The 144,179-nt window shown below is 42.6% G+C and overlaps 1 protein-coding gene and 1 non-coding gene across 2 annotated transcripts; one reads left to right on the top strand and one right to left on the bottom strand.

Annotated features, from left to right (window-relative positions):
- Positions 1 to 70,610: 70,610 nt before the first annotated feature.
- On the bottom strand, positions 70,611 to 131,978 carry LOC145417891 (uncharacterized). The gene is made up of 5 exons (XM_080286505.1): positions 127,857 to 131,978; positions 121,223 to 121,348; positions 114,633 to 114,746; positions 79,164 to 79,431; positions 70,611 to 72,748 (listed from the first exon to the last, which is right to left on the bottom strand). Exons 1-5 carry the CDS (start codon positions 131,670 to 131,672, stop codon positions 72,069 to 72,071), a joined length of 5,004 nt encoding a protein of 1,667 aa, XP_080142631.1. The 5' UTR covers positions 131,673 to 131,978; the 3' UTR covers positions 70,611 to 72,068.
- Positions 117,366 to 117,484, top strand: LOC145417942 (5S ribosomal RNA). The gene has a single exon (XR_013900603.1). It is a non-coding gene; the product is annotated as a 5S ribosomal RNA (ribosomal RNA).
- Positions 131,979 to 144,179: the final 12,201 nt, after the last annotated feature.

Below are 144,179 nucleotides of genomic sequence, written 5' to 3'. Positions count from 1 at the left end.
CAGTTACTTTCTCTTCTAAGAAAGTTGAGAGATAAACTAGAACATCTAGCCATATGATAATATTATAAAGGACCAATTGTTAACCACAATGGGGTACATTATTTACCACATCATGCTGTAAGCAAAGATTCAGTAACTACTCCCATAAGGATAGTTTTCATCTGTAGTAGCAAGGGATCAGCTAGCTTGAACGATTGCCTATACTCCGGACCTATACTAACAGAGAAGTTAGGGAATGTATTACTAAGATTTAGAGAGAAACCTTATGCTTACACAGCAGACATTAGTAAGGCTTTTCTCAGAATAGGACTGGGAGAGGAGGATAGGAAATTCACAAAATTCTTCTGGCCTCAAGACCCTCAAAATGAGGATAGTCCACTGACAACTAACTGTTTCCGATCGGTGCTCTTTGGCTCTTGTGCTAGTCCTTTCTTTCTTTGCAACACTTTAAAGCATCATTTTGGAAATGCCAAATGCTCAGAAATAGGGCAGTTTTTTACATGGATAATTTGCAAGGTGTTGCGATACTGAGGCAGAAGCATTGAAGGCTTATGAAGTAGCCAATTCCGAATGTGGGAAGGCAAATTTCCCGCTACACAGCTGGAATACAAATTCAACGCTTTTGAGGAATAAAATACACGAGGGCTATTCAAATAATGACATTCCCAAAACTCAAAATGTGTTGGGTCTTAACTGGATACAAAAGCTAATGAAGTAAGTTTGAAACCAATTAAGTTCTCTGATGTCACTCTCACCAAGAGGTCCTTGTTAAGTTAGGTCTCCACGTTATTTGACCCATTAGGGTTGGTCAATCCTATACTTATTAGGGGCAAATGTTTTGTGCAAGAGGCTTGGCGAGAAAAGTTGGACTGGGATACTGAACTGGGTGAGACATACAGCGTATGTGGAACAATGGGAACAGATTAGAAAGGAGTTTGAAACCACATCAAGCCTACGTATTCCCAGGAAAATAAACAGTAATGAGAAGTCACACTTACACATATTTTGTGATGCTTCTCAAAGGGCATATGGAGCAGTAGCTTATTGCGCAACAGGAGAGGATAGCAAGATTATGTCCAAAGCCAGAGTTGCACCAATTAAAGGAAGAACCCTACCTCAAATGGAACTGGCTTCCATAGAAGTAGGAACTAAAATGGCCAGGTATTTGACCCCTACTCTTGATACTCAGTTTGAGGATATCTATATATGGACTGACAGTGAGATTTTTCTTTACTGGATAGGGAAGGAAGACAGTAAAATTCCTATCGTCCGCAATAGCGTGAAGACTCTTAAAGAGCTGTCATCCAAATTTAAATTTATGCATGTATCCTCTAAACAAAACCCAGCTGATCTGCTCTCGAGAGGTTCGACTGTAAAGAGACTGATCAAAGATAACTTGTGGTTTAAAGGTCCTAAATGGTTACCCACTAAAGACTGGCCTGAGCAGAAGCAGTATAATATTGCTGAGGCTGGTGTAGTAAACTTGGATCCTGTAGAACCTGAGCCAGAAGTAATTGACATTAGCAGATTCTCATCAATAAGACAACTTATTAACACTACTAAATTAGTTGTTAAATTTTTTAATAAGAAAGTGGGGGTTCAGGTTTTTGATCCCATGGAATATTGGCTGAAAAAGATACAAAGGAATTATTTCGGAGAGATATATGACCTTTTAGGCAAAGGCACTGGGAACAAGAATAAGCTGATAAAAGATTTAGGCTTGTTCTTAGACAGAAAGGGTCTAATTGGATTCCAGGGCCAAATAATAAAGGCTGATTTGCCTCGCCAAACTAGACATCCCATATTATTACCTAAGAGCGATTATTTTGTACAGTTAATTGTAAAGGAAGCCCATGATTTGACTCTTCACGGAGGCGTGCCGCAGACTTTGGCCCGAATTCGGGAAAGGTATTGGATCCCTAAGGGTAGACAGGTCATAAACATCTCAAAGGTTGCATTACATGTAGGAGATATGAACAATGACCATATGATTATCCAGGACCACCTGCCTTACCAAGGGATAAGGTAAATGTAAGTCGGCACTTCAAGGTAAATGAAGTTGATTACACAGGGGCTATAACTGTTACGTGTGAGGGAAGTCCCCATAAGGTGTACAGTATATATGTCTGTTTACTTGCACCTACACAAGGGCAGTCCATGTACAAATGGCATAAGATTTGAGTTCAGAGACATTCCTGAACATATTTAGAAGATTTGCCGCTAGAAGGTCTTGCCCTATTAAATTAATAAACGACAACGGAACCAATTTCGTTGCAGCAGCACCTCTACTTTTAAATATAATGAATGGTCCAAAGGTTAAGTCGGCACTGGGAATCCGAAATTGTACCTGGCAGTTCATAGCTCCAAGAGCACAGTGGCAAACTGGATTTACCGAACGAATGATTGGTATTGTGAAGAACTGCCTTAGGAAAACCTTACACAGAACTATGATCACAAGAAAAGAGTTAAGAAGAGTGATACCTGAAACTGGAGCAAGGATTAATGACAGACCCCTAACCTATCTAGATGACACTAGCGTTTCAATTGAGGCATTGACACCAGCTCATGTTATATGGCACAAAGCTCCATCCGGTACCTTGTGTGGATATGCAGGAGGAAGTAGATGATCCTACCATAGAAATAATGAATTAGGACAACATCTGCGGGAGGGATATCAACATCTGAAAAAGGTATTGGACACCTGGAATGGACATTGGAGTGAAGAATATCTTTTGAGCCTACGAGAAAGATTTTATGGGGCCCAGGCTGCCAGCAACAAGTCTGTTATAAACATTGGAGATGTGTTCTTAGTAAAAACAGAACAACCAAGATCCCAGTGGCCATTAGCTAAGGTGATCTTCACGCAACCAGATTCAGAGGGAGTGCTGAAACTCGTAAAAATAAAATGTAGGGGACATACCAATATAAAAACTATTGATAAACTGGTACCCCTTGAGTTAACAGCTACCCCGGAGACAGTGAATGGTGGAGACCAAATGGGTCAAGATGCACGACCTAGAAAGGCCGCAGCACAGGGTTCTCGAGACCTATGGAGAGAACTCCTGGCTAAGGGTCACTTTACATGATACAGCGTATCATTTTTCGCCAGCCCTAAAACTGTGGGAAATATTTTCCCCCAGAGCAGTTGTGCTTTTTACTTTTTAAAATAGTCGTCCCTGGTTAGAAGTAGAGGAAAACCTGGAGAGCATTAATAACTATTCTAGCGGTTTTTATAACCCAGAGATTACGTTCTCTTTAATAATTCTTATTATTAATAAATGCTACTACGTTTAACCCTTGTGAACAGCTACAGTATATTGTAAATACATGTAAATGGAAATTTCCATTGACCTCACGGCGCCTGCGCGGTGAGTATGGAAAGCTTCTCGTGAAAAACGATTGAGGATTTAATACATATTTTTTTTTATGCCAGGAAGAAGGAACCAAAGGCCATGAGCCCGCAATAACAGTTCCCTCCAAGAGAAAAACAAAGTACAATAGACAGCCAAATTCAAGATCCGATCATTTCGAGATGCCTGGACTCACTGCGTTTGAAAGACTGGAGATCATAGGCAGAAGGAAATACAGACAGAGGGAGACAGTTCCAAAGTTGACCTGTTGCATAAATGAAAGACTGGGAGTAACGGTTAACTCTTGCATTAGAGAGTTGGACAGAAAAGGGATGAGAGTTTGCTGCTAGACGGGTGCTACGATCCAGTCATAGAGGTGGAGGAATGCATGCAGACAGTTCAGAGGAGCAGTGACCATTAAAGTAGCGATAGAAAAGAGATAAAGATGCAACAGTGCGGCGAAGAGACAGAGGTTGAAGGGAGTCAGTAAGCCTTTGACTCCACCCTATTGAGAAGAGCTGTATGTGGGGAGCCTCCCCACACATGAGAGTTGTACTCCACACAGGGGCGAATAAAACCCCTGTATAGAGTCAACAATTGTGCAGGGGTAAAGAAAGAACGGAGTCAGCTTAGCACACCCAATCTCGTGGAAGCAGATTTTACAAGGGATGTAATATGATCTTTCCAAGATAAGTCCCAAGTAAATGAAACCCCAAGCATGTTCAAGGATGATGCAGGATTATGCTGAATATTATTAAACATTAGTGGGTATACCTGTGGAAGATTTTGTCGGGTTGATAGGTGTAAGAACTGAGTCTTAGATGCATTAAAAACAACCAGATTATTTTTACCCCAGTCAGAGATACGAGCCAAGTCAGACATTAGGTGTGCCATAGCCTCATCCCTTGTTTGTTGAAGGAACTGTTGAGATGGGCATTGCGGGAACCGAATGGAGAGGTGAAGGGTGGAGTCATCAGCGTATGAGTGGATAGGGTTAGATGTATAGCTTAGAAGGTCATTGATGAAAGAGGAAGAGAGTTGGTGATAGGACAGAGCCCTGAGGAACACCACTGTTGATAGATCTAGGAGAAGAACGATGGCCGTCTACAACAGCGGCTATAGAACGACCATAAAGGAAGCTAGCGATGAAGGCACAGATAGAAGGATAGAAACCGTAAGAGGGCAGTTTGGAAATTAAAGATTTATGCCAGACTCGATCGAAAGCCTTTGAGATGTCAAGTGCAATGGCAAAGCTTTCGCCAAAGTCCCGAAAGGAGGATGACCAGGAGTCTGAAAGGTAGGTGAGAAGATCGCCAGTGGAGCGTCCCTGACGGAACCTGTACTGACGATCAGAAAGAAGATTATGACAGGAAAGATGCCTTAAAATTTTTCTATCGAGAATTGACTCGAAAACTTTTGAAATACAGGACGTTAAAGCAATTGGACGATAGTTGGAGGGTTGGGAGTGGTCACCTTTCTTTGGGACTGGCTGAATGAGAGCAAACTTCTAGCAAGAAGGAAAGGTACAAGTTGACAGACAAAGGCGAAAGAGTTTGCCTAGGCAGGGTGTAAGCACAGAAGCACAGTTCTTGAGAACAACAGGAGGGACCCCATCAGGCCCATATGCCTTGATAGTATTGAGGCCAGTGATGGCAGAAAATATATCAGCTGAAGAAATTTTAATGTCAGCCATGAGGAAGTCAGAGGGGGGAAGTGATGGAGGAACAGCACTGGAATCATCTAAGGTGGAATTGGAGGAGAAAGTCTGTGCGAAGAGATCTGTTTTATCAGTAGAAGAAATTGCTACAGAACCATTAGAGTAGAAAAGAGGAGGGAAGGATGATGAGGTAAAGTTGTTAGAAAGGTTTTTGGCAAGGTGCCAGAAGGAGCGGGAAGAATTCGAGTTGGAGAGTTGAGAGTATTTAGTACAGATGAAATTATTATATTTAGCAAAGAACAGACTTAGCACGATTCTGGGCAGAAACGTAAAGATGATGTGATTCAGGGGTGGGTTGGCCCCGGTACCTTTTGTAGGCCCTCTCCTTGTTGCAGACAGCATTAGAACAAGCGTGATTAAACCAAGGCTTTCTTGCTTTAGTCAAAGGATATGAGAATGGAATGTATGCTTCCATGCCCGAGAGAATACCCTCCGTAATGCTCAAGGCACTCTCAGATGGCTCCCGGCCATGGAACAATAATCATTCCAGGGAAAATCAAAGAAGTACTGCCTGAGGGCCTCCCAATCCTCGGCTCCAAAATGCCACAGACGACGTTTCCCTGGAGGGTCCACAGGCCATACCGGAGTGATAGGACAGGTTAAGGTGATAAGGTTGTGATCGGAGGAGCCCAACGGAGAGAAAAGATTAACAGTGTAAGCAGAAGGATTAGTTGTAAGGAAGAGGTCAAGTTTGTTGGAGCTCTCTCCAATGCTGTCTGGGATGCGGGTAGGGTGCTGTACAAGCTGCTCTAGGTCATTATGGATAGAAAAGATGCAGGCTTGTTCACCAGGTGGATCAGTGAAAGGAGAGGAGAGCCAAAGGTGGTGGTGAAAATTGAAATCTCCATGAATGGAGATTTCAGAGAAAGGAGAAATGGATAGAATGTGTTCCATCGTAGAAGTAATATAATCAAAGAATTTTTGATAGTCAGTAGAATTAGGGGATAAGTAAACAGCGCAGATATATTTAGTCAGAGAATGACAGGAAAGCAGAAGCCAGAGAGTAGAGAATTCAGAAGAATCGAGTTCAGGAACATGTGAGCAAGATAAGTCGTTGCATATACAGTATATACACAACAGCCACCTCTGGCTTTGAAATGAGTATAGAGAAAGAAGGAGGATACAGAAAAGAGTTTACTGTCAGTTGCCTCGGACAGCTGAGGCTCAGTTAGAAAAAGAAGGTGAGGTTTAGAGGAGGATAGATGGTGCTCAACAGAGCGAAAGTTAGAGGAAAGGACACGAATATTGCAGAAATGAAGAAGAAGAGAGTCAGACAGTTGTTCCAGGCACCTCGAGTCGTCACCGGGAGAGGGGCGGAAGGTGGGGGCATTTATGATCCCCCCCCCCCGGGGACTCCGAGGATGGGTGTTCAGACGCCATAATTTATTTTTGAGTTTTGGAAAAGGAAGTGTGGTGTGTACTGTGCATGTACTGTAGTTTAGTGTGGATAGTTAGAGAAATTTGAATTGGAGAGCATGCTGGCCTACTCTCTGTGTAACTGAGACACTGAAAAAGTTCAGCAAAGGGGGATGGTCAGGAACTAGTCCTGAGGGCTGATGAAACGGGAGCTCCAGCATTCCCTGTCATCAGCTTTCCATCCACCTCGGGAGTACTGCCCTGCTCAACTGGTGTTACAGTCTACTCCTCATAGATAAAAGGAATATTTGGCTTGGCTTTAGCTTAATTAAAACTAGGATTAATTAGATTCGCCGTGTATATACCGTGATGTAATCTAACAGTATTTAGCATTGTAATTAATAAATAGTTGGCACCTCTTCAAATCTTATGAGGGAGAAGAAGCTCACCGTGTTAGTCACTCTCCTCCTAGATCTAGTTCAAGTGGCACGTAGTAAATACGCACTTCAAGGACACTGGAAGCCCAGGCAACCAACCGAAAACATCAGGCTCGTCGTCATCTGTTGTCCGACTCTTTCTAGGTAAGTAACCTTTACGAATTGGCCAATTCAATGGGGAATTAGCTAGGAGATTGGAGAATAGTAACTAGGTGAGTTGTAGTATCAGTTACACCTAATCTTCCTAAAAGACATGTGAATTTATTTAAGTTCGTGTTAGACTAACACTCGTCAGACAAAGGAGTATATAAAATAATTTTCTGACAATTTTTACCTCCAAACACGACTGCCTTACTTCAGCCCATGGACCAGGGGGTGATAGAACGTGCGAAAAGGCATTATTGGAATATTTGCATGGACCAGTGCTTAGTCGTGACAGAGGATGGGATGGAGGAGGAGGGGTATGTGGACACCAGGGGTAAGAAGACACTTGACAATTTTAAGAAATATAATATCAAGGACGCAATTCTGAACTGGGCAGAGGCTTGGAGGAAAGTACCAGTGACTACTCTTTGCAATGCGTGGTGTAACGTCAAAACCCCCAAGACTCCAGTCCAGAAGCCAGATGTCGAGGGCTTTGAGCCACCAAAGGCAGCCGAAATGTTGGCTGCAGCTGGCCAAGGCTTCATCCCTGCAGAAGAGGTGGAAGAGTGGCTGGACGAGGATGGTGGTCTGCCTGGATACCACCACCAGACAGAGGAGGAAATAGTGCACGAACTGACCACGCCTGAACCACTTGCGGAGGAGGAAGAGGAGAGGCCACGTGGGCCATCCCTCTCTGCTGCATCTATGCATCAGACACACTTTTAGCCGTCGCAGAGGACATTGGTGGCGTTCTGGGGAAGAATTATGAACTCTTCAGACGGATTAGCCTGGACCTTATGAAGAGAAACCAGGCCAGGCAAGTCTAGCAGAAAATTTCAGACTTCGTTAAGCCTGTCTCCTCGCCTCCAGGAAAAAAGAAACGTACTTTGTCAGAGACCTCGAGTGTGTCTGTTGCTTCAACGTCCTCTGTGAGCCTCCCCAATTTGGCTTCTGGCACCAGCACAACTTCCTCGGTGACACAAGTGACATCTGAGCCACCAGAAATAATATTCGCTGATTCTGATGATGAATGAGTGAATAAAGTGTCAGGTAAAATGTATATATGATGTATATAGTACTGTACTGAAGTGTAAATATTGTTCTGGAGTGTTCAGTTTGTATTATTAAGTGTTTGTTCAGTTTGTATTATTAAGTGTTAAATTAAGAATAGTGCCCTAGTGATACAATACAAAAATTTCTGGTTTGTACAGTCTCTTATGCTTTGGTGTACATGTGTACTGTGTGGTGCCAGCACCTATCCTCTTCAGAAATCCCCCCTGCCTCCCTCCTATTCCTATGGTGACTACAGCATCACTTCTTGCCACTTTCTGGCACTCCCTGGCATGGTAAGTGTACTGTAACAGTACCAGTACTACATTACATTTTAGGCATTGTATTTATATGTACAGCTTCATACAGGATGGTATTTACTGTACATGTACTGTATAACTACATAAACCAGTGAATTCTCCACGTGAAACTTCATAGAGTAAGTTATGGTTGTGCACATAGGACCAAACGACTCCATGGATATAGCGACCTTGGGTCGGTAATCCCTCAGTTAATAACGACCATCGGATATAGCAAACTTTCAGATAAAACGACCCACCCTTGCCCCCAGGTTCGTTATATATATTTACTGTGGGGGTATAATGCTTCATGCATGAGTAATAATCCCGATAGGAAATTTTTTTTTTAATGAAGGTACACCAACTCTGAACGGGTAGTGACCCCACACTATTTAGTGATCCGGCGAACATTGGCAACTTTCAGGAGTTTGTTGGGGCTCTAATTACACTTAATGCTTGCCAACAACACATCAATTTTTCGCAAGTACCGGAGATAATCTTCACTAACTGCACTGGCACTGATCTACACTCAAACTGAACTGAAACTGACTGAAACTCATTTAGTCTCTTCCTCATCCTTATGTAAACTTGCAGTGCTCTAGAATGATCTGCATTCTAGAAGGGCAACAGTTGCCAATTCGGAGATATCCAAAGTATGCCAGAGTTTACCTGCACATCACAACATTCTAGATTCTTTAGCATAGAAACTGAGATAAAATTATATAATTTAACAATCACATAGATAAAACATTATTGAGAAAAAGAGCACAAGAATTAATTTACAACTTACAAAATAACTCGTTCAAAAACAGCAGGCTAACTGGCAACTCTGACACGTAACTAAAAAAAAAAAAAAAAAAAAAACAAGAAGTACCGAGAATGCTCCAGACTACCTAACTAGCAATCCAGCTTCTCCACAGCATATATATATATATATATATATATATATATATATATATATATATATATATATATATATATATATATGAGGTCGGATTGAAAAATATGATCTACAGCTGATAATAAAAAGAAAAAATTAGCTTACTGAGTTCAGATTTAAATCCTCTTCAAAGTATGTCCCTTGGGACTCGACACACTTAGCACAGTGGTCCCTCCATTGCCGGAAACATTTTGTAAAGTCAGTTTTTGGAATCGCCACCAAGATCTTTGTCGCATTTGTCTTTATCTCATTTGTGTCCTCAAACCTCGAACCCTTAATTGGCACCTTCAGTTTAGGAAATAGACAAAAGTCGCAGGGAGTCATGCTAGGAGAATAGGGAAAATGGCGGACCAGTGTGATCCTGTGCTTGACAGAAAAATCCTGCATAGGGTGGGATGAGTTTGCTGGAGGATTGTCGTGGCGGAGCTGCCAGTCCTCTGCCTTCGACAACTCTCGTATCTTGCGTTCTCTCTCTCTCTCTCTCTCTCTCTCTCTCTCTCTCTCTCTCTCTCTCTCTCTCTATGTCCACCAAACTCAAGATCACGCAGGTTCTGCAGCCTCCCAGCTCTTCTGACATAGCTCCCTGCGACTTTTAGCTATTTTCTAAACTGAAGATGACACTGAAGGGTTCGAGATATGAGGACACAAATGAAATAGGCAAATGCGAGAAAGGTCTTGGCGGTCCCAAATACTTGATCCCAAATACTTACTTTGAGAAATGTCTCCAGCAATGGAAGGACCGCTGGGCTATGTGCGTTGAGTTCCAAGGTTCGTACTTCGAAGGGGATTAAAGACTGAACAGTAGGTAAGCTTGTTCGTTTTTTTTTTTTTTTTTTTTTTTTTTTACCAGACAAAGGTCGGATATTTTACGATCAGACTTATTATTCTCTCTCTCTCTCTCTCTCTCTCTCTCTCTCTCTCTCTCTCTCTCTCTCTCTCTAATATATATATATATATATATATATATATATATATATATATATATATATATATATATATATATATATATATATAATGTTTATATATATATTAGACCGGGTCAAAAAAATCCATATACAGTATATATATATATCATCATCAGCCGCTTCAGTATCCACTGCAGGACCGGCCTATCCCGACCGAAGTCGGGACGATACAGCCAATGTATCTCTCCCAAGTGGCTTAGGCTGTCTGGTAGAGATTGTATGTAGGGTGAGAAATGCTTGTAAGTGTAATAGTTGGAGTGGCTTTTGGATGTGTGTGTAGTCTGTGAACCAAGTGTAATCGGCCCGCGCAAGTCGACTGGGTGCAAGCATACTTGATAGTAAGCGACATTGGTTCAACCACAGCACCCCTTGTGTCCGCCAATCCAGTACGTGGCCGGATGAACACTCCCAAAGTTTATTACCTTGGCGGGCCGCGAACCCTGGTTCACCCGTGTACGAAACGCACACTCTACCACTGTACCACAGAGGCTCCATATATATATATATATATATATATATATATATATATATATATTAGACCGGGTCGATAAATTCAACATGTGAACTTTAAATCGTAATACCAAAGAAAGGCTGATCCATAACGAAAGTATCACGCATGCAAATATTTAGTGTAATCTACTGTATGTTCATACAGAGGTGGCGCCTGCCTCATCGATATCTCGCCATTAGCTGAATCTGGCACATCAGTGCCGTCGTAGGAGTCTTATAGATCAGACCTTGTATTTCGTGTGTGTGTGTGTGTGTGTGTGTGTGTGTGTGTGTGTGTTTCATCTATTCTTTGCTGTTATATTTTTTTCATTTTCAAGTATTAATGCTTAACAGCTAAATATCTTGGTGAACTATAAATATGGCTCACACTACTCGGTCCGCCTTAACTCATGATATTTTTGGCACTTTTAGAACTATTAGTTACGAGCAACTTCCAGCGAAGTGGGATGTGGAAAGACACTTACTTTTTGCTGAAACAGAAAAATCAGAAGTGTCAATGAAGGAAATAGCGAAGGATCTTGGATCAGAACTTCAGTGTCTTTGGGAGAAAGCTTCAGTTCCTTGTGTTCACCTAACAAGAATTACACAGATGGTTTTGGACAACCATTCTAAGTACAGGACCCTAGTGAAGAACAAGAGGCAAGGCTGCTACAACAAACAGTCTGAGTACTATAAAACTTGTATGCAGAAGGAGCTATTTGATAGCTCCTGTTGCAGATGTAAATCCTTCGAGGGGTGTAAGTGTTCAAAGAAAAGAAAGTGCCCGTAAGTGAAAGAGAGCTCCGTTCAGATCAAAAAGGAAAAAGACAGATTTACATTGGAAAAGTGGATACAAAAGAAACATAAATCCTGCTCCAACGAGCCAAAAGAAAAAGGGATGCAGAGAACTACAAAGTGAAAACTTGCGATTCTATTTGTCAGATAGGTCAAAGTGGGATGGAGGAAATAAGTGATACTGATGACAATTTGGAAAATGATGGTACAGATGAAGCATATTGTCCGAGTGTAGAAAAAAAAAAAAAAAAAGATATCACGAATGCGAATCAACTGTGAACTGGTTGCGAGAGACGCTGATCGCTTTGGTGTGAGTGATAGAGGTGCCGCTTCAATTGCCACTGCAGGTCTGGTGGGTGCTGGACTTGTTTCACCCAAAAACAAGAATTTAGTTATAGACATGGCAAAAGCAGGACGTGCCAGAAAATCAGACAAAGAAAACTTCAGCATATAGAAAAGGAAGACATAACAGCACTGTATTTTGATGGAAAAAAAGACAAAACATTAAGACTGGAAGAGAGAAAAGTTGAAAATGATTGTCTGACCATTCACCAAGTAAGCAAATTTGAGGAACACATTAGTTAAAGAGTCTGACTCTGAATACCTTGACCATGTATCTCATGATGGGGGAATAGCAGTTGCTATTTGTGGGTGCTTGATGAACTGTGGGCTGAAGACTGAGATGTTTGTTGTAATGGTACACCTGTTAACACAGAGACAAAGGGCGGAACAATAAAATTGTTTGACTTTCTTAACAGTCCTGTGCAGTGACTTACATGTTTGTTACACTTCAGTGAGCTTCTATTTCGGCATATATTTAAACTTTTGGATGGTGAAACCTCAGGGCCCACAGCATTCAAAGGAAAGATTGAGAAGAAGATAGGAGAAATAGTTAACAACCTTCCTGTGGTAAAGTTTGAACCAATCCCAGTACATGATGCGAAGAAGTTGCATGAGACCTATTCAGATTTAGATTTAAGTAAGGATAAAAAATATAGATAGATAGATAGATAGAAAAATATATTCTGCCTAGGTGGTATGCAGTGTTATCTGGAAAATTTCTTGCATCATTCTCTTCAGTTGAACCAGGCCCATTAGCACATTCAAGATGGCTGACAGTATGTGCATGAATTTTGAGACTGTCTCAGTACCTCTTCCTTCCAAACCATTGAAAACATTAGCCAAATATTTGATGACTATACATTCCGACCTGGGTTGAGATTAAGAAAAATCCTTCCTGTGTCAACGGCCCAAAGCATCTATTCAGTGTTGTTACCAAGATCAAATATATGAAAGTTGAATGTTTGGGAGCATATAAGGCTGCTACCCAGGCTATTCAAACAAATGCTTTCTATGCCCATCCGGAAAACATGCTTTTGGGCATGGCATTTGATGAAGATATTGACATCAGATTAGATACTGTGAAGAAAATTCTAGCAGCAAGAAACAGCCCGAGACAAGAAAGAAGACTATTCAAAGTACAAGCGATAGGTCTGGGGGCAGGGCATTATACTCAAATGATTAGCTGGGATGTGGTGGATATTATAGAACCACCACTCCTCAAGAATTTGACTGATGTTGAACTACATGATTTGGCTGAAAGTCCTGAAATTGTGGAAAAGCTGTGTCCAAAGTATCCTTGCCATACTGAGTCAGTCGAACGCACAGTAAAGCTGGTGACTGAAGCATCTTCAGAAGATTATGGTTACAGAAACAGAGATGTGTATATAAGAAACATACTCAAATCAAGAAAAATAATGCCAGCATTCGATTCAAAGAAGGATTTCAAAGCAGGGTAAATCTGGCGCAGTTTAATGGAAGGATGGATGGGATGGGTTAGTTTTGGAACTCCATTTGCAGCCACCTCATCGTGGTGAGTTCTGGGTAGTGCACGGTCACAGTGTGGTAGCTAAGTGCTACATAAAAGTGTCCAGGCGACACCTCTTACTGACATGATACAGATATAATATTTTGCAATTCTCTTGCCTTTATATAGGAGCAAGTTTTCCCCTCTGTTAAAAAAGAAAACTGGACTTTTTTTTTTTTTGGGGGGGGGCATCTTACGACCCGGTCTGAATTATAATATATATATATATATATATATATATATTGTTACGGAACAGAGAAAGATAACGTACACTTTCAGTGAGAATGCTAAAAATCACTACTGTCCCGTAAAGTTCCATGTTCAAAACAAAAGAGTTAGGTAAAATTACAAGTTAAAGTTTAATGCTCAAACTAACAACAAAACATTCAGGACTCATAAGGATAATGTAATGGCAAAAACAGGTTAAATATATGGTTAACTGCAACAGCCTCTATCAACACGAAATTAGCAAGAGTAAATTTATCTAAGTCAGCCCTGATAAAATGAGATACCAGATAATACTCAGTGAATGCCAGATAAATAATTACAGATACAAACTATTATCAAAAATAACTGACACAACCCAACATTAATCAAAACCTCACTAGGCCTAAGAATTAACCTTATGCTACACAGTACAAGAAAAATACAACAACAGTTATACTCAAATTACACACAGCTGCTAGATGTTTGGAGATTTCTTGAGCACTCACAATAATAATAATTGTACAGGGGAGGACAGAGATGTGAACAAAATGAGGAGCAGATCTAAGTGGCAATGATGCAGAGACTGAGCTCATTATATAGGGGCCAGCAGAGCCTGATACAACTTGTAATAAGGACGCGCAAATGAAGCGATGGGGACAAACGGTCGACAATCCCGCACTGAATAACAGAAAGGACGACTTACTCTACTATAACGGTAGAAGGGGGGGACTGAGGCAGAACACGCTCGTGATCAAACATGCAGCATACTGTGCGTTAAAATTACACAAAAGATGATGAAATCATTGGCTATGTAACACCTCCCCACAAAGAAAAAAGAAATTTACAAAGGAAATTTCTTATTACTCTAAAACAATCTGTCTAAAGTCTAGATAAGCAATCTGCAATAACATTTTCTTTCCCCTTGACATGTTGTATGTCTAATGAATACTCCTGAAGAAGTAGACTCCATCTTGTCAATCTCTGATTTTTATCTTTAAACTTACTAAGGAATTTCAGTGGGTTATGATCGGTATAAATGACTATGGGGTCAAAACCAGAACACAAATAAAATGAAAAATGCTGTAAACCCAAAATCAAGGCCAAAAGCTCTTTCTCAATAGTTGAGTAGTTCTTTTGAGGTGGAGTGAACTTCTTACTGTAATAAGATACAGGATGTTCAATACCCTGATCATCCTCTTGCAGCAAAACAGCCCCAGCTCCTGTATCACTTGCATCAACAGCCATCTTAAAAGGCTTAGCAAAATTTGGAGTAGCGAGCACTGGCTGACTTAATAGAATAGCTTTAAGTTTGTTGAAAGAGGATTCACAGTTATCGGTCCAGACAAATTCAACTCCCTTTTTCAGTAGGTCTGTAAGTGGTGATACAAGAATAGAAAAGTTAAGAACAAATCTCCTGTAATAACCTACCATTCCCAAAAATCTTTGTAGCTCTTTCCTACTTTTAGGTCTGGGAAGATCACTTATAACCTGAACCTTAGCTCCTGGTGGTGCAACATGTCCATCACCAATTACATACCCAAGGTCCTGAACTTTAGCTTGACCAAACTCACACTTTGATAAATTAGCTACAAGATTAGCATGAACTAAACGGTCAAGAAATTTACTGACATGGCATAGGTGATCTTTCCAGTTGTCACTGAAGATTAATACATCATCAATATAAACAACACACCCTGCCAAACCCTCTGTTACAACATTCATGAGCTTCTGAAATGTGGCTGGTGCATTCTTCATACCATACGGCATTACAGAACATGCAAAAGCCTTTCCTAGTGTTACAAAACATGAGATCTCCCTAGCACGTTCAGTCATAGGTACTTGCCAGTATCCCTTTAACAAATCAAACTTACTTATGTACCTAGCCTTTCCGATCTTGTCTATGCAATCTTCCACACGAGGGAGAGGGTAAGTGTCTGTTTTAGTTATCTGATTAACACGTCTGTAGTCGATGCAAAGCCTCTGTGACCCACCTGGCTTAGGGACTAGAGTGACAGGAGAACTCCACTCGCTCTGACAGGGCTCAATCATCTTGTGGTCCAACAGGTAGCCAAGCTCCTTCTGGATGAGAGGAACTTTCATTGGGTTCACACGGTAAGGAGGCAATTTAATTGGCTTTGCGTCTCCAACATCGACATCATGCATCAACACAGTGGTTCGTCCTGGAGTAGCACGGAACACTTGCGGGTACTCCTGCAGTAATGCCGAAAACTCCTGCCTTTCCTTTGGAGGTAGATGAGAAAGCTTAGTCTGGAGATCATTCATGATATCAGGATTCTTCCCCAAACTATCACTCAGGCTCATACTGCATGGGAGAGCTTCACTTGCAGACTCGGGTGGAACAGCTACAGTGCAGACTGGATTATTTTCGTCCCGCCTGTGATATAACTTTAGCATGTTGATGTGACATAGTTGCTTGCTCTTTCTACGATCTGGTGTGGCGATGACATAGTTGACATCACTGAGTTTCTTCTCCACGAAATAAGGGCCACTAAACTTGGCTTGAAGAGGTTGCCCATGAACTGGTAGCAGAATCAAAACCTGATCTCCTGGCTGAAAGTGGCGTAACCTGGACTTCTTGTCATACCAAGTCTTCATCTTCTCCTGAGCAGCTCCTAAATTCTCTCTCGCCAGCTGTAAAGCAGTGGACAGCCGTTCTTTGAAATTCATCACATACTCCAGCAGGTTGACGTCATCTTCCTCCGACAGCCAGCATTCCTTGAGTAGCTTAAGGAGTCCTCTTACTTCATGGCCAAACAGTAGTTCAAAAGGTGAGAAGCCCAGTGATTCATTTGGAGATTCTCTTGCAGCAAACACAACGAATGGAAGACCTTTATCCCAGTCTTTCTGATGTTCCAAACAGTATTTCTTGAGCATCGATTTGAGTGTTTGATGATATCTCTCCAACGCTCCTTGGGTCTGGGGATGGTAAGCTGAAGACGTGATCTGGGTGATGCCCAACTCTTTCAGAGACTGTTTGAAAACGTTTGACATGAAATTACTTCCCGGTCTGACTGTACCTCCTTAGGCAGACCAAACTTTGTGAAGAACCCCAGCATTTCCTTAACCACGTTCTTTGCTGAGATGTTTCTAAGTGGAATGGCTTCAGGATAACGAGTAGCCATGTCAATCATGGTCAACACATAAGAAAATCCTGAAGAAGTCTTAGGAAGAGGGCCCACAATATCCACCAACACACGGGTGAAAGGCGCCTCAAAAGGAGGAATGGGAACTAGAGGTGCAACCTTTTCGGTCTGATTACACTTCCCCACAACTTGACAGGTGTGACAAGACTTACAATACCAGGAAACATCCCTGAAGATACCTGGCCAGTAGAAGTGTTTCAAAATGCGTGCCACAGTCTTCCTCACTCCAAGGTGTCCTGCCAAACTGGTATCATGAGCCACTCGAATGATATCCTGCCTACAAACACGAGGGATGACAACTTGATGTACAACCTCCCATTCACAGTCGGCTGATGCTGTTGGGGGTCTCCACTTCCTCATAAGTACTCCTGACTTTACATAATAACAAGTAGAAGCACCGGCTGACTCTTCTTCACTGTAAGCAGAGTTAGCTAGACCTTTCAACTCAGGGTCAGCAACCTGCAACTCAACCAACTCTTGACGAGACAAATTATCAACACTACGGGGTACTGCCTCATCTGGTGAATGGTCCAAATTAGCAAGAAAAGTGTCAGCTAGGATAACATCATCATCATCATCATCATCCTCTAAATCACCAGTAACTTTAGACTTAGCCCTAGTGACAGCACATGCAGGGAACACATCAGGGACATCACAATCCTGGGACACAGCCACTGGCTCACTAGACAACTGAGGAGCTGGACACACTTGACTTCCACCAATATCATTTCCAAGTAAGAAAGTTACACCTGACATTGGGAGTGTCTCAACCAACCCAACCATAACAGAACCATTAACAAAACCAGACTCTAAATTCACTTTGCACAGAGGAACAGAGAAGTAATTATTCCCTACACCTTGTAAGATTACAGTTTCATCAGAGGAATTAAAATTAGAGCCTAGAACACTGGTCAGCATAAGGGATTGGCAAGCACCTGTATCACGATATATTTTAACTGATTTCCTGTCATTACTGTCCAGAGGACTGACAAAACCATCAGACAGGAAATTAGCACATGAACTCTTGAGAGTGTCACCCACGTTACTGCTCAAAAGAGGAGCTCCATCATGAGAATTTAAGTTACCCCTCAAAGCAGGTTCAGTTAACTCAGTTAAAGAATTCTGGGAACTCTCAAGAGTGGACACTAGACCAATTGACTGAATATTTAAAGACTCCTTTTTGTTCACATCACGCTGTCTCCTGAAACATCTCTCCGTAGTATGACCAAGCTTACTACAATAAGTACATTTACTTTTCTGAAATCTAGAGGTGAAGCTGGTATTTACTTCCTGAGAAACATCATCTTTATTCTCTTTCCTGTTACCTGTACTCTGAGTAGAGGCAACGTACTTACTCTCAGCTTTCCCTTTTTCTCTAGAATATCTCTTGTGAGTGAGAACATACTCATCAGCTAAAACTGCAGCATCAGACAAATTATCTATTCTTTTCTCATCAAGATATAGGCTTACATCTTTACTAATACACCTTTTGAAATCCTCCAGCAAAATCATCTGCTTAAATTTACCAAAATCAGAATCCACATTCTTAGAATTTAACCACTGCTCTAACAGATCTTCTTTGATTTTTGCATACTCAACATGGGATTGCTTATCTTGCTTATAAGTTGTCCTAAATTTTACTCTATAAGCTTCAGGAACAAGCTCATAGGCCTTAAGAATCAAGCTCTTAACTACATCATAATTATCAGACTGATCCTGAGGCAAAGATGCATAAGTCACTTGAGCTTTACCGGTGAGAACAGTTTGAAGGAGTACTGGCCAATACTCCTTAGGCCAATTAAAACCTGTAGCTACCCTCTCAAACAACTGAAAATACTTTGTTAAATCAGATTCATTAAAAGGAGGGACAAGTTTAACATTTTTAGCCACATCAAAATCATCAGAGCTAGATGATCCAGTTCCACCTTGTTTCATGCGATACTCATGGTCTGCCTGAATCCTAGCAATTTCAACTTGTGCCTCAGCCTCCTTAGCTTTTGCCTGAAATTCAGCCTCCTTAGCCTTAGCCTCCTGCAGGGCTAGCCGTAACTTAGCTAATTCAATCTGCGTTTGCTCATTTGGAGGAGTTACATTAAACAAGCTTTTATTAATCATGCCAACTATTTGATCTTTAGAATGATGAGAGTGAACTGCAATTCCCAATTGTTGAGCAACAAGCTTAAGTTCATTCTTTGTTCTGTTTTCTATATCACACACTGTTTGCACATTTGACAAAAAATCCCTGGCTTCATCAAGTGTAGAAATAGTAGCCATCATGAATATATCACAGTCACAAAATATCAAACAATATCCTTATGATAATATCTTGAATATCCTGGCGAGGTCGCCAAATTTATGTTACGGAACAGAGAAAGATAACGTACACTTTCAGTGAGAATGCTAAAAATCACTACTGTCCCGTAAAGTTCCAGGTTCAAAACAAAAGAGTTAGGTAAAATTACAAGTTAAAGTTTAATGCTCAAACTAACAACAAAACATTCAGGACTCATAAGGATAATGTAATGGCAAAAACAGGTTAAATATATGGTTAACTGCAACAGCCTCTATCAACACGAAATTAGCAAGAGTAAATTTATCTAAGTCAGCCCTGATAAAATGAGATACCAGATAATACTCAGTGAATGCCAGATAAATAATTACAGATACAAACTATTATCAAAAATAACTGACACAACCCAACATTAATCAAAACCTCACTAGGCCTAAGAATTAACCTTATGCTACACAGTACAAGAAAAATACAACAACAGTTATACTCAAATTACACACAGCTGCTAGATGTTTGGAGATTTCTTGAGCACTCACAATAATAATAATTGTACAGGGGAGGACAGAGATGTGAACAAAATGAGGAGCAGATCTAAGTGGCAATGATGCAGAGACTGAGCTCATTATATAGGGGCCAGCAGAGCCTGATACAACTTGTAATAAGGACGCGCAAATGAAGCGATGCGGACAAACGGTCGACAATCCCGCACTGAATAACAGAAAGGACGACTTACTCTACTATAACGGTAGAAGGGGGGGACTGAGGCAGAACACGCTCGTGATCAAACATGCAGCATACTGTGCGTTAAAATTACACAAAAGATGATGAAATCATAGGCTATGTAACAATATATATATATATATATATATTATTCACTCGATGTAGTGCTGCTCTCGGGTGTATACCCTTTCCTTTCTTCCTTCTTTCCTTCCTTCCTTTTCTGGCTTTATTTCCTTCATTCTTTCCTCTTCCTTCTGCCTTTGGGTGACTTTACACTCCATCTTCTGTCTTTCTTTCCTTCATTCATTCCTCTTCCATCTGCCTATGGGTGATTCTACATTGAGTGACAAGCCAAATGATTTCTTGCACACCAGGAAACCATTTACTACGCTGGGTGGTAACCATATAACCAAATTATGGCGCCTGGTGGTTTAGTGGGTAATTAAGGCGCTCCAGTCGGATTGAGTCTGTGCAGGTTAATATCCAAGGGGTGGTTGGGGTTTATTGCCCATTCCATGCCACTCATGGATGAGTGAGGCTGGTCACTTTCATCTTAAATGTGAGGACCAACTTGCCTAACCCCGGGTTTCAACATTCCTCATGGGGGCAACATAGGAGTGGATGATATATATATATATATATATATATATATATATATATACAGTAATCACTCCAATATCCGGATCAATAGAGCCATCGGTAGGTTCGGATATTGGTTTTGTCCGGATATTGGGCCCCAGCTTATGGACTTGTACTTACGGACCCTAACACAGAGAAACACCTATACAACTCCCTCCGGACATGCATAGCACCTATTTAACACCCAAATCACACCAATAAGGCACATAAATGACTGAAATAAATGCAATAGACACATAAAATGTGGGTTTAGAAGTATGTTCATACATTAATAAACATTCTGGTACTTATGGACTCTAACCGAACCTAACCTAACCGAACCTAACCGAACTCTGAAAAACACATTCCTACTGCACATGCATGAGGTAAGTTTAGTATGGAAAGAAGTACAGTATGACACTTTCTGGTAAGTATAGTATGGGAAAAAATACAATATGAAACATTCTGGTAAATATAGTATGGAAAATAGTACAACATGAAACATTTTGGCTACTTACAGCAAGTCCCTGGCCACCTCGATGAATAACCGCCTCCTCTCGGACTCTGACAGTAAGAACGATTTCCTGAAGCACTTGCACTACACTCTTCCTGAAGTCTTGCACTGAACTTAGTCACTAACACACAGAAGTCCGTTCTTTTCACAGTGTTCACTTTAGTCCAAATAATGTTCCATTAAATTTAAGTGTTGCACATTAACTTTTCCCAAGTTTTTTTAAGTTTCCAAAGCCAAAACAAAGAAGGTTAGTTACGTTAAATTTCTTTTCTACTTAGTCTTTTCTCCCAACTTGAAAACCTTAACACAACACACCGTTTTTTTCACTGCACAACACTCAAAATTCCCGTGTGGTCTAGTGGAGAAGTTCTTGCTGTTTATTCACTGTCAGAGCCCGAGAGTATCACTGGCAGGCGTCCAAGGGGTGCATCGGTGGGTAGTGGTGATGGCGTACCGACTACAGAAGACTCTGAAGACAGCCGCAAACTCACGTCGAGCGGTGACTCCACTGTAGCTGATGTGCTGGGCTGTGGCTCGGAGCATGAGGGCCTGTCTTGGGGAGGCAACGGAGTGGAACCAGGGCTTGGCACAGCGGGGGTCACGGGCCTGAAAAAACTGTCAATCGTTGACTGACGCAAGGACCGACGATTCTGGCGATTGATGATGCGCTGCCGGAAAGCACGCACTTCCTCCACGAGTCCCAAGGGCCCCATCTCCCTGTCGCAGTCCGGGTGTTCCAGGTAGTCTAGGACGAACTCTAGATGTTCCCGGAGTGCGCTCAGCTTGGGGATGGCTGGAGTAGTGTCCTGCTGGGCGGAGTCTGCATCATCATCGCCTTCGTCGTCGGAATCTTCAAGTTCGGGACTGACACCAGCAACCGAAGACGCGATCTCGATATCAGACAACGTCTGATACCCAGGATCGCCCTCATCGTCGTCCAACCACTCACGAACATCGTCCACATCAACATCGTCGCCGTGCGTACGTAGCCGTGCATGGAAGTCATCCACGTCAAACCCTAGGAAATCGTACTCCACATCTGCTCCGAGAAGCAGACGAGACCAACCATTTTCAAGAGTTTTCACAGGGACTTCCTTCCATGCACTAGCCCAGTTGTACAGCGCAGACTTGATGTTGTAGCGGCGAAGGTTTTCCAAAGTCCGCTTGCCTCGAGTGTCACGTTCTTCCCTGCGCTCGTCCTCGTCCTCGAGAACCACCATCACCTCGTCCAGGAACTTCCGACGGTACAGGCGCTTTGTTGCCACGATCACTCCTTGGTCCATTGGTTGAATGAGAGCAGTCGTATTAGGTGGCAGAAACATGCACCTAATACGGCCATTCTCAGCAACCAAGTCCTTGTCGCACGGGTGGGCAGGTGCATTGTCGAGGAGAAGGAGAGCCTTTACCTGGTCGCGAGGAATTCCCAGTGTCTTCGTCTGGTAATGTATGACCTCCTTGACGAAGTGATGGTGAAACCAGTCTTTGAAAATCACAGCTGTGAACCATGCTTTCAAAGAATGGTACCATACGACAGGAAGGACATCCATCACCCCACGAAGGCACCGAGGCTGCTTTGCACGGCCAACAATAACGGGCTTAAGCCGGTGCATGCCGTTAGCATTGGCACAACACAAAGCAGATATCCGTTCCTTAGAAAGCTTGCGGCCAGGTACACGCTTCTCCGTCTCATCGGCGAGAGTGTTCGTTGGCACCGAGCGATAGAATAGGCCAGTTTCGTCAGCGTTATAGACTTGACCGAGAGTGAGGCCCTCCCTGTCGATCAAGCCTTTCACCTTGTGCCGAAACTCGTCCACTCCATCCTCGTTAGCGTCCAATGCTTCGCCATGTGCTTTACAGTTAGTAAGGCCATGTCGCAACTTGAACGCGAAGAGCCAACCCTCGGATGCCTTGAAGTCTAGGGCGTCGTGAAGCCTTGCAAACTTCTCAGCAGCAGCCTTCAGCTCCGTTCCACGTACCATCACACCAGCTGCACGTTGCTGTCGATACCAAATCAACGTGGAGCGGTCGATCTCTGCATACTTGGGAATAAACATAACCTTCCTCTCCACGTTGCGTTTGCTTCTCGACGAGAAGTCAGCCGTGTACTGCATGAGCTTGTCTCAGGAACGCTTGATATCAAACAAAGTCGACCAGGCCAGGTTGAACTCGCGGAGAATGCGAGAGGAAGACCAACCCGCATCAACCTTCTCCAATATCTCCCGTTTCTTCTCCAGAGTCAACACCACTCTCTTCCTTTTCTCAGGAGGCGGGGCCATCATCACACACACTAAGAGTAGGGCAGAGAGCAGCAGGAGGCCTTGCAGCAAGTACGGCACCACCACAAAAGCGAGCACGTGGGCAGCCATGACGAAGAGCGTAGGTCTTGTCGCGGTGAGAGACAGGCGGGAAGTGGGGAGGATGCAGCGGCGCTCTATCGGACGTCGGAGGAATGACGAACCAAAACAATGCTCTCACGCGGCGCGCGCGGCAAGTTCAAATTACGGACGGCAAAAAATCGATTTTTTTTCCAATTTTTTTGGATTTTCGGACCATTTTGGGAATGTTTGATCCCAGGACGATAAGGTTCGGTTAGTGGGGATGTTCGGTTATTGGGCGTCCGGATATTAGAGGGATTACTGTATATATATATCATCTCATCACCCGTTTGAGTGTCCACTGCAGGACCGGCCTATCCCAATCGAAGCGGGGACGATACAGCCAGTGTATCTGTACCAAGTGGCTTAGGCTGTCTGGTAGAGATTGTATGTAGGATGAGAAGTGCTTGCAAGTGTATTGTAGTGTTGGAGTGGCTTTGGATGTGTGTGTAGTCTGTGAACCAAGTGTGATCAGCCCAGGCAAGCCGACTGGGTGCAAGCATACTTTGTAGTATGCGACACTGGTTCAACCACAGCACCCCTGATGTCTGCCAATGCAATACGTGGCCAGAAGAACGCTCCCAAAGTTTATTACCCTGTCGGGGCGCGAACCCTCGTTCTTCAGTGTATGAAAACGCACACTGTACCACAGAAGCTCCATATATATATATATATATATATATATATATATATATATATATATATAAGTGTGAATGTAATGGAGATGAGGTGTCTGAGGAGTATATCTGGAGTGACGCGTATGAATCGAGTGAGAAATGATGAAGTGCGAAGGAGAACTAGAGTTGTTCGGGAGATGGCAGATCGGGTTGATCAGATGGTGTTGCGATGGTTTGAGGATATGGAGAGAACAGATAATTAGCGAATGATGAGAAAAAGATAACTAGATCTGATGTGAGAGGTGTAAGGCTGAGAGGAAGACCACAAATAGGATGGATGGACAGTGTGAAGAGAGCGTTGGATGCTAGAGGGATGTCTGTTGAGCAAGGAAAAGTGGCTGTGCGTGATAGAAATGAATGGAGAGAAACTGTGAATGAATAAATGATGCCGCAGCCCTGAGGGGATATCCTCTCGCATTTTGTCTGATCAGCTGATCAGGTCAGGTGCGGATAAGGGGATGGGTCTATTATGATGTGGCAGGGGTAAACCAGCTCTGCTGTCGGGCCCCGCTGCAGATGTCACTGATTGCACTGCACAGTTGACCCTCGTGCGGTGTGGTGTGGTGAGGATCTGTCCCTTCTTCCCTTTGGGGCTAAGATGCGAATGAATGTGTTTGAGTGGATGGGTAAATTGGGAGTGGGTCGTTCTGTTTCGGCTACCTCCCCTTCCCTGGGGAAAGCAGCCTAGGTATTTATATATATATATATATATATATATATATATATATATATATATATATATATATATATATATATATATATAATGTAACGTATATCAGTACTACAGCATAATTGTTTTCATTTTTCAGGAACAATCCACCTACTTAGTTTCCTTGATGGTTATGTACCTGATGAGTATCATCTACGTTGTATGCATCGCACTGGTGTCAATCGCAGTCGTGGTGTACAAGCAGTATTGGATATCTCTCCCCATCATTGCCGTTAGCGTGGGTGTTTTCACCTTTATCGAAGTGTACTTTCTGCTGGTCGTCCGTGCCTACGCCCTGGAAGTAAGTGCAGATTGGCAGTTTCATAATTTAGCACCCAACACTGGCGTACACAAAGGGACTGGGGGGTGGGGGAGGAGGCAGTGGGCATGTGACACTCTTACCTCATAAAATCATAAACGTGATATTATAAATGAGTTACAGTTTCATCATACCCTAGATCCAGATGTAATCAAAATGCATGCCGTATATTTGTCTGTGATATATATTGGCAATTCTGTATATCCAACTGAAGATATACTGCAACTTATTTTGCTAGAAGAATCATGCAGAGTAAATAAGACATCAGCCTAATACATGTGGTTCAGAGGAATATACTGTACAATACGCCATTGAGATGGCTTGGGCAACTGGATGGCATTGGTAACTTAAGACTGATAGGGGATAGTTTTGAGTGTACACAGGATTTCTCAGGGGAGGAGAGATGTGAAAGTTAACGCATAGTTCAAATTTTGTTTCCTGCTGATGTTGAACGTGCTGGATGTATGGCAACTTTCGAAGGATTATGCCAGAAATGTGCAAAAAATATTTATATGACGAATTTAATCTTAAATATCTAATAATGGCATTATTATAAAAGGTAAATCTGGTTACCCCTTACACAAAACTCTCCCCTTGCCTACGTGACTCTATTTTTGGAACAGGTACGCACACCTTCCCAAGAGCTAAAGGAAATATTTTAAAACTGAAGTCAGTTGATGTCATTCATACCTTGTTAAAATGAAGCTTTGTAGTACTGTAATGTATTCAGCAGTGAAAGGGGAGCAGCAGTTATATCCACCCCCCCACCATAGGATACATCCTAAGGCAGGGTAGCCTAAATTATAATAAGTAAAACTGATGGTACAGCTAGAGGACTCTTAGGATGCCTATTAACAGAACAAGGTGAGAGGGAAACGTGGGGTGATGGAAGGCAGTAAGAGAGAGCAAACGGAAGGGATTGGATGCATTTTTGTTGTGGCCACCCTATAAAGCGTCTTGGACTATTATATCAGCAGACATAGATCAGTTAGAAAAATGCTGTTTGGTAATACAAAATTTCGTGTGCATATCACATCAGTTATTTCTGAAACATTTTAGGGGATGCATGGGTGTTAAGCATCTACTGAATTTTATTAAATGCATTTTATGTATTTCAGATCAGGCGTAATAAGGACAAGCTGATGTATGTGACTGTGTGAATAAGGATGAGAACCACTTCCTTTCAATGACTGAAGTAAACAACCAAATCCTATGTATTCGGCACATTATAATATCTCGACACGGTGATGGAGAGAGTTGCCATCATGTACTGGCATCATTATAACCGGACTGCTCAGCTACCTGGTTATCCAAATGTAAATCAGATAGTACTTTATCTCCCGAAAGGTGGAGGATGAACTGCAGGATGAGGACAGCTTAAGCCTGCTGTCCACTGGGATCACGTTTCAGATGAGCTTGGGGCCACAACAAAAACATACCTCAGTGTCCCCTTGGAGGTTTTTGAAGCAAACTGTGTAGATAATAAAGCTGTATTAATAACTTGCTAGAGATTCTTCAGCCGTATAAGCTATAACAACTCACAAAAGGAGAGGTGCTACGAAGCCCCCGGTGTCGCCTGGAATAAGATCCATAATCGCCAGTGGCCAGAGAATCTGCAATACAGCAAGTGCCCAACCAATGGACAGCCAGCATCATCTGTCCGGCCCTTTCTATAAATCATGGTAATATAATTCATTACTTTGTGCTTTATAGACATCGGTGTTAAAATTTTGTCGGTAGTATAATGATTACCATAGTATCACTGACTTCTGGTCGGTGAGATAAGAGCCATGATTCAGACTAGCATTGTTACAGACTTTGAGTTATATTACCCATGCACAAGTATCTGTACTTGTCTGTAATTCTGTAATTTACATGCATACATCATATGAAGACTGCTACCTGCCAAGTCTTGCTGAAGTTGAAATTCAATCCTTGAGTAGAAAGGTTTGAATACTCACGATCTTGAAGAAAACGATAAAATAAATACCACAATGACTGCCAGTGTTTATGTCCCGTCTACCAAGTCTACGACTTCCAGTGTTTACGTACCCATCCACCAGACCTACGACTACCAATGTTTAAACATCCATCCATCAAACATACGACTACCAGTGTTTAAATACCCATCCATCAAACATACGACTACCAGTGTTTAAATACCCATCCATCAAACATATGACTACCAGTGTTTAAATGCTCATCCATCAAACATACGACTACCAGTGTTTAAATACCCATCCATCAAACATATTACTACCAGTGTTTGAATACCCATCCATCAAGCATACGACTACCAGTGTTTAAATACCCATCCATCAAACATATGACTACCAGTGTTTAAATGCTCATCCATCATACATACGACTACCAGTGTTTAAATACCCATCCATCAAACATATTACTACCAGTGTTTGAACACCCATCCATCAAGCATACGACTACCAGTGTTTAAATACCCATCCATCAAACATATGACTACCAGTGTTTAAATGCTCATCCATCAAAAATACATCACCAGTGTTAAATACCCATCCATCAAATATATCACTACCAATGTTTAAATACCCATCCACCAGAACTATAGTCAACTTCTTCAGCTTGGTAACGCCATTTTATTATAATCCTGTTATTTCCTAAAGATTTTATTTAACACTTACGGTTTTCTTGAACTGGAAGACATAATCTTTAATAACTCCCTTACTGTTATAGGTCTGTCCTAAACCAAATATATTCGCCTGGCAGTATGTAGGTAAAAAGTAGGCTAGTAATGAATTTAATGTTACGTTAGTGAATTGCAGTGGTTCATTAAAGACCGTTAAAAGAGCAACAGATGAGAGAAAGATTAGTTAACAAAAGAAGAAGAAGAATGAAAAATGGAGAACGAACAGAAATGTACTAAATGAAAAGAGTAATAGCAGATGAAGAGATAATACCGCTAAGTGAAGTTTTTTTTTTTTTTTTTTTTTAGAGACTAATACAGTGTGAAGAGATGTGTGCTAATTGAACAGAAAAAATAGTATACTAAAATAATAATGCTGAATGAAAAGGGGTTTTCATACGCAGCAAAAATAGTAATAACAAAGAATAATTAATGAATAAAAATGAAAAATAAGAACAAAAATAAATGAAAGTAATACTACTAATCTGAAAGTAACACAGGTCTGCAAAATTAATATTTTTTGTTTTTATTCTGAGTAGTTATTTTTTACTGCAATTATCAACACAGTAAAAACAAATACACATTGAATGTTTCCATCACATCACATTTTAATACAAAATAAAAAAAGAAATTTATTTTTTTGCAAGGAAGAAGAAACCAAAGGCCATGAGCCCGCAATCGGTTCCTTCCAAGAAAAAACAAGAACAATACAAAAGAGAGCCAAATTCAAGATCCGCTCATTTTGAGATGCCTGAACACACTGCGTTTGAAAGACTGGAGATCATAGGAAGTAGGAAATACAGACAGAGGGAGACAGTTCCAGAGCTGACCTATTGCATAAATGAATGACTGGGAGTAACGGTTAACTCTTGCATTAGAGAGTTGGACAGAAAAGGGATGAGAGTTTGTTGCTGGATGAGTGCTACGTGCCCGTCGCAGAGGTGGAGGGATGCAGGCAGACAATTCAGAGGAGCAGTTACCATTGAAGTAGCGATAGAAAAGAGAGAAAGATGCAACAGTGCGGCGAAGAGACAGAGGTTGAAGGGAGCCAGTAAAAGGAGAGTTAATGAGACGAAAAGCCTTTGACTCCACCCTATTGGGAAGATCTGTATGTGGGGAGCCTCCCCACACATGAGAGTTGTACTCTACACAGGGGCGAATAAAACCCGTGTATAAAGTCAACAACTGCGCTGGAATAAAGAAGGTACAGAGGCAGCTTAACACACCTAATTTCTTGGAAACAGATTATACAAGAGATGTAATATGATCTTTCCAAGATAAGTCCTGAGTGAATGAAACCCAAAGCATGTTCAAGGATGATGCAGGATTGAGCTGGATATTACTAAACATTAATAATAAATTATAAAATTTCAATCAGTGTATACCATATTGTTCAAACTTAACTGAAAATTAAGATATTTTGTCAATGTAATATTTTAAACATATACTGTACATAAAGAAAACAACACTGTATATTTCATGGCACATGTAACTTCTCTAGTCTTTGTAACTTTTCTCTCTCTCTCTCTCTCTCTCTCTCTCTCTCTCTCTCTCTCTCTCTCTCTCTCTCTCTCTCTCTCTCTCTCTCTCTTTTCTTTTTCTTTTTTTTCAGAACTTTGTTTGGTGGCCAGTCGTTTGTACACTGTGTCTGGTTCATCCCTCTGAATCATCCAGCACTAGTCCGTCCCTGGTACCTTCTTTCCATGTCCTTGATATCCTGATGGAATCTTTCACCCTATTCTTCACACTCTGAGCCAAGATTTTCGCGGGGGAAATTCTATATGTGAATCCAGAAAGTGAACTTTGAGACTCATGTTGCATTCCAACTCCTTAAACTTGACCAAAAAATTTCTCACAATTTCCTTGTAATTTGGATTCTTATTGTTACCTAAAAACTTGGAACCTCTTCGAATGATACCCAAGCTTCTCATTCCAGGTCATCCATCGCACCATCAAATTCTGCATCAGAAATCAGTTTTTTAATACCAGGTCCACTAAATACGCCCTCATTCAATTTAGCTTCAAACAGATCAAGAAAAAGATTTGGCACAAATACATAAAACAGGCTCCATCTTTTGGTAGGGGAGTAAGAAACATGGATTTTAATATTAGAAAAAAACTTACTTAAAACATAATATCATTGTAATAACGTATCCACATGTAAATAATTATATAGTGAGAAATTATTAAAATTAAAACTACAGCTGAACACTATATAAAAAAAAAAAAAGTTTTGTAAAATAATGTTACGTGATGGAGTAAAATGGGTTTCATTTTTTAATTCAACACCCAAAAATATGTAGAAATCACAAGAAATAATCAAAACAAATTCTTCAATGTATACCTGTGTAATTATAATGAATAAAGAGGTTTTAATACTGCAGGCAAACATAATAACATAGAATTAAGTGAATAAAACTGAATATTTTAATGAAAATAGTAGCACTTAATGAAAAGGTAATGCTGAAAGGAAACAGAATAATGCTGAAAGAAAGTAGAATAACGCTGCCATAAAATGGAAGATGTGCAGATTGTCGTGCGAGGAAGGCAGAGTTCCAGAGGACTGAAAGTCAGGTATAGCAGTTCCTCTGTACAAAGAGAGGGGGAAAGAGGAGTGTGGCGTGTTCGATAACTGGGTATTATTTAGAATTTTATTTGTAACAGGAAAGCTATATGATAGGATTCAGAGTTAGGATGATAACCAAGGACTTAGTTGGGAGCAATGGGATTTTACGAAACAGAGGGGAAGTATAATCCAGATATTTGCTTTAATATTTTAGGGGAAACATCTTCAGGGAAGGGAAAGAACTTGTATGCTGATTCATGGATCCTGAGAACGCATTATGACACAGCAGACAGACAAGGAACGTGGAAGGTGCTATAAATATATGGAGTAGATGAGAAATAGTCGAATCCAATCAAATACATACAGTATACGGGTGCCAGGACGGCAGTGTGTGCGGGAAGTAAACTGCATCAAGTTCTTTTATTGTAATATTGAACTGAAATAGAGACTGCGTCTAAGTTGCCAAGGTTGCTGAGCATATTGTTAAAGAGCCGGATTTTCCAGCTAGGTAGCCGAGATGTTTCTCGATGTTTCCCGAAGTTTACCGTAGGTTCCGGTATGAGTCATAGTTGCCAGTTTTCCTTCTGTTAGTGAGCTTAGTTATTTCGTAAGTTGTGCATTAATTTTGGGGCTCTTTTTCTCAATGATGTTTTATTTATGTGATTGGTAAATTGTGTAATTCAGTTTAAGCTTCTATGCTAAATAATTTATAGTGTTATGTATTGTAAGAAAACTGGCATGTTTTGGTTGTCTCTGAGTTGGTAACTGTGCTCTCTTTCTCTCTCTGGGACACACCAAAATTGTGGAAAAGTAGATCACCCTCGAACAATGCAAGCTTATATAAGGATGGATAAGAGACTAGAACAAGCTCAGTCAATTATCAGTTCAGTTTGATTGTAGTGCAGTGTCAGTGCAGTGAAGTTTTTATATTATCGGTACTTATGAAAACGGTGATGTGTTTGAAGTTTGTAAATCATCGGAACTTGTGAAAATAGTAAAGTGTCAAGCATTAAGTGTAACTGCAGTTAGTAAAGTTTGTATAGCTCCAGTGCTTGTGAGAATACTGAAGTGAAGTTTGCAAGCATTAAGTGTAAGTATTTGGAAAATAAAGACAGTGAACCTGAGAAGCCAGTATTTATTCACAACACCTCAGCTGATCTTGTGTACTGTACACCTAAAGGCTGACCATAGGATAAGCAACTCACTGGGCAACGTCTTTCCTATACTGGACTACTGCTGTTGGAGCCTGTGGCAGTGTGGGATGAGGATGTGACACTGGTGTCAGGAATGTGGATAATTTCAGCTGCAGTGCATCTAACTTTCGAAATGGAAGCAGGCTGTGTGCAAACAAGGTCTCGAGCTGGGCAGGAGGAGGAAATTTCCCTGACGACAATTGTGAAGCTAATACAAGCACAAACTAAAGAACTCAAAGAACAATCACAAGCATGAAGTCTCCAGCTACAAGCACTGAATGATGGACAGAAAGAACTCAAAGAACTATTAAAGGCACAAAGTGTACAATTGAAGGCACTGAGTGAACAACTAGAGGCACAATGTGAAGAACAAAAAGAATGATATGACCAACTAGAGGCACAACGTGCAGAACAAAAAGAATGATGTGAACAACTTCAAGTAGCATCAGAAGAGCAACGGAGGCAATTACAACTGAGGATGCAAGGACAGCTAGATGTTTTCATGGGGGAAATGAAGGAAGAACAGCAACAGCTTAAGGAGGAAGTAGATGCCAAGCTAGAGCAGCAGAAGTATGAGAGAGCAGTGCAGCTCGCTAATAGCCTCAAGGGTGCTGCAGTGGAAATTCTGGGCCAGATGTCGGTAGAGGAGAGGATGCAGATAGAGGATGCAGATTTACAACCAGTGCCAGAATGGCAGCAGTGGAGTACAGTGCAACCAGTTTGGGAAGAAGTTTCCAGGATAAGCCCTGCGACCAAGAGGTACTGGAGTCAATAGAACCTTCTTCGTTTGAACAACGGACTACTGGAGCATCGATGGGAGACACCCGATGGCCTCAGCAAGTATTGGCAACCGGTGGTTCCGAAGAAAATGAGGTCTAAGATCTTGGGTGAGTCCCATAAGCAGATCACTAGTGGGCACCTGAGAGTGAATACAACTCTAAGCTGGCTGCGACACATGTTCTCCTGGACTGGCATGCATCAGGATATTGAAGAGTGGTGTCAGGCCTGTGATGTATGCTGTACCAAGAAGGGACCCAAGAAACGTGGTTGCGCCCTTCTCCATCCGTACCAAGTGGGTGCACTGATGGCAAGAGTTCCAGTGGACATTGCTGGACCTTTGCCACTCACTGAAAGAGGAGACTGGTATATATGTGTCGCCATGGACTACTTCATAGTGGCCAGCAGCCTTTGCCATCCCCGATCAAGAAGCTGTGACTGTTGCTCAGGAGTAGGTTGACCAGTTTTTCTGTCGTTTTGGAATGCCACAAGAGCTACATTCATACCAGGGTAGAAACTTTGAGTCTGCTGTGTTCCGTGAATGCTGCAAGTTACTGGGGATCAAGAAACCCAGGACGACCCCACTAAGACCACAGTTAGAAGGGATGGTGGAGAAATTCAATTGGACCCGGACAACAACTGGCCAAGTACTGCATAGAGGGATAAAAAGATTGGGACCAGAAATCACCTGCGTTGTTGATGGCATATCAGTCTGCATCCCATGAGTCTACCAGCTACACCCCTGCAAAACTGATGTTGAGCCACGAGTTATGCTTACCTGTTGACTTGTTAATGGGAAGACTACCTGGTGATGAGCTGCCTACCAGTACCACCAGCTATGCAGAACATCTTCAGGAAAGGCTGGCTGAGGTACATCATCAAGTGCAAGGAGCCCTCAAGTTTTCAGGAGAAGTGATGAGGTGCAAGTATGATGCCAAGGCAAGTGAGATGGTCTTCAAGGATGGTGACCAAGTTTGGCTATACAATCCTCAGCAAAAGAAGGTACAGTCACCGAAGCTGCAGAGCCCATGGGACGGGCCTTACACTGTGTTGGATCATCTATCAGACGTAACTTATCGGATTCGGGGAGGCAGGAAGTCTCGCCCAAAGGTGGTACACGTGAATCGTTTGTGGCAGTACCATGTGGCAGGACAGTACAGCTGGGACATCTCCAAGGAATCGTGCTCTCCCACACAAAAGGATGTTGAAGAGAATCAAGGAGCTGAAGTGCAAGAGGATGGTGACAGTTACCCAAGAAAAGTGCATCAGGAAGAGGGCCAAGACCTTCCAGGAGTGGACTGTGTGGAGGAGCAAGGACGTTGTCGGAAGCGGCATAGGAGAAGACATGATAAGTTGAAGGATTATTTTGTGTATAGTTAGATGTCAGGATTAAGGTGTTTGCTTGTATATATTGTGTAGTTTTGTTAGGACAACAAAGAATTAGGGAGGGGATAGTGTTAAGGAGCCAGATTTGCCAGCTAAGTAGCCGAGATGTTTCTCGATGTTTCCCAAAGTTTACCATAGGTTCAGGTACGAGTCAGAGTTGCCAGTTTTCCTGCTGTTAAAGGGCGTAGTTATTTCGTAAGTTGTGCATTAATTTTTGTCCTCTTTTTCTCTATGATGTTTTTGTCCTCTTTTTCTCTATGATGTTTATTTGTGTGATTGTTTGGTAAATTGTGTAATTCAGTTTAAGCCTGTATGCTGACTAATTTATAATGTTATGTACTGTAAGAAAATTGGTATGTTTTGGTTGTCTCCGAGTTGTTAAATGCGCTCTCTGTCTGGAATTCACCAGAATTATTGAGAAGTAAATCATTCTCGAACAATGCAAGCTTATATAAGGATGGATAAGAGACCGCAACAAATTCAGTTGGTTTTCAGTTCAGTTTGAGTGTAGTGCAGTGTCAGTGCAGTGAAGTTTGTATACTTTCGGTATTTGTGAAATTAGCGAAGTGTTTATTGAAGTTTGTATATCATCGGAACTTGTGAAAACAGTGAAGTGTCAAGCATTCAGTGTGACTGCAGTTAGTAAAGTTTGTATAGTTCCAGTGCTTATGAGAATTATGAAGTGAAGTTGGAAAGCGTTAAGTGTAATTATTTGGAAAATAAAGACAAAGAATTTGAGAAGCCAGTGTTTATTTACAATGCATCAACTGATCTTCTGTACCATACACCTAAAGGCTGACCATAGGATGAGCAACTCATTGGGCAACGTCCTTCCTATACTGGACGACTGCTGTTGAAGCATGTGGCAGTGTGGGGTCAATATTATACAACTAGAGGGATAAATGGAAGGAATGGTATTGGATGCTGGAATGTCTAACGAGAGGGGTATGGTTTGGAAATTGCCTGTACTGCCGTTGGCTGATGATACTGTATTGTTATGTGAACGTGAATGAGAGTAGCATGGCTTGGTGAATGGGTTTGGAAGTGTGTGTAAGAAGCGAAATCTAAAATTGAATATAATTAAGAGTTAAGGTAAGGTCTTAGAGTGAAATTAAACCACGGAACGTAGAGCGTGGCTGCAAGGCCAGGAAATAGAGAATGTGAGTGACTTTAAAGTTTAGGTAGTGTGATGCAAGAATGGAAGCTTGGAGGATGCAGTTCATGAAAAGGTATAATAGGCAAGAAATGTTGCAAGTTAGCGGAGAGCAGTGATATGGAAAAAGGAAAAGAGCATGAAAGTACAAACGTTGCTGTGTGACATTGATTTAATTTTCACTGTAGCGTATAGAAACGAAGCTAGGGCCTGTTGGAATGACACAAGACAAAGAGTTATTTTTGCGCAACATGTATGGTTACACAGAGAGACAAACAGACAATCGAGACAGTGAAGGAGCATTGTGATGTAAATGTAGATTTGCTGGAGTGCATTAGAAGTACCTTGAGATGGTTTGGCCACGCGGAGATAATGAATAAGAGACTGATTAGGAAAGTGGGTGAGGTGGAGGGGAAAGAGAGGTGGGGAGACAGAGGAGGAGATGGTGGGATGGATTGGAGAGGTGTATGAGAAAGGAGGGTGCTAGCTGGAAATAGGGCAACCTGATGGCAAAGGACAAGCTGACATGGAGAAGATTCGTTAGTGGCCAACGTCTCCGGGATAAAGGCGTCATGCTGTAAATAGATGGGTACAGCAAATGAATTGAAAAGAAAATAATACTACAGTAAGTAATGAAAGGATGCTACTAAAAGAAAACAGAAAAAAATCTAAATAAAAGGGGAACAATACAAAACAATATGGAGCATTCGTAAAGTGCAACACTCGTGCCTTATGGTTGGTCTAAGGGCCTAGCCTTTGACTATGCCCTTTGACCTTAAGCTTCGACCAATATTTATGATTACTGAATCAATCATCTGTCTCTATCGTCAGGTGCCTTTATCCCGTGAGGGATTGCCGCAAGCGAATCGCGTCCATGCCACCCTGTCCTTTGCCATCTGGTTGCCCTGTCTCCAACTCAAAAACTCCTTTCCACCCCGTCCCTCCTTTTCATGCTGGGTCTCATCCTCCCCCTCGCCCCCTCCACTTCACTCACAATATCCAAGTCAGCCTCTCATTCTCTTCGTCTCCTAACGGCCAAACCATCTCAAAGTACTTTTCCTAATGATTTCTAGAACATCTACATCAGCATCACAGCGCTCTTTCACCTCATTTGTCTTGACTGTCTCTCCATTTATACTCACATGCTTCTCTCGGGTAACCCATTACTGCTCTCACTTATGACTTGTGTCCTTCCAATAGGCTCAAGTTTCACTTCCATGCGTTGGAGTGGGGATCAAAGTATTCCCATCCACCAACTTTTTTTTTACTTCCATGCTCACTTCTTTATTCCATACCATTGCTTTCAGTGAACCAGCAACCTTTCTTCCATGATATAACATGTCATGCAGTTCATCCCCTAAACTTCCATCAGTACTATCACACTTACTAATAATTTAAAGTCACTTAAGTTCATTTCATGGCCATTCACCCTGTTTATGTACTTCATCTGTGGTCTGAGGGGGGGGGGAAGGAATGTGAGGTGGAGGTCTCTAAGGACCAAAAAAGTTTTTGTCCAGTAACAAGTTAATCAATTCTGTAACAATTATCTGACACTTAATAGTTCATTTCAGTTTGCTCTTCAACCCCTCTACCAAATTTGGTCCAAAATGAATGAAAAATGTTTGAGTTGACCTTGCCCTGTGACCCTGACCTTTGACCTATTCTCAATATCAGTTCTATTCATCTTTGGCCAACCCACAAATCTTCCACGAAGTTTGGTCTAGATCAAATCAGACTGTTTGTTATAGGGTCGAAAATTTGACCGTGTTCTATGATCCTGACCTTCGATTGTCTTCACAATCGAATCATCTCATCTTTGCCGTTCCCTGAACCTGTTCATCAACTGTGGTTTAAGTCGGATAAAACCAGCTGAAGCAGCTGACTTTTCCATGTGACCAGGACCTTTGATCAATTGTTTTCAGAAATAATAGGTCAGCTCACTGCCCTCCTTCAACCCTTGTATCAAGACGATAGTTATTTTGTTCACACGGACACGCACGGGTCGAAATTTGACCTTGTCTCCACTGACTGTTCTCAAAACTTAATTCCTTCGTCTCTGTCTCTCTGTAAAACAATCCAACAAGTATGGTCTATATCAGATAAAAACTGTTTAAGTTGACATTGCCATGTGCTATTAACCTTTATCTCTGCTTACCTTGTCCTTGGACCAAATGGTGTCCAAATAAAATTATTTCATTCTTGTCTTACAATGAACTTTTCCATCAGATACAAACTGTGTAAGCTCACAGCGCTATGTGACCGTTTTCTTTTTTGGCCTATCATTAGAAATTATGAGCCACCCCCTTGGTTGAAGCTCAACTCTTCTATCATGTTTGGCTAAACTGGATAAAAAAGAAAACTATGAGTTATACTATACTGCACACACACACACACACACACACACACACACACACACACACACACACACACACACACACACACTCATATAAGTATACTACTTTTTGCTCTTACAGTCTGTTCAGTCAGTGATGACAGCATCTGGAATACAAAGTGCACACCTGTGGTACAATGCAATAGTAAAGTACATGGTACAGTAATGTATAATGTAATAATTGTAACAGTGCAATAGGACAACACATAATGCTAAGGTGTATAATATTATTACAGCGTATAATATGGTGTATAATATAATCCTCTAGTTGCTATAATCCTCTTCGCCCTCCCCAATTCTTTGGAAGGGGGTGACAAAGGCTGATACAGGTACTTGGTATAATCAGAATATACATATAAACAGGCAGGCTATTTTATAGCATGTTCCTCGGTGCTCCACCGTTCTGGTGGCCCAGTTGTCCTAGATGGGTGACGTGTGGTAGGGCCTGGTAAGTGGGAGAGGAGAGTGAGGTGAATGCTGTGATGGGGATAGACTGTTCCTCGAGGCCAGGGGCATTACGCGGCATAAGTTTGGACAGAGCTTGAGGTACAGGGTGAAGATCTGCCCGGCGCTATGGTGGTTGGGGTGTCTGAGTAGTTGACACCGGATTGGGTGTTGGTAGTGTGGGATTCTTGAGTGGTTGTGACGTTTGAGGGGTGGATTATGGTCAATGAGAAATTTGGCTGTTGTTTGGTTGGAGATGTAGGGGTGCAGGTGTGTTTGGCTGCGTAAGTGGTGTGGCCATAGGTGGGGATAAGATCACCATGGGACCAGGTGCCACAGCTAAAGATGCACTTGGTATGACTAGTAGTTATTTGCACAGGAATTTCCTGTTGCACAGCATAACACGTCCTGAGCCAGCCACCCTCACCACATATCGGTCAAACTGGTGCACCTCGCTGGTGATGCCGGTCTTGTCCCACGTGATGGGGTGGGGTCTTGTCTGGTTTTGGATGCAGACACAGTCCCTACAGCTTATGAAGGAAGGGTGCAGGTGTGCTCGATGAGACGTTCAGCAGCATGCATGTGGCAGTTTCGCAGCACCTCCTCTCTTGAGAGGAGGTGCTGCTGTGTGGTTGATACTTGCTGGATGGATGGGGATGAAGTTGCTTATGGGCCGTCCTAAGATGCACGTGGTTGGGAAGGAACATGTGTCATTGTCTGGGGTGTTCCGGTACCGGAGGATGTGCGCTGAAATCTGTCAGAGTCCAACTTGCCATCAGCATCGGTGTTGCCTGATATCAAGCGTTTCACAGTCTTAGCTCCCACCTCTGCACGGCAATCATTGTGTGAGAAGGCAACTGATGACGTTCGATGGTTCATACCGCAGTTGTGTAGGAATGTGGCCATCTTGCTGGGCTTGAACTCTGGACCGCCATCTGACGTCAGTTCAACGCAGACGCTGTAGGTGATGAAGATGCGGTGCAGAGCTGTGATCAACCCAGCAGCTCCATCAGCAGCTTCCTCCACAACCGTCCAGTTGCTGTACCTATCCACGACGACCAAATAATTCCGACCATGGTAATGAAAGTAATCTGAAACGATGCACTGGAAAGTGTAAGCCAGTTGGATGGGAGGGGTTGGAGGTGTACTTAGTTGTGAGGGTGCCATGCGGTTTCAGGGTGAACTGCATGGCCGCATCTCGGCGATGGCTGGGGTCATGCCTGACCAGAAGAATGAGGTTTCTGCTCTGAAGCACATCTGAGAAATGTCTTGATGGGTCGAGTGTAGGGCTTGATGTACTCGGTCACAGAGCAAGGGAGATGACAATGCAATTGTTGTAGAGAATAACTCCATCAAAGCTCCTTAGACTGTCGCGAAACTGGTGATACAGGCGAAGTTCAGGTGGTAGGTCAGTGAGGGATTCTGGGAAGCTGCTTGCACTGATATCATGCAACTCCAACATGGACGGGTCGCTGGTCATGGATAGGCAGACATCATCCCAAGTGATTGACTTGATCATCTCCAAGAAATTCAGGCTCTCAGACAGCGCCTCACTGACGCCTCCGACCTAAGTTTCACTTTCAGAGTCTACCCAAGGCCGCCTCCTGTTCCTCAATGTCCTACTGACAGCCTGCAACGCTGGATGCACAACTGCAGTCTACGTAAACTCATCCAATAAAGGACTATGTCTGGACAGCAAAAGTGTATATTTTTACGCTCCACCATCAGCGCCTACATCCGCCGTGCCCTCGCCCACTGTTCCTCATAAAGCAGTGTCCATTCAGAGTTGGAAAGACTTACGCAAGCTCTCGTCAACAATGAATATCGGAATAGCTACGTAGTGAAGAATGCAGTTAAGAAATGGTACTCAGGCTACAGTGTCCCTTCTCTCAGTGATGGAAAAAATCACTTTGTACTACTGATTTTACATGTCTACAGACTATAACACTGACGAGAGAAAAATTACAAATATGATTCATAAAAATGTCCAATGCACAGGTTAAAAAAAAAAAAAATCGCTCTATCCACATATTACAGACTATAACACTAACGAGAGAAAAATGAAAAATATCATTCATAAAAATGTCAAATGCACAGGTCCTAAAAAAAAAAAAAAGGATCACTCTAATCACATACTACAAGACCTCCCATCTACTACACAAGAACGCCCTGCCGTGAAAAGTACGCCCATGGTAAAAGACAATGTCATCTACCGACATACCTGTGTATGTAGCACCAGTCGAGCAGGGCAGTACTCCCGAGGTGGATGGAAAGCTGATGACAGGGAGTGCTGGAGCTCCCGTTTCATCAGCCCTCAGGACTAGTTCCTGACCATCCCCCTTTGCTGAACTTTTTCAGTGACTCAGTTACACAGAGAGTAGGCCAGCATGCTCTCCAGTACAAATTTCTCTAACTATCTGCACCAAACTACATGCACAGTACACACTACACTTCCTATTCAAAATTTAACTCAAAATGGCGTCTCTTTACCAAGCCTCGGAGTCCCCAGGGGGGGGGACCATAAATGCCCCCACCATCCGCCCCTCTCCCGGTGATGACTCGAGGTGCCTGTAACCACTGTCTGACTCTCTTCTTCTTCATTTCTGCAACATTCGCGGCCTATCCTCTAACTTTCGCTCTGTTGAGCACCACCTCTCCTCCTCTAAACCTCACCTTCTTTTTCTAACTGAGACTCAGCTGTCTGAGACAACTGACAGCAAACCCTTTTCTGTATCCTCCTACTTTCTCTATACTCATTTCAAAGCCAAAGGTGGCTGTTGTGTATATATACGCAACGACTTATCTTGCTCTCGTGTTCCTGAACTCGATTCTTCTGAATTCTCTACACTCTGGCTTCGGCTTTCCTGTCATTCTCTGACTAAATATATCTGTGCTGTTTACTTATCCCCTAATTCTACTGACTATCAAAAATTCTTCGACTATCTTACTTCTACGATGGAACACATTCTATCCATTTCTCCTTTCTCTGAAATCTCCATTCTAGGAGATTTCGATGTTCACCACCACCTTTGGCTTTCCTCTCCTTTCACGGATCCACCTGGTGAACAAGCCTACATCTTTTCTATCCTTAATGACCTAGAGCAGCTTGTACAGCACTCTACCCGTATCCCTGACCACCTTGGAGAGAGCTCCAACATACTTGACCTCTTCCTCACAACTAATCCTTCTGCTTACTCTGTTAATCTTTTCTCTCCGTTGGGCTCCTCCGATCACAACCTTATTACCTTAACCTGTCCTTTCACTCCAGTGCGGCCTGTGGACCCTCCAGAGAAACGTCGTCTGTGGCATTTTGGAGCCGCGAACTGGGAGGCCCTCAGGCAGTACTTCTTTGATTTTCCCTGGAATGATTATTGCTTCCATGGCCGTGAGCCATCTGAGTGTGCCTTGCGCATTACGGAGGTTATTCTCTCGGGCATGGAAGCATACATTCCTTTCTCATATCCTATGACTAACGCAAGAAAGCCTTGGTTTAATCACGCTTGTTCTAATGCTGTCCGCAACAAGGAGAGGGCCCACAAAACGTACCGGAGCCAACCCACCCCTGAATCACATTATCTTTATGTTTCTGCCCGGAATCGTGCTAAGTCTGTTCTTCGCTCTACTAAAAATAATTTCATCCATACTAAATGCTCTCAACTCTCCAACTCGAATTCTTCCCGCTCCTTCTGGCACCTTGCCAAAAATCTTTCTAACAACTTTACCTCATCATCCTTCCCTCCTCTTTTTTACTCTGATGGTTCTGTAGCTATTTCTTCTACTGATAAAGCAGATCTCTTCGCTCAGACTTTCTCCTCCAATTCCACCTTAGACGATTCCGGTGCTGTTCCTCCATCACTTCCCCCCTCTGACTTCCTCATGGCTGACATTAAAATTTCTTCAGTTGATGTATTTTCTGCCATCACTGGCCTCAGTACTAACAAGGCATATGGGCCTGATGGGGTCCCTCCTGTTGTTCTCAAGAACTGTACTTCTGTGCTTACACCCTGCCTAGGCAAACTCTTTCGCCTTTGTCTGTCAACTTGTACCTTTCCTTTTTGCTAGAAGTTTGCTCTCATTCAGCCAGTCCCAAAGAAGGGTGACCACTCCCAACCCTCCAACTATCGTCCAATTGCTTTAACGTCCTGTATTTCAAAAGTTTTCGAGTCAATTCTCAATAGAAAAATTTTAAGGCATCTTTCCTATCACAACCTTCTTTCCGATCGTCAGTACGGATTCCGTCAGGGACGCTCCACTGGCGATCTTCTCACCTACCTTTCAGACTCCTGGTCATCCTCCTTTCGGGACTTTGGCGAAAGCTTTGCCATTGCACTTGACATCTCAAAGGCTTTCGATCGAGTCTGGAATAAATCTTTAATTTCCAAACTGCCCTCCTACGGTTTCTATCCTTCTATCTGTGCCTTCATCGCTAGCTTCCTTTCTGGTCGTTCTATAGCCGCTGTTGTAGACGGCCATCGTTCTTCTCCTAGATCTATCAACAGTGGTGTTCCTCAGGGCTCTGTCCTATCACCAACTCTCTTCCTTTTATTCATCAATGATCTTCTAAGCTGTACATCTAACCCTATCCACTCATACGCTGATGACTCCACCCTTCACCTTTCCATTCGGTTCCCGCAACGCCCATCTCAACAGTTACTTCAACAGGCAAGGGATGAGGCTATGGCACACCTAATGTCTGACTTGGCTCGTATCTCTGACTGGGGGAAAAATAATCTGGTTGTTTTTAATGCATCTAAGACTCAGTTCCTACACCTATCAACCCGACAAAATCTTCCACAGGTATACCCACTAATGTTTAATAATATTCAGCTTAATCTTGCATCATCCTTGAACATGCTTGGGGTTTCATTTACTCGGGACTTATCTTGGAAAGATCATATTACATCTCTTGTAAAATCTGCTTCCAAGAGATTGGGTGTGCTAAGCCGACTCCGCTCTTTCTTTACCCCTGCACAATTGTTGACTCTATACAGGGGTTTTATCCGCCCCTGTGTGGAGTACAACTCTCATGTGTGGGGAGGCTCCCCACATACAGCTCTTCTCAATAGGGTGGAGTCAAAGGCTTTTCGTCTCATTAACTCTCCTCTTACCGACTCCCTTCAACCTCTATCTCTTTGCCGCACTGTTGCATCTTTATCTCTTTTCTATCGCTACTTTAATGGTCACTGCTCCTCTGAACTGTCTGCTTGCATTCCTCCACCTCTACGACGGGCGCGTAGCACCCGTCTGGCAGCAAACTCTCATCCCTTTTCTGTCCAACTCTCTAATGCAATAGTTAACTGTTACTCCCAGTCTTTCATTTATGCAACTGGTCAGCTCTGGAACTGTCTCCCTCTGTCTGTATTTCCTGCTGCCTATGATCTCCAGTCTTTCAAACGCAGTGTGTCCATGCATCTCAAAATGATCGGATCTTGAATTTGGCTCTCTATTATATTTTGTTTTTCTCTTGGAGGGAACTGTTACTGCGGGCTCATGGCCTTTGGTTCCTTCTTCCTGGCATTAAAAAAAAAAAAAAAAAGTGAGGGCTGTAGACCTCATACTTATGTAAGAATGACGCACACTAAACTATAAAGGCGTCTCACATGTCACCTACAGAGCGGATCAATAAAAATTACTACAGAACTAGTCACAACGCCCCCCTCACCCGTCAGCATCTTGAAAAAGGTACTGAAATAATAGACCGCAAAAAAGACCCATGCAGACTCCTGTTTCTGGAGGCACTTTACATGTCTGAACTCAAACGTGCGGTTAACTCACAAGTAAACGATTTATGAATCCTTCCAAAATCCAAACATCACAAACATTGGTGGGCTAACTCATTCCACCAATGAGATAGGCACACACCTCCCATCATACACTTCTGGCTGACCACGTGTCAGCACCCATATATAATGAGGTTTCGCTTCACCTGCCATCGACTTTGATGCATGACTGCGGAGAGGAGAGACGTGTGTTGCCTTCTCTCATCTAGCTGTAGGGTTGCCCCACCGGCAATACTTTTTTGTTCACCACAAGGGTGTTTTCAAGTTAGGTTAGCTAGTGCTCATTTTCCACCCTTCCTTGTTTAAAGTACAATCGATGTTTGTATCTCTTCCTGAGATCCTCTGGTGTGATTCCCCCACTGAACGCTCTAGAGTGTGAATAAACACAGATGCGACCTCACAAGAGTGGTTTGAAGGGGTAATCTCAGCCTTAGTTGTTTTTCCCTGGGTCTCTTTTTTTTTTTTTATGCGAGGAAGAAGGAACCAAAGTCTGAGCCTGCAAAATAGTTCCTTCCAAGAAAAAAAACAAAAACAATACAAAAGTGAGCCAAATTCAAGATCCGTTCATTTCGAGATGCCTGGACACACTGTGTTTGAAAGACTGGAGATCATAGGAAGTAGGAAATACAGACAGAGGGAGACAGTTCCAGAGCTGACCCGTTGCATTAATGAAGAACTGGGAGTAACGGTTAACTCTTGCATTAGAGAGTTGGACAGAAAAGGATGAGAGTTTGTTGCTAGACGGGTGCTACGCACTCGTCGCAGAGGTGGTGGGATACAAGCAGACAGTTCAGAGGAGCAGTGACCATTGAAGTAGCGATAGAAAAGAAATAAAGAGGCAACAGTGCAGCGAAGAGACAGAGTTCGAAGGAAGCCAGTAAGAGGAAGAGAGTTGATGAGATGAAAAGCTTTTGACTCCACCCCATTGAGAAGAGCTGTATGTGGGGAACTTCCCCACACATGACAGTTGTACTCTACACAGGGGCGAATAAAACCCGTGTATAAAGTCAACAACTGCACAGGAATAAAGAGGTACAGAGGCAGCTTAGCACACCTGATCTCTTGGAACCAGATTTTACAAGAGATGCAATATGATCTTTCCAAGATAAGTCCCGAGTGAATGCAACCCCAAGCAAGTTCAAGGATGACGCAGAATTGAGCTGGATATTATTAAACATTAGTGGGTACTCCTGTGGAAGATTTTGACGGGTTGATAGGTGTAAAAAACTGGGACTTTGATGTATTAAAAACAACAAGAGTATTTTTACCCCAGTCAGAGATACGAGCCATGTCAGACATTAAGTGTACCATAGCCTCAGCCCTTGTTTGTTGAAGTAACTGCTAAGATGGACATTGCGGAAACCGAATGGAAAGGTGATGGGTGGAATCATCGGCGTACTAGTGGGTAGGGTTAGATGTACAGCTTAGAAAATCATTGATGAATAAAAGGAAGAGAGTTGGTGATAGGACAGAGCCCTGAAGAACACCACTGTTGATAGATCTAGGAGAAGAACGATGGCCGTATACAACAGCAGCTATAGAACGACCAGAAAGGACGTTATAGATGAAGGCACAGACAGAAGGACAGAAACCGTCAGAGGGCTCATTTTCTCTTTCTTTCCGCTTTCCCCGCATGAGGGAGATGGTTACTATGACGGATGCCCCTGCTGCCTCTCCCCCCTTGGGGGGGGGGGTCCTGGCGAAAGTAGGAACGTTGAACGGACTAACTGCCCCCAGACAGACAGACGCCACGTTCACCATTTGATGTACAGTCGAGGTCATAAATAATCATCTATCCTCCAGTACTCCGTGCCTCAGGCTGCCTCCTTTATGCGCGGCAAGTCAAAGTGGCGCAAGAGGGGCTGAGAGTGAGGGGCCAGAGAGAGAAGGGAAGGTGGTTGGGGGGTGAGTGATGCTGTGGGGGTGGAGTAAGGGAGGGGAGGGAGGGAAGGTAGGGGAGGAAGAATGAATGCGAAGTGGTGGTCACATTATTTGTCTGTTTTCTTTCATTCAGGATCTGATTTATAGCATGTAATATTCGGTAGATAATGCTGCATTACATCTTGTATACCGGCGTCAGATAAAAAGCTTTAGATTGATGGTGATATCAATGGCTGGCCCGTGAAAGAAATATACCGAAGTGTCAGATCAGAGATTAGTCCGGAGCCAGATATTTGTGTTTATTCGTGTATTTTGACGTCGGACACAGAATGGAATCTGAATGCCTTTGACTTCCGTAATGCTTAACTAAGAAGCATCCTCTACCCTGACATGTAATTAAATTTGGAAAAAAGAAAAAATATCATATGCAACCTTTGACATGGGTGTTTCCACAGTAAGTATGATCATCCTCTCAGTATACACTCTCTCTATGCAGTCACCATCAGGCCAACTATTTTATGGCATCTCTATATCTATCTATCTATCTATCTATAGCCCGACGCCCTAATCCCGCAACGGGTGGCCGCAGACAAAACGCCTCCAAGTCGCTCTGTCACCCACCATTTGACTACCCTCCCCCCAGCTCACTCTCCCCTCCCTCATATACTCGTACCTCTCAACTCCATCCCTCCACCTCATCCTCGGTCTACCCCTCCCTCTCCCTCCCTCCACCTCACTTACATACACCCTCTTGGTTAGTCTTTCATTCTCCATTCTCTCCACATGTCCAAACCACCTCAGTGTATTTCTTCTAATCTTCTCAACCACATCCACATCTACCCCACAACGTTCCTTCACTTCTTCATTCGTCAACCTGTCCCTCCACGTCACTCCACATGCTCCTATCAAGTAACTCATCTCCACTGCTCTCACTCTTGACTTGTTCCCCTCTTGCAAGGTCCACGCCTCGCTTCCATACGTCAGGGTAGGGATCACAATACTATCACGCAGTGACTTCTTATCTTCCATACTCACCTCCCTATTTCTCATCACTGCTATTTAAAGTAATTGTGCGTAAAAGATAAATAAATTTGATGTCTGTGCACATGGGTGGATATAATTACGATATCTCTATAAAATGTTAGAAGGAAAATAAAACAAAATCCTAGCCAGACTCCCAAAATATGTTTATGTCAATGTTTACCGACATTCCTAAAGCCAAAGCAACAAGGAAAGCCTTAATAAGTAGTCCAGTGAACTCCTGCCTCTTAATAACCTCTTGTAGTCTTCGCGGCAGCGAGGAAACAATGTTGTTGATGATTTGCCCTTTCGTCTGAACAGCCCCCGCTCGTCCGTGGTGTGCTGGACGAGCCGGGCCTGTGTCCTCTCGTTCTCTGGCTCCCACGCGTTGACAGTCTGGAGCCACAGTCTTGATGGCCCTGCACTAATGTTTGATCTGTCATCTCAGTATTTCTCTCTCTAGAGCCAGCAATTCATATCACCACTATCTAAAGCTTGTTATCTGACGCGCTATACAAGATATAATGCAGCATTATCTACCGAATACTAGCTCCTTTATCATGCCCTGAATGAAAGAAAATAAACAAATAATGTGACCACCACTTCGCATTTCATTCTCCCTCCCTTACTCCACCCTCACACCATCATTCGTCCCCCCACCTACCTTCCCTTCTCTCTTTGGCCCCTCCATCTCAGCCCCTTGTACTCCTCTGTGACTTGTCGTGCATAAAGGAGGCAGCCTGAGGCACGGGGTACCGGATGATAGATGATTATTTATGACCACGACTGTACCTGTAGGGAATGTAGCTTTTGTTTTGTCATATGCACTAGGTTCAACTCCCTTGCCCAGTCTGAATCCTTGCATTATCAAGAAGGTGATTCATGACTGTGCTGGAGAGGTGAAACATCTTTAAAAAAAATCATGCGAATGGAGATCTCTTAGTCAAAACTGTAAACTTGTCCCATGTAAAGGATTTACTTAAAACTGCGTAAGTTCCACTATTACGATGTTGAGCCTAAAACACCGGATTCCATTAATTCTTGCAAGGGTGTTATCACTTCCAGGGATCTCATGGTGATGAGTGAGGACGACATCGTACATGAACTTGCTCAGCAAGACGTAATTGGTGCAAGATTATTAACCCGATACCTTGAAGACTCGAGAACAAAGACTGCAACTATTATCTTAATGTTTGGTAAAGTTTCTCTCCCCGACCATGTCAGAGTTGGCTACGAAATCATTAACTTACAACCATTTATCCCTATCCCTCTTTGTTGCTTGAAATGTCAGCTGTATGGACATAGTGACAAGTCTTGTCGGGCTTCCCAATCAGTATGTGACAAGTGTGCATCTCAGGGTCATAATGGTGAACATTGCACATCCGAGACTAATTATGTTGTTTTCAATGTAACGGTGCTCACTTCATTTCCTCCAGGGACTGTCACAATTAGAAGGAGGAGAAAAAGGTCTGCACAGTGAAGGCAATTGAGGGCATCTGCTATGAAGCAAGGAAGAAGGTGAAGGCGTTGCAGGCAACTCCCTTACCGAATACCTCCTATGATTCAGTGGTAATGTCCCGTCCTGTGATGTGCTCTGTCGAGGCACAGACTGACCCTGTCGCTGTTACTGATGCCACTCGCTCTGTCTCTTCATCTCAGCCCCCTGACCATTCCAACTCTGACTAATATTCCTGTCATTGCTCTCCTACTCACAGGTTGCTGTTGTTTTTTAGTCAGTACGGCCTAAACAGAAGTCCGACAAGTCTGAGAAGATTCATTTGACCACACTTTCCAAACAGTCACGTCCTAATGTTGTTCCTGCTCTTGCTCCAGCGAGGGAGAGTAAGAGCTGACTCTTCCTCGGGGGAGTCTGGGAGACTTGTAGCTGATGAAATATGGAGGTTTCCGTTTGCAGGAACAGGGATGGGTCCCCCGATAGCGACTTGTCTGGCGACGGGAGGCATAAAAAAAAAAAAAAAAAAAAAAAAAAAACTAAGCACATTGGCCTACCTCGTAAATCTTAAACTGTCGCATTCACTGTTAAAGTGTAATTGTAGAGTTCTTGGGAATAAATTACAAAATACAAGAATCTTGCTATCAATACTATCATGGCCCTCGCCTCATTCACCACTTCTCGGGAAATCATCGACGATCGAGGCTCCAACACGGTCGAACACAGGTGCCAATGCTCCGAGCCTCCCTTTCTGACTGAGTTAGACGAGGTGTTGTGGGACCTTCTCATTCACTCTAGAGTCAGTCTCAACCAAGCAGCCAAGGCTCAACACTCTTCTGAGGGACTCTGGGTGCAAGGCCTCGTGAGTACTTAGAACTATCAACGAGGGAGTGAACACAATATTAAACCACCTTTTTCACCTACACCTACCTATACATTTAAAGTTTACAATTTTTTTTTTTTTTTTTTTTTTTTTTTTGTTGTTGTGACGGATACTCGCTGGGTATTTTATTGGTGTCATTTATGCTATTTACAAGTGGGTTCACTGACGGAATTGTTTAATCAATGCTCACTTCGGGTGATTGGAAAGCTACTTTGTTTTTTTGTGTCAACGGTTTGTCCTCTGGGTGGTCGACCTTGTTTATTTAAGACGACCTCCCTGGGCGAACCGTGTTAACTAGTGTAAAGTTTTTGTGTAAATATGTGTAAGTTATTAATAAGACCTAAAGTTTCTTCGAGTTTTCTATCATCCTGTGTAGTGATCGGGTAGTCCACCTAATATCTCTTGCCCTTAGACCTTTCACTATCCGGCTCATTACAATACACAGACCAGACGATATTTGTTTACGGGAGACGTGCTTGGTGGATCACCCTGATCCTCCATAATCCAAACATTACCACAAGCATATAAGATATGGCGGTCACGGAGTTGCTATATATACCCACAAATCGCACCCACAAACGGAAATGATTCTAAATTCTACTCTACAGTAGAAGCCGTCCCATGCAGACTTAAATTAAACAACACGTATATATCTATTTACTCTCTCTACTGTCCACCGCATGGTCCCATTGTAGTGATGCTTTAAATTCACTTTTTTAACACCTCCCTGGAAATAAGTTAGTTCTGAACGATTTTAACACCCATCACTGTCAATAAGGTTGCTGGAGGATTGATGGTCGTGGGGAGCAAGTAGCCGACCTGATTCTACAGTCCAATCTCTGTCTTTTGAGCGATGGTAGAGCGACTCGTGTAAATGATCGTACGGGTGATTTTTCGTCCATTGACTTATCTCTGGCCTCCCCAGGTGTACATCAAGATTTCTCGTGGGATCCTTATGATGGCTCCTTGGGAACGATCATTTACCCATCTGTCTTTCTTATACACACAACGTTATTTTGGACCCTCCACCTCCAAAATTTTACTGTAACATATCAGACATTCGATCCTACTCGAGGATCGTTAGCTTCAATATATCTGGGGAGACCATAGATGTAAAAGTCCAAAATTAGACAAATTCCATATTACAAGCGGCTGAGGCTACTATTCCCAGGACTTCTACGGTTCATGCAAAAACTTAGAGCTCATTGGTGGACAGATTGCCGACAAGCATTAAGAAAACGGAATAGGAGATACAGGATTTTTTATAGTCAGCCTACTGCGGAGAACTTTTTTGCATACAAACGAGCAAGGGCTGTGACAAGGACAATAATGAAAAGAGCGAAACGTGACTGTGGCGGTCTTTTGTGTCCACGGTGAATCGTTTCACTCCACTCAGCGAAGTCTGGTCCACCATTAAATTATTAAACAATAAACGCCCTTCCATCCCTGTGACCACCCTGCAGGTAAATAGCAACATTTATGACGATCCCGTGGACGTACCTAACATCCTCGCCAGGAATTTTTCTCATTCCAATACCTTAGCCAATTACGACCAGCGTTTTCGGCATCATAAACGCAAAGCTGAGCTACAAATACAAGACTTTTGCCAGAGAAGACACCAAGAGTCTAGCATGATGAACTGCTCCTTACCCTTAAATCCTGTGAAGACACCAGTCCTGGGCCAGATATTATCACGTATAGTATGATCCAGCATCTTAATCAGGACAACTTAATTACGCTGGTAGCATTGTACATTGAGCTCTGGGCGTTCCGAACGTTCAGACTCGTGGCACTTTGTGCACGTCATACCAATAGCCAAAGAGGCTGGTCGTCTTATGAATCCCACTTCATTTCGGCCTATTGTGTTGACTTCTTCTCTGTTAGATCGTGGAGCAAATGGTTAACAAGAGGCTTCTTTTTGTTTCAAAGTCGAAGAATTTGTTAACTGATCGACAGTGTGGTTTCCTTAAATACAGAAGTTCACTAGATCATTTACTGAAATTGAGGCATTGTATTTTGGAGGCATTTGCCAATAAAGAACTCATGATAGGGATGTTCTTGGACATCCACAAAACCTGTGACATGACATGGCGAAACGATATACTAATGAAGCTCTATGCTTATGGTTTAAGAGGTAATTTGCCTGTTTTTATTTAAGTTTATTTTAGGGACGGGACTTTGTCAGATTGTCCCATTATCTAACATCGGATATATTTATCCAAGAAAATGGGGTGCCTCACGGAAGTGTGTTTGGTCCCACTTTGTTTAGTATGATGACATAACATCGGATATATTTATTCAAGAAAACGGGATGCCTCAGGGAAGTATGCTTAGTCCCACTTTGTTTAGCATAATGATCATTGATATTCTGTCATCAGCTCCCGTCCGAGGAATCTTAAATGTTCACTTTATGCCAACGACTGTGCAATATGGCACTTTTTCCATAATGCACAGTTTTTGGCTGAGCGGATTCAGAGTCAGACAGGGTGGCAATGAAGTTAGTACGGAAGTGAAAGATAAAAATGGTAGATTACTAGTGGAGAAGGGAGAAAAAGTGAGCAGATGGAGAGAACACTTTAGTGAAATGTTTAACGTAGAGAATGAAAGTAATGCTAGTATAAGTGGCTAGGGAATGGCTGGGAGAAGGAGGGAGGTGAGAAGACAGGAAGGAATCAGTAGGATGGAAATTGTGGAAGCATTGAAGAAAGTCAAACTGGGGAAAGCCCCAGGAATTGATGGAGTGTGTGGTGAAATGCTGAAGCATGGGGGAGAGATAGTAGTAGAATGGATGTGGAAGATGTGCAGATTGGCATTGGAGGAAGGTAAAGTCCCGGAGGATTGGAAGTCAGGTATAATTATGCCCTTGTACAAAGGGAGAGGGGAAAAAGAAGTGTGTGGTAATCATAGGGGCATTTGTCTTCTTAGTGTAATAGGAAAAGTATACGGTAGGATACTTATTGACAGAGTTAGGGAAATACCACAGGAATTAGTTGGAGAAGAACAGGGAGGCTTTAGGAAGGGAAGAGGTTGTGTAGATCAGATATTCATTCTTGGATCTTTAGTGGAAAAGTATCTAGAGAAGGGAAAGACATTGTATGCGGCCTTCATGGATTTGGAGAAAGCATACGACAGAGTGGATAGACAAGGATTGTGGAAAGTAATAAGAATATATGGAGTAGATGGGAAGCCGTTGAATTCTGTGAAGAGTATGTATGAGGGTGCTAAAGCTGCAGTGCGTGTTGATAGTGAACTGAGTTTTTCTATTTAAAGGTTAGGTTGAAACAGTATGTGTCATGTATCCGTGGTTGTTCAATCTGTATATGGATGGGGTTATAAAAGAGATACAAGGTAGGGCAGTGGATGTTGGAGTGGCCCTAATGAGAAGGGGCAGTGTTTGGAAACTCCCTGTACTGTTGTTTGCAGATGATACTGTGTTGTTAAGTGAAGACTAAAGGGAGCTGCAAGGCTTGGTGGATGAGTTTGGGAGAGTGTGTAAGAAGCGGAATTTAAAGGTGAATATAGGGAAGAGTATAATTATGGTCTTCGAGAGAGGTGAAGTCAGTGAATGTACAGTGAGGTTGGATGATAAGGAAATGGAAAATGTGAATACGTTTAAATACTTGGGTAGTGTAATGAGTAAGGATGCAAGTTTGAAGGGTGAAGTGCTTGAAAGGGTACAACAAGAAAGAAAGGTTGCTGGTTCCTTGAAAGCAGTGATAAGAAACGGGGAAGTGTGCATAGAAGTGAAGAAGTTATTACATGACAGTACTGTGATACGAACTCTGACGTATGGAAGTGAAGCTTGGACGTTGTTGGAGGGACACAAGTCAAGAGTGAGAGCGGTGGAAATGAGTTATTTGAGAGAAGCCTGTGGAGTCACATGGAGAGACAGACTGACAAATGAGGATGTGAAGGAACGTTGTGGTGTGGATGTGGATGTGATAGGAAGCATTAGGAGAAACACACTGAGGTGGTTGGCCATGTGGAGAGGATGGAGAGTGTGAGACTGACAAGGAGTTATGTGAGTGAGGTGGAGGGGAAGAGAGGGAGGGGAAGGCCAAGGATGAGGTGGAGGGATGGAGTGGAGAGGTATATGAGAGAGGGGTGTGTGAATTGGGAGCAGTGCAGTGAAATGGCGGGGGACAGGGTGACGTGGAGGCGATTTGTTTGTGGCCACCCCGTATAAGGGATTAAGGCGTCTGGCAATAGATAGATTCAAGCAGCTCTTGATTCCGTCCATCAGTGAGCCTTGCAGTGGGAATTTAAGTGTTCCATCCCTGGGTGTGCCACTGAAATTTTTACCACTCGTAACGTCTCTGATTCACGTTTAATTTTACACAATAATCATTGGTACCTTTTCAAACGTCTGTCAGTTTTTTTGGGCTTATATTTTGATCGTAGATTAAACTTCTAAATCTCGTTTAGTATCTGCTTGTATGTTGTGATGAACCACTGAATGTCCTTAAGTACCTCGCGGATACCACTTGGGGAGCCTACAGGAAATCTTTATTTATGGTGTAAAAGTCCTTTATTAGATCTAAGCTGAACTACGCCCACAGGTGCATGGTTCAGCATCGGATGCCACATTGACAAAAAATGTTTCCGAATATGTGTCTTGAAGCTTTGAAGTGTAAACGTGTGGCTCGTATGGAACTGAGGCGATTGTACAATTTCTGACAGATGACTCGAGGCGATCCGCTCCACCATCTAGCCATGCTGGGACACACATCTCACCTGGCAACATTGGTGTAGCCGAGTCATGGATCTACATTCAGGGGTTCAGTTTGCTGCCGGTTCGAAACAAATTTCTGTTTCTGACCCAGACTGGTTTTCGTTATATTATTTATCATAATAAGCTATAAATATAAGTTGCATTTGTGCGTTATGACACGTAAAGCATAAATCCAGAAGATATTAAGGTGTTATGCTCAAAAGCAGATTGCAATGAAAAACGCTGCTACGTCTCCTAGGACAACGGGAATATGGCAATATTTTAGAACTGAATATTGCTTGGTAGCAAGTCTCTGTGGAATATCTTTACAATGCCGAGGGAAAATCTGTACACTGCATGTCATAGTTGTTAGAAAAGGACTAACAGTTACCGTATCCTGAGATTTAAATGGAGCATGACAACAAATATTTTACATTTCATAATACAATGCATATAGTTTTTAAGAATTATTACATTCGGACAAGAGTAAGCCAGCCTCGGTCAGAGCGTAAAGAACTGTGGTTCGAAATGGCAGCACACTGAACCCCTTAGTGCTGATCCACGACGATACTCACTGTTGCCAGGTGAGATGTGCACCACACCATGACGAGGTGGTGGAGCGGGTGGTCGTCATCTGTCTGCAATTGTACCTCCCCTCCATATTCGCCGAGACCAACTATTTCTTTCTTATGGTATCCAGACCACCAGGAAAAGCAATATTGGCAGTGTTGCCTGTGTCCCCCTGCCTCATCACCATCTTAAGCAAGGAGGTCGTCAACCACTTGCCATTCGCCTCTACTTACTGACTAAGGAGCTTGGTATGGACCTCAATGACTGTGACGAGTTGGTACCATATACAGTATAAAAGTACAGCGCCTTGGGACACGCCCAACTTTACCATCGACTTTTCATGGTTCACAGCACCGAAGACCAAGGCGTCGGAGGCGGAGGTCCACCACTTGTATCATAACATCATCATACGTCATTTGGGGTCCCACCAATTGTACACCGATGGCTACAAGTCAAGTGAATGTGTGGTTGCTAGTGTGTGGTAGACCGAATGTGCTGGTTTCGGTTGCCGACTCATACATCTGTGGTCCCGAACTTTTTGCTATTGACAAAGCCATAGACTATGCTGTTAACTCTAGACATAATTCGTCATATTTTCAGACTCAAAGCCACCCCTTTAGGCAATTGCTTCTTGCACTACGGATTTTCATGAGCTCCAGGGCCGCATCGTTAATAAATTGCGTTTGCGCAGTAAGTCCTTCACGCTGGTTTTGGTGCCTGGTCACTGTCGTACCTGCGGCAATGAGCAGGCCAGCTTACCAGTCTAGGTAATGGTATTTATGTTATGAACATATGGTAGTGCATCTGACCAGTACTGTACTATGTGGTGGTGCTTATGACCATATGGCGGTATTTCAGATCAAGTGGTGCAGCATAGGGCTATTTGGTTGTGTTTATAACCATTTGGTGATGTTAAGGATCATATGGTGGTGGTTACGAACATGTGGTGGTGCTTATGGGTATATGAGGATTTTTATGACCATGGCCAGGGATGACCCTGTGGTCGTATTCATGACCACGTGATGGCGTTAATGAACATGTTGTTGAGTTTATAATATTTATTGTGGCGGTATTTATAATCATGTGGTTATTGTAATTCAGACATGGTGGGAGCCATGTATCTGTCTAAGGCAGCATTTTCCGAGTTGGTAAACGAGCTAAATGTTAAGGAAATCTGCACAGGATCCTACATGGCACGCACCCTTACCTTCGAGATCAGCAGCCAAGAACGAGGGGAAAGAATAGCTTTATAGTATTATGTACCTGTGTATTACGTATACTGTACCAGTATATCTTGTTTCAGTTATTGAATGAACAATGTAAATACATGATTCTTTATCCTTCTATGCATTTCAAAAAGAAAATTTTAGACACATCATTAAATAAAAAGTGAGGGGGGGGGGGTCGTGAATATGTGGGCCAACCGAGAATAGGGAAGCCACCCTGAAAAGGTTGAGAACCATTGTTCCAGTCTCCTTGTCCTGCCTGTAAATTAAAATCTGAGTTACAAGGTAGTGGATTGTAAGACTGCTGATGAATCTGGTACCTGGCAACGTGGTGAGTGCCGTGGAAGAGGGGAGGGGGATGTCGGTGTCTGGATGCCTGAGGACAATGAGAGAACACCAGCGCAAATACATTGTGTCTCCCACTAATCCTAGTACTCAAACACTGTCACTACCACTACTAACTCTACCAATACTATAGTTGTGGCGCACGAGTCTGAAGGTGTCATTTATCATACCCTGGCAACCTACCAATCAACAGAGCAACCGATTTCGTGTTATACACGAATCATGTTATTATACACGAATCATGTTATTATACACGAATATTATTATACACGAAAATATTATACACGAATCACATGCATATTATATTATACACGAAATCGGACGCACTGTTGACTGGTAGGTTGCCAGGGCACGATAATGACACCTTCAGACGAACGCTGCGACTATACTAACACTACCAGAAGTACAACCACTATTGCTTGTTACCCGTCCCCGCCCAGGACGAGCTCGGGGACGGGTATTGTTTTCACTCAGATTGCCTGTCTGTCTGTCTATCTGTCTATCTGTCTGTTAACAACTTTAAGCGAAAACAACTCGTCAGTTTTGACTAAAATTATGTTCTAATCAACTGATTAAATTTTGGGCCAATCTGGGCCAAGGCCCAGGCTGTAAGCCCAGAAAATGTAAAAAAAAAAATAAATACTTGTAAGAAGTAATTTTTTTTAGTCATAACTCCTTTCAAATTTGTCTTATCGACATGAAACCAAACCCTAAAAGTTCATCTTTCAAATCTGCATCCTCTGACATGCCTCATTACATCAGGGGGGTCACCCCTCCAGTTAACGGTAGTGGAGTCAATGTCAGGTGGCTCGGGCCTAAAATTTCAAATGGACATAAAGTCGTCAATTTTCACCCGATTCACTCCAAAGTTGATGCGTGACATCTTGGCTATCCTGTTGTGTTCATACGTCAGCACTAAAATGATTGTCGAGGACGGGTTTCCTGTGCCTTGGCGCCGCTTCTTATATTTCCTACTATTACTACTACTACTACTGCTACTACTACTACTGCTACTACTACTACTGCTGCTACTACTACTATTACAATTTCTAGTAACGCTTCCATTCTTAGTACTACTAACAGTCGTTATGGCTGTTACCACTACTGTTGGTGCTATTAATTATACCACTTTTTCTACCCTTAACACTACCACTTTTTCTACTAGTAAAACTTCCGCTACTACTTCTGTTATTAGCGCTCACCATCCACTCACTCGACGTAGTGCTGCTCTTGGGTGACTGCCTATTCCTCTCTTCCTTCCTTCTTTCCTTCCTTCCTCTTCTGTCTTTCTTTCCTTCATTCTTTCCTCTTCCTTTTGTCTACGGGCGACTCTACACTGAGTAACAAGCCAAAAGGTTTCCTGTACACCAGGAAGCCATTTGCTACTCTGAGTGGTAACCATATAACTAGATCATGGCTCCTAGTGGTTCGGTAAGTAATTAAGGCTCTCCAACTGGACTGAACCTATGCACGATTATATCCAAGGTGTGGTTGGGGTTTATTGCCCATGTAATGCCATTCAGGGATGAGTGAGGCTTGTCACTCTCATCTTAAATGGCAGGACTACCTGGCCGAGCCCCGAGCTTCTACGCTTCTCATGGGGCAACATTGGGTTAGATGATGATGATGAACACTACAATAGTAACTACTACTGCTGCTACTACTTATATTATTGTTACTACTACCACCTCTTCCACTACCAAGTCTTCTTCGACTACTACTAGCTCTATCACTTCCACTACATTTACTACTACTGACCGCATTACAACTTTAAAACACTACTACTAGACTGTAGCACCAGTCGAGCAGGGCAGTACTCCCATGGCGGATGGAAAGCTGATGACAGGGAGAGCTGGAGCTCCCGTTTCATCAGCCCTCGGGACTAGGTCCCGACCATCCCCCTTTGCTGAACTTTCAGTGTCTCAGTAACACAGAGAGTAGACCAGTCGAGCAGGGCAGTACTCCCATGGTGGATGGAAAGCTGATGACAGGGAGAGCTGGAGCTCCCGTTTCATCAGCCCTCGGGACTAGGTCCCGACCATCCCCCTTTGCTGAACTTTTTCAGTGTCTCAGTAACACAGAGAGTAGACCAGCATGCTCTCCAATACAAGTTTCTCCAACTATCAACATCAAACTACATGCACAGTACACACCACACTTAGTTTTCAAAATTTTCAAAAATGGCGTCAAATAACACAGCCTCGGAGTCCCCAGGGGAGGGGACCATAAATGCCCCCACCCTCAGCCCCTCTCCTGGTGACGAATCAAGGTGCCTGGAACCACTGTCTGACTCTCTTCTTCTTCATTTCTGCAACATTCGTGGCCTTTCCTCTAACTTTCGCTCTGTTGAGCACCACCTCTCCTTCTCTAAACCTAGCCTTCTTTTCCTAACTGAGACTCGGCTGACTGAGGCAACTGACAGCAAACCCTTTTCTGTATCCTCCTACTTTCTCTATACTTATTTCAAAGCCAAAGGTGGCTGTTTTGTATATATACGCAACAACTTATCTTGCTCTCATGTTCCTGAACTCGATTCTTCTGAGTTCTCTACACTCTGGCTTCGGCTTTCCTGTCGTTCTCTGACTAAATATATCTGTGCTGTTTACTTATCTCCTAATTCTACTGACTATCAAAATTTCTTTGACTATCTTACTTCTACAATGGAACACATTCTATCCATCTCTCCTTTCTCTGAAATCTCCATTCTTGGAGATTTCAATGTTCACCACCACCTTTGGCTCTCCTCTCCTTTCACTGATCCACCTGGTGAACAAGCCCACACCTTTTCTATCCTTAATGACCTGGAGCAGCTTGTACAGCACCCTACCCATATCCCTGACCGCCTTGGAGAGAGCTCCAACATACTTGATCTCTTCCTTACAACTAATCCTTCTGCTTACACTGTTAATCTTTTCTCTCCGTTGGGCTCCTCCGATCATAACCTTATCACCTTAACCTGTCCTATCACTCCGGTACGGCCTGCGGACCCTCCAAAAAAACGTTGTCTCTGGCACTTTGGAGCTGCGGATTCAGACGCCCTCGGGCAGTACTTCTTTGATTTTCCCTGGAATGATTATTGCTTTCATGGCCGGGAGCCATCTGGGTGTGCTTTGCGCATTACGGAGGTTATTCTCTCGGGCATGGAAGCATACATTCCTTTCTCATATCCTTTGACTAACGCAAGAAAGCCTTGGTTTAATCACGCTTGTTCTAATCCTGTCCGTAACAAGGAGAGGGCCTATAAAAGGTACTGGAGCCAACCCACCCCTGAATCACATCTTTTATACATTTCTGCCCGGAATCATGCTAAGTCTGTTCTTCGCTCTGCTAAAAATAATTTCATCCATACAAAATCCTTTCAACTCTCCAACTCGAACTCTTCCCGCTCCTTCTGGCACCTTGCCTAAAACCTTTCTAACAACTTTACCTCATCATCCTTCCCTCCTCTTTTCTACTCTGATGGCTCTGTAGCTTTTTCTTCTACTGATAAAGCAGATCTCTTCGCTCAGACTTTCTCCTCCAATTCCACCTTAGACGATTCTGGTGCTGTTCCTCCATCACTTCCCCCCTTCTGACTTTCTCATGGATAACATTAAAATTTCTTCAGCTGATGTATTTTCTGCCATTGCTGGCCTCAGTACTAATAAGGCATTTGGACCTGATGGAGTCCCTCCTGTTGTTCTCAATAACTGTGCTTCTGTGCTTACACCCTGCCTAGGCAAACTCTTTTTTTTGTCTGTCAACTTGTACCTTTCCTTCTTGCTGGAAGTTTGCTCTCATTCAGCCAGTCCCAAAGAAGGGTGACCATTCCCAACGCTCTAACTATCGCCCAATTGCTTTAACATCCTGTATCTCAAAAGTTTTTGAGTCTATTCTTAATAGAAAAATTTTAAAGCATCTCTCCTATCGCAACCTTCTTTCTGATCGTCAGTATGGGTTCCGTCAGGGACGCTCCACTGGCGATCTTCTCACCTACTTTTCAGACTCCTGGTCATCCTCCTTTCGGGACTTTGGCGAAAGCTTTGCCATTGCACTTGACATCTCAAAGGCTTTCGATCGAGTCTGGCACAAATCTTTAATTTCCAAACTGCCCTCTTACGGTTTCTATCCTTCTTTCTGTGCCTTCATCTCTAGCTTCCTTTCTGGTCGTTATATAGCCGCTGTTGTAGACGACTACCGTTCTTCTCCTAGATCTATTAACAGTGGTGTTCCTCAGGGCTCTGTCCTATCACCAGCTCTCTTCCTTTTATTCATTAATGACTTAAGCTGTACATCTAACCCTATCTACTCATACGCTGATGACTCCACCCTTCACCTTTCCATTCGATTCCCACAACGTCCATCTCAGCAGTTACTTCAACAGGCAAGGGATGAGGCTATGGCACACCTAATGTCTGACTTGGCTCGTATCTCTGACTGGGGGGAAAAATAATCTGGTTGTGTTTAATGCATCAAAGACTCAGTTTTTGCACCTATCAACCCGACAAAATCTTCCACAGGTATACCCACTTATGTTTAATAATACTCAACTTCATCCTGCATCATCCTTGAACATGCTTGGGGTTTCATTTGCTCGGGACTTGTCTTGGAAAGATCATATTACATCTCTTGTAAAATCTGCTTCCAAGCAATTGGGTGTGCTAAGCAGACTCCATTCCTTCTTTGCCCCTGCACAATTGTTGACTCTATACAGGGGTTTTATCCGCCCCTGTGTGGAGTACAACTCTCATGTGTGGGGAGGCTTCCCACATACAGCTCTTCTGAATAGGGTGGAGTCAAAGGCTTTTCGCCTCATTAACTCTCTCCCTCTTACTGACTCCCTTCAACCTCTGTCTCTTCGCCGCAGTGTTGCATCTTTATCTCTTTTCTATCGCTACTTCAATGATCACTGTTCCTCTGAACTGTCTGCATGCATTCCTCCACTTCTACATCAGGCGCGTAGCACCCGTCTAACAGCAAACTCTCACCCCTTTTCTGTCCAACTCTCTAATGCAAGAGTTAACCGTTACTCCCAGTCCTTCATTTATGCAACAGGTCAACTGTGGAACTGTCTCTCTCTGTCTGTATTTCCTGCTTCCTATGATCTCCAGTCTTTCAAACGCAGTGTGTCCAGGCATCTCGAAATGAATGGATCTTGAATTTGGCTCTCTCTTGTATTTTGTTTTTCTCTTGGAAGGAACAGTTTTGCGGGCTCATGGCCTTTGGCTCCTTCTTCCTCACATAAAAAAAAAAAAAACTACTACTACTACTACCACCACCACCACCACGTTATGTTCCACCACTACTAGTACTTGCACTACTCGTACAACTACAACTAACAACACAAAAATTTTAGAGCTACTACTAGTATTCAGCCACAGGTACTGCCACAACTTCAAACACCACTACTAGACCTGGAGCGGTGGCTTCTTCGTCGTGGGTCTACCCCCCAGAGGCTGTCGAAGAGAAGAGGAAGACAGCATGGGGGCCAAGCCAACGCAAACCCCCCCGACCCTTCACGGGGCTCGAGTACCTGGGAGTGACTTCGGTTGCCCGGGCAAGTACCACATCTCCCAACTCAACACACACAACAACACCGTTTTTTCTACACCGAGAAATGACTCCCCGGCTGTCATTTCTCGACGACTTCTTCTAGCCGGGGACATTGAGAGCAATCCAGGACCCATCAACAAATACATATGTCCAACATGCTCAAAACCTATCACGTCGAGCCGACAGATAAAGGGTTCAGTTCAGTGCAATTCCTGCAAGAACTGGACCCATTACACGTGCACAACACTTGCATCCAGAAAACATTACACAAACACCTGGACCTGCTCCTTATGCTCCTTCTCCCCATCCAACAACCCTCCTTCCAATCCTATTCCTACTTCCTTCACACCTCCACAGCCAAACCCACCGACCCTTCCCACACCATCCAGTCCCCCAACTGCTCCCATTCCAACCCATCTTAATCCACCTCAGCCCTTACCTCCGTCACAACCTTCTCCTACCCCTTCCCTTCCACCCACACCACCTCCCCCCCGTGCTGCAGCAGCCAACACACATCGCACACACAACATAAGCATCCTTCAGTTAAATATAGATGGCATAAACACCAAAAAACACGAACTCACACAATTTATCAAACAACAGAACATACACATTGCCATCTTACAAGAAACAAAACTACACAGAGCACAGAAAACACCGACATTTCATAACTTCACCACCATTCGACAAGACCGGCCGACGGTGGTGGCGGTGGACTCATCACCCTGGTACACCAATCCATCAACTTTGCAGATACCAATGCACACACAAAGTCACCTCTCCCCCCACATGACACCACAACAGAAATACAATCAGTTAAAATACGCACTGGTAACAAATCACACATAACAATCGCTAACACATACATTCCCCCCCAATCGTCCCCCACAGTACCACACAATTACTCTCCACAGATACACATCACTAACATACCCAACATCATCCTGGGTGGTGATTTCAATGCCAAGTCGTCGGCCTGGCATGTCAACAAGCTGACACAGATAGAGGGCTGGTACTACAATCCCAGACAGTTCATCTTTTCATACTAAACAGTCTAGACCAACATACCCATATCCCACACGAAGCCCTCTTCCTCCCATCATCTCCAGACATCACCTTCTGCTCCCCAAACCTCGCCCCCACTACATCATGGAAACTGGTCAAAACCCTAGGTTCTGATCACCTCCCAATCATCATCACAGCCAAAACCAGAATCACCCCAGCTGGCCACAAACACACATACACTAATTATAAGAGAGCCAACTGGGAGGCCTTTGTAATTGAAACAGAACATCTCGAAACACTAAACAGTACACCCATCACAAACATCAACACCGCTGTGCACACTTTCAATACAATTATACAAAACGCAGACAAAAGACACATCCCTAGAGGCAACAGAAAGAGACACAACCCCAACTTCACACCAGAAATTCAAGGCCTCATCAGACAACGAGACACACTGTGACACTCCCCAACACCCCATACACAAGACACCATACAACAAATACAAGAACTCAACACTCAGATAAACAATAAAATATCAGAACAGCAAACACTAAACTGGAAAAACTACCTCCAAACACTTGACCACAAAACAAACATCAGCAAACTCTACAAAACACTAAACAGCATCACACTTTCCAACAGCAACACCACACAATCACACGCTGCCAACACAACAACAGACACCATACCCTCAAACAAACAACAAGCAAACACTCTCATCAATCACTTTTCACAAGTCAGCCATCTAAACCCCCATCCCGAAGACCGATGTATCATCCGACGTAAGAGACAGTTCCCCACAGACCCAGACTACGCACCTTTCACTTACAACCAGACGAAGCACATCATTAACAACCTCAAGCACTCATCTGCCTGTGGACCAGACAACATAAGCAACATTCACCTTAAATACCTAGGACCACAAGGCATACAAGCACTCGCCAACATATCAGACTACAGCTACTCACACAACATAATACCCAACATCTGGAAGCATGACAATATCATCACTATCCCTAAACCCAATAAAGACCTCACGTAACCCTCCTCACATCGCCCCATCACACTCCTCTGCACCCTCTCCAAAGTCACTGAACGACTGGTACTACAACTAGTCACACTTCACAGTCCAGCCCAGTCACAACATGGCTTTAGGCCACTACACTCCACAAACACCCTTCTTACAGATCTTACACAGAGAGTTTTCGATGGCATGAATTCAGCTAGGCCACCACACAGAACACTCCTAATCACATTAGTCATTAGCAGAGCTTTTGATGTCATCCCCCGCCACAACCTCACAAACAAACTACTCAACACAAACATGCCCAATAACACAAAAAGATTGCTGGCAAACTACTGACTTGTCCTGTGTCTGATTGTGGTAATATACGTGTAAAGGTTGTTGCCTAGAGTTTTTGTGTCCTGCCTCTCTTTATTGCACTAAGCTCCGGTCTGGAAAGAGGACCCCGCTCCACGTTAGGTGTAATAGGAACGGGAAGTCGAGCCTAATTTCACCTAGCATTACAGTAATTGATTCTACTCTTGGTTTACACTTGCACTAGATACTGGGACGAGGGAGTGTCGTACAGGATTTACGGGTAGCGTGAGTGGGGGAATACCATTAACACTTTCTCGTATTATTTCTTTAGAGCTCACAGAGGTGGGGGTGTATTACTACGGAGGAATTTCCAGGCGGCACAGTCTTAAATTGTATATAAGGGACGTCACTCATAAATATAGTTCATCAGATCTCGGTTCGCACACTCGTCCTTTGTTCTCTCACTGTGATCTTACTTGCCCCGATATTCACTATATTAAGTCACTGCACGATATTACACTAGGTTCGGCAGAGTCACACTTAACCTAAATCACTTGCACTGTTTCTGGGCAGCATCACACGTATTCATCGTGGGGGGCAGGGGCGGGAACACGCCGTCGGCAGTCCTGCCGGGGTAGAGGCACCGCCAAAGGGAGGCGTGCCAAGAGGGCACGGGACAACTCATAGGGGCGTCCTCTCGCGTCCTGGGCTACCCGTGGCCTCCGGGCTGGGCTCAGGGGTATGGCCCTTGGGACTGGGGCCGAATAGCTCCAGGAACCTCTGGTGTTTGAAGATTCAAATTTGAGGAAGAACTGCACAAAAAAAAAAAAAAAAAATACTGGGAATGCGATGAGCGTGGGGGTGGGGAGGGAGGGGGGGAGTAAGCAGGTATAGTGGCTGAAAAACAGATTCAAATGTCACCCACATGATCTCTTTCAAATTATTAGTTATGAATTTGCACCCACACAAAGTGAAATACCAGCCATGGCAACTCAGGTCGCCACTACACCCCCAAGAGCCTACAGAGGGGTAGGTAGTGTGCACGGCATGTCCGGTCAGTACGGACATAAGCTCACCTAAGCCGTGCGCCCCTATTGCCCGGAGTGCGCCCGATGAGACCACCCCGATCCGAATGCACTACCTTTCGGTCAAGCTAGCCCTCGCCAGGATCGGGGTGGAGCTGATGCTTCAGCTCCAGGCAGCACCCTAGCGAAGGCCAAAAGCCGCGCAAAGCAAGAGACAGCCCATAGTCGCTCCAACCAAAGGGCCACGGCCAATAGCCGGGTCCCAGTGACAACCAAAAGCTGCACACAAAATAGGCCACGGCCAATAGCCGGGTCCCAGTGACAACCAAAAGCCGCACACAAAAAAGGCCACGGCCAATAGCCGGGTCCCAGTGACAACCAAAAGCCGCACACAAAAAAGGCCACGGCCAATAGCCGGGTCCCAGTGACAACCAAAAGCCGCACACAAAAAAGGCCACGGCCTATAGCTGGGCCTTCAAAAAGGAGAAGGCCCATAGCCACTCCCTCAGGTGCTGCCTACGCCCCCTGCAGAACCCGTGACGACCCAAAGCCGCACGAGGGGAGAGACAGGTACACTCCCTCTCCTTCTGCAGTTGCCTCGGAGGGCACGCCACCGGTAATGGCCCATAGCCCCGCTTGCAGGCAGGAGACGGCCCATAGCTGCTCCTCGTCTGCATGTCGCCTTCCATACAGGACTTCGGCGACAGCCTACTACCGTGCCGACAGGCAAGCGTTGGCCCATAGCCATGCGTCGTCTGCATTCCTGTCAGTGAGTCAGGCCCCAGTGACAGCCCAAAGCCGCACTGACAGTGAAGGGATGGCCCATAGCTGCCTTCCGTCTGTTGCCCAAAGGAACCCAGCAATGGCCCATAGCCGTGCCGGGGAGGGACACCAAAGCCCCTAGCCCCCTGTGACTCCACAGCGTGAGGGCAACCTGCGGTCAGCCCTGCCTACTGGCAGGAGTGCAGGCCGCCCCTCTGTTCACCCACACCGAGGCAACCTCCAGGAGGAGGACTTCTGCCCCGAGGACTGGTGGAGAGGCCTGGTGTTATCTCCAGGGCTCTTCTCCATCCAGTCGGTCCCCGAGGAGGACCTCCACCTGACGGACCCCAGCCGGGAGCAACACCGCAGCCCCAACCTGACAGCGACGCCATGGGAAGGAGACTGCAGCCAACGGGCCTCTGAGGGCACCCCCAGGACCCCGAAGCAGGACCTCACCCCTGCCCGACGAAGGCAATGCCCTTCCTCCACCAGGCTCCTTAGGGAGCACTTCCAGGACTTGTTTGGCCCGAGTCCCAAAGGACAGACCCTAGTCCCCAGCCCCAACAGTGAGGGGCCCTTTACCACACCCAGCCCAAACCCTCGACGAGAGACGACGCCCCTACGAGTGGTCCCGTGGCCGCAGGACGAAGGGACTCCTGAAGGGACTCTGCCTACCCCAGGCCGACGACTGTGAGTCCCCAGGCCTCTTCCCTTCCCTTTTGCCCGATCAGTGACATTATCTAACAGTGACGGTGATACATGGCTCTTACAGACTGACAGTGGGAGGCAAGGACTGTGCGGTATAAGTGAATAGTGGAATTCAGTAAAGTAAGGAAAAAACACCGGAAACAGCGCATATCTACAGTATTCTGTGTAAGGCGAGAGGCAAAAATTCAGTGTCACTTATAACTCTGTGTCAGTGTTCTGGCACCCTGTGTAAATCAAGAAACAGAAAGCAGTGACATGACTCTTATAACTATCGTGAAACTAGAACCAAAGTCAGTGCCAGAGCAATTTCCCCTGAACTAGTAAAACCTATGCTTTGCCTCCCTAGCGGAAAAGAGCCTCTTGTGCAGAGACTTTAAAAGTTGTGTATTGCCCCCCAGACCTGAATTGAGACTCCTGTCTATTTAGTATCCTGTGCGATATTCCAAACCCACCTACCAGCTTCTGTATTAATTTTGATTAGCATATTGTGTACACGTCTTCCTGTTCCACAGTAAAGAATCTGTCAATATACGTGTAAGGTTGTTGCCCTGTGTTTTTATGTCCTGTTCCTCTCATACTGTGTCTAAGCTCCGGTCTAGAAACGGAACCCAGCTACATTCTAGGTGTTCTGGGGACGGGAAGCCGACCCTAAAAACGCCTACCGTAACACAAAGCATGCAAAAATCAGATATTTTAGCCTCACTCAAATGATGCAAGTTACCATTCTTTAGTTAACCCCTATGTTACAGTTACATCATCATCATCATCATCTTCTTAATCCGGACCTCCTTTCCCACCTTAGGGCAGAGTGAGGAGTTGCAGCACAAATTTGCCCAAATCAATGGGCCACACTTCCATTCACTCACCATTCAAGCCCTCGGAATCCTGGCTCTATCTGATACGCCAAAAACATTCACCACGTACTGTAGCTTCACATAAACGTATCTGATAGAGTCAATCCAGATGCTGTCACGTTAAAAAGGGGTGCCAGACCACTGATCATGCACTTCTCCTCCCAGTAGTCATCCAGCCAGCTCGATCTCTTGTCTATACCTTAGCCTCACCGATTTTCAAACCTCTCCTCCTCACACACTCATCCACCATATCCCTCTACCTTCTCCTTGGCCTACCTCGTCTCCTCCCTCCTTCAAATTCGCTCACCACTCTTTTGTTATCCACTCTCTCCACATGACCATATCATCTCAGCACACTCTCTTCGATTCTGGTGTCCACACACTTCCTCACTCCACATCTTTCACGAATCATATTATTTCGTATCATATCCACTTTCTGTTCTCCACATACATTCCTCAGCATTCCCATCTCCACTGCTCTCACTCTTGACTTTTCATTTGCATGCCACATATATCAGAGTTGGCACTAACACTCCTTCATGTAAGCCTCGTGCAGCTGGAACACTCAACCCTCTGTTTCATATCAAGGCTTTCACAGCACCAGCTACTTTCTTTGTGTCACTATACTTTCCACTTCTTTTGCACATTTTCCTCTTTTCTGTCACTGTACCCAGGTATCTTTTCACTGTAACAGCACACTGGGAGTCACCTTCCCTATCAAAAACCATCAATTTACTCTTTTCTACATTTGCTCCCAAGGCGCGACGCTCACAGACATCGGCAAAACTCTGCACTGGTCTACCAAGTTCTTGTCCGGTATTTGCAGGTAGTACTGCATCATCAGCTTACAACAAATTTGAGATACTCCATTCATTACTAACGCCATGCCCCTCTCCATTACTCGTGTTTTTAATTCTCTCATCACCCCATCCACATATATTGAACAACCATGGAGACATCACACAACCCTGTCACACGCCCACACCATGCACTTAGACGCCCATTTACCCTTACACATGCCTCACTACCATCATAAATACCCTTGACGGCACCTAGTACCACCTACACCGTACATGCGCAAAACCTTCCACAACCCTTCTTTGTCTACTTTGTCATATGGCTTTTCCAGATCCATGAATGCCATAAACACCTAGTCCTTCACTTAAGCCTTCTCCACTATCTGTCTCACTGCAAATATTTGATCCACACATCCTCTGCCACTCCTAAAGCCATCCTGTTCATCACTCCCCAGGACTTCTGATATCTCTCTTACTTTCTCTATAATAATTCTTCCATCTACCTTCCCTACCACACTCAATAAACTTATGCCACGATAATTCTTGCACTCACTTCACTCACCTTTATTTTTGCCCAGAGGTACAATCATACCCTTTTTCCTCTCTGCTGGTACAGTTTCACTCATCCATGCCTTCTTACATATCTCCAACAAGCACTCCATTCCACTCTCTCCAGTACACTTAAGCATCTCTGCATACACATCATCAACCCCAGCTGCTTTCCCATTTTTCAGCCATTTCACAGCATTCTTCACCTCTGTGAGTCTCATTTCCATCACTGCATTCCTTCTTTGCACACCCCCAAAACCAATCATGTTTACAGCAGCTCTGCTCTCTCTATCACCATTCATCAGGCTTTCAAAATATTCTTTCCATCTGGTCCTTACTTCATCCCTATGGGTTAATAATCTACCACTTAAATCCTTCACACTTTAACATTTCTTTCCGCTGTCACTTCTACATTTCCGCACCTCTTTCCAGAATAACATCCTATTTTTAGAGTAATTTGCATTCATTTTTCTTCATTTACCTCCTTTTTCCTCTTCACTAGTCTCTTTATGTGCTTCTCGCTCTCAGTAATATTCAGTTATTTCAATTGAACCCCTCTCCTGTAACCACTCGAGTCACTTCTTCCTCTATTCCTCCACGGCTTTCTTAACCTCTTCATCCCACCATGCCATACCTTTCTTCTTTGTTGTTGCTCTTGCCACACCACACACCGCTTTAGCATTCCTAACTAAGCAATCCCTATATGCATTCCACAGGCTGTCCAGGTCCATTTCATTCCAATTCACTGATTCTAACTCTCCCCTACTTTGGTCCGGTATTCTTCTGCCATTTCTTTGATCCTCAGCTTCTCAACTTTCAGTCTCTCTCCCTGACAGCTTCTCTCTCTCTTGGTCCACCTCACTCCCCTCAGCTTGATCTTGCATACCACAATTATATGATCTGACAGACCTCCACATCGTCCTCTCACAGCCCTCACATTAGCAACAATTCCCAGCATCCTTTCTTCGAGCACATAATCAATCAGGTTCAACACGATCCCCTCTACATCATGTATTTTTATGTGCATCTTTGTGTTTGAAATATGAGTTACAAATGCACACCCTCCTTTCCTGACGCACATCCTTCAGTCGCTATCCATTATCATTTTCTCCTGGCACTCCATTACAAACCATTATGTCATCCTCAGGACCATTGCCTACTCTTCCATTCATATCACCATTACGATCACTTTATAGCTCCTGGGCATTTCTCCCATTGCTCATCCAGCTCATGCAAAACCTTGTCTTTCTCTCTGTCACTCGTCATCACACAGTGCATACGCTACTATCACAGCCACTTTCACCTTCTCAAACTTGAACTTGACATACATCTCGAGATGACACATTGTAATCTCTTATTCCACTCTGCCACATTTCATTCATCAACAAAGCAACTCCTTGCATCTTCCTCGTCCACTCATGCCCGACTTCACACACTTTACAACCTCCCACTCCTCCAATTCACACCCTTTCATCTTTGTTTTACACAATGCCATCATGGCATATCTTGCACTCTCGAACACATTCACCAATTCTACCCTCTTGTTCTCCTCATTCACACCTCTCACATGCCACATGGCCATGCAAATCTGCCCATTTGGTTGTGGCCCTGAGCAGGTATTATGACCCCCGAGGCTCTCCGAAACATTTGCCATGATTAAGTTATTTTAGATGGGGGGAATCTGGGGGACACTGCAACCATTTGTTTTGTTAAGGCATATCTACTGTAACCCTTACAGTTTGAAAAGTGCGTCCTAAGCACCAGACATTAGAGACAAAATGACCAGTTGCTCACCCCTCATCAGCACTCTGTAAGAAACTTCAACTACCCTTTTGAATTTAACCCTCATGGACCACATCAGTTGGAGTGCATCACCTTAACATAGCATCAGTAATCTAAAAACTGTGCAAGGACAATGTGACCAGTGCACTACATCAGTAAACAGCATGAGGACCCACTCCTGAATTCCCTGCATAAGAGAACTGTCCTATAAAAAAACACCAAGTGTGAAAGGTCACAAAAATAAAATAAAAAGATGTCTCTACACCGAAAGGGTAGAGGGTGAATCCCCCAAGCTAGGACGAATGGATTATATAGCCCAGGAGGCAAGGAGAAATCCTTGGAGTGACTGCTACATCTCTCACCAGAAATACACTATCCTGGTGCAAGCTCGAACTGCCAATCCTACAGTCATGAGGTGTGAGGACTACCACTGAGCTATTCTGGCCCCAAGACTGAAGGAATAAAATCTACAGTGCATCACTGTTAAACAAGGATGCTTTTTAAGTGATGACACCAATATTCAAAGGGTTTATAGCTCTCTTGTTCAGAGTAGTACATGCAGTATGCTGTCCCTATGCCTTTAAAAAATGAAGGGGGTGAAATGATGCACCGCTACTGACTGGAAGTACGAGAATGATGAATAGAAATATCTGTTGTGTCGACTGTTATAATCATCAGTGATGCAGACAGTCAATCATGCTGTGACTAGTAATGTATATGCTGTGTACGTCTAACAGTTCACAAATTTTTCTTTTATGAGCAATCTGAATGCAACAACACTATAATAATTACTAACAGAATATGAAAATACTCAAAATTATATCTCTGAATGTTTATTTACATGGCAATACATTACATATAAAATATATTTAAGTTAATTGCACGAGACTTCATTTACAAAGATGTGTAACCGTATTCACACACTGACACACAAAAAGCAGGACGAGTCACCTGTATTAAAATGGCAGCAGCAGTATTAATAGTATTCCTTCAGTCCAACATTAACTACAAGTATCTGGTCATAGGTTTCTGCTACTGACGCTGGGAAACTAACATACAAGTTTTACTATATACAATATACTGTACTATCTTGTAAGCATCATTTGTACAGAGTAATCTCAAATACTATGATTTTGAGATATGGTGAATGTGATAATTCTATATTAATTGCAACAATTCATTGCACACAAATTCCCTATAATGAATCCCCTAACTTGTGCATGTTTAGCTTGCAGCAGTTAAAGTATGGAGTATAAAACAGCTTAGCATATCCATTTTTTCTTATTTGTATCATATTTTATGGTAAAAAGCAACAAGACTGAATATGCATTAACAAAGCAAATGTTTCTGGTAAAAAGTAAATAGTTCAATGTTCAGTCCAATCCCCCCCCACCCCCCTTCATCAGCTCCACACGCCCTCACCTATGAAGGTGCTCTGAAGTCAAGTGACTGGAAGATTTTCTGAAAGTTGACAGCGTATCACTCATGATTCCCCACGAAACCTATCACAGCTTATGTATATCTTTGATAAAACTTATCACAGAGGATGTCTCTGCAGACTAATATTTCTCATCAGACATAAAAGTACAATAGTGTGCATATATACACAAGCACTGTACATGTATATATCAGAAAAGGCTATATACATATATGCACATACAAATACTTCGGTATTTACCATTAGAAAGGTTATTTAACTATAAAAAGACATCTGCCTAACAAATTCTCAAGTCATCAGACATATTAAAAACAAGACAAAGTGAGTTTCATAAACTACTTTCTTAGAGAAAAATATTGATTGATCACTCTCCAGCCTTTGTGAAACATATACTCTAAGTCATTGACATATGCATATATATTATGTGTATACAGACAATTATAAATGGCACATATATGCTACATTTCTGACATATATATGGCATATTGCAATGTCAATACTCCAATACAATTATCTGATAGCAACAGACATGAAAGCTGTTTAGTAACATAGTACTTGGTACTGAAGTCAGTTGATTAAAATGTCAACACTAAATTATCTAGAACTGCTTACTTACAGTATCCTACAGACCAATATGATCCACAATAATCTATCACCAGAAATTATGATAAGTGATAATTCCATGTAATAGTCAATACTGGTACTAATTACCATACAAGTACCAATTCATTAAAGCGTCACCATCTCGATGCCCAAGGGTCTGTTAATAACTGGGAATAAAGACTTTTCTTATGATAATAAAATCCAATAAGTTTCCAAAATTCAAGTAACAAGAAGTACAGGTACATCTAGACCTTAACATTTTCGATGCCCAGTAAAACCTCCACTTCAGGTGTCACACGCACCAGCATCACAGACGACCGGCCTGTGATCAGAGTGCGGCTACAGGACCCCAGGATACAACTGTGAGCACGGCTTTCAAATTCCTCTGCACCTATTTCCAGGGTCTCAATGGTTTGAGCAGCAACCACCAGCTCAGTCTGCGTCATGGCCAGGATGGTGAGCAGTTCTGACATGAGGTAGTAATGGTGTGGCCGCCCATCAACCTGGTATATGTCCAACAGGGGTTTTTCACTCCAGGTTAGTATCATGTCACTCTGCGAGAATGTGGCAGCAAACTTCTCATCCTCCTCCCCCTCCTCTTCTAACTTGGCTGTGTTGACATTTTTGCTATATCTGCTTTTCTCTTTATCTCCCTCTCCTTCACTGTCAGTTAAAACTTCCTTCTTAATATGATGTTTTAAATTGTTTTTCTCTTCAGAGGTAATAAGCTTCTCTGTTGGGCCAGTCAACTGTCCTTCACTGTTACTTCGAAGTGATTCTTGCTCAGTTAATAGGGTACTGGAGGCACCACCTGCGTCCAATACAGCAGTCTGCTTATCCGTCTCATCTTCAGTCTTGATATGTATACTGGGCACCTTGCCTTCAGGTATACTGCTAAAAACATCACATCCTTGTTCATCTGGATCTGTAAAGGATAATCACAAAAAAACAGAATGAAACTGCATTGCTTTATAAAAATACATTTTCAAACATGGTTAGAAAATCTAGACACTGCAGTAATGATAACAACATACAGTACTGGGTTACATCTGATAAATCATGGTGTGAATGTATATACACAAGGCATCTTAATGAGAAACTAAATAATGAGGCACTAACAACCAATATAGGCAAAGTACCAGAAACGCAAAATGAAGAAAACTGTATTTTAAACTGTATTTAAAATATAAACAATAACTCCAGAACTGATCAAAATATCCAAGTGCTTTCAGCTGCATACAGAATCTATCACAATAATTTTATTGTCTAAAAGAAAACTGTATTTTCAATTGCCAAAATATAAACAATAACTCCAGAACTGATCAACATATCCAAGAGCTTTCAGCGGCATACAGAATCTATCACAATAATTTTACTGTCAAAAGCAAATGATTTTAAACAATGCAGATATCTTGCCTGCAACAACAATAACTTTCTGCCAAAAAGGATGTGGTATTTTTCATAATCAGATCGCCAGCACAATCTCCACTATTAAAGAAACTGCTCCAATATTTACTCCATATTTACTCCAATACTGATGCTTTGAGATCTATGATGAGTTTCGAGTCTGCCTGGTTAACTATTTACACCATCATAACTTCCATGCAAAAAATAAAGAAATTACTGTAATTAATTTATCCATTCAACATCCAATCCTACATTGCCCCATGTGGAGCACTGAAGCCCAGAGCTAGGCAAGTTCATCCCGACATTTAAGATTAGAGTGACCGGCCTTACTCATCCCTGAGTGGCATTATGTGAGCAATAAACCCAAACCACCCCTTAGAATTAACCTACACAGGTTCAATCCGATTGGAGAGCCTTAATTACCAACTAAACCATCAGGTGCCATAATTTGGTTACATGGTTACCACCCAGCATAGTAAATGCTTTCCTGGTGTACAGGAAACCATTGTGCTTGTCGCTCAGTGTAGAGTCAGCCATGGTCAGAAGGAAGAGGAAAGAATGATGGAAAGAAAGACTGACAAGGAAGGCAGGAAGAGAGGAAAGGGCAGCACTACATCTAGTGAGTGGATGATGAGTGTCCCCACCTACCACCAATTACATTAAAAATAAAAGAATGAATGGCTAGTGTTGCATGAAAGGAAATTAACCATACTACAGGATTCTTCCTAAAAAAAACTAAGGGTCATATTATTAAGAGTGTGAATAGGAAAGAATGCAGCCCATTATTTATTAATACTGAAACCAATGGCATGTGAGTGGTCTTTCTGTATCACTGGTGACCGCACTCTAATGTGGGATGCAAGCTAATCAAATCCACAAATGTCCATCAGTAACTAAAGGATTCCCTTTCCCTTCATGATCTCAAGTTTAATAATACAGCTGTAATTCTCTCCCAGGTGGTAGGTGGGGGCACTCACTGCCCACTCACCCGATGTAGTGCTGCTTTGGGTGTCTGCCATTTCCTCTCTTCCTTCCTTCCTCTTCTGTCTTTCTTTCCTTCATTCTTTCCTCTTCCTTCTGACTACAGGTGACTTCACACTCCCTCTTCTGTCTTTCTTTCCTTCCTTCTTTCCTCTTCCTTCTGCCTATGGGTGACTCTACACTAAGTGACAAGCCAAATGGTTTGCTGTACGCCATGAAACCGCCTACTATGCTGGGTGATAACCATTTCTGCAACATTCCTCTTCATTTCTGCAACATTCGCGGCCTTTCCTCTAACTTTCGCTCTGTCGAGCACCACCTCTCCTCCTCTAAACCTCACCTTCTCTTCTTGACAGAGACTCAGCTGTCTGAGGCAACTGACAGCAAACCCTTTTCTGTATCCTCCTACATTCTCTATACTCATTTCAAAGCCAAAGTGGTTGATGTGTATATGTACGCAACAACCTAGCTTGCTCTCTTGTTCCTGAACTTGATTCTTCTGAATTATCTACACTCTGGCTTCGGCTATCCTGTCATTCTCACACTAAATATATCTGCGCTGTTTAATTATCGCCTCATTCTACTGACTATCAAAAATTCTTCGACTATCTTACTTCTACGATGAAACACATTCTGTCCATTTCTCCTTTCTCTGAAATCTCTATTGTAGGAGATTTCAATGTTCACCACCACCTTTGGCTTTCCTCTCCTTTCACTGATCCACCTGGTGAACAAGCCTACATCTTTTCTATCCTTAATGACCTAGAGCAGCTTGTACAGCACCCTACCCGTATCTCTGACCGCCCCGGAGAGAGCTCCAACATACTTGACCTCCTCCTTACAACTAATCCTTCTGCTTACACTGTTAATCTTTCTTCTCCATCGCGCTCCTCCGATCACAACCTTATTACTTTAACCTGTCCTATCACCCCGGTACGGCCTGTGGACCCTCCAAAGAAACGTCCTCTGTGGCACTTTGGAGCTGCAGATTGGGAGGCCCTCAGACAGTACTTCTTTGATTTTCCATGAAATGATTATTGCTTCCATGGCCGGGAGCCATCTGAGTGTGCCTTGCGCATTACGGAGGTTATTCTCTCAGGCATGGAAGCATACATTGTCTTCTCATATCCTCTGACTAATGCAAGAAAGCCTTGGTTTAATCAAGCTTGTTCTAATGTGGCCGAAAAAAGGAGAGGGCTTATAAAAGGCACCGGAGCCAACCCACACCTGAATCACATCTTGTTTATGTTTCTGCCCGGAATTGTGCTAAGGCTGTTCTTCGCTCTGTTAAGAATAATTTCATCCGTACTAAATGCTCTCAACTCTCCAACTCGAATTCTTCCCGCTCCTTCTGGCACCTTGTCAAAAACCTTTCTAAAACTTTACCTCATCATCCTTCCCTCCTCTTTTCTATTCTGATGGCTCTGTAGCTATTTCTTTTACTGATAAAGCAGATCTCTTTGCTCAGACTTTCTCCTCCAATTCGTCTTTAGACGATTCCGGTGTTGTTCCTCCATCACTTCCCCCCTCAGACTTTCTCATGGCTGACATTAAAATTTCTTCAGCTGATGTATTTTCTGCCATCACTGGCCTCGATACTAACAAGGCATATGGGCCTGATGAAGTCCCTCTTGTTGTCCTCAAGAACTGTGCTTCTGTGCTTACACCCTGCCTGGGTAAACTCTTTCGCCTTTGTCTGTCAACTTGTACCTTTCCTTCTTGCTGGAAGTTTGCTCTCATTCGGCCAGTCCCAAAGAAGGGTGACCATTCCCAACCTTCTAGCTATCATCCAATTGCTTTAACATCCTGTCTCGAAAGTTTTTGAGTCAATTCTTAACAGAAAAATTTTAAAGCATCTTTCCTATCATAACCTTCTTTCTGGTCGTCAATATGGGTTCCATCAGGGGCGCTCCACTGGTGATCTTCTCACCTACCTTTCAGACTCCTGATCATTCTCCTTTTGGGACTTTGGCAAAAGCTTTCCCATTGCACTTGACATCTCAAAGGTTTTCGATTGAGTCTGGCATAAATCTTTAATTTCCAAACTACCCTCTTATGGTTTCTATCCTTCTATCTGTGCCATCATCTCTAGCTTCCTTTCTGGTAGTTCTATAGCCACTGTTGTAGTCAGCCATCGTTCTTCTCCAAGATCTATCAACAGTGATGTTCCTCAGGGCTCTGTCCTATCACCAACTCTCTTCCTTTTAATCATCAATGACCTTCTAAGCTGTACATCTAACCCTATCCACTCGTAAGCTGATGATTCCACCCTTCACCTTTCCAATCGGTTCCCGCAATGTCCATTTCAGCAGCTACTTCAACAAACAAGGGATGAGGCTATGGCACACCAATCGTCTGACTTGGCTCGTATCTCTGACTGGGGTAAAAATAATTTTGTTTTTAATGCATCAAAAACTCAGTTTTTAAACCTATCAACCCGACACAATCTTCCACAGGAGTACCCACTAATATTTAATAATATTCAGCTTAATTCTGAATCATCCTTTAATATGCTTGGGGTTGCATTCACCCGGGACTTATCTTGGAAAGATCATATTGCATCTGTTATAAAATCTGCTTCCAAGAGATCACATGTGCTACGCCAACTCCGTACCTTCTTTACCCCTGCACAGTTGTTGACTTCTTACACGGGTTTTATTCGCCCCTGTTTAGAGTACAACTCTTATGTGTGGGGAGGCTCTCACATACAGCTCTTTTGAATACGGTGGAGTCATAGGCTTTTCGTCTCATCGACTCTCCTCCTCTTACTGGCTCCCTTCACCTCTGCCTCTTCGCCACACTGTTACATCTTTATCCCTTTTCTATCGTTACTTCCATGGCCAGTGCTCCTCTGAACTGTCTGCTTGCATCCCTCCACCTATATGACGGGTGCTACAACAAACTCTCGTCCCTTTTCTATCCAACTCTCTAATGCAATAGTTAACCGTTACTCCCAGTCCTTCATTTATGCAACAGGTCAACTCTGGAACTGTCTCCCTCTGTCTGTACTTCCTACTTCCTATGATCTCTTTCAAACGCAGTGTGTTCAGGCATCTCGAAATGAATGGATCTTGATTTTGGCACTCTTTTGTATCGTTTTTGTTTTTTCTTAGAGGGATTGGTTTGCGGGGTCTGGCGTTTGGTTCATTCTTTCTTGCATAAAAAATATATATATATAAAACCAAATTATGGCACCTGGTGGTTTAGTGGGTAATTAATGTGCTCCAACTGAATTGAGCCTGTGTAAAGTTAATATTCAAGGGGCTATTGGGGTATATTGCTCACGTAATGCCACTCAGCGATGAGTGAGGCTGGTCACTATCATCTTAAATGTCTGGACCAACTTGCCTAGCCCCAGTCTCCTACACTCCTCATGTGGCAACACAGGATTGGATGATGGATGGATGAAATCACTCCCATAACACAGTTAAGGTTTCCATATCCTATTCTGACTGTCAATACTTTAAAATGTGTGATGCTTTCCTCACTAGTAGTAAGAGTCTCATATGTCGTCATCACCACCACCCCAACTTAATCAACTTCTTTAACCCCTACAATCCCATGATGTAGTTATTATTTACTGCCTGCCATCTCCTGAATATGCCATTCAGCTTAGGATGGATTTTTTTTAACAGGAGGGATTAGGCCTATTATTAACTTTGAAAGCCTTGACTTTGAAAGACTTTTTGTAAGCTGAATAAAATTACCTGATTTGAAAGGTTTTATGTAAGATGAATAAAATTATCTGATTCAAAAGGCTTTTTAAGCTTAATAAAATTAGCAGGGTTTAAAGGCTTTTTGTAAGCTGAATAAAATTACTTTACCTGAAAGACTTTCTGTAAGCTGAATAATACTACCCAATAACAAAAATATACCACAAAGGATGTCACCCAGATTCAAGGAGTTAAGTACTGTATGTAAGCATTTTCCTCCTGTCAAACTGTTTAGTGTTTTTCTATAATATGCATCACACCATCAAATCCACGGATGCATTACAAACAGTATCTGACAACCAATAATAAAAGTGTTCACCCACCTGACTTTTAGACCCTTGCTCCCTAATACATTTCTAGCTTGTTAAAAATGCAAGCAATTTCAGTAAACACTCTTCTTTGCTTGTGGGGAATGCCATTATAATTTTACAGAGAAAACACAAGATACTTAAGAAACAGGTACTCATCTCAGTACTCTGAATACTTTGTTCAAATAAGCATGTCAGTACAATATTAACCATAATATGTTATAAATGTGATTACAGGCAATTCATCCTTGCATCACATGTAGCTGAATCATACTCAGAATTCATTTATGTACTTCAATCACCATTATCTTCTGATAGGGAGTGGAGATCAACAAAAGAGTCAGAGAATAAAAATACTATTGTACCAATTACTATGCAGAAATATGGACTCCTTGACTGTGATTAATGATGGCCTAAACTACAGTTATTAGAAGAAACTTGGCAACAATCAAACAATTCTTGACACTGGGAAGACCTTGGTTATATCCAAAGAATATGTATTTACATTTTATTAATGAAGATATCATTTAACTATACTGCATTGCCTGGCTTCTATTTTACACTGTCCCACCAGTTACATGTATGATTTGAAGATAATCTTATGAAGTGTTTCTGATTTACAACACATATCTTAACTGTTTTTACTTCAGTGGCATAGGCTGAATGAAGTTTGACACTGGTGTTTAAGATACACACTACTTACCATGTAGGATATTCTTTTTTCACTAAATATTACATGCCTATTTTAGTCACTAGAAAACAGCCTATAATCAGTGAAGCTGCAACTTACTACACTCATTCTCAAAAATTTATTACAATACACTTTATATAATTTGCAGAATTTCACTGTCTCATTAAGTACAGCAATAGCTACTTCTGGATACAGAAATTACTTACTGTATTTGTGGTCAAAATATTTCCATGTACTTACCAAAAAATCTGGCTGGCCCATTAAAATGCCAACTATCACCATGACGGCCCTTGAGGTCAGCCAGATATCCTTCAATCAGACGGGTGGTGTGGACGTCAGCACAGAGGGCAAGGCAGGTCTGGCCGGCGTAAGTGGTGAGGGCTGGATCAGCACCATAGGCCAGCAAGAGGCGTGCCAACTCACCATGGCCATTTTCCACTGCCTCATGTAGTGGTCGCATTCCTTTGTAGCCTGGGGCATTGACATGAGCACCATGGGCCAACAGTACCTGTAATAACACTCTCATTAATAACGACCCAACAACTCCCCCCACCTGCCCCCCCCCCAAACACACACACGTCTGCAAGAAGGCTCCCGAAAATTTGCCATAATTTTAGTATACAGGATAAAATCCCATCTCTAAACTGTCTGACTGAAGTTAAAGGTGGAGAGATTTACTTGTATAACTGAAACATTTGGATGCTCTTTGGGAGTTGTGGTGAAAGCCAAAAATGGCAGGCAGGGCAGGAGGAGCAGAACTGCATATAGCTGATGAATGTGGTGATTTCGAGGGATGTGACCATCAAACCAACATGCGCAAGTTAATAAAAGCTTTAAAAATTAGAGTCTCAAGGATGGAAGCAGTAATCAAGAACATGACAATTGTTCATTCAAAGACAAAGAAAGGTGAAACAAAAGATAAGCAGAAGCTGAGTACCGCCAAGGAGAGAGCCCTCAAGAAGAAAATAAGAGATTCAGAAGAGGAAAATAAAGAACTAAGTGAAACTGACTGTAAGACTGACAAGGTATGTACAGCTCTGGAACAAGTGCAAGAAGAAACAGGATGTGTGGTCAAAGGGCGTGAAGAGATGTAAAGACTGAGAGAAATAATAAAACAACAAAGCAAAGAAAATAAAGAATCAGCAGACAAAGAGGCATCTTCGGAGAAAAAAAAAAAAAAAAAGGAGGTAATTGTGAAGAACACAGCTGAATGGAATAGATGTGTGATCATCTTCGGAGCTGAGGAGGAAAGAACAGATATCAAAGTGGGCTAGGAAGAACAAAGAGCTGACCAATACCCGTGAATTATTTACTAAAATAAATGACGAAGGAAGAAACTGGGAAGAAGAAATGGAGGATGTAAGAAGAGTAGGCCAGAATAAAGCCAAAGGACCTAACATTAGGTCCATCTAGGTTAAATATACGAATGAAAATGTGGCAAATGAAATGCTGGGAGCAGCAAGTAGGCTGAGTGATGATGAAAATCTGAAAAAAGTAATTATAAGAAAAGATCTAAACTCCGATGAGAGAACTATACTAAAAACATTGCTGGAAGAGGCTAAAAACAAAAATGAGGAAAGATTAGAGGGACAGAGAGATGTGGTTTTTTTGGAGAGTGATGGACATGAAACTCAAAAAGTGGTGTATACAGAGCAGCAAAAAAAAAAAAAAAAAAAAAAAAAAAAAAAAAAAAAAAAGATTTGGTAGGCCTACGTAAATGTAGAGCAAATAAGGAAGTGATTAAGAAGGCTCAAGCTCATATAATAAAGGTAATGTAAACAAATGTGGATGGACTGAAAACAAAGAAACTAGAACTTTGTGACTGTACTAGGGAAAAGAAGCCAGACAAGGTATGTCTGGCTGAAACTAAATCAGAGAGTGAATTTGATGCAAATGTGCTTGATTGGAAAAATTATAGTGTGGAGGAAAGACAGAGAAGGAAAGTTTGGAGGAGTGATGATTATGACTGATAAAATGGGTAAATGCAAAAAATGTACATTTAGAAAATATGAAACTGGAAATAGTGGGAGGGGTTACAGTGGAAGTACATAGAGAAAAGTTAAAGCAGTGATATACATGCCACCAAGGACCAGAGCATGGAACTGGGATGAGTATGAACAGTTCATGAGTGAGTCTCTAGATATGCTACGGAAGACAACTAAGTGGAGAAACAGATTGTTGCTGGTGGGTGATTTTAATTGTAGAGAGGTCAATTGGGAAGGAACTTATGCAGGGAACAATGTAATATGAAAACCTGGGGATATAGACTGATGGAGCTGTTCATCATCATCATCATCATCATCCAATCCAGTGTTGCTCCATGAGAAGCGTAGGAGCCCAGGGCTAGGAAAGTTGGTCCTGACATTTAAGATGAGTGTGACCAGCCTCACTCATCTCTGAATGACACTATGTGAGCAATAAACCCCAACCATCCCTTGGATATAAACCTGCACAGGCTCAATGCAATTGGAGAACCTTAATTACCCACTAAACCACCAGGTGCCATAACCTGGTTATATGGTTACCACCAAGTGTAGCAAATGGTTTCCTGGTGTACAGGAATCATTTGGCTTGTCACTCAGTGTAGAGTTAACGGAAAATATGTTAATACAGTTGGTTAAAGAAAATACAAGAATTAAGGTAGAGGATACACCATCAGAACTGGATCTGATTTTTACAAGAAACTGTAATGATATACAGAAATTACATTATCACTGCCCCCCTAGGAAAAGAGTGACCACCTGGTTTTGGAGATGGAAGTATTGGGTGGGAACACAGGAGAACGATTAAAGACATATCAACAAAACAGATATAGCTATGGATGAGTGGATTTTGACTCCTAAGACAATATTTCAGAAATATGGACTGAGTGAAACAGAGGGAGGGAAAAATATCCATGAGAAATATATATTCATGAAAATATACGCGGAGGGAGTCAGAAACCATGTTCCAAAGTTGCTGCAAAAAAGAACAACAGAAAGATAGATTGGTTTAATAAAAGACGTAGGTCTATAGGTGACTCTACACTGAGTGGCAAGCCAAACAGTTTCCTGTACACTAAGAAACCATTTACTGTACTGGGTGGTAGCCATATAGCCAAACTATGGCACCTGGTGCTATTGTGGTAATTAAGGCGCTCCAGCTGGACTAACCCTGTGTAGATTTATATCCAAGGGCTGGGTGTGGTTCATTGCTCACGTAATGCCACTCAGGGATGAGTGAGGCTGGTCACTCTCATCTTAAATGTCAGGACCAACTTGCCTAGCCCTGGGCTCCTACATTCCTCATGGGGTAACAATGGGTTGGATGATGATGATGATGATGATGATGATGATGATGATGATGATGATGATGATGATGTTGGGAGGCACTTGAAATTAGGAATGGAGCATGGGATAGAGTAAGAAAAAGATATAATGAAAAAGCTTGGAAAGAAATGAATATGTAAAAGTAAGAAGGCAGGAGGAACAAAAATACATGAAGGAAATCGTTTCTAAAAGCAAGAAAGAATCCAAGCTGTTCTACAGGTTTGTTAACAGTGAGATTGAGAGATAGTCATGTAATATATGAAAAAGTAGAGGAGAAAATGTGTAACAAAATGAATGATAAATTGCAGTCGGTATCTGTAACAGAAGAGAAATTCCTAAAACCTGTAGCAGAGATGCAACCCCTGAAATTGGAAACAGTATTACTTGAGAGAAATGAGATACTGTACTTCAGTTGATGAAGGATACAGATATGAGAAACGCAACGAGACCTGATGAAGTAGCTGGTTGGAGCTTGAAAGAACGTCCAGACCAGTTAGTGAGGCCTATCTATGATATTATAAGATTTTCCATAAAAAGTGGGAAGCTATCTACTGAGTGGAAAAGAGCAAATATAGTTCCGATTTATAAAGCTGGTGACAGACAGGACCTGCTTAACTACAGATCAGTCTCCTTCACTAGTACAGTCTGCACACTACAGTATGTGAAAATGTCAATAGAAAAAGATGGATAAAATTCCTTGAAGGTAATATGGTAATAACATCCAAGCAATCTGGATACTGAAGAGAAAAGGGTTGTCTCGTGTTACGAACTTGCTGAGCTTCTACAGTAGAATTATAGACACTGTTCAAGAAAGGGAACGATGGGTAGACTGTACTTACCAGGATTTAAAGAAGACTTTTGATAGAAAGCCACAAAAAAGATTAATATGGAAACTGAAAACCACTGGAGGTGTACATGGGAAATTGTTGAAATGGATGCAAAATTATTTAACATAAAGACAAATGAGAACCGTAATAAAAGACTACTTTTCCCAGTGGAAAAAGGTAACTAGTGGAGTGCCCCATGGTTCGGTGTTGGCCCCAATTATGTTCTTGATATATATAAATGACATGCCTGAAGGTCTGATTACTTACATGAGTTTATTTGCTGATGATGCAAAAATTATGAAACATATTAAAGGAGTAAACCATTGTAAAGAATTGCACAAGGATCTAGATAAACTCTACAAGTGAAGTCAATCATGGAAAATGGAATTCAGTACCAATAAATGTCACTGTACTGGAAATGGGAGTCAGTGATGAGAGGCCAAGGTATGAGTACAGGGTGGGAGATGCTATAATATGGAATGCAAAAGAAGAAATGGACCTTGGTGTGACTATACAGAATAACCTATCACCAGAGAAATATATAAACAAGATTACTGGAGGAACTTACGGGCTACTGAACAACATGAGAATGGCATTTAATTATGTTGATGAAAAGATGCTGAGAGAGAGAATAGTGACCATGATAAGAACCGAGACTGGAATATGCATATGCAGCAATGATATGGTTACCTTATTTGAGAAAGCATACCAGTAAACTAGAAAGAATACAATGGACCGCCACAAAATTGACACCAAGCTTGAGGGAGTTGTCTTATGAGGAGAGATTAGGAAAGCTGAAATTGCCAACCCTGAGAGAGAGAAAAAATGAGAAGGGGGATTTGATTGCAATGTTTAGAGGAGTAAGAAGACTAGAATGTGTGGACAGAGAGGACCTCTTTGTGAGAGATGAGGAAAGAACAAGAGGACATAAATTCAAGCTCAAGATGAGTTGATGCCCCAGTGATGTAAAGAAATTTAGTTTTCCAAACTGAACAACAAACAACTGGAATAATTTGGAGGGTGAGGTGGTGCGAGCAGAGAGCATCCATGTGTTTAAATTTAAATCTAGATTGGATAATAAATATATGAACAAAAAAATATGGGTCATGGTAGATGGATGTTATTCTCAGTTTCATTCCAAAAATGCCGGCATACCTCAGGGATCAATTTTGGCGCCAACCCTCTTTCTCATTCATATAAATGACCTGTCACACACAACTCAATACACTCTTATGCTGATGACTCTGTCCCTCATAGTTCTTTCACATTTAGTACCTCCCTTACACAATTTGATAAATTCCCAAATAAACACTGCAATTTTTCTGAACCAGGACCTTTCTAAAATTAATCAATGGGGACAAACAAATCTGGTCTCATTTAATGCTCAGAAAACTAAATACATTAATTTCTCCAACAGAAAGAATCCCTCAGACTCTCACATAATTTTAAATGATGTCAATATTCCCATATCCACTACAATTGATATCCTAGGTGTTACTCTAAACCCCACCCTAAGCTGGACAGCTTATGTTAAATCCCTCACTAAAAATGCTTCCAAAAAATTGAGACTTATGTACACAGTTCGTGAGTTCTTCACTGACAAGCAGATGGCCACAATATACAAAAGTCATGTGTGTTCTCAGATCGAATACTGTTCACCACTGTGCAGTGGATGTGGAGCGGTTGCATTGAGGCAGTTGGACAAAATTCAAAATAAAGCCATTAAATTAATCAGTAATCTTGCCATTACGCAGGACCTTCCTTCATTATCAGTATGTAGAGATATTGCTTCTTTAGCATTATTTTATCGATATTTTTACCGCAAGTGCTCTGACGAACTGGCTTCAATTGTGCCTCCCCTTCACATTTTCTCACGAATTACTAGGGCAACTGGGAGCACCCATGAATTTACTCTCTCCCCCCCACAATGCAGAACCTCTGCTTATCAAAATTTATTTATCCCCATAACTACTACTCTCTGGAATTCACTTCCTGGGAGTTGTTTCCCACAAACATTTAATCCACTTGTATTTAAATCCAGTTGTTATAAATATTTTATGAATGGAGGCTGCCTTTAGGCACATGGACTTATTCTTCCTCCATTCATTATCTATAAAAAAAAAAAAAAAATAGAAAAGAGATGGGACAACACAAGCTTAACACAAATCCTGTAAACTTGTAATACAATTAGGTAAACACACACACACACACACACACACACACAAAACCTCTCTCTCTCTCTCTCTCTCTCTCTTCCTTCAATTTAAAAAGAGGCTTAAAGAAAAAACAAAATACAGTAATCCCACATCACCCCTTTTGGACAAAAGGGCTGAGGTTATACTACTGGAGTCAAGTACAGTACACTTATGGGCAGACAACCAATCTACTTACCTTCATGGCATTACATGGTCAAAAAGAATCATCAAGTCACCTCTTGGGGATCCAACATGAGTATGTCAAGGCTGCCAAGATTTTTAAAAATCAAAATAAATAAAGGCTAGTTGGATATCAATCTGGATGAGATATTGTCATAACCACTGTCCTAGCTAGCTTTACTTCCTACAGATAAATGGGTTATGAAAAGCATAAAATTGTGAAAGCTCTCAATACTGTACTCAGAGACATAACCTTTACTATGATGACTTCTTGTTTATTTATTCTTGCTGCCTCTACATGATTTGGTTCACCCTAAGAATGACATTTCATACGGAAGAAGACAATGAAGGCTGTATTACTGTATTAGCCATTAGTTTATCGTAAGGAGAATAAAATCTTCTGGAGATAGTAAGAACTAAATATAAAATCACGAGATTGATATCTTTTTCACTTTACTCATGCTGCCTCACTGAAAATTTTACACACCTAGGACAAAACATCTCATATGAAAGGAGATAATGAAGGCTAGGGCTCATTATCATTCATCATCATCCTGACCACTACCAACCTAAGGATGCGGTAAGGTATGGTCCAGACAGCAAGAGCCCTGACAACTGAATAGGGCACACTCTTATTCACTCACATTTAAACACCAAGAATCCTGACTCCATCTCAGAGACATTAACAACCAGATGTATGCACTTCACACTGCCCATCAGTCAATCCAACAACTATCACACAAGCAGGAAAACATCGGAACTAAACACTTCCCACACACTCCTCTGTACAAAATTATTTTAACCACCTTGGTTCACTGTCATTTCCCTCACCTCAACAATCTCAATACCTCTCTAGCTTGCACTCATTCGGTGACCTTCTAAGCTGTACATCTAACCCTATCCACTCATATGATAAGGTCTCCACCCTTCACTTTTCCATTTGCTTCCTGCAGTGTCCATCTCTGCTGTTACTTCAACAAACATGGGATAAGGCTATGGCACACTTAATGTCTGACTTGGCTCATATCTCTGACTGAGGCAAAAGTAACCTAGTTGTTTTTAATCCATCAGAAACAGCTCTTGCATCTGTTGACATGCCAAAATCTTCCACAGGAGAATTCTCTAATTTTTAACAATACCCAACTCAATTCTTTATCATCTTTGAACACACTTGGGGTTTCTATCTCTCAGGATTTATCTTGGAAAGATCATATTACCTCTTATGAAATCTGTTTCAAATATATATATCTTTTTTAATAAGGAAAAAAGAACCAAAGGCCAGGAGCCCACAAACTGCTCCTTCCAAGAAAAAACAAAAACAATACAAAAGATAGCCAAGTTCAAGGTACAATAATTTCGAGATGCCTGGACATGCTGCGTTTGAAAGACTGGAGATCACAGGAAGTAGCAAATACAGAGAGAGGGAGACAGTTCCAGAATTGGCCTGTTGCATAAATGAAGGACTGGAAGTAACGATTAACTTTTGCATTAGAGAGCTAGATAGAAAGGGGTGAGAGTTTGTTGCTAGACAGGTACTACGCACCCGTCGTGGAGGTGGAGGGATGCAAGCAGACAGTTCAGAGCAGTGACCATTGAAGCAGCGACAGAAAAGAGACAAAGATGCAACAGTGTGGCAAACAGATAGTGGATGAAGGGAGCCAGTAAGAAGAGGCGAGTTAATGAGAAGAAAAGCTTCTGACTCCACCCTAATTAGAAGAGCTGTATGTAGGGAGCTTCCCCACACATGAAAGTTGTACTGTACTCTATAGAGGGGTGAATAAAACCCATGTATAAAGTCAACAACTGTGCAGGGGTAAAGAAGGCATGGAGTTGGCTTAGCAAGCCTAATCTCTTGGAAGTAGATTTTACAAGAGATATAGCATGATCTTTCCAAGATAAATCCTGGGAAAGTGAAACCCCAAGTATGTTTAAGGATGATGTAGGATTGAGCTGGATATTATTAACCCATTAACTGCTCTATACAGCCTGGGCTGTTCCGAGTGCGACTGCTCAATACAGCCCAGGCTGCACAGGTGAATTTCGAATACAGTGCCATGGTGACCAAGGCCGGCCCATGCAAGCATGTTTGAGCCTTCAAAACCGAAACTGAAAAAAACGAAAACCATACATTCCAATAGGGAATCAGACACTATGATGTTCATCATATGTTCTCTCAATTTCTAAGACAAAATTTGGCCTTTGGGAAATTTCATGTTTACCCCTACAACTGTGCACCACGGACATCCCCAAAAAATCGCCATGCGCAGTTAGCGGGTTAAACATTAGTGGGTCCTCAGTGGAAGATTTCATCAGGTTAACAGGTGTAAAAACCGAGTTTCTGATGCATTAAAAACAACAAAATAACTTTTACCACACTCAGATATATGAGCCAAGTCAGACATTAGGGGTTCCATAGCCTCATCCCTTGTTTGATGAAGTAACTGCTGAGATGGATATTGCGGGTACTGAATGGAAAGGTGAAGGGTGGAATCATCAGCGAAAGAGTGGATGGGATTAGATGTACAGCTCAGAAGGTCATTCATGCATAAAAGGAGGAGAGTTGGTGATACGACAGAGCCTTGAGGAACACACAGTTGATAGATCTAGGAGAAGAACGGAGGCATTCTACAACAGCAGCCATAGAACAACCAGAAAGGAAGCTATAGTTGAAGGTACAGACAGAAGGAAAGAAACCGCGAGAGGGCATTTTGCAAATTAAAGATTTATGTCAGACTTGATCGAAAGCCTTTGAGATGTCAAGTGCAATGGCAAAGCTTTCACCAAAGTTCCGAATGGTGGATGACCACGAGTCTGAGAGGCAGGTGAGAAGATCGCCAGTGGAGCGCCCCTGACGGAACTCATACTGACGATCAGAAAGAAGGTTGTGATTGGAAAGATGCTTTAAAATTTTTCTGTTAAGAATTGACTCGAAAACTTTTGAGGCACAGGATGTTAAAGCAATTGGGTAATAGTTAGAGGGTTGGGAATGGTCACCCTTCTTTGGGACTGGTTGAATGAGAGCAAACTTCCAGCAAGAAGGAAAGGTAAAAGTTGGCAGACAAAGGTGAAAGACTTTACCCAGGCAGGGTGTAAGCACAGAAGCAGAATTCTTGAGGACAACAGGAGGGACTTTATCAGGCCCATATGCCTTGTTAGTATTGAGGCCAGCGATGGCAGAAAATACATCAGTTGAAGAAATCTTAATGTCAGCCATGAGGAAGTTGGAAGGGGGAAGTGATGGAGAAACAGCAATGGAAATGTCTAAGGTGGAATTGAATAAGAAAGTCTGTGCAAAGAGACCTGTTTTATCAGTAGAAGAAATAGCTACAGAGCCATCACAGTAGAAAGGAGGAGGGAAGGATAATGAGGTAAAGTTGTTAGAAAGGTTTATGGCAAGGTGCCAGAAGGAGCAGGAAGAATTCGAGTTGGAGAGCTGAGAACATTTAGTACGGATGAAATTATTTTTAGCAGAACAAAGAGAAGACTTAGCACAATTCCAAACAGAAACAGAAAAGATGTAATTCAGGGGTGGGTAGGCTCTGGCACCTTGCCTTCTCCTTGTTGTGGACAGCATTACAACAAGTGTGATTAAACCAAGGCTTTCTTACATTAGTCAAATGATATGAGAATGGAATGTATGCTTCCATGCCTGAGAAAATGACCTCAGTAATGCACATGGCACACACAGATGGCTCCCAGCCATGGAAGCAACAATCATTCCAGGAAAATCAAACAAACACTGCCTGAGGGCCTCCCAATCACCAGCACCAGTGTGCCACAGATGACGTCTCTTTGGAGGATTCACAGGCCGTACTGGAGCAACAGGACAGGTTAAGGTGATAAGGTTGTGATCAGAGGAGCCCAACGGAGAAGAAAGATTAACAGTGTAGGCTGGAGGATTAGTTGTATGGAAGAGGTCAAGTATGTTACAACTCTCTACATGGCACTCGGGGATAATGGTAGGGTGCTGTACAAGCTGCACTAGGTCATTAAGCATAGAAAAGATGTAGGCTTGTTTACCAGGTGGATCAGTGAAAGGAGACGAAAGCCAAAGGTGGTGGTGAATACTGAAATCTCCAAGAATGGAGATTTCAGAGACAGTAGAAATGGGTAGGATGTGTTCCATCACAGAAGTAAGATAGTCGAAGAATTTTTCATAGTCAGTAGAATCAGGGGATATGTAAACAGCACAGATATACTTAGTCAGAGAATGACAGGAAAGCCGAAGCCAGAGAGTAGAGAATTCAGAAGAATAAAGTTCAAGGACACGAGTCCAAGATAAGTGTTGTGTACATATTCACAACAGCCATCTTTGGCTTTGAAATGAGTATAGAGAATGTAGGAGGATACAGAAAAGGCTTTGCTATCAGTTGCCTAGGACAGCTGAGTCTCAGTTAAGAAGAGAAAGTGAAGTTTAGAGGAAGAGAGGTGATGCTCAACAGAGGGAATGTTAAAGGAAAGGCCGCAAATGTTGCATAAATGCAGAAGAAGTGGCTCCAGGCAGCTCGTTGTGTTGTCACCAGGAGAGAAGTGGATGGTGGGGGCATTTATGCCCCCCTCCGGGACTCCGAGGCTTAATTATTGGATGCCATTTTTTTGTTTTAATTTTGAAGAGGAGCATAGTGTGTAATGTGCATGTAGTTTGGTGTTGAAATTTAAAGAAACTTGTATTGGAGAGCATGCTGGCCTACTCTCTGTGTTACTGAAAAGGGGGATGGTCAGGAACTAGACCCAAGGGCTGACAAAACAGGAGCTCCGGCTTTTCCTGTCATCAGCTTTCCAACCTCCTTGGGATTACTGCCCTGCTCGACTGGTGCTATCTATCATTCTATCTATTGCCAGACGCCTCAATCCCGTTTGGGGTGGCCACAAACAAATCACCTCCAAGTCACCCTGTCCCCCACCATTTCACTGCCCTGCTCCCAACTCACACCCCCCTCTCTCATATACCTCTCCACTCCATCCCTCCATCTCATCCTCGGCCTCCCCCTCCCTCTTCCCCCCTCCACCTCACTCACATACACTCTCTTCGTCAGTCTTTCACCCTCCATCCTCTCCACATGGCCAAACCACCTCAGTGTGTTCCTCATAACGCTTCCTATCACATCCACATCAACACCACAACGCTCCTTTATATCCTCATTCGTCAGCCTGTCTCTCCATGTGATTCCACAGGCTCCTCTTAAATAACTCATTTCCACTGCTCTCACTCTTGACTTGTGTCCTTCCAACAACGTCCAAGCTTCACTTCCATACGTTAGAGTTGGTATCACAATACTGTCATGTAGTAACTTTTTCACTTCCATGCTCACTTCCCTGTTTCTTATCACTGCTTTCAAAGAACCAGCAACCTTTCTTCCCTGCTGTACCCTTTCAAGCACTTCACCCTCCAAACCTCCATCCTTACTCAGCATACTACCCAAGTACTTAAACGTACTGTACTCACATTTTCCAATTCCTCACCATCCAACCTCGCTGTACATTCACTGACTTCACCTCTCTCAAAGACCATCACTTTACTCTTCCCTACATTCACCTTTAGATTCAGTTTCTTACACACTCTCCCAAACTCATCCACCAAGCCTTGCAGCTCCCCTTCGTCTTCACTCAACAACACAGTATCATCTGCACACAACAGTACAGGGAGTTTCCAAACACTATCCTCTCTCACCAGGGCCACTCCAACATCCAACATCCACTACCCTACCTGGTGCTACAGGTATGATAAGCAGACTCCAAGCTTTCTTTACCCTTGCACAGTTGTTGACTCTATATGCTGCTTTTAGATACTCCTGTGTACAGCTGTCACATATGGGAAGGCTCCCCACATACAGCTCTACTCAACAAGGTGGAGTCAAAAGTTTTCATCTCATTAACTCTCCTCCTCTTACTTGCTCCCTTAAACCTCTGTCACTTCACCACACAGTTGCATCTTTATCTCTTTTTCTATCACTACTTCAATGGCTTCTGCTCCTCTGAACTGTCTGCTTGCATCCCTCCACCACTATGGTGGGTGTGTAGCATTCATCTACCAGCAAACTCTCATCCCTTTTCTGTCCAACTCTCTAATGCAAGAGTTAACCATGACTCCCAGTCCTTCCTGTAAGCATGAATTCAACTCTGAAAATGTCTTCCTGTCTAATTTCTTCTCGCCTGTAACCTCCAGTCTTTTAAAGGCAGTGTCCAGGCATCTCAAAATAAACAAACCTTGAGTTTGGCTCTCTTTGAAGGTTGGGTTGAAACAGGGATGTGTCATGTCTCCATGGTTGTTCAATCTGTACATGGATGGGGTAATAAAAGAGGTACAAGGTAGGGTAGTGGATGTTGGAGTGGCCATGGTGAGAGAGGATAGTGTTTGGAAACTCCCTGTACTGTTGTGTGCAGATGATACTGTGTTGTTGAGTGAAGACAAAGGAGAGCTGCAAGGCTTGGTGGATGAGTTTGGGAGAGTGTGTAAGAAACTGAATCTAAAGGTGAATGTAGGGAAGAGTAAAGTGATGGTCTTTGAGAGAGGTGAAGTCAGTGAATGTACAGCGAGGTTGGATGGTGAGGAATTGGAAAGTGTGAGTACGTTTAAGTACTTGGGTAGTGTGATGAGTAAGGATGGAGGTTTGGAGGGTGAAGTGCTTGAAAGGGTACAGCAGGGAAGAAAGGTTGCTGGTTCCTTGAAAGCAGTGATAAGAAACAGGGAAGTACGCATGGAAGTGAAAAAGTTACTACATGACAGTATTGTGATACCAACTCTAACGTATGGAAGTGAAGCTTGGACGTTGTTGGAAGGACACAAGTCAAGAGTGAGAGCAGTGGAAATAAGTTATTTAAAAGGAGCCTGTGGAGTCACATGGAGAGACAGGCTGACGAATGAGGATAAAAAGGAGCGTTGTGGTGTTGATGTGGATGTGATAGGAAGCGTAATGAGGAACACACTGAGGTGGTTTGGCCATGTGGAGAGGATGGAGGGTGAAAGACTGACGAAGAGAGTGTATGTGAGTGAGGTGGAGGGGGAAAGAGGGAGGGGGAGGCCGAGGATGAGATGGAGGGATGGGGTGGAGAGGTATAGGAGAGAGGGGGGTGTGAGCTGGGAGCAGGGGAGTGAAATGGCGGGGGAGAGGGCGACTTGGAGGCGATTTGTTTGAGGCCACCCCAAACGGGATTGAGGCATCTGGCAATAGATAGATAGATAGATAGAGTTTCGCTCTCTTTTATTACCTCACCCGGATGGAGTTTGGCAAAGTACAGCATTGTTTTTGGTCGAGCCTCTTTTTGTGTTTGTTTGTTAGCAACATTACAGAAGAATGGCTGCATGAAATTACATGAAACTTTCAGGATTTGTGGGCACAGGTCACATAAGGAAGTGATGAAATTTTGGAAATAAATGCATGACCATGAAGGGTCAAAATCAAGGTCACAGATTTTCAATGGGCTATAACTTGAAACCAGTTGAAGATAGAGAAAGTTACTATTATCAACATACAGGAACTCCCATATGGGCTTTCATTTGGCACCAAGGCCTTTGACCTTGAGTGATTCTGAAAGATCAAACTCAAGGTCACAGATATTCAGGGGGCTATATCTTGAAACTGGCTGCATACAAATATTCATTATTATCAACATATAGGAAGTCCCATGAGGAATTTTAGTTGGTACCATGACCTTTTACATTAAGTGACCCTGGAAGGTCAAACTCAAGGTCATGGTTTTTCAGAGGGCTACAACTCAAAACTTGCTGAAGATTGAGAGATGTTTACTATTATCAACATAAAGGATGTCCCATATGGATTTCCAATTAGTACCATGACCTTGACCTTAAGTGACCATGAAAGGTCAAACTCAAGGTGACAGATATTCAGGGGGATAGAACTTGAAACTGGTTGAAGGTAGAGATACTTACTAGTATCAAAATATAGGAAGACTCATATGGACTTTCATTTGGAACCAAGAGTTTTGACCTCAAATGACCCTCAAAAGGTCAAATACAAGATCATGGACTTTTAGAGGGCTATAACTTGAAAATGACTGAAAATAAAATAGCTGCTGTTAGGCGAGGTTTGTTGACTCTGACACCACTTGTTTTGTTTTTATTTTTTCTTGGAAGAAACAATCTTGCAGGCTTCTGGCCTTTGGTTCCTGCTTCACTGCATTAAAAAAAAAAAAAAAAAAAAGAGCTAGTCTTCTTCTTGACCTACTATGCTTCCTCTCACCTTCAAATGCACTTATATACCATGCAGCATTTCACCATCTTTACACCCATTCTTTCCACAGCCATACCATTTAAGTGTACATAAGGTACGTGTATGTACAGTAAAACCTCGATATAAAGGACTTCAATAGACCGGAATTCGCTTTTATCAGAATCGAGGAGCTACCAGACTAAATTCCCATATACAGTATCTGAAAAAGTCCAATAAAGCCAGAAGCAGTCTGGACTGACTGACCACTTCAGCTATGCTCACCACAATAAGATAAATAAAATAAATGTTTATCAGTGTACGGTACAGTTTTATTATACTGTACATACCATTTGATTATTGTAGTGAAGGTATAATACAGTACAGTACTGCTATGTTAGTGAAAACAGTTTAAAAACCATTGGTGTGATCCAGACTAATGTCTGATATATCGGAAAAAGTCTGGGTTAGCAGGGGGAAGTCCAGATGTCGCTTTTATTGGAATTTCACTTTTTTCAGAATGGCTTGGGCCCCAATTAGTCCGTTATAGTGAGTCTTACTGTATATACAGGCAAAACCCGGTTAAAAGATGCAACTGGTTATGTAAAAACCAACAGCTAGGTGGGGTACCATAAATTGGGGCCGACATGTAAAGTACTGGAATGAATTTTTGAGCCTTGAGTTTCACCCCCCAACCAAGTCCTAAACCCACCCAAATGAGTCCAAAAAAAAATTTAAAGCCAATCTAAATGGTCTAACTGCTGTAAAGAAGCTAACCTAAGCCTAAAACCAGTGCCCATCTCACTTGTACCCAGTCAAGGCCACTGATGAATGCAATCTCCAACTTGTATTCAAACTCGGTAGAGAAGCAGCAGCAGCACTGTGTACAATCCCACCATCAGATGGTCCTGGGACAATTAAATAAACATCTCTTATGCAAAATAATAATATATGAATGACGGAGAATCATCCAAGGCGTGAACTGTTGTGACGGAGAAGCGTTGATGTTTTCATGAGGAATTCTCTGGACAGGGAATGCGACTGATGATGCATATCAGGATAGCCTTTTCAACGGACCCTCTTTATGTGGTTTAGTTACTGTTCTGGTTGCTGAGTTCCTTTATTTTCTGTTTTCTTATTTTCCAACAATTATTTATAAATTCCTTTGTATTTTCAATGCATTTTCCCTTGAACAGCCGGAATGTAAACACATGATTTATCGATATCACAGCTATTACCAATGCATGAAATATTTACTCTTTAAGGCTTTCATAATTATTAACATTTATTTCAAATATTATTATGTATTCTACAACAGGTTCAATGGTCAAGCATGGAATATTCTTTGTTAAATCACTTAGTTGTCCACACTGTTTTGTACCTGGTCTAATGGGTGAGAATCCGTACCCCAAATGACAGTGTTCACTCCGCCTGTGACTAAACACATTAATGGAAGTCTAAAAATAGTTTATAAATCAACCTAAACACAAAATTGAAGTCTAAAATATCATCATAATCAGTTTTAAAAAATCAAAACCCATCATGAAACCCGGGGGTAGGCCTACAACAGGCAGGGTGAGGTGGTATTACTACCCCCATCACTATTCCAGGGTATCGCGTCAAGGGGTATCGTATATCGGGGTTTACCTGTATGCCTGTATTCATGTATATATATATCTGCATAAGTATCTGCATCATCTTTAAACATACTTCAGGTTTCATTCTCTCGGAACTTATCTTGGAAAGATCATATTACACCTCTTGTAAAATCTGCTTCCAAGAGCTCAGGAGTCCTAAGCCGACTCCATGCATTCTTTATCCCTGCACAGTTGTTGATTTTATACTCTGGTTTTATTCGCCCATGTAGTGCAACTCATGTGTGGGGAGGCTCCCCACATACACCTCTTCTCAACAAGGTGGAGTCAGAGGGTTTTCATCTCATTAACTCTCCTCTGCTTACTGGCTCCCTTCAACCTCTGTCTCTTTGCCAGACTGCTGCATCTTTATCTCTCTTTTGTTGCTACTTCAATGGTCACTGCTCCTCTGAACTATCTGCTTGCACCCCTCCACTACTATGATGGATGCGTAGCACCTGTCTAGCAACAAACTCTCATCTCTTTTCTGTCCAACTCTCTAATGCAGTCCTTCACTTATGCAACAGGTCAACTCTGCAACCATCTTCCTGTCTGTACTTCCTACTTCCTATGATCTCCAGCTTTCAAAAGCAGTGTGTCCAGGCATCTTGAAATGAAAAGATCTTGCATTTGGCTCTCTATTGTATTGTTTTTATTTTTTCTTGTATGGAACAGTTTGCGGGTTCCAGCCTTTGGTTCCTCCTTCTTTGCATAAAATACATATATATATATATATATATAGCCGCTGTGGTACAATAGTAAAGTGTGCATTTTCATACACAAAAGAACGAGGGTTCTCGCCCCGCCAGGACAAAAAACTTTGGAAGCGTTCTTCTGGCCACGTACTGCATTGGCGGACACAAGGGGTGCTGTGGTTGAACCAGTGTCACATACTGTACAGTATGATTGCACCCAGTCGGCTTGCGCGGGCTGATTATGTTTGGTTCACAGACTACACACACATCCAAAGCCATTCCAAGACAACAATTACACTTACAAGCACTTCTCAGCCTACATACAATCTCCACTAGACAGCCTAAGCCACTTAGTACAGATACATTTGCTGTATCGTCCCCACTTCGGTAGCGATCGGCCGGACCTGCAGTAGACACTGAAATGGCTGATGAGATGATATATATATATATAAGAAATCCCTCCAATATCCGACGTAATAGAGTCATAGGCAGGTCCGGATAGTGGTCCTGTCCGGATATTGGGCCCCAGCTTATGGACTTGTACTTATGGACCCTAACTCAGAGAAACACCTATTCAACTCCCTCTGGACATGCATAGCACCTATTTAACCCCTTAACCGCGGGGCGTCACTTTCGTGACGCTCGGCTACAATGGATCATACCGCGGGGCGTCACTTTTGTGATTCTGTGTTATTTTGAATTATCCCGGGCTCTCAAGTGGTGGCTTGTATCATCTATCAGTACTGCCAATGTCCAACACTAGTCAGCACTCCAAATCTCATCTGTACTCCCATCCATTGTTGACATTTTAGCTATTTTACCCCCTTCGTGACTCCCCTCCCTACCTGCCCTCCATTACCCTCTCCTCTCACCTCCCACGCCGCGCTGCTACGGAAATTTCCCCCTTCTTTTTCCACAGATTTCATCCATTGAAAGAAACCCTATGCCCTATATTTTTACCAAATAATATATACCAAAAAAAAAACAGGTAAGTGATAGTGTTATACTCCAGAAATTGGCTAATTATCACCTGACAACACCTCACGTGCATTCATTCGCTACATTACCACGGTAATTTCCCCTTTGATTTATGCCTTGTAATCGATGTCTGTAATAAAAATATATATCAGAAAGGAAGGAAGAATCCTAATTGACATTTACATTCACCTGGAACAACCTATTTCTTTATTTATTGCCGAGATTTTCTACCTATAAACAATTAGCCTGTAAGTTAGCAGCAGTAAGCCTAAAGTGTCATTGTCAACCCTTCCCTTCTCAGATTTACCCCCTACGTGACTCCCCTCCCTACCTGCCCTCCATTACCCTCTCCTCTCACCTCCCACGCCGCGCTGCTACGGAAATTTCCCCCTTCTTTTTCCACAGATTTCATCCATTGAAAGAAACCCTATGCCCTATATTTTTACCAAATAATATATACCAAAAAAAAACAGGTAAGTGATAGTGTTATACTCCAGAAATTGGCTAATTATCACCTGACAACACCTCACGTGCATTCATTCGCTACATTACCACGGTAATTTCCCCTTTGATTTATGCCTTGTAATCGATGTCCGTAATAAAAATATATATCAGAAAGGAAGGGAGAATCCTAATTGACATTTACATTCACCTGGAACAACCTATTTCTTTATTTATTGCCGAGATTTTCTACCTATAAACAATTAGCCTGTAAGTTAGCAGCAGTAAGCCTAAAGTGTCATTGTCAACCCTTCCCTTCTCAGATTTACCCCCTACGTGACTCCCCTCCCTACCTGCCCTCCATTACCCTCTCCTCTCACCTCCCACGCCGCGCTGCGCTACGGAAATTTCCCCCTTCTTTTTCCACAGATTTCATCCATTGAAATAAGCCCTATGCCCTATATTTTTACCCAATAATATATACCAAAAAAAAAACAGGTAAGTGATAGTGTTATACTCCAGAAATTGGCTAATTATCACCTGACAAAACCCCACATGCATTCATTCGCTACATTACCACGGTAATTTCCCCTTTGATTTATGCCTTGTAATCGATGTCTGTAATAAAAATATATATCAGAAAGGAAGGGAGATTCCTAATTGACATTTACATTCACCTGGAACTACCTATTTCTTTATTTATTGCCGAGATTTTCTACCTATAAAAAATTAGCCTGTAAGTTAGCAGCAGTCAGCCTAAAGTGTCATTGTCAACCCTTCCCTTCTCAGATAAGCCGCGGCATTTAGTTCCTTGTCCTCCACTGTAGAGACAACATGTCGCACTCGCGCCCCGCCATTCCTGCCGCTTCTGCGCCCATTGCAAAGGGCCCCGTGACCTCTACGCCAAAGAAAAGTGTTGAGGCAAACAGGAAAGGCCTCAGTGACTCTGCAGTGGCACGAGAACTTGCAGAATTGTCCATGATAATGATGGACAGTGACTTTTACGATTCGGGTGAATCGTGTGATGAGCCAGGTGAGGTTATCGTGCCAGAAACAGCGACAACAAGTGCTTCTACCAGTGAATTAGTGTCTAGCTCCAAGGGAAAGGAGCCTTTAGTGCAGGAAGGACAAGAATTTGGGAAGGGAGTGAAAAGGCAGCGTGTTAGCCCCAGAACAATGCCCCCAAGTGACCCAGCCCGCCAGGAGTCACGAGTGCATTCACCTCCCCGTTCCCCAAGCCCCGCTTTACTCATCTCGTCATCATCGTCGGCTGAGTTATCTCCGGAGTCTTCGTCGTCGGAGTCACCACCAGCATCAACAGTGAAGGCAGGCCGTAAAGGTAGAGGTAGATCTAAGAGAGTGAAAAGTAGTGTAGCTAGTAGGGTAAGGGCTGCTAGTGCTGTACGGCAACCTAGGGTCAGTGAGAGTGACCTTGACAGAGATAAGCCTCCCTCTCAGCCAACCTCCACCACCACCACCACCACCCGCCCTACACCGCCACACCAGGGAATCCTGGATGCCTTCGCGTGGACGGAAGGGTCAGATTTTGTCCCCGAAAACCTGGTTTTCGATGAGAGCTCGTCAGGAGTTCAGCCTGCCTTCACTATGGACGAAAATGCTGAGTGTGTCGACTACCTTTTGGCCTTCCTAGATGACGAAGTCATGCAGCACGTATGTGATGAGACCAACAGGTACGAATCACAACGTGCTGCTAGTGGTACAGGTGCAGCCAAGATGCAACAGTGGACCATGCTGGGAGTGCAGGAGCTGTATGTGTTCTTTGCCCTCATGCTTCTTATGCCACACTCCAAGAAGCAAGAGTTGGAAGAATACTGGTCCATGGACCCCTTACTACCCTCACCGACCTTCAATAAGTACATGGCCAGAGATCGCTTCCGGAACATCATGGGAAACCTGCACTTTGCCGATAATGATGTACCTTCCCAAACCGACCCACTCTGGAAGATCCGAGAGATTCTGAACAGAATGAAGAATAAGTTCATGTCATTCTTCCACCCATTTCAGAAGGTTGTCATTGACGAATCCTTGGTTTTGTTCAGAGGACGTCTTCGGTTTGTTCTGTACATTCCAAGCAAACGCCATCGCTTTGGAATTAAGTTCTTTGTACTGTGCGACTGTAAGACGGGGTACATCCTTGACTTCGTCGTATATTCAGCCAACACTGTCGATCTTGATAAAACTCACCCCCTTGGCTTCTCAGGCTGTGTAGTGAAAGTGCTCCTAAAAAAGTATTTTGGTGGGAATCATGTGCTGTATACAGACAACTACTATACAGCACCGAAACTTGCCAAATACCTTTCTGAGCACGGCATTGGCTCCTGCGGTACTGTGAAAAGTAATCGTGCCAACTTCCCCAAATTCCCAGAGGCGGGAAACTCGCAGCGAGGAGACATGCACCTACGCAAGTGTGAGAAGATGCTGGCAATACGGTGGCATGACAAGAGAGTCGTGCACATGCTCACCACCGTACATAAGGGGGAGATGAGAGACAGTGGGAAGGTCGACCGTAGGACAGGCGAACCTGTGATGAAACCTGATGCTGTGTTGGACTATAATATCAACATGCGGCTGGTGGACAAGTCCGACATGATGATTGGTGAGATTGACTGCCTCAGGAAGAATACTAGGTGGTACAGGAAAGTTTTTCTGCATCTCATAGATATGACGATGCTGAACGCCTTCATCCTGTACAAGATGAAGGTAAAGCCACCCAAGTCCTTCTCCCTGAGGTTGTTCGCCAGGACTTGTGTCCAGCAGCTGCTGGAAAAATATGGTAGGGTGCAAGCAGCAACTCCAAGACGCCATCCAGTTACACTTCCCGACCAACTTGAGCAGAGGGCGTATATGGATCGGCACAGACTTGAGCTGATGCCTGCCACAGGGAAAAGGAAGGCTGCAATTCGCAGGTGTCAGGTATGTGCGCATACCACATGCCGCACACCTGAGCATAAACGCACCTCTTGGCAGTACGCTGAATGCCAGGTTCCCCTCTGTGTAACCTGCTTCTTCGATTATCACAGCCAGAAGCAGTTCTAACAGTGCAAGTGTGGAAGCAGAATTATTTGGAAATAATGTGTAAATAATGTGTAAATAATGTGTAAATAGCAGGTGAGAGCAATGGATGTTCAGCTCATATGATTGAACAGTGTATTATAGTTTTATCTTACTGAAAGTGACAGTGAATAACATAGTGTAAGTAAAATAGAAGGGTAAATATTGAAAATAGAATAGAAAATGTAAATAGTAATGTAAGTAATTAGTAATATAAGAATATGAGTACAAATAATTTATGTTATAACAGTGAGAGTGAATCCGTGGCTCTCTACGTATTTTACTGACTGAAAAATTGAATGACTTCAGTGACAATAAACTAATACGACTGAAGGAAACTTATGGAGAAAGACTCCAGATATATGTAAGTGTGATATAGAAATAGAAATATAAAGTGTGAGGGGTTTTATGAATAATAAATGACAGAGTGCCTAGAGCGAACTAGCACAAGTGCGGCGATCAGACGCGCTCGTAATTTCCATTGCTTTCACAGTGTTTTTTTTTTCGAGTATGGATCCCAAACTACTTGAAAATGGTAGAATAGTGTTTATAGTGTTTGTATCTGGCTGTGGTAATCATATTACGGGTTGTCGGGAAGTGTAAAGTGGAGACTTAGTTACCCTACTTCAGAGGTCTCCACAAGTCCTACGGTAAACGACGAAGGCTCAACAACCATTCCAGGAGAAAGCTGAAGGTATGTGCAATAAGCATATGTAATTTTATTATTCTAGGACTAATAACTGATTTTTGGCAAATATTTTTTGAGAGTCTGTCGGAGCCCAAATAACCCCGCGGGACACGCAAGTCATTGGTAAACAAGCCCGCGGTGTAGGGGTTAAGACCCAAATCACACCAATAAGGCACACAAAAGACTGAAATAAATGCAAAAGAACCATAAAATGAGGTTTTAGAGGTGAGTTTATACAATATTAAACATTCTGGGTACTTACAAGTCCCTGGCTCCTGGACTGGTGTGAACCGGCAGTTTGCAGTCCACAGTTAATCCTCTGCACTCTAAATTCTAATTTCTTAACACTGCACAACACTGTAAATTCCTGTGTGTTCTAGTGGCGAGGTATTGCAGTTTATTCACTGTTTATTCACAAAAAACAAGCACCTGTGGCCTGCACTGGTATGAGCATTTGCTCTCGATCGGAGTTAGGCTGTGACTGTTGATGATGGCGGGGTAACAGAGTTGCCAGATCGCAATGGCCACAATACCAATCCCCTCAACTTTCATTACCAAATTTAACTTTTCATTACCAAATTCGTAAAGCTAGCATTTATTCTTCACTAATTATATGTACAAGTGGAAATACATGTAATCACTCTCTTATAATTAACACCATGTTGATTATTTCCATGCTATGTAGGGTAGCAGATTAATCAGAGAGAGCAAACAATCCACCATCTCCATCCTGTGTGTCCTCATACATGTGAAAAATCCATCTGGTAATGCATTATTCTGATTCATTACCAAACGAATTTTTCATTACCAAATTGGCCCACACTTGGTAATCTACCAAATGGCAACCCTGACAGGGGAGGGGGGAGGAAGGAAGGGGTGAAGGGACCATGGTGCAACAGCTGTTCGGCATCAGGCGGCAATTTCAAATTACGGGTGGGAAAAAAGTCAGATTTTTTTCGAATTTTTTGCGGTTTTTGGCCCATTTTGGGAATATTGGATCCCAGGACGATTATGTCCGGTTAGTGGGGATGTTCGGATATTAGAGGGATTATATATATATACAGTATATATATATATATATATATATATATATATATATATATATATATATAGTTCATTTCGTTTTTTAAAGGCTTCAACATGCTTGCATGCGTCGGCCTTGGTCACCTAATGGCGGCCCTCCATGCTGCATGATCCATTGCAGCCTGCCTGTTCAGTCCCTTAACTCTGAGGTCACACTTAATGACCTCGTCCCATGTCTTTCTCGGTCTACCCCTCGTAACCCCACCCCCAATATTAACACTTCTCACCTTCCTCACCCAATTATCATCCCCCATCCTCTCCACATGTCCAAACCATGTATATATATATATATATATATATATATATGTGGCGGGGGGGACACAACCTGGCCGCACTATGGGGTGGTACTACTACTCTGCGGCCAGGTTGTGTTAGGAAGAATACTGCCACCGTATTCCCTGCGTGTCGTAAAAGGCGACTAAAAGGGGCGGGGTGAGGGGACTAGGGACCCCCTCCTCTGTTTTGTAGTTCCTAAAAAGAGACAGGCCAGAGAAAGGGATGGGGGATGGAGTTATCCCCGTACCCTGAAGATTGGGTCCATGAATGTGCGTGGATGTAGTACGATTGAGGCTAAAAGGGAGGAGATTGGGAGAATGTTTGTGAGAAGAAAGTTGGATGTGTTAGCTTTGAGTGAAACGAAGATGAAAGGGAAGGGGGAATCTATGTTTGGAAGTGTGAATGGAAGATTGTCAGGTGTTGATAGAGGAAGGGCAAGAGAAGGTGTGGCATTGTTAGTGAGTCCGGAAGTTCAGCAATGTGTGATTGAATGGAAGGAGGTGTCATCGAGACTGATGTGGGTGAAAGCGAAATTTGAACATGAGTTGTGGGTGTTTGTGAGTGCATATGGGCCTGGTAGTGAAAGGGATGAACAAGAGAGGGAGTCTTTCTGGAATGATGTTGATGAGTGTCTGCAGAGTTTTGAAGCGAATGTGAATGTGGTAATGATGGGAGATCTGAATGCTAGAGTGGGAAATGTAGCAGTTGAAGGCGTAGTTGGTATGCATGGTGTGCCTGGAAGAAATGAAAATGGGGAACGAATGATAGCGATGTGTGTTGAGCGAGAGATGGTGATTGGGAATACGCTGTTTGAGAAGAAAGATATTTATAAGTATACATGGGTGAGACAGGAGGGTGGAAGGGTTGTTGATAGAGCCTTGATGGACTATTTGGTTGTGTCTAGGAATGTAATAGGAAGATTGTTGGATGTGAGAGTTCTGAGAGGGGAGGGTGGAGGTATGTCTGACCACTACCTGGTGGAGGGAAAGTTAAGAGTAGGTAAGAGATGGATGAGAGCTAGGAGGGTTAGGTGTGGCAGGGAGGTTTTGAAAGTGAGTGAGTTGGATAATAGAGAGAAAAAGATAGAGTATCAGGAGAATTTGAAAGATGAGTGGAACGCAGTGAAAGATCGGGAAAATGGCAGCGTGGAGGAGGAATGGCAGTTGTTTAAGAGTGCTGTGGTGGGGCATGCAGAAGAGGTGTGTGGTGTGAGACGTGTGGGTGGTGGTGTAAGAAAAGGAAGTGAATGGTGGTGCGAGGAAGTAAGTATGGCTGTCGCTGAGAAGAGACGTGCATATGAAGTGTGGCTGCAGAGGAAGGATGAGATGTCATATGAAAGGTATAAGGAGAAGAGGAATAGAGCGAGAAGGGCTGTGCGTGATGCTAAAGTAGCAGCAGATGAGAGGTGGGGTAGGCGGCTGACAGAGAATTTTCAGCAGAATAAGAAAATGTTTTGGAAGGAGGTGAAAAGGGTGCGAAAGGGAGAGTCTGGGAAGGAAGAACGAGTAAAAGCAGAGGATGGAAGGATGTTAATTGAGATGGATGCAGTAAGGAAGAGATGGGCAGAGTATTTTGAAAGATTGTTAAATGTAGAGGAGGAAAGGGTGGCTGAGATTGTGGCGGATGGAAGGGTGCAAGGAATAAATGTGTTGGGAGAGTTGAATGATTCTTTGATCACGAAGGAGGAAGTGGAGAAGGCAGTAAAGGAGATGAAAGCAGGGAAAGCTGCAGGTATGGATGGGTGTGCTGTGGAATGCCTGAAGGGTGGTGGAGTGACTATTGTTGACTGGTTAGTAAGATTGTTGAATGTGTGCTTTGAGAAAGGTATGGTGCCAATTGACTGGGCAAGTGCTTGTGTGGTCCCGTTGTATAAAGGCAAGGGTGATAAGTATGAATGTACTAGCTTTAGGGGTATAAGTCTGTTGAGTGTTGTAGGTAAGGTGTATGGTAGAGTGTTAATTATGAGAGTTAGAGAGGGTACCCCCCCCTTAGTGATGAGCAGTGTGGCTTTAGGAGAGGGAGGGGATGCGTTGATCAGGTGTTTGCTGTGAGACAAGTGTGTGAAAAGTATTTAGCGAAAGGCAAGGATGTGTTTTGGGCATTTATGGATTTAGAGAAAGCGTATGATAGAATTGATAGGGAGGCTTTGTGGACTGTTTTAAGATTGTATGGACTTGATGGTAGGTTACTAAAAGGGGTGAAAAGTTTTTATGTAAATAGTAGAGCGTGTGTAAGAGTGGGAAATGCTGTGAGTGATTGGTTTCCTGTGAGAGTGGGGCTGCGACAGGGATGTGTGATGTCGCCTTGGTTGTTTAATATTTACATGGATGGTGTTGTAAGGGAGGTGAATGCAAAGAGTTTTAGGTGGTCTGAGTCTGGTAAATGTTGATGGAGGAGAGTGGAATCTGAAGCAGCTGCTGTTTGCAGATGATACTGCACTGGTGACTGATTCAGAGGAGAGATTGAGAGAGTTGGTAGAGGAGTTTGGAAGGGTGTGTGAAAGGAGGAAATTGAAAGTAAATGAGAATAAGAGTAAAGTGATGAAGTGTACGAGGTTGATAGATGGTAGGGGGATGAATATAGTTTTGAATGGTGAGTTGCTTGAGGAGGTAGATTGTTTTAAATATCTAGGGTCACATGTTGCTGTGGATGGAAGAATAGATGCAGAAGTGAAGTTTAGAATAAATGAAGTAGGAAAGGTGCTGGGAGGAATGAAAAAAGTGTTTAAATGTCGTTCGCTTAGAATGGATGTAAAGAGAAGGCTGTATGAGGGTGTTGTGGTACCGACTGCATTATATGGGTCTGAAACATGGAATATGGGTGTAGCAGAGAGGAAAAGTTTGAATGTAATGGAGATGAGATGTCTGAGGAGTATGTGTGGGTGACGCGTATGGATCGGGTGCGAAATGATGAAGTGCGAAGGAGAACTGGAGTTGTTCGGGAGATGGCTGGTAGAGTTGAGCAGAGGGTGTTGCAATGGTTTGGGCATATGGAGAGAATGGATAATGAGCGATTGGTGAAAAAGATAACTAGATCTGATGTGAGGGGTGTAAGGTTGAGAGGAAGACCACGAATAGGATGGATGGACAGTGTGAGATGGATGCGAGAGGGATGTCTGTTGAGCAAGGAAGAGTGGCTGTGCGTGACAGAAATAAATGGAGAGAAATTGTGAATGAACAGTTGATGACGCAGCCCTGAGGGGATATTCTCCCGCATTTGGTCTGATCAGCTAGTCCAGTCAGGTGCGGGTAAGGGGATGGGTCTGTTATGATGTAGCACGGGTAAACCAGTTCTGCTGTCAGGCCCTGCTGCGGATGTCACTGATTGCATTGCGCAGTTGACCCTTGTGCGGTGTGGTGCAGTGAGGATCTGTCCGTTCTCCCCTTTGGGGCTAAGATGCGAATGAATGTGTTTGAATGGATGAGTAAATGGAGAGTGAGTCGTCCTGTCTCGGCTACCTCCCTTTCCTTGGGGGAAGCAGCCTAGGTATATAGATAGATAGATATATATATATATATATATATATATATATATATATATATATACAGTAATCCCCGTACTACCCGGACGCCCACTATCCAGACTCCCCGCTTACTTGACATTTTAGGCCCTAGCCTTTGGACCCCCCCCCCACCACCACCACCACCAAAAAAAAAAAAAAAATCTGACATTTTTTTTCAACCGTACTTTGAAATTGGCATGCTGCACCGACCAGCTGTGTTTACGCTCACTGCTTGCTTCCCCCGTCCCTCTCGGCCTCCCCAGTTACCACCTAACTACCATCCTGAGTAGACACTCATTCGATGGATGCCGCACGTGCTCGTTTTTGTGAATAAACAGTGAATAAACTGTAATACCTTGCCACTAGACCACATAGAAATTTACAGTGTTGTGCAATGTAATGAAATTAGAATTCAGAGTGCAAAGATTAAGTACAGAGTGTAAACTGGCGGTTGAAACTGGTGTGGTGCAATCAAGAACAGTATGTGCTGTGTTAAACAATTATAACTCATAGTACAAAGGATTAGTACAACACTGGATTACTGTATGTGCTTCAAGAGCATTTTCACCACTGCCAGAGCCTTAGAAGAGGCGGGTTAACCTTCGTAACGAATGGCCACGGACGTGTTGTAAGAATCCCATAGTCTATCTATCTATCTATTGCCAGACACCTCAATCCCGTTTGGGGTGGCCACAAACAAATCGCCTCCACGTCGTCCTGTCCCCCGCCCCTCAATCCCGTTTGGGGTGGCCACAAACAAATCGCCTCCACGTCGTCCTGTCCCCTGCCATTTCACTGCCCTGCTCCCAACTCACACATTCCTCTCTCATATACCTCTCCACCCCATCCCTCCATCTCATCCTCGGCCTCCCCCTCCCTCTTCCCCCCTCCACCTCACTCACATACACTCTCTTCGTCAGTCTTTCACCCTCCATCCTCTCCACATGGCCAAACCACCTCAGTGTATTCCTCATAACACTACCTATCACATCCACATCCACACCACAACGCTCCTTTATATCCTCATTCGTCAGCCTGTCTCTCCATGTGACTCCACAAGCTCCTCTTAAATAACTCAATTCCACTGCTCTCATTCTTGACTTGTGTCCTTCCAACAATGTCCAAGCTTCACTTCCATACGTTAGAGTTGGTATCACAATACTGTCATGTAGTAACTTTTTCACTTCCATGCTCACTTCCCTGTTTCTTATCACTGCTTTCAAAGAACCAGCAACCTTTCTTCCCTGCTGCACCCTTTCAAGCACTTCACCCTCCAAACCTCCATCCTTACTCAGCACACTACCCAAGTACTTAAACATACTCACATTTTCTAATTCCTCACCATCCAACCTCGCTGTACATTCACTGACTTCACCTCTCTCAAAGACCATCACTTTACTCTTCCCTACATTCACCTTTAGATTCCGTTTCTTGCACACTCTCCCAAACTCATCTACCAAGCCTTGCAGCTCCCCTTCGTCTTCACTCAACAATACAGTATCATCTGCAAACAACAGTACAGGGAGTTTCCAAACACTATCCTCTCTCACCAGGGCCACTCCAACATCCACTACCCTACCTTGTACCTCTTTTATTACCCTATCCATGAACAGACTGAACAACCATGGAGACATGACACATCCCTGTTTCAACCCAACCTCCAAAGAGAAAAATTCACTTAGTTCACCATCCACAAACACTGCAGCCTTAGCACCATCATACATACTCTTCACAGCATTCAACAACTTTCCATCTACTCCATATATTCTTAATACTTTCCACAATCCTTGTCTATCCACCCTGTCATATGCTTTCTCCAAATCCATGAAAGCTGCATACAACTTATTTCCCTTCTCTAGAAACTTTTCCACTAAAGATCTAAGAATGAATATCTGATATACACAACCTCTTCCCTTTCTAAAGCCTCCCTGGTCTTCTCCAACTAGTTCCTCTGTTCTTTCTCTAACTCTGTCAATAAGTATCCTACCATACACTTTTCCTATTATACTAAGAAGACTAATGCCCCTATGGTTAACACACAATTCTTTTTCCCCTTTTCCTTTGTACAAGGGAATAATTATACCTGACTTCCAATCCTCCGGGACTATACCTTCCTCCCAGGCCAATCTGCGCATCTTCCACATCCATTCTACTACTATCTCTCCCCCATGCTTCAGCATTTCACCACACACTCCATCAATTCCTGGGGCTTTCCCCAATTTAACTTTCTTCATTGCTTCCACAACTTCTCTCCTACTGATTTCTTCCTGTCTTCTCACCTCCCTCCTTCTCCCAGTCATTCCCCAGCCACTTATACTTGCATTACTTCCATCCTGTATGTTCAACAATTCCTTAAAGTGTTCTCTCCATCTGCTCACTTTTTCTCCCTTCTCCCCTAGTAATCTACCATTTTTATCTTTCACTCCCCTGCTAACTTCACTTCCACCCTGTCTTATTCTCTTCACCTCTTTCCAGAACATCTTCTTACAGTCCCTCCACTTTACACTCAAATTCCTTCCAAATTCCTCATCCACTCTCTTCTTACTCTCTCTTACTAACCTTTTCACCTCTCTCTTTCTTTCTACATATAACTCTCTCTTCCGCCTCTCAACTTCTTCCACGCCCCTATTTCTTATCCATTCATTGTATGCTTTCTTCTTTTGTGCAACAGCCTGTCTCACCTCTTCAGTCCACCATACTGTTCCTTGCACCCCCCTTCGTCTTCTCTTCCTCCCACACACCACATCACATGCTGCACATATTTCTTCTGTAAATATCCTGCACACACATTCCACGTCCCCCATCTGCTCCAATTCATATTTGCCCAATCGTTCCTCCACTTCTCTCTTATACTCTGCCTTTTTCTCATCCACTTGTAACCTTTCCACTCTCCTTGCAACTACTCCTTCCTCTCGTCTTTCCCTTCTTCTATTCCTCCATCTTACATGTATCCTAATTCTGGCCACCACCAAGTAGTGGTCAGAAAGTCCACTCCCCCAACCTCTATAAGCTCTTGCATCCATTACACATCCTCGCATCCTTTCATCCACACACACATAATCAATCATTGCCTTCCTTTCATTCAGTTCACCACCCACCCTTCTCATCACTCGCCATGTATACTTGTGGATCATTTTATGCCTGAAGAGGGTATTGGCTATCACCAACCCCCTCCCAGCACAAATGTCCACTAACGCACTGCCATTCTCATCTATCACAGCAGGCACACCCCACTCACCAACTATTCCATCCACTTTCACATTCCCTACTTTACCATTCATATCACCCCATCAACTGCTAAATATTTTCCATATTCACTTCTAATTCCTCATTCTCTGGTTCCATTTCATTTATTTCATACCTTCTGCCTCTTATTTGTGTGAATAGGATCTTAAATAGGTGCTATGCATGTCCGGTCGAGAGTTATGTAGGTGGTTTTCTGACTTAGGCTGGGTCAGGGTCCATAAGTAGCAGTCCAGAAGGCAGGGGCCCATTATCTGGACGGACCCACTTTCCAGATATGCCTTTGGCTCTATTACATCGGATAGTGGAGGGATTACTGTGTGTGTGTGTGTGTGTGTGTGTGTGTATATATATATATATATATATATTACACCAGGAAACCATTTACTACGCTGGGTGGTAACCATATAACCAAATTTGGGCGCCTGGTGGTTTAGTGAGTAATTATTGCGCTCGGATTGAACCGGTGAAGATTTATATCCAAGGGGTGGTTGGGGTTGATTGCTCATGTAATGCCATTCAGGGATGAGTGAGGCTGGTCACTCTCATCTTAAATGCCGGGACCAACTGCTTAGCCCCGGGCTCCTACGCTCCTCATGGGGCAATGTAGGATTGGATGATATATATATATATATATGAGGTGTCTAGAACCAAAGGGGCATCGGCGCCAAAATGTACTTTTGAGTTATGACGCTTTAAAGTTGTGTTTATGGCAACGTCATAACCAGAAGGCAATAAACAAACCTTTTATACATCAAAATGATCATCAGCGCCTATGCTCTACATGTAAAGCCAAAAATACAAAACAATAATAACCGTAACCACAAAATAGGCAGTAAACCAAACCCCCAATTTATAAGTGGGCATAATAACATATTGTAGGGATTTAAAAACATAGCAGAAAAAACATCAATGAATGTATTAATGTACAAAACTTTATTAACTAAAGATTCCAGTTCACTTAATATTAATAAACGAATAATTATTACTGTAATTTTACGTTTTTGACAACTAAAACTGAAATCAATGCAGTTATTATTTTTCCTCTACCATAATAGATTGAAATAATAACACAAAAAAAAAAAAGTGTAGTGTAGTGCTTAAGTAAATTGAGAAGGGGTAGTGGGGGGTTAAATGGTGGGGTCGTCATCTAGGAGATCGACATCCACCTCTGCCTCCTCGGTGCCACGCCCCCTCCCGCAGTCTCCCCTCACCACTCTCTTTTCCTCTTCCTTTCTACCTTTTTCCACTTCTCCACATATTTCTGACACTTACGAGAGGTTATAGGCACCACCTCCTCACTGTAACTATGTGATGAACTAATCTTGTCACCCCCCCTTCAACCCCAATAACAACAGCTCATCTTGTCACCAATAATCCACGATAAATGGGGTAAAAATCGAATACGCAATAATTAGACACCTCAGTAAACACGGGAGGGAAGCCTCACCAGCACACCGAGCGGGCCACACGCTTGCTGATTGGCTGTTCTGGGGGAGTGGCACAGAGTGAGAATGCTGATAGGTTTGGGCTGTGTGGCTTAGATGCCTGCCTGCTCTGATTTGTTCGCCCGGCAGCATGGACAAACCCACGTGACTTTGAGCCCCTCTACCACTGTCCAGAAGGCCGAATCTTGTATGGTAACCAGTGCTGTCACTGAGAAGAGAGTTAAGCCTGTTGTCTCCCCTACCTAACTCAAAACCAGTATATTGGTGGGGATGCCCCTGTGGCTCTAGACGCCTCATATATATATATATATACACACACACACAGGTATACCCTGGTTTAATAATGCAATTGGTTTGGTAAAAAACCATCGTTAGGCAGGGTATTGTATATTGGGGTAGTTTTAACATGTAAAGTATTCGGATGCATTTCTCAGCCTTGGGTTCCCCCCCCCCCAGCCCAAAACCCATCCAAACGAGCCCAAACAAGTTTAGAGCTGATCTAAATGGCCTAACAGATGTAAAACAAGCTAACCTAAGCCTAACCTAAGCCAAACACCTGTAAATAAGCCACTAAAACCAACATAATAAAATCTGAAAATCATCAAATTTACATCTGGAAAAATAATCAAGCTTAATAAACTGTACCCCAAAATGACAATGTTCACCCCACTTATGGCTAAAACACATTAATCCAAGTCTAAAAGCAGTTTATAAATCAAACTAAACACACAGTTTTAGTCTAAAATATCATCAAAATCGGTAAAAAAATCAAAACCCATCGTTAACCGGGGTTTGGCCATCGATAGACGGGGTATGGTGGTATTTCTACCCCTATCGTTACACCAGGGTATCACATCTAAGGGTATTGTATATTGAGGTATTACCGTACTGTGACACCAACTCTAATGTATGGAAGTGAAGCTTGGACCTTGTTGGAGGGACAGAAGTCAAGAGTGACAGCAGTGGAAATGAGTTATTTGAGAGGAGCATGTGGAGTCACATGAAGAGACAGACTGACAAATGAGGAAGTGAAGGTGCATTGTGATGTGGATGTGATAGGAAGTGTTAGGAGAAACACACTGAGGTGGTTTGGCCATGTGGAGAGGCTGGTGAGGAGAGAGTATGTGAGTGAGGTGGAGGGGGGAAGGAGGGAGGGGAAGGCCAAGGATGAGACGAAGGGATGGAGTGGAGACGTATATGAGTGAGAGGGGTGTGAGCTGAGGGCAGGGCACACGACGACAGAGGGGATTTGTTTGTGGCCACCTCTTACAGGATTAAGGCATCTGGCAATGGATAGATAGATACATACAGGTAGATAGAATTTTGATATCAGATAAAGGAGGTAATCTATCCATTTCTATTCTTCATGCTACTTGCTTCCTCAATTTCCACACCTCACTTTTTCACAACCATCATCATCCAGACCATCCCTTCCCATCACTGGGTAGGGTGAGGTAAGGTCCAGAGTGCCACACAGAACCGTAAAGAGTGAGACATTTACTAAAGTTTGGCCAACTGAATTGGTCACATTCCCAATAATTTTCCCACACATTCATTCATCATATATGGCCATCCTTTTGACCTTCCATGCCTCCACTTACTGTACCATTCACCCTTTTTAGCTTGAAGATATCTCTAATACTTTACTCATCTAAATTTTTGTTTTACTTAGATGAGAATTTTTGTAGCTGGACATGTTAAATATATCCTTCATTAACTCCCTCACTTGTAAGGTGCTTAACTAACAATGCTTTCATTCACTCCCACGCCATTGGGGTGCTTTCCTAACTTTGCCCTCATTAACTTCCTCTATTAGAGTGGTTTCCAAACTTTTTGATTAACTCCCTCACTATTAGGGTAGTTTCCCAACTTTATCTTCATTTATTCCCTCACTATTACAGTGGTTTCCTAACCTTGTCTTCATTAACTCCCTCACTAACCATGTGTTAATTAACTGTTTTCATTAACTCCCTCACTATTAATGGAGTTGCCTAACTTTGTCTTCATTAAATCCCTCACTATTACTGTGCTTTCCTTACTTAAATAAAATTGTTTTGCAGCAAAAAAAGTATGCAGTAAAAATTATATTCTCGGACTGAAGGGGTTAATCATCATAGGCAATACCAATTTCATTAAAAACCTGTGTCGGGGCTCATTTTGTTATGTACATAATGTAGTACAGTACATGCATACATACATACTGTGCATACATAGGCTATATACATACTGTACATCAACAAAATAACATTACCCACCAAAACATCACTGTTTTTTTTATAGTGTTGTTTGTTTTTTCATTCATTCATTCATCTAATCCAATGTTTCCCCATGAGAAGCGTAGGAGCCCGGGGCTAGGCAAGTTGGTCCTGACATTTAAGATGAGAGTGACCAGCATCACTCATCCCTGAGTGGCATTACATGAGCAATAAACCTGAAACTATCCTTTGGATTTAAGCCTGCACTGGCTCAATCCGATTGGAGCACCTTAACCCCTGGGATATGCAATTCAATCGACCAAACTTCCCTGAAAACCTGCATATGGAGCTGATTTTTCAACTCTTACAGAAGTAAAAAGTGTTATGCCCAAGGTTTAGAGCTTGAATTTACACACATGCCACAAACCAGAGCATTCTAGACCAACTGGTTACTGAGCTATATTCTGTCAAAGATCGTCAAAAACTGACACTGGCAACCCTTGCATACAGGGCGAGAAAAAAAAATTGAACCAACATCAATTTTGTTATTATAGAAAGATCTTGATTTTACACATCAGAAAATGTATACTGTATATCATTTTCATATGTCAAATGTTTACCATGTACCCACAGCAAGAAAGTAGCTGGAGGTGGAGGTAGTATGAAGGGGTGGAGGCAGTATGAAGGGGTGGAGGGAGTATGAAGGAGTGGAAGGAGTATGAAGGGGTGGAGGGGGGAGAATCAGGGAGGAAGGTGGAGGGAGGATGGTGGGGGGAGTGTGGCATGGAAAAATTAGCTTTATAGAGTTGGTAGGAGGAGCCGTGAGTCCAGTCACAAGTGAGGGAGGGGGAGAGTGAACAAAAGGTTTGGGGTAGAGGTAGGTGGCGAGAGGGCGGTGGGGGAATCACCCCCCCCCAACATGGGTAGGGGCCCGAATCCTCCCCCCTCCCTACTTAGGACTTAGTTCTCATTGGTTTGCATCGATATACATCAAATAGGGCCAGAGCCTAGTGTCTGCAGTTTTGTACAAAGGCTCCTCTATCGATCCTATTCGGCATCAAGCCAAATTCTATAAAAGGATCGATCAATCCTATCAGTACTTTAGGGATGAATTGCCCACTAAACCACCAGGCACCACAATCTGGTTATATGGTTACCACCCAGCATAGCAAATGGCTTCTTGGTATAGAGGAAACCATTTGGCTTGTCACTCACTATACAGTCACCTGTAGACAGAAGGAAGAGGAAAGAATGAAGGAAAGAAAGACAGAATAGGAAGGATGGAAAGATGGAAGGAAGAAAGGAAAGGGCAGGCACCCGAGAGAAGAACTACATCGAGTGAGAGGATATTGTTGTTCATTAATGTACATGATTCACATTCCGACAGCTGACTACCTGTTCATCATAAATTTATGAACATGATGCAAAATTGTATGATCATTCAAAATCATAATTATGCAGACATGGCTATAAAATTGATTAACTGTCATACAAAGTATTTCAAATTTTTCATTACATGTAAAAAAAAATATTATTATTATCATTATTATTATCATTATTATTATTATCATCATCATCCATCCATTCATCATCCAATCCTACGTTGCCCCATGAGGAGCATAAGAGCCTGGGGCTAAACAAGTTGGTCCTGACATTTAAGATGAGAGTGACCAGTCTCACTCATCCCTGAGTGGCATTATGTGAGCAACAGACCCAAACCATCCCTTGGATATAAACAATAATAATAATAAAATAAAAATGTGGGCAGAAAATTACCTGGGCAATATCAAGGTGTCCACGATTGCATGCTTCATGCAAAGGAGTGTATCCAGCATTGTCTCGCACATTGATGTCAAAGTCGGGGCTCTCAGCACAGTAAACTACCACATCCTGCAGGGAAAACATGGTTGTTATTAAGTCCATCTGGACATTAGTATAATTCTACTTTATACTGCACTGTATGGAAGACCGCCTGTCGAGATTCACACACATGCTTGCTTATACAAATGCCTAATTAATGGATTATTTTGTATTATCTGGTAGCAGCTAAAAACTTCTTGCTCATACAAAAAAAAAAAAAAAAAAAATGAAGTAGCTAAGTAAACAGTGGTATTACCATCATAGTATGAAAAAATAATTACACTTATTTAAAATCTGATGTGTGTGTCAACTCAAGATGCCATATCCATGACCTGAAGTCCCCATATGTCAATCAGCTACCAAGGTAAAAAATCTGTTTAAAGCCACCACCTCTAATGCTCTTCCAATGGATATCCTGGGCTTCAGCCCTTCAACACTTTTTCCACTACCAACAAGTACCTTAAATAATAGTGAAGGTCTCTAAGCTACTTATTAATTGTACTATCATTCTGGCATTTTCCCCCTCAACTTTATACCAATTAGTTAAGTTTATTTTTCTTCTTTGTTTTGGCTTCCTTATTTCCCTTACCATACTGAAGTTCAGTCTCATCATGGTACATGTTGGATTTTTACTGTCTTACAGCTGAAGCACATATGGTACAATAAATGATGTATTACAAAGAACATCTGTTACCAAATAATAAAGTCAGTTATATTATGTTTAAAAAAAGGAAAATAAAGAATATGCTGAACTTGATACAGAACAGAAAAAAACAACTTTACATATGGTAAAATGATAAATCAGGTGCTATAATGTATCATTAGCAATTAATCAAAGGTGAAAAAGTACGATGGATAAACAAGTGACCTTGTTAACTGCATACTAATGTCATGCTTGCATACCAGTCATATAACAGTTCAAATGGCCAATGGTTTCCAGTGTTATCAAGAACTAATTTCAACTGAATTAGTTCAGCGGTCAAATCAGGCAATAAGTTCTGCTACATAAACCCTTTTGGGTCATAATGTCCATGTTCAGTTTTTATCAACTCTGATCCGCAGATCAGTTCAGGTTCCTTATGTCCAAACAAATTCATTCAGGGCTAACTAAATTCATTCAAGTCACTTTTTGTTCATTATGTTTCTTTACATCCAATCAAGCTCATTTCAATCAATTCACACCTGCTTAGGACCATGAATGCCATTTCAGATCTACTCAAGGCCTTCACATCCATTTCAGCCTATTCAGGCCTCCACTGGCCCCTCAGGCAGGTCTATAAAAGCCTTTGTCACTGAGTTATTGAGTAACCATTTCGCTTGTACATCAACCAGCCCAGTGCCTGGCAACACAAACCAGCCTAAGCTGTCATACAGTGGGATTTATGCTCTCTCATGAGTTTATAAGTTAACTAACACACCATACCCCCTTGAGCCTTACAATCATCCCAGAGGCACCATCATTTAGGGTCTCTTAAAGGTTTTCCTTGGCCCTTTTTGAGCTGCTAGTTTAGCATATGGTTACTCTTGTGTAAGCCTGGGAGCTGCCAAGCATTACTGAATTATCCATTTAGTCATGTATAACAACCTGGCAGCAAACAGCCTTGTTGTTCTAATATCAGATTTGGGCAAAACAAGTATAATTAGAACCATTTAGGTTCAAGCAAATCCATCCACTTCAATTTTGGGTCTACTATGGCCCTTAATGTCCATTTCATCTCTGCTGAATTATTTCAGGTTTCTGTGGATAATTCAGGTCCAATCAGGCACATCACAACCTTTTCAGCCTGATCAAGTTTTTCAAATCAGTTCAGAGTAATTCAGGTCCCCTTTATGTCCACTGAGGTCACTTGGGTAATTCATGCTATTCATCAGTTCAAACACAGGCCCACTCAGAGTCACTCAAAGGCAATAAATTTTAATTAGTATCTTCACAACCAAATAAGCCCCATTAGATCAATTCTAGTCACATTCATTCTGGTTAGATCTGATCCATTCTACATACTCCAGTCCATTTCAGCCATGTTCATACCAATTTGTCAATCCTGGTTCTTTCATGCCCATGCAGTCAATTATAATGAAAAAAAACTGATTCAGGTCATGCCTATAATTATGGTGTGTGCTAAAAATTGTCCCCAGCATTGCAGTGGATTTACTGAATATCAGGCATCATGGGCCAGAAGACAGGAAGAAATCAGTAAGATAGAAGTTGTGGAAGCAATGAAGAAAGTTAAATTGGGGAAAGCCCCAGGAATTGATGGAGTGTGTGGTGAAATGCTGAAGCATGGGGGAGAGAGATAGTAGTAGAATGGATGGGGAAGATGTGCAGATTGGCCTGGGAGGAAGGTAGAGTCCCGGAGGATTGGAAGTCAGGTATAATTATTCCCTTGTACAAAGGAAAAGGGGAAAAAGAAGTGTGTGGTAATCATAGAGGCATTTGTCTTCTTAGTATAATAGGAAAAGTGTATGTTAGGATAGTTGACAGAGTTAGAGAAAGAACAGAGGAATTAGTTGGAGAAGACCAGGGAGGCTTTAGGAAGGGAAGAGGTTGGGTAGATCAGATATTCATTCTTAGATCTTTAGTGGAAATGTTTCTAGAGAAGGGAAAGAAGTTGTATGCGGCTTTCATGGATTTGGAGAAAGCATATGACAGCCAAAGGCCATACCACGTTGAGTACACCGCTTCCCGTCCGATCAGCGAAGTTAAGCAACGTTGGGTCTGGTCAGTACTTGGATGGGTGACTGCCTGGGAACACCAGATGCTGTTGGCATCCCAACGTGTCAAGTGGGGTTGGTGGAGGATTAGTGCCCCTCCCTGTAAAACAATTAACTCTAAGCCATTGGCCACCCTGTCTGGGATACATGGCGTCTGGCAATGAATGAATGAATGATATGACAGGGTGGATAGACAAGGATTGTGGAAAGTATTAAGAATATATGGAGTAGATGGGAAGTTGTACAATGCTGTGAAGAGTATGTATGATGGTGCTAAGGCTGCAGTGCGTGTGGATGGTGAACTAAGTAAATTTTTCTCCTTGAAGGTTGGGTTGAAACAGGGATGTGTCATGTCTCCATGGTTGTTCAACCTGTACATGAATGGGGTAATAAAAGAGGTACAAGGTAGGGTAGTGGATGTTGGAGTGGCCCTGGTGAGAGAGGGTAGTGTTTGGAAACTCCCTGTACTGTTGTTTGCAGATGATACTGTGTTGTTGAGTGAAGATGAAGGGGAGCTGCAAGGCTTGGTGGATGAGTTTGGGAAAGTGTGTAAGAAACGGAATCTAAAGGTGAATGTAGGGAAGAGTAAAGTGATGGTCTTTGAGAGAGGTGAAGTCAGTGAATGTACAGCATGCTTGGATGGTGAGGAATTGGAAAATGTGCGTACATTAAAGTACTTGGGTAGTGTGCTGCGTAAGGATGGAGGTTTGGAGGGTGAAGTGCTTGAAAGGGTACAGCAGGAAAGAAAGGTTGCTGGTTCTTTGAAAGCAGTGATAAGAAACAGGGAAGTAAGCATGGAAGTGAAAAAGTTACTACATGACAGTATTGTGATACCAACTCTAACGTATGGAAGTGAAGCTTGGACGTTGTTGGAAAGACACAAGTCAAGAGCGAGAGCAGTGGAAATGAGTTATTTAAGAGGAGCTTGTGGAGTCACATGGAGAGAGAGGCTGACGAATGAGGATATAAAGGAGCGTTGTGGTGTGGATGTGGATGTGATAGGAAGTGTTATGAGGAATACACTGAGGTGGTTTGGCCATGTGGAGAGGATGGAGGGTGAGAGACTGACGAAGAAAGTGTATGTGAGTGAGGTGAAGGGGGGAAGAGGGAGGGGGAGGCCGAGGATGAGATGGAGGGATTGGGTGGAGAGGTATATGAGAGAGGGGGGTGTGAGTTGGGAGCAGGGCAGTGAAATGGTGGGGGACAGGGCGACTTGGAGGCGAATTGTCTGTGGCCACCCCAAACGGGATTGAGGCGTCTGGCAACAGATAGACTCTCAAGCACCCTGCATCATCTCCAGCATCGGGGGACCAGCTGCAGGGAAGAAACAGCATCGTACTCTCACTCTTGAGAGGAAATTGGAAATAATAAGATGCCACAAGGAGGGGCAAGGAGTCTCAAAGATTGGGCGAACTTTAGGCCTTGCACCGTTTAATACTACAGTACTAATACTACAGTAATTAGTTGTATGTTTTATTTGTTAATGTCTGTACAATAGTATAGTACTGTGTATGTGTACTGCATACTTCAAAATAGGAGCAGTAAAGTTTAAGTGGGGGGTCCAATGGGGTCCTGGAATGCATACCCCCCTTTCTATGTATATTTCAATGGGGAAAATCGTTCCGATTTAAGAAATTTCGCTTCACGAAAGGTTTTATTGGTCCCTATCCCTTTCGTATATCGAGGACTCACTGTACAGTAGGTTCTCAATCTTCGATTAATCTTACTTCAATATTTCGTACTTCGATCAGACTTGCCTGCTCGTCCAAAATTCGTGCTTCAATTTCAAAAGTCGTGCTTCGATCACTCAGGCCGGGTTGCGAGCGCAAGTTGAAGCCCATCTGTTCATCTGCAATGCCACCTACCAGCCACTTGGTGACACTTGCCCTCATTCAAACATTTGAAATCTTTTTTGTGATGATGGAGACAGTAAAAGCATCGACAGCAGTGGCCATGGTGATTGGGACAAGGATAAGGAAGCAGGTTTTCACTCAAGCGGAGTTAGGGCGAGCGTGAGTGATGGCAGCAAGGGTGGCAGTGGTGGCTGGCAACAGTCTCAGCCACCGCCTTGGAACCGGTCAGGACAATTCGCCATCAGAACAATAACAAGACAGTTCGCCATCATTAATGAAGACAGCTATGAGCGATACTAGAATATAATTCAAAGGCAACTACAGCAAGGAAGAAACAAGTTAATTATTGACTAAAGGTGCAACTAATAAATCCTGTAATATCCAAAGCCTACGCTACTGAACATAGACTCTGATGGATTCCCCTGAAATAGAGTTATTAAAGAACTCATTAATTAATAATATGTACATTTATAAAATGACGGGGAATCGTCCAGGGTGCGAATTGTCCTGATGGGGAATCGTCCATGTTTTGACGGCGAATTAACTTGACGGTGAATTGTCTTGGAACCCAACACTCACCACATGAGCTTCATTCTTTCTATATTAAAGTGTGTGCAGCCTGTATTTCATGCTTTTATTGCCTATAGTAAGTAAATATGTACTAAATATAAGCAAAAATATGGCTGTGTTAAGATTTTGGATGGGTATAAGTGTATACGTAAAAGTTGATGTAGGTTTGTCGGTGACACGCCAGTCCCATTTATTTTTTTCCCATAAGTTTATCAATTCGCACTTCAATAAATCGCATTTCGATCGTATTTTTCGGTCCCAAAACCGATCGAAGATCGAAAGCCTTCTGTACAAAGATTCCTCAGCACGGAGGGAGAGCCCTCTCAATGTCAGCAGAGGCAACAGCTCCCTAAACTTCTTCCAACCACTCCTCACTCTAGCCACAGGGCTGGCTCCAGTCCCACCTCCAACACATACCATGTCTCCCAAGTAACAAAACTCTTCCACATACTCGGGAGACTCACCAGCATGACTGATCATTTCATGTCTGACAGTCTCCACATGCTCTCCCCGACACACAACACACACGAATTCAACATTATCTCACAGCCTACCTCTAATACTAATTGTACCATATGCAAATTACATCCATGAAATTATTTTCAACAATACTGTATATTCCACTTGCATATAAATACTGACAAATTTTCACCTGACTGCTACACTAAGGAGTGGTTAAGATTCACATTAAATACAAATGTCTTTAGTTACAGCCTTATACCCTAAACTTCCCTTAACTTTAACTGTGAAGAACCGTGCTTACAGCTGCTTGGCAAGGTTGCCCCTTTGGCCCAAAATGCCTCACATGACAGTTCTTTCTTCAGGTCATTTCAGATCAACAGAGGTAATTTTAGGTCACACAAATGAGGGAGTGTGTCCCTAACAATGCAATGGCTTTGAGATATGTTGATTTTGTGCAGAGACTAGCCGACATCACGGGTTGTAGTACAGTGGGTGGTGTTGGCACAATGAGAAAAATCTCTCTTAATATAAGATATGTAGGCCAGCTAGTAGCAGAAACATTACATGTTGTTTATAAATACCGTACCACATCAGGAGAGATATTTGCGGAGCAGGGCAGAGGCTGGTTCTGGGACATGATGGGGAAAGACATGCTGTGAAGATGGTACATTGCAAATCAAAGACAGGGGAGCAAATAATGGGTGAGGTAGGCAGGATGAGCTCAAGTGATTGTCAGTTGCAGGAGGGAGGGAGGGATGGTACCATTCTTGTATACTTGCATCTCATCATCCACGAAAAAAGTGCAAAGAACTTTGTACATTCAGTACAGTGGTTACAAATAATATTATGAACATGAATATTATACCCTTACATTACTGATACTGATACATCACAGGTTCCCAGCCTTACATGGTACTGAAGCCTAGCAGCCTTATGCAGGACAGTCTCCCCGAGGCCCTTGTTCACTACCCAGCTGCGTACCTCAGACACCACATCACGACTCTCTTCAGGCCAGTTGACATGTTTGCGGACAGGCTGGAGGGAATATTTCATGATTAATATAATACCATGCACAAAATGTATAGCCTTGTCTGTAAAAGAGAGCTGATTCTGCAAAACACAATGCACAGGACACAAAAGACAAAGATTTTGGGCAATTACAATACTGAATTGTTTTACATGTATTCACTGAGTGCACGCGCGCACACACACACACACACACACACACACACATGATAAGAGGACAGAGGAAGAATATTTTTTTTTTTTCTGGAGAGTAATGGATATGAAAGTAAGGAAGCGGTATTTAAGGAAACAGAAATGAAGGAAACTAAGGGGGATGGCTGTGAAAGATCAGAAGTTGAGGAAGTGGTACTGACAGAGAGTAGGAGAGAAGAGGGTATGAAAAACATCAAAAATAATCTGAAGGTGATATATACTAATGTTGGTGGTTTAATATCGGCAAAGCTTGAAATTAACGATTTCTCGAGAGAACATGAATTTGATGTCATGTTCTTTGTAAAGACCAAATTATGAGAAGATATTGATGTTCATTTGGGAGATGGTAAATACAAACTGTGGAGAAAAGACAGAAAAGAAAAAACGGGAGGAGGAGTGATGACAGCAGTGAAGAACAACATAAATGTAGGTACCGTGGAAATGGGAGAAGGCAGGGCTGAAGTGATATATATGAAATTAGAAACTGGAGAGAATGTTAAGACAGATATGGCGGTAGTGTATGTTCCCCCTAAGACGAGAGCATGGAATGATGACACATACCAGATGTCAGATATGGCTAGCTATTTACAAAAAATATTTGAGAAAAGCAATAATATAATTATGGTGGGTGACTTTAACTGTAAAGAGGTGAACTGGGAGGAATGGTACTCAGGAGGCGGTGAGGATTCATGGGGCACTATGTTATTAAATATAATAATGAATAATGTGATGACGCAATGGGTCAAAGAAGAGACACAGTTTCAAGGTGAGGACACACCAGCAAGGTTAGATTTACTGTTTATCAAAGAACCCGATGTAACAGAATTGAAATATCTCAGTCCAATAGAAAAAAGTGATCATGTGGTCATTGAGTTCCAGAAGATAATAGGGAACATCGAGCCAAGAGACGAGCTTCATAGACAGGGAAGATACAACTTTGGGAAAGCAAATCTTACAGGATTGAGAAACTTTTGAGAAAATGTGGATTGGAGAAAATTCAGAGAAAAAAGATAGATACAGAGGAAGTGGGATATCTTTCTAAACCTCAAAAATTTGGGAGTGGAAAAATTTGTACCATGAGTAAGAGGGAAAGGAAACAGGAAAAAGGAGTGATTTAATAGAAGGTGTATGATAGCAAAAAAAAGAGAGAGATAAGGCATGGAACAATTGGAGAAAGAGAGGTAACAACAGAACAAAGGAAGAATATAAAAGAATTAGAAATGAATACACAAGAATACGTAGAGAAGAAGAAAGGAATTTTGAAAAAGGTATAATAGATGCAAGGATGAACCCAAACTGTTTTATAGATTTGTTAATGGCAAACTGAAACAAAAGGAAGGAATCACCAAACTGAAAGTGAATGGAGAGGTCTATAAAGATGCAGCAGTGCAAGCTGAAATAATGAACAAATGTTTCCAATCGGTTTTCACTAAGGAAAAAGAGTTTGTGGAAGGGAAGGAAGTGATTAGAAATGTACTGGTGATAAAAGATACAAAAGTGGAGGTACAGGAAGTGATTAAATTACTGGAAACTCAAGAAGTAAGGAAAGCCCCAGGACCTGAGGGAATTTCTAATTGGGTACTGAAGGAATGCAGAGAACAACTGGTAGATAAAATTCACAGTTTAATCGTGTGTTCTCTGGAAGAGGGGAAAGTGCCACAAGAATGGAAGAGGGCAAATGTGGTACCAATTTATAAGGGAGGAAACAGGGAAGAACCCCTGAATTATACTCGTAGACCAGTGTCTCTAACCAGCATGGTTGCAAAATTGTGCGAGAGAATCCTGAAAGACAGATGGATAAAATATCTAGAAGTGATGAATAATTTGGCTGAATGTCAGTTTGGATTCAGATGTGGAAGGTCATGTGTTTCTAATTTGTTGAGCTTTTACTCAAGAGCGATTGACGTGGTACAGGAGAGAGATGGTTGGGTGGATTGTGTGTATTTAGACTTAGAGAAGGCCTTTGACAAGGTACCTCATAAGAGACTAATGTGGAAACCAGAATATATAGGACGACTGAAGGGGAAACTTCTGGAATGGATGAGAGACTTTTTGAGAGACAGACAAATGAGGACAGTAATAAAGGATAGGATGTCTGGATGGAGGGAAGTAACAAGTGGAGTCCCTCAAGGCTCGGTGTTGGCGCCAGTAATGTTCCTGATTTACGTAAATGATATGGTAGATGGAGTGAACAGTTATGCATGTCCGTTTGCTGATGATGAAAAGATCTTGAGGAAGGCAGAGGTTGAGGAGGATTGTAAAATGCTGCAGGAGGATCTGGATGGGATACATGATTGGAGCCGGACGTGGGAAATGAAATTTAATGTAAAGAAATGTAAAATATTGGAAATGGGTAAAAGTACCAGGAGACCATCACTGAATTATTTGTTGGGTAATGAATTAATCACAAAAATGAGAGAAGAGAAAGATTTGGGAGTGCTGGTCCAAGATAGTCTGTCACCAGAAAAGCACATTAACAAGATAGTTGGAGTGAGTTATAAACTCTTGACTAATATAAGAGTAGCATTTCATTATATGGATGAGGAGATGATGAAAAATTGATAGTGGCCATGATCCGCCCCAGGTTAGAATATGCAGCGGTAGTGTGGTCCCCACACAAAAAGAAAGATATAAACAAGATTGAGAGAATACAAAGAACAGCAACCAAGATGGTCCCCAGTCTGGCAGACCTGTCATACAGAGAGAGGCTGGAAAAGCTGGATTTGCCTTCCTTAGAGGAAAGGAGAAAGAGGGGAGACATGATTGCAGTGTTCAGGACCATGGTGGGAGTAGATAAAACTGACAAAGAAGATCTGTTTTTATGGGATAGGAGAGCAACAAGAGGACACAGAATGAAATTGAAAAAGTCAGGCTGCTTGAAGGATATCAAGAAATATGGCTTTCCTTACAGAAGTATAGACTTATGGAATAGCCTGGACAAAGAGATCGTCCAGTCCAAAAACTTAAACGAGTTTAAAGCTAAATTTGACTTATTGAGAAACAGCGATGGAAACCCACGAGCATAGCACATTCCGTGTATATCACAATTAGGTATATTAGGTAAATACATTAATATTTGGAACGACTTAGACGAAGAGGTGGTGCATGAGAAAATCATTCATGTGTGTAAAGGTAAACTTGATAAATGTGGAGATGGAGACAGGACAACACGAGCATTGCTCAATTCCTGTATACTACAAATAGGTAAATACACACACAGAGGATTGAGAAAATTTTTCGAAAATGCGGACCGGAGAAAATTCAGAGAAACGAGAGATACAGAGGAAGTGGGATATCTTTCTAGGCCTCTATAATTCGGAAGTGGAAAAATTTGTACCAAGAGTAAGGGGGAAAGAAAGCAGGAAAAAGGAGTGGTTTAATAGAAGATGTATGATAGCAAAAAAAAAAAAAAAAAAAAAAAAAAGAGAGAGACACGGTGTGGAACAAATGGAGAAAGAGAGATAACAACAGAACAAAGGAAGAATATAAAAGAACTAGAAATGAATATACAAGAATACATAGAGAGGAAGAAAGGAATTTTGAAAAAGGTATGACAGACAATATAAGGACGAGCCCAAACTGTTTTATAGATCTGTCAATGGCAAACTGAAACAAAAGGAAGGAATCACCAAACTGAAACAAAAGGAAGGAATCACCAAACTGAAACAAAAGGAAGGAATCACCAAACTGAAAGTAGAAAGAGAGGTCTATAAAGATGCGGCAATGCAAGCCGAAATAATGAACAAATGTTTCCAATTGGTTTTCACTAATGAAAGAGAGTTTGTGGAAGGGAAGGGAGTGACTAAAAATGTAATGATAAAAGATATAAAGGTGGAAGTACAGGAAGTGTATAAATTACTAGAAACTCAAGATGTAAGGAAAGCCCCAGGACCAGATGGAATCTCTAATTGGGTACTGAAGGAATGAAGAGAACAACTGGCAGATAAGATTCACAGTTTAATTGTGTGTTTTCTGGATGAGGGGAAAGTGCCTCAAGAATGGAAGAGGGCAAATGTGGTACCAATTTATAAGGGAGGAAACAGGGAAGAACCCCTGAATTACAGACCAGTGTTCCTAACCAGCATGGTTGCAAAATTGTGCGAGAGAATCCTGAAAGATAGATGGATAAAATATCTGGAAGAGATGAATATTTTGGCTGAAAGTCAATTTGGATTCAGAAGTGGAAGGTCATGTGTTTCCAACTTGTTGAGTTTTTACTCAAGAGCGATTGACGTGGTACAGGAGAGAGATGGTTGGGTGGATTGTGTGTACTTAGACTTAGAGAAGGCCTTTGACAAGGTATCCCACAAGAGACTAATGTGGAAACTAGAACATATAGGAGGACTGAAGGGGAACCTCCTGGAATGGATGAGAGACTTTTTGAAAGACATACAAATGAGGACAGTAATAAAGGATAGGATGTCTGGATGGAGGGAAGTAACAAGTGGAGTCCCACAAGGCTCAGTGTTGGCACCAGTAATGTTCCTGATTTACATAAATGATATGGTAGATGGAGTGAACAGTTATGCAAATCTATTTGCTGATGATGCAAAGATATTGAGGAAGGTAGAGGTTGAGGAGGATTGTAAAATGCTGCAGGAGGATCTGGATAGGATACACGATTGGAGCCAGATGTGGGAAATGAAATTCAATGCAAAGAAATGTAAAATATTGGAAATGGGTAAAAGTACCAAGAGACCATCACTAAATTATTCAATGGGTAATGAACCAATCACAAAAGCGAGAGAAGAGAAAGATTTGGGAGTACTGGTCCAGGATAGTTTGTCACCTGAAAAACATATCAACAAGATAGTTATATATATATATATATATAAGACTGAAAGAATATAAAGAACAGCAACCAAGATGGTCCCCACTCTGGCAGATCTGTCGTACAGAGAGAGGCTAGAAAAACTGGATTTGCCTTCCTTAGAGGAAAGAAGAAAGAGGGACGACATGATTGCAGTGTTCAGGACCATGATGGGAGTAGATAAAATTGACAAAGAAGATCTGTTTGTATGAGATAAGAAAGTTCTTACCACATCTAACCCGGTAAAGAGAGAAAGAGAGGGAGGGACAGACAGAGAGGGAGGGAGAGTGTAGGAGAAAGAGAGAGAGGCACAAGGATGCTGACACGGTGTTTATATGTATGTACAGTCGCGTAAGCATATCCATCAGCCTAGCGGTAATGAACACCAGGCCTTAGAATAGACGCTATGGGCGAGCGTGGGGCAGTGTGTGGGCAGTCAGAGACGAATGAGGGGGCGAGGTGACGTCGATCCCTGGATTTACTAGACAGAGACTCCAAAGGGGTGGAGTTCAAACGATATGCCATTCCACGACCATCCTGTGAAAGTGTTATTGCTATGAGAATATTACGCCCGTGAGGGACTGGTGTTGTGTACTTCACCCCCTACCCACACACTGGTACTGTAAGATGAAAATTGGACCCGCCACAAGTGAGTTGCCCTTGCTTACTTTAAGAATGCCTATTAATCTGCACATGGTGGATGTCACGATATAACCCAATTATAAATGTTGGAAAGTAAGGACGAGAATGAAAGCAATATACGTATACGAAGTAAACGCTGGCAAATTGTAATTATGTGTATGACCAAGTGTTATAACAATGACGAGTGATGCCATTACAGCTTACTGAGAGAGTAAAATTCCAATTCCAGGTATGACTGAATAAACAGTCGAGTCCAGCTGGGCGGGTTTCATTACCCCGTTTCCCCCTCCACGATTGCATGCAGTTACAAGAGTAACAGGAGGACATGGAACTGAATTGAAGAAGCCAAGCTGCTTGAAGGATATCAAAAAATATAGTTTTCCTTGTAGATGTATAGACCTGTGGAATAGCCTGGACAAAGAGATCATCCAGTCTAAAAACTTAATCAAGTTTACAGCTAAACTTGACTTACTGAGAAACAGAGACGGGACCCCACGAGTGTAGCTCATCTCCTGTATATCACAATTAGGTAAATACAATTAGGTAAATACACACACACACACACACACACACACACACACACACACACACACACACACACACCATGCAAGAGATACTGTTACTTAAGAGTAATGATAATGTGCACATATTAGTTTATAACTCAGTCCACAATCTGATTCTTCATTCTGAAAACAATGAATGAATAATTTCTGAGTAAGTTATTTCCTGCTCTGAATACAGTTCAGTCCATTAAATAAAATCATACAGCTGATAATACTAATAGCTAAGTACATACGTACTAGTACAAGTGTACTTACTTATAATGTAACAAAATTACAAGCAAGCTATAGAGAGAAAACAAAGAAAACTTACTATTCGCTTCCTGGATGGGGTGGCTTCATCATCAGGCTTAGTTTTCTTTTTCTTCCGGATGTAGTCAAAGCCACTTCTGAACTTGCGGAACTTTCGACGAACCTTCTTCGCTGCCTGAGGTGCTGAGGATTCTCCCAAGACAGATTCTGAGCGCTCACTACGAAGTTCCGAGTCTTCATCATCCTCCCCTGGAGCAAGGACGGAGCCTGCTGGGGTACTAGCCCGGCTGACAGGCAACGGGGAGCTTTCATCTCTCAGTGAATTCTTTATGTCTTCTTTTTTCTCTACTTTCTTTAACTGTTTCTTTGTTTTACTTTCCTCAACTTTTTTCATGAGGTGTGGTGGAAGATCCAATCCAAATACAGACTTCACTGTGGCAGCATCCTGAATCTGTTTTGTTTTCTTCCGTGTTCTTGACTGATAAAGAATTGGAGTAAATTCATTGATGCCATTCTTGGTCACAATAACTTCAAAGTTGTCTCTATAATTACTCACTGTTTCCTTTCTAAAGAATGTTGCAATTTTCATTTGATCAGGTGACATATCCTTCAGGTCTTCTTCTGTTGTGGGTATGCCAGGAGTAGGCAGCAGCTGGGGCTTGTTAGTGGCCTCTAATATTGATCTTGATTTGCTCAAACAGAGAGAGTTTAGCCTTTTGTCATTATATTTCCTACCAATCTTTTTCAGAAGACTGCTTGCAATTGATCTCTTGGAAACAGGTATGCTATCAGAGGCTGGCAGATCTGTTCTAAGACTGGCAAGAGAGTCCAAGTCAGAGTCATCACTAGCCATCATAGAGGGAGCTACTGAAGGGGTTGGAGTTAGGCCTGTAGGTGCTCGCTGTGTCCCAAATGCTGAGTATGGTCCAAGACTGAATTTCTTGGATCCCAAGCCACCTTTGGTACAATCATTTCCACTATCAGCCAGGACTTTCTCGAAGAATCTTTGCATAACACTGCTAATTTCTGGTCTAGCTGCCACCTTCAGCTTTTCATCTTCTGCCACTGCTATACTGGTCTTGATTATGCCAGATTTACTACGTGTGTTTTTGGCGGGAGAAGATGATCCTTGTCTGACGGGAGAATCTTTTCCACTATCACGATCTCGTCCCTTCTTTGGTGACCCTTTTGTTGGGGAAGAAACACCTTGATGTTTAGCAGCCTGACATAACTTTTTGGGAAACCTCGCCGTTACCTCTTTGTACTTCTTTACATCTGTCTGCCATCCATGAAGAAAATCATCCCCAACACCAAACTGAGGTTTCTTCCAGCAATCTCTTAGTATTGGAAGGTTTCCCAGCTGCTTTTTTATATCACTGTTCACTTCATTTAGCCAGGCTTGCATTTCCTTTACATCTTCTCTATTTAGTTCTTCATCTCTTGCTTTCTTAAGCTTTTCAATAACAGAATCATTGGAATGATCTAAATCATTATCATCCTCTTGCAGTTCCCCAGTCTCTTCTTCTTGTACTGCCACTGTTTCTTCTCCTCCTTCTTCCAGTTCTTTTTTTATGTCTTGCTTACTGATGAGACTGTCCTTCACCTCAGTCTTCTTGACTGCCTCTTTTTCCTCAGTGGACTTTTCTTCATCACTTTTCTTCTTTGTGTCCTCAGTGTCATCACTGTCAATAACACGGCTACTTTTGGTTGGACTTTTCTTCTTGGTTGGAATGTCAGAATTATCACTAGAGTCATCAGCAGGCTTTTTGAGTTTCTTTTTGCCACCACTTTTTCTCTGAGTCACATCCTTTTTTCCTCTCCTTGTATTCACTTCTTCCGATTCTGAAGAAGAGCTGTCACTACATACTTTCTTTCTCCTACCACCTTTCTTTCCTTCAGAGATTTTCTTTTTCCTTCCACGGGTCTTTTTCACAACTTCCTCTGCATCTGACTCTTCATCTGTGGCATCATGTTTTCTCCTCTTTTGTTGTTTCTTGTTTATCACACCTTTCTTTTTGCCTCTTTTTGTTCCAAGAACTTCTTCCTCTTCCTCTGAATCCCATTTTTTCCGCTTCCCGCGCCTTGTTTTCAAAGGTATATCATCCGAGTCACTTGACTCTAGCTTCTTCTTCCTTTTCTTGGTCTTTTGTTGTTTTTTAGTGGTTTCCTCCTCACTTGATGATTTATAACCTCTCCTTGTCCTCCTCCTTGGAATAACTTCTTCAGAATCACTGCTCTCACTTTCCCATTTTCTCCTGTTTTTCCCTCTCCTTTGTGGCCTCATTACTTCCTCAATTTCAGATTCCACACTGTCTGAATCATCACTTGACTCAGAATCATCACTAGAATCGCTGTTGCTGCTACTGCTGCTGTTACTGCTGCTATAAGAATAATCCAACTCTTGCTTATTATTTGGTTTGTTTTCTTTATTTCGTCCTCTGCCACCTCCCTTGCGAATACCCTTATCTTTTTTCCCACTTTCACTTCCACTGCTGTCATAATCCTTGGAGGATTTCTTTGAATAACCTCGTTTCTTATCCTTTGAGCGTATTTCTCGCTTCAGTTCCTCCTCAAAGTCACTTGCATCTTCATCAGGAATCATCTCCGTTGCACTCTCATCTGAGTGAGAAGCGTAAGTCAGAATCAAGCGCTCCACCTTTTTGTCTTTGATGCTTTTAAATTTGCCTCTAAATTTTACTGGTGGTTCTGGTTCACTTTCATCTTCCTCTTCTTCAACAATATATGAGGAAGGTGGAGCAACAAGTTCATTGTCTATAGCCTGCTGTAGTTGGACTTTCAAGAGATATCGCCTACCAAGAGTTTTGCTTTTCTTGCTGGTTACTCCTTCTGGATTAGTTGCTAAATCTTCCATCAGTTTACTGAAACCTGAGTCCCATTCTTTGTCATCTTCAGTGTCCTCCTTTTTGACCTCTGAGGATTCCTGTGGACTCTCTTTTTTAACTGTAACTGATTCTAAACTTTCTGCTCGTTGAATTTTCTTCTGCAGTTTCTCTGCAAGAGCAGCTTTACCAGGTTCTAATGTCTTGCATGTTGACTGATCATGTTTAGTATTATCTTCCTTATTTTCAGTCTCAGCATTTATCTTCTGTCCATCCTGATTCTCCGGCACAGATGGTGGCTGTGCTGAAGCTTTGGTTGCATCTGACTGGCCTTCCTTTGCATTATCCTGTTGATGATGATGTACACTATGGCTACTGGCAGGGACAGACAGCCAAGATTCTTGCTTTACATCAACAGTCCCAGCCACAGAATTTCTAGGGTCAAAAGACTTTTGTTCACCTTTAGTGCGAATCCGAGACTGGTCAGTATCTTGAGGGATTTTTGAATTAGGAGAAGAATATTCTGGGGCCTTGACAGTACTCGTCTCTTGGTGACTTCTGGCTGCTCCCACATCAGGCTGGGTTGCGGCATATGAAGCTGGGTAGCCATATCCTGGATACTGTGAGCTACCAGCAGACTCCTCTGTCTTAACAGGTGGATGAGGAAATCTAGGAGGCTGATAGTGAGGATGCTGGGGAAGATGTGGGTGTGGTGGTCTGTGTAATGGATGAGACCCATGTGACTGTGATGTGTTCGATGGCTGAAAGTAACCTGACTGTGATGAATGGGGCTGTGGGCGGGTTGTAGAAACAGCAGGAGGGTGACCTCTTTGAAGGGCATGACTGGAAGATGGTTGAGGAGCATGAGGTCGAGACGGTAATGATGCTGTAGGGGTTGCTTGATTCTGTGAAGAATGGGGATAAGAGTGACTAGGTTGTGGATATGGTTGGGAATGATGGGGATATGGGTGAGATGGCTGATGACTGGGAGTGGGTTGGTGTGGGTGCGAGTCAGACTGGACTGAGCGAGGTGACATTTGTGTGGGTTGTGTGGTAGCCTGTGTGGGACGAGCAGTCAAAGATGAGTGGGGAGGCCCTTGAGGGTGGGAACTATAGGGATAAGGGTGAGGGTAGGTTTGACTGTATGGATGAGGCAATGAATGAGATGGATGAGGAGGATAGGAGGTTCCCTGGGAGGAATGGGATGGTGCTTGGCCAGGATATGGATGTACTTGTGATGGATGCAAAGACTGAGATGGATGTGATGCTGCATGTGATGGATAACTTGGATGAGGAGGCACTTGGGATGGATGAGAAGCTGAGTGAGATGGATGTGGAGGATATGCAGCTGCCTGGGGTGGATGTACAGAATATGATGCAGGATGATGACCATGAACTGGGTGTTGTGGATAACTAGCATGAGACTGGGCATGGGTGGTATGTGGAAGAGGATGACCTGCATGAGATGAAGGAAGTGAGGAGTGAGGAATAGCATGAGAAGAATGACCCGGAGCATTTGGCATTCGAGGAGAAGTATTACTATGTTGGGGAGGATATGATGAATTCACAGGGGCATGAGCAGTGTGAGGAGGAACATGAGTAGAGTATGTAGAGGCATGAGTTGAGTTTGAGGTCTGAGTAGGTGTTAATGTATGGGAAGGAGGAACATGGGCAGACTGAACAAGAGCATTGGTGGAATGAGAAGGGGCATGGGGAAGCTGGGATGGAGCAAGAGTAGTATGAGGTGCACCTTGGGTAGAATGTGAAGGAACATGTGTAGAATTAGGTAATGCCTGGGAAGAGTTAGCTGGGGCATGAGTAGAACGGAGCTGTGTACTTGAGGAGTGAGAAGGAGCATAGCTAACTGGCGGGATGTGCATGGAGTGGCTGGAAGGATTGGTGTTATATGGGGCTGGATAGTTATGGGGAAGAGTATGGGTGGAATGAGAAGGAACATGAGTATAAGTGGATGAAGCACTAGCTGGATGAGGAGGAACCTGAGCAGAATTAGCTGCAGCACTAGTAGAATGTGGGCCAACAAAGGTACTATGTCGAGAGGCATGAGTGTGATATGACTGAGTACTGCTAAGCTGAGAGGGGATATAGCCATGAGAGAGACCATGAGGAGACTGAGGTGGAGGTCGAGCAGAATGCTGAGCATTTGTTGAATGTGACTGTGCATAGTGCTGTTGGAAAGGATGTACATAATGTGAGGATGAATACGTAGTTTGAGGAGGAACTTGCATAGAGTAAGCCGGACTTGAATTGCTCGACTGAACACGAGTTGATGTGACAGGTGCATGCGTATATTGAGATGCGGCATAAGTAGACTGAGGAGCATGAACTGCTGATTGTGTAGAACTTGGTAAAGTATGAGTAGGAACAGCTGTAGCAGGAATAGACTGTGGAACATGAGGGGTGGTCTGAGAAGAATTTGGGGATGTATGTGAAACGGGAGTTTTTGCTTGAGAAGATCGAACAATGACATTATCAGAATGAGGAGGCTGAGTTTCTGCTTGTGAAGTTGCTGATGTATTTGGGGAAGCATGTGTGGAAGGTGTTGAAGTATGTGTACTGTAAGTAGTTGTCACTTGTGTAGAAGAGGATGAAGTAGCAGAATGAGGTGAAGTAACAGTAGAAGGAGGAACCTGAGTTGCCACTTGTGTAGTATTTGAAGAAACTTGAGCTGAGGGTGAAGCAGACACAGAATGAGGGGGAGCAGTGGACATGGCTTGACCAGTATCTGGGGTTGCTTGGGTGGAAGGGGCTGAAGTATCTGAAGAAGACTCAGTATAGCCTTGAGAATGGTATGTGCGAGACTGAGAAACATTAGGCTGTCCCTGGGAAGTAACTGGGTGTGAGGAGCTTGAGTTTGAGGAAGATGTGGGGGGTCCTAACTGTGGCTGTGATCGTGGTAGTTGTGGCTGCAATGAAGATGAAGAACTGGGCTGCAACTGCTGCAGGTGTGAGGTGTATGCTTGTGACAGGTGTCTGAGGGTGGAGATGGACTGTAATTTGTGAGTTTGAGACTGAAGCTCCTGTGGTAAATGATCCAAAGGCCGGGAATGGTGTGGCAACTGCAGTGGGTGTGTAGCAGGAGATTGGTGTGTAAGGGCTGCTCCTGGAGACTTGGAGTGATGAGGTGAAGGTGTGTGAGGTGGGGCTGTAGCTGAGGGAGGTCTAGATGGAGGAGTGGAGTGTGCAGAATATGTTTGGTAGGGACTAGGAGGCAAGCTACCTGGGTACGCCTGGCTAGGAAGCTGTACCGGGGAACTGGTTGGAAGGCGATGGGCAAGATGTGGGGAAGACTGGGGTGTCCTGCCTTGCTGGGATGGGTGAGGAGATACACCAGGACGTGGTGAGGCAGCTAATGGATGAGGAGAAGCAGAAGAATGTGGTGAGGCTGAGAGGTGAGGAGAGGCAGAAGGATGAGGAGATACTGAAGGATGAGGCGAGACAGCTGGGTGAGGGGACACTTGATTGGAGCGCTTGGGAGGGTACAGAGAAAGAGAGGGGTCAGTGCGGTGTGGAGGGTATGGATAAGTTTGGTGTGGGGGTGCCAGTGAAGGAGCTGCTGCAGATTTGGTGGGTTGAGGGAGATTGAATGGTGGGTACTGAACTGCTGAACGTTGTTGCTGCTGCTGTCTTTGAAGCTGTTGGTGATAGTGTGCTGATACAGTTTGACCTGGTACGTATGAATAAGGGTATGACTGGGTAACAGAAGTAACAGCTGATGACTGAGATGGGGGGTGACTGCTCACACTAGTTGCTGATGTCTGGGGTCCCCTACTAGTGCTTGACTGTGCATGTGGTTGATATAATTTGCTCTGCACTGAAACTGGTATGCCTGGTGCCTGAGGGTGGTGTGTGGGTGGATGGGAATGAGAGGCAGTGTGAGGTAAGGCAGAGTCGTGTGGGCGTCCATACGCTGAGTAAGGGTGAGGCGGCTGGGCAAGAGGCACCCTGGGCTCATGCTGAGGTAAGGTGGTTGGGACGGAGGTGGGGTATTTTGTTTTGTTGCTGTTTGTCTTAGGCTGCTCAGAAGGATTCACCCATGCTCTGTATGGATCATACATATCTACATGCTTGGGATGTAAGTACTTCACATCAATCAGTGGATTCACATTCCATTTCTCTGTGGCTAAGTCTCTTCTATCATTATTTATATCTCTTCTTTCAAGACTTGGATCTCTTCTTTCTGCATTGCGATCTCTACTGTCATAACTTAACTCACTTCTTTCTAAACTAGGATCTCTACTGTTTCTCCTTTCTATACTTGTTTCTCTCCATTCACTACTTGAATCTTTTCTCTCTATACTTAATTGTCTTCTGTCGAGAAGCGTTTCTCTTCCATATTTATCATCATGTTCTGCAGTTACAGCTGCAGCTGCACGATGAAGAAGGCCACGATTCTGGTCAGCTGTGAGTTCCTTGTTGCTGCCATACACAGACTTATCACCAGGATGGAGTGGGTAGTGGGTCTCTGGGAGCTGCCTGGTAGAAGTACTGGACCTTGGTGGTGAGTGGCTTCTTCTTGGTTGTTTTGCACAATTATCAAAGTAAACAGGGTCTCCTGGTCGCTTGGCTGGAGGCAGTATATGGGGAGCCCTAGAATGTGAACCTGATGAAGGTAGAGGACTAGGAGAGCCATTGATACCATACGGGGATGGTACATGACTGGGTGGGGTTGCTCTTGGTACCCCTGCAATGCCTGAGGAGATCCTAGGCACTGGAGAAGGATCTTTACTAGATCTATTGGGAGAGGCTGTGGGGACTGAGCTGGGTATGCACTTAAGTGAGTCACTCTGTGATAACCTATCATTGCTGGATGCATTAACAGGAACTACACTAAGGGTTTTCTCAGGGTCTGGGGCCGTTGAGTCTGGGGTTTGTCTAACAGTTTTAACTGAAAGATCCAGAGCAGAATCTTCCTTGGTCTGAGACCCAGTAGGCCTCTCTAAAGAAGGTTCTCTTTGTGTGCTGGAAGAGTATGTATGAGACCCATTTGGATACAAAGGGTCACGTGACCCATTAACCTGAATATTTTTACCGCTTCTAATATATGGATCTTCTGAATGTCTGTGACCAGCAATATCATCTACTTTTCTACCTAAGTACAATGCATCCTTAGAACCATTCACTGTATTAGGGGTTGTCGATATTTGGACGGACGGGGCCAGATTCTCTAAGGTCTTGGCTTCAGGTGTCCTATAAGGCTGACCCCACTGCTGATGATGAAACTCGGTTCTTTTAGATGCTCGAGCCTCATGTGCCCTCAGGTCTGACCGATCCTCATTTCTAGACATATATTTGTTATCTAAATGACTACGTACATCTGGGGCAAGTGACTGAGGACTGAAGAGATGAGGAGGATATGCTGCAGTGCTCTGGGTGCTGTAAGGTCTTACAGGGGGTGGTCTGGTGTCTGCTTTAATGCCCGCGAGTGTACTGTACGGTCGAGAAGGGCGAGTCTCTGCTAAGCTGGGAGCCTGAGATGTGTATGGCCGAGCTAGGGAACGGTTATCTGGGGGTGTAGCCTGCTGAGCACCGTAGGGTCGACTGGCAAAACGATGGTCCAGCAGTAGTGAGGCTTGGGTGCTGTACGTGCTGGGTGGAGCATGTGGGTCTGACATAGGATTGGTTACTCTGGTTGATACAGTACCTGCTGCCTTCAAAGAATTGTCAAAACTAAAAGCAGACTTGGGTGGGGGAAGTAACGACGACACACTGTAAGCCGAGGCTGCATGTTCTGGGCCCTTATGTGAGGGTGTGGCAGGGGTGATAGGCCGGCTTGGGGGTAGGAGGCCTGAGAGACTAGTAGTGGCAGAAGCCCCAGCCCCACTAGCCACATGATACGAAGAGTGGTAGGCATGAGAGGGCGGCAGCGTCGGGGTGGCTGGTGGGGTGGGGTTGGGCGGGGCACTGCTGGTGTCATCAGGGCTGCCATCATAACCCCGGGTCGATGAGGGCAGCCCCTGAAAGAATGGCCGTGTGTTGCCCAGGAAGGAGTCCATCTGTAAAAGAACAAAAGTGTTACTATCTGCATGAAGTATACAGCACACATTATTCACACTATCCCATAAGCCCATCTCTGGCTACAGCAACTAGCATCATCTCCCCAGCCACCTAGAATCATCCCACAGACCCCACTTTCCTCCATGGGCCTATTTTTTTTCTTGGACCCATTTCCCCCTTGGTACTAGCTTTCCCATACACCAGCTTCCATGAACCTAGTTTCTCCCATGGACCTATTTTTTCCCCCATGGATTTATTTCTTCCCTATGCACCTATTTTCTCGTGGACTTCTCAGATTAATTTCCACCAACGACCTATTCCCCAGTGGACCATGTTTTCATTCTTCCACCCACTCACCCACCAGTTCACTCATATACCTACCCACTCACCCAGTGTGGTAAGCTCGTCTCGTGGCTTGCCCTCTGGGAAGCCACACATCTACCAACCCACCCACATTAAGCCCACCCACCCCTCCCGTGTGTTCAACCCACCGACCGTCATACACACCCACCAACTCACCTTCCCACTCCTCGTAACACCTTGTTTGCCCACTCCACCTACTGACCCCACCCATTTTGTCCACCCCACCCACTCTGCCCATCCCACTTGGCCACCCACCCATCCATGTATCAACCTATCCACCTGGCCACCAAGCTTGTACCACCACAAGAAAACTTGCAATGCACACACACACACACACACACACAGATGATAATCAATACCCATACCATATTGCAGAGTTCACCCATCCTCTAGTCCTTTATTCACCCATCAGCATTGTGCCAGCCTGAGTCCAGATATGTAAAGGTGAAGATGATTATACTTTAGTTCTTTCAGCTTAACTTGGCCTAGATTTTCATTCTTCCGCAGTTTATTTCACGTAGCTCAGTGGCAGAAAAGACAGTGCTACAACTCAAAACCTTTCCACGCACCTCTTCTTGACTAACATCATATTCCCGTGTTAATCTATGGTTTCATATCGGCATTCAAGTTAGATGGGTGGCAATCTTATACCAAGTTGGCATAAAAAGTCCAATAAACCCCTACCTCAGCCACTCTTCTGACCCAAACTCTTATGGACAACAAAGCAACTGGAGCAACACACAAGATCACCAGGCGTCCATCTGCTGATTATATGGTTATCCTCCACACACAGTAAATAAAATCTCAGAATACAAGATACCATATGGCTTGTCAGTCAGTACAGTATAATGTCACCTGATGGCAGCACTACATCACATTATATGATGAGTATTCCCATTTAACATATTTCATTCTGATCAAGATTCTTAAAACTAATGCAATTCATTACATTAAAGAAGCATTTCACCTCTTCACCATCACTGAAAAATATAAAATTAATCAACAACACAGGCTAAACCGGTACATTTGACTTTAATCTGGCTCAACACTGCCATTTCTCCATATTCAAGGATGAGCTGTAACAATAGATTAATACTAGCATATGATGCTATTCATGAAGAAGAGCTATAAAAAGGATGTTAAGCAGTAGTATTATCTCTTTTGACCACAGGGCTACGTGCAGTAAGTTGCAAAACAACAGTAATGTGAGCCAAGTTCCGGGAAAAGAGTATAGTAGCTCTACTGGTCAACAGACACTAATCCCGTTTGAGAAATTCAGGTACTGCCTCGATCAAGTAGTTCTCCAACACTTCCCTGCCATATTTTCATCTGACAGCAATATTATGCACTGAACAAGAGTATGAGAAAGAAGGATATTCTCTGACATTCGAGATGGAGTAAGAAATACCGAAAGCACGGCACGTCAGTGAACTTTTGTTGGTGCTACTGCTGTATATCACAGTTATGAAGATGTTAACCCATTCTGTGCCGTGTCCATATATATATGGACAAACTTATACTGGCACAGAATGTCATGTTCATATATATACGGGCAAACCTACACTGGCACAGAATGCCGTGTCCTTATATATATACGGACACGATTTTGCGCACATTTGCATGAAAGTATTTGAGTCTGCCCAAATATATGTGGTACAGAAACCAGAAAAAAAAAAAAAAAAAGTCAGCAGCGATGTAAAGTGTGTGCCACCACCACAAGAGAGCCCTAGAACAGGAAAAAGGACAAAGGGTACAAGTGCAAAGACTGTGATGTCAGCCTGTGTATGGAACCCTGCTTCATGGACTACCATACATTAGAAAATTATTCAACAGAAGAGCTTGGAAAGTGTGTGTGTGTGTGTGTGTGTGTGTGTGTGTGTGTGTGTGTGTGTGTGTGTGTGTGTGTGTGTGTGTGTGTGTGTGTGTGTGTGTGTGTGTGTGTGTAAATAATGTATATAATGAAAATAATATATAAGTAAATGTCTATCTATCTATCTATATACCTAGGCTGCTTCCCCCAAGGAAAGGGAGGTAGCCGAGACAGGACGACTCACTCTCCATTTACTCATCCATTCAAACACATTCATTCGCATCTTAGCCCCAAAGGGGAGAACGGACAGATCCTCACCGCACCACACCGCACAAGGGTCAACTGGGCAATGCAATCAGTGACATCCGCAGCAGGGCCCGACAGCAGAACTGGTTTACCCCTGCCACATCATAACAGACCCATCCCCTTACCCGCACCTGACCTGACTAGCTGATCAGACCAAATGCGGGAGAATATCCCCTCAGGGCTGCGTCATCACTTATTCATTCACAATTTCTCTCCATTTATTTCTGTCACGCACAGCCACTCTTCCTTGCTCAACAGACATCCCTCTCGCATCCAGCGCTCTCTTCACACTGTCCATCCATCCTATTCGTGGTAAATAGAAGTAAATCATGAAATCAAATACTGTAAGGAAAACAACATAAGAAATGCGTGATTTACCATAACTATTGTGACTGTGAGCAGCATGAGCGTTTATAATGCACCTCTCTCTCTCTCTCTCTCTCTCTCTCTCTCTATATATATATATATATATATATATATATATATATATATATATATATATATATATGTATATATATATATGTATATATATATATATATATATATATATATATATATATATATATATATATATATATATATATATAAAAGGTGAATGTGAAAAAAACAAAAATTAGCATGGAACCTCAACATCATCACTGTTCCGACTGAGGCCGCATTACGTAAACCAGGTTGCGCTTCCATACTACAAGTATATACTCCATGCATCCACCCACTCCACACTAAAACTCACTATCTATCCACATCAGTCGCTGACGGTATCTGAAAGTAGCCATCGGACGCATATCTGGGCCTGCTGGAAAAAAAAAAAAAAAAAAACTTTCGGACAGCAAACAGCAGAGGTGAGCACTTTTACTATCACTAGGCTTATTTTAACCACTTTCAGGTCCAGTCGTGAGAAAAAAAGGTCGAAAATGGCTGGCATCGAGTGTCAGTCAGCCTCTCACACTCTTGGCACTGGGGGCGCAAAAGCCGACAAAGGCTTCGGCACAGAACGGGTTAATCGTTTCCTTTCACTGTGATGACGCATCTTACTTTGTTCCTGCTACCTACAGACGATATTACTCAAATCAGGGGAAGCTTTCTGAATTTGACCGGTTAGATATATCCTTTATTAACCCCTTCATTGTTATGGTGTTCTCCACATTAAATATAACCGTCCGGCGGGAGCAACACAGAGATGAGAATAACGTTCTCAGGTTGATTTGGGTGTAACTAGATGCAAACACTACTGTCCTTCAACCTTCAGCCTAAGTAGTAAACATATTCATTCCTGTGAAGGCTAAGACTGGCCCTCCTTACCTCAACACTGGCCCTCCTTACCTCAACACTGGCCCTCCCTACCTCAACAATGACCTTCCCTACCTCATGACTAGCTCTCCCTTCCTTAACACTAGCCCTCCCTACCTTACTATTGTCCCTCCTTCCTTTCCTACGATCTACCTCAACACTGCACTCTCTCTCTCTCTCTCTCAAGCAACTTCACACTACCTTGTTTTCTCTGCCTCTGACCTTCAACATCTGCCCTATCCCTATTTTAGTTAGTTCTTCCCTTCTTCTCTGATTTCCTTTTCCCTACCTCCATTTTCATCACCCCTTTTTCTTCCCCTAGTCCTTCCATCTCCTTCACATTTTCATAGCCCCCACCCTTCCCACCTTTCCCCTTCCCTCACACCCTTCCCCTTCTCCCCTCACCCTTTCCTTTCGCCCACATTTTTTCATAGATCCCACCTTTACTTTTCTTCGCCACACTTTCATTTTGTCCCCAGCACCTTCCCCGCCCTTCCCCTTCTCCCCCACACTTCTACACCTTTCCCTTTCTCCGCCACACCTCTCCCTTTCTTCCGCAACTCCCTTCTCTCACATGTCCTCCCCTCCCTCTTCCCCCAACTCCCTCCAGCGCTTGGGTCGGTCCTGGGTGTGACCACGGAGCTCTGTTTAAGGTACGCTAGTGGGAGGTTTGTCAATGGACCGTGCTGTGAATGAGACTAACCCCCCTTCCCCTCCCTTCCCCGTCTCATTCCTCCCTTTCCCCTCTCCCCCTCGTGCCCTTCTTCGCATACTTGAGGGAGGGCCGGGAGGTAGTACGGGGGAAGGGAGAGAATGAAGACACAGACAAACGAGTAAGAAAAAGAGAGCCATGCACCAAGTAGCCCGGGAAGAAGAGGAATGGGAAAGGAGAGAAGGAATGTGAGAAGTTGAATGAACGGGAGGACGGGAAAAAGAAGGGGCAGGGAGGGAAGGAAAGAGAGGAGAAAGAAAGGTAAGAAATGGCGGAGTTCGGAAGGAAAGAGAGAGAGAGAGAGAGAGAGAGAGAGAGAGAGAGAGAGAGAGAGAGAGAGAGAGAAACTGTTCCGAAATGGATGGACGGATGGATAGATATTGAGATGGCTGGATATACTGTATGGGCAGATGGATGGCTGCAGATGACTGGCAGGATACATGGATTGATGAACTGGTACTCAAGACGGACACACGGATGGATGGACAGATACATGGATGGAGGGAATGATATACAGTACATGGAGGGTCGGAGAAACATATCCACGAGTGGGCACGGCATGGATGGATAGATGGATGCACAGATGGACTGATACATATATGGATGGGATGATAAATGGCTGGATAGGTAAATGGACGGAATACATAGAGGGATGGACACATGGATGTAAGAATATATTAATGGAAGGATATACGAAACAATGACTGAATGAACTGATGGATACATGATTTCTATGTAGATGAATGAATGGATATATAGATACAAAGATGGATGGACGGATACACTGAAGGGTGGACGGAAACACGGCTGGATAGGCAGACGAACTGATAAATGGAGAGGGGGATACTGGATGAAAGAATTTATGTATAGATGAATGGATGCCGGATACACTGATGGTTGGGATGCACGGACAGACGGGAAAAAATGGATGGATATAAATAATTCAGATAAACACAAATTCTCTCTCTCTCTCTTTCTCTCTCTCTCTCTCTCTTTCATATATATATATATATATATATATATATATATATATATATATATATACATATATATATATATATATATATACATATATATATATATATATATATATACATATATATATATATATATATATATATATATATATATATATATATATATATATATATACATATATATATATACATATATATATATATATATATACATATATATATATATATATATATATATATACATATATATATATATATATATATATATATATATATATATATACATATATATATATATACATATATATATATATACATATATATATATATATATATATATACATATATATATATATATATATATATATATATATATATACATATATATATATATATATATATATACATATATATATATATACATATATATATATACATATATATATATATATACATATATATATATATATATATATATATATATATATATATATATATATATATATATATATATATATATATATATATATATATATATATATATATATATATATATATATATATATATATATATACATATATATATATATATATATATATATATATATATATATATATATATATATACATATATATATATATACATATATATATACATATATATATATATATATATATATATATATATATATATATATATATATATACATATATATATATACATATATATATACATATATATATATATATATATATACATACATATATATATATACATACATATATATACATATATATATATATATTCAAACATATATATACATATATATATATATATATATATACATACATATATATACACATATATATATACATACATATTTATACACACACATATATATATATATACATATATATATATATATATATACATATATATATATACATATATATATATACATATATATATACATATATATATATACATATATATATATACATATATATATATACATATATATATATACATATATATATATATATATATATATATATATATATATATACATATATATATATATATATACATATATATACATATATATATATATATATATATATATATATAGATACATATATATACATATAGACAGACATAGATAGATAGATAGATAGACAGACAGACAGATAGACAGACAGATAGAGATATATAGATAGACAGACAGACAGACATATAGATATCGTTCCTTCGTTCATTTTTGAAGGGCCCAACATGCTTGCATGCGTCGGCCTTGGTCACTAATGGCGGGTCTCCATGCTGCTTGATCTCTAGCAGCCTCCTTACTCAGCCCTTTATCCCTCAGGCCACGCTCAATGACCTCAACCCAGGTCTTTTTCAGATTACCTCTCGCAACCCAACCCCTAACATTGACACTACTCATGTTCTGCACCCAATCATCGTCTCCCATCCTCTCCGCATGGCCCGAAACACCTCAATCTGCCTCTCCTCTTCAAACACCAATAAACTCCAGTCCCATCCTACCCTACAACTCTTCCATCGTAAATCTAGCCCCCCCAGGCCTCACCCTCAGGGACGCACTGCACATCCACCTAATCAGTCTCATATACTGTGTATACTGTATATATATATATATATATATATATATATATATATATATATATATATATATATATATATATATATATATATATACAGAGATGCATGAAAGGAGGAATCGATAGATCGGTGCACAGATGGGTGAATAAGCAGACAAATATATATGAATGGCTGAATGGACACAAACAGGTATGCTCACTGACTGATATACTGTAGATATACTGATATAAAGACAGAAATATAGATAGAGACGGGAGGACGGATGGTTGTGGAAATATTACATGCGTACTGGTATGTATGTACTCGTATCTTAAATACTGTGTAATAATAATAATAACAATAATAATAATAATAATAATAATAATTTTCGGTTTATTTATTCATCGCAGCCAGTGGCTGAAAATACCCAAGTACCTTAATCTAGTATCCTAATTTAAGGGGGTCAACAGGCTG

This window comes from Coenobita brevimanus, chromosome 111 (genome assembly GCF_032717465.1).
Source record: "Coenobita brevimanus isolate Jiangsu-jjx chromosome 111, ASM3271746v2, whole genome shotgun sequence".
Lineage (NCBI taxonomy): Eukaryota > Metazoa > Arthropoda > Malacostraca > Decapoda > Coenobitidae > Coenobita > Coenobita brevimanus.
Note: the sequence above shows the minus strand (reverse complement) of the source record. Positions and strands in the feature narration are given on the sequence as shown.

Excerpts from the sequence above, each read along its gene's own strand:
- LOC145417891 (XM_080286505.1), bottom strand. The coding sequence starts at position 131,672 with ATGTCACCTCGCTCAGTCCAGTCTGACTCGCACCCACACCAACCCACT. Across the intron at positions 79,432-114,632 it reads GACACCTTGATATTGCCCAG|GTACTGTTGGCCCATGGTGC; the intron begins GTAATTTTCTGC and ends GTGTTATTACAG. Across the intron at positions 72,749-79,163 it reads TGGGCCAGCCAGATTTTTTG|ATCCAGATGAACAAGGATGT; the intron begins GTAAGTACATGG and ends TATCCTTTACAG.